The 103331-nt window shown below is 40.8% G+C and overlaps 2 protein-coding genes across 2 annotated transcripts; both read right to left on the bottom strand.

The window, feature by feature from the left end:
• Positions 1-16415: 16415 nt before the first annotated feature.
• On the bottom strand, positions 16416-48807 carry LOC111145352 (tudor domain-containing protein 1-like). The gene is made up of 24 exons (XM_022500207.1): positions 48489-48807; positions 46110-46168; positions 42348-42492; positions 40747-40852; positions 39975-40038; positions 38971-39075; positions 38561-38740; positions 37933-38076; positions 37121-37292; positions 35836-35922; positions 33831-33998; positions 33596-33703; positions 32542-32712; positions 30698-30940; positions 30245-30382; positions 27803-27913; positions 26653-26823; positions 24473-24748; positions 23620-23739; positions 22412-22528; positions 18493-18660; positions 17472-17699; positions 16590-16636; positions 16416-16508 (listed from the first exon to the last, which is right to left on the bottom strand). Exons 1-24 carry the CDS (start codon positions 48787-48789, stop codon positions 16416-16418), a joined length of 3522 nt encoding a protein of 1173 aa, XP_022355915.1. The 5' UTR covers positions 48790-48807.
• An 18888-nt stretch (positions 48808-67695) lies between these two features.
• On the bottom strand, positions 67696-100086 carry LOC111145353 (tudor domain containing 1). Its single transcript, XM_022500208.1, has 24 exons — positions 99768-100086; positions 97389-97447; positions 93627-93771; positions 92026-92131; positions 91254-91317; positions 90250-90354; positions 89840-90019; positions 89212-89355; positions 88400-88571; positions 87115-87201; positions 85111-85278; positions 84876-84983; positions 83822-83992; positions 81978-82220; positions 81525-81662; positions 79083-79193; positions 77933-78103; positions 75753-76028; positions 74900-75019; positions 73692-73808; positions 69773-69940; positions 68752-68979; positions 67870-67916; positions 67696-67788 (listed from the first exon to the last, which is right to left on the bottom strand). The coding sequence occupies exons 1-24, from the start codon at positions 100066-100068 to the stop codon at positions 67696-67698; spliced, it is 3522 nt and encodes a 1173-aa protein (XP_022355916.1). The 5' UTR covers positions 100069-100086.
• Positions 100087-103331: the final 3245 nt, after the last annotated feature.

The raw sequence follows: 103331 nt of genomic DNA, 5'->3' as shown, positions 1-103331 counted from the left end.
CCCCCCCCCCCCCCCGCCACCCCCGCCAGGTTCCAGAGAAGAGAGCAGAGGACAAGGTGGTCAGTCACCGCGTGGGGTACCCAACGGGGCAGCCCAGGACAGCGAACCTCCCTTCTGCCTGAGGCACCCATATCAGAAAGTCCCTGTAACGTCTTTTTTTTTTTTTTTTTAAAGATTTTATTTATTTATTTGTCAGAGAGAGAGAGGGAGAGAGAGCGGGCACAGGCAGACAGAATGGCAGGCAGAGGCAGAGGGAGAAGCAGGCTCCCTGACGAGCAAGGAGCCCGATGTGGGACTCGATCCCAGGACGCTGGGATCATGACCTGAGCCGAAGGCAGCTGCCTAACCAACTGAGCCACCCAGGCGTCCCAAGAAAGTCCCTGTAACGTCTTAAGTCAACAGCGCTCTCCAGCAGCTGAGAACGGGGAGGAGGAGGCAGGAGGGCCAAGTCCTCGTTTATGTATCTTGGGTCTTTGGACCCCCATGTCTCCACTGGCGGATGCCATTTCTCCACAACGCGGGGTGGGCGTTTTCTGCTCATCCTCAGCAGCTCACGGAAGGGCCTTTATCATAACTGGCACTGTCTGGCACAAGTTCTGTCGTCAGACACCCTCCGCCTTCTCGCCGGGAGGCGGGGACGCACGTGTCCCCGCTGCCGCAACGAAACAGAACAGGACTCCTCATTCAGAGGGTTCTGAATAGGCTGCAAGCAAGGGCCCCGGAAATCCAGAGTTTCCCCAAGAAATACAGATGCTTGGGGCGCCTGGGTGGCTCAGTGGGTTGGGCTGCTGCCTTCGGCTCGGGTCATGATCCCAGGGTCCTGGGATCGAGCCCCGCATCGGGCTCTCTGCTCAGCGGCGAGCCTGCTTCCTCCTCTCTCTCTGCCTGCCTCTCTGCCTACTTGTGATCTCTCTGTCAGGTAAATAAATAAAATCTTTAAAAAAAAAAAAATACAGATGCTTTCGCAGGAAAGTTTAAAATGAGAGTCTCTGTGCCTCACATGACCGTGAGGCTCACATCTTCACCTAAGTGGCCAGTGGAGAATGAACATCACTCTCAGAGTGAGAAAGTCAAGAGGTTTTGCAGAAGGGAAGATGGACAGAGAGGACACAGCCTGGCGGGGCCGACACGGCTCCTGTTAGTTTCCAGCCCAGCACTTGCCAGCAAGACAGATCTTCCTTTCCCCCGAAGGCACCTTTTCTTTCCTCTTGGTCCGTACGACAGATGAAGGACGGGTTCCCACCTGCTCCCGGGAGCCAGGCAGGGGCAAGGCATGGGGACAAGGGGCAGTTCAATGCTGTCTACTCCTTAATTAGGGTCTCGATGATTTTCTGGGGTCATAGCGTCTGACCCTGGGCACATGCAGGACTTGACTCTGAGGCTTCTTGATTTTTTTTTTTTTTTTTTTTTAAATAAAAGCAGGATTCTAGCAGCCTCCCCAGGCTGCCATGAGGACACAGTGGAAGGAAGTACAGCAGGTTCCTGCTGCCTAGTAAGGCACTCAGGACACAGGGGGTCCCCTCCCTCTGCTATGAGACAAACGAAAGCAACTTCGCCTCGCTCTCTTATGTGCCTCTGCATGCCCAGGTGAATGTCTTCCAGAGTTTTCTAAGTTTCTGCTCATTAAAACAAAATTTATGTTGGCAATCTGCAAATCCTTGCAAGAAGTCGACCACCTCCTGCTAAGTGTGTAGACCAGCTGGTGCTGGCTCTGGGACCTCAGCAGCCCTTCCCTCCCCCATGCCCAGAGTGTGGCCTGTCTCGTCACACAGCCCCTGCCAGAACCGTGTGCTGATGGGTTTATCTCGCCCGCCCCGTGGCAAAAGGCTCAGGGATGGAGTCTTGGTCCCTGCTGGAGCCCCAGCAGCCCGCACGGGTCTGGCACACAGGGGGCGAGATGTGAGCTTCCTGGTTACACTGACCACCATCACGCCGACTTCCAGACGAGTCCCTGTGCTCACTACACTCCCCGCATTCTCTTTCATGCCGAGAGAAAGGAAATGAATGTTACTTCGGTGCTGCTGAAGTAGTAACTGCACTCGCTACTGTCTGTCCCACCCGTTATCTCAAACTTTCAGTCTCCCCCCAACCCCCACACCAAAACCTGCTTGTGGTACTAATTCCACATTCTACATACAACCCTGCATCTAAAAACTTTTTTAAAAAGGGATGAACTGCATAGTAAAAATCCAACAGCTACCACCATCTAGTGAGCGGTAAATACACCATGTGCCTGGTACTGGGGTCCTCACTGTGCCTTCCCCCTCTTGATCCTCGCAGCCAGCCGGCGACTATGTTTTCCCCATTTTACAGATGAGAAAACGGAGGCACGGGAAAGTTGTTTTGCCGCAGGTGACACAGCTAATCAGCGGATCGGACTCCGTCTAGCCTCCCAGTGATCTCTTCCACCCATCCCCTTCCTGATCCTGGAAGATGAAGGTAAAGGAACAGAAGAAGCATAATTAAAAATCTGCCACCTGAATCCACCCTTCGGCAGTTTTCCACAAGCTAATACCTGCCAGCAACTCCCACACTCAGCACATAACGTGAGATTTCCAGAACTCCCCGCATTCTTGAGCAAAGTAGTCAGGAGTGGTCTGCATCCCCAGGCAGAAACGGATCCTTCCATCTCCGGTAAGCCTCGTCAAGCCTTTTCCATTGCAAACGCCTCACTCGTCATCTGTTCCTTTCTGTTCCACTACCCATGCGAAGCCCACACGATCCCAGGCTCCTGGGGCGCTCCCACAGGGACTCAGCTGCTTTTCACCACCCCCTCCATCTTCCGGTGCCACACAGCACCTGCAGCACCGGGAAGCTGGCCACAGGGCTCCACAAAACACTGGGATGACACGGACCCTGACACAGGAAGAAGCGGAGGCCAAAACAAGGCTACTTTTTTTTTTTTTTTTTAAAGATTTTATTTATTTATTTGACAGACAGAGATCACAAGTAGGCAGAGAGGCAGGCAGAGAGAGAGGAGGAAGCAGGCTCCCTGCTGAGCAGAGAGCCCGATGCGGGGCTCGATCCCAGGACCCTGGGATCATGACCTGAGCCCAAGGCAGAGGCTGTAACCCACTGAGCCACCCAGGCGCCCCACAAGGCTACTTTTTGAAAACAAGGGGCCGGACTGGCAAGAGCTGGAGGCAGTTTTGCAGGACAATGCCTGCCTTCTCCTCCATGATTGGAAATAAGTTTGAAATGAAAAAGGAAACCCCTTCTACCTCCTTACAAAATGCAATGCCAACCCTAAATATTAATTAGATTAGCCCTCGGCAGCCTCCTCTCAAACAGCGGGATGGAAATCGGAGCCCTTTACAAGAACAGGCAACACCTGAACAGGAAGACTTTAAAATCGGAGGTAAAAGCCTGGAGCCAGGAAGCCCTTGGTGTCTTTCACTGTAACAGTCACCTTCCTTGGCCTTTTGGCAAAACACTTGGTTTAGGCCCAGGGAAGTGGACCACATGTTTCTACCTTGATAGAGCAGGGAAAGTGTTTTAAAAGCTGCCCAGGGAAGGTCATGCTCCCTCCAAAAGAACCACAGATTGTTAGAACCCAACAGTCTGAGAAGCAGAAGTCAGCACCAAGGGAGGACCAATGTGCTGTACGGATTCCCCGGTCAGACGGGCATGAAACTCAGGGCTTCCCACTCCTGCCACACCTGCTAAAAGACGTTCTTAGCCAAGAGAGATTTTGATGTTTGTTCTGACGATATTTGAAAATCCCTTATTTAAATTGTATAGAATGCAAGTTCTTCGGACTCTGGGACACAGAAATATAAGAGAATCCACACAGGACCAGAAGTCCAGAGACAGAATTCTGGACTAGTTCTGCTTCTGACCACCCAGGTGACTCTGCAAACAACAGCTCCCCCTGTCTCAGGGTCATTCATCTAGCACCTGGGGTGAATCTGTTTCACAAACTCAGGAACTCAGGCAGTACCATAGGGATCCAGTGAAATAGTATGTGAACATCCCCCCTAATGGTCACTTTCTAAACATACAATGTTAAAGAATTATTACTTTTTTTAAAAGATTTTATTTATTTATTTGACAGACAGAGATCGCAAGTAGGCAGAGAGGCAGGCAGAGAGAGAAGGGGAAGCAGGCTCTCTGCTGAGCAGAGAGCCCGACACAGGGCTTGGTCCCAGGACCCTGAGACCATGACCTGAGCCGAAAGCAGAGGCTTTAACCCACTGAGCCACCCAGGTGCCCCAAGAATTATTACATTTAATAAGTTAATTTCATTTAACACCCACAGAGCAGACACGATCGTTTCTACTTTTCTACATGACAAAAATGGTCTCGTAGAAGTTGGGACCCAAGGCCAAAGAGCAATTGCACCTTGTGAAGCCCACAAATGAGCCTCTCAGTAAATCCCTTCTCTTCAGTCTTTCAATCTCCTTCCCTCAAAAATGAGGGTGACATCACTCATCCTATTTACCTGAAAAGGGGTCACATGAGACCACAATACAAAAGTGCCCCGAGTGAGGGCAAAGTTTCCTACATGGAGAGCAGAGAAATCCCAGTGAAGAGAAGGGACTCAGGATTAGGGAAGGAAAGGAGGGATCCGGGACAGTAACCACACTGAGGGCAGGCCAGCTGGTAATTCTGTGGATGGGAAAGGAGGCCTGGAGCTGTTTACAAGATGAACAGTAAACAAAAGAAAGGGACTTCAAGTGCATTCAGCTGTCCCAGGGAGCAGGTCTGATGTAGAAGCTAGGGTAGGACAGACACCCCCCTCCTTGTGCAGCATCCCCAAGAGACCTCCACTAGCCTTGGGGATGATGGGAGGGATTTATTTGCAAAAAAAGAAAAAGAAAAAAAAGAAAATTCTTGTGGGATAAAATTAAAAGTTGATAGAAAATTTAAAAATGTTGTTACACTCCTGATGGAAACTTTTTTAAAACGGATCTGTGACATGCAGAAGTACAAAAGTTTGAGGACCACTGCTCTAAAACCCCTCACAATGTTGCTGAAACTTCCAATGATATAATTACATGAAATTTCATCTATTCAACAAAAACTAGCAAGCATCTGCTCTGTGCCCAGCACCCTGCCAGGTATTGGGAATACAATAAAATACTCTGTAAGACACACATAAGACGGGAGCATCAGTAACAAAATGCTCTTGTAATTTCACCCATTTATCCCTAATGTCATCACTTGCCAATTAATGACTGTGCCATTTATCCAGCTCATTAAAAACCCAGGAATCTGTGTTCCTAGGGGCTCTCTCATTCACTCTTGGGGCATTCTTTTGCCCTCTCTAGGTCTGTTTCCTCACCTGTAAAAACATGGGCATCTATGATTCATTTCAGAGACCAGAGCCTGTTGGGGGGAAGGAAATAGGGAAAGGCCCTTCTGGGCTGGAGAGCCACAGATTCCACCTGGGCAGGAAGGTGCCACCTCCCTTCTTTCCTGCCTGGATGCCCACCATGTTTTTAAATCAATGCCACCCGGCAAGTTTCAAAGGTGCAATTCTGATAGCCTTCCATTTACGGTCCCAGGTGGTGACCAAGTGTGCAGCCCCCAGAAGGAGAAATGCAGGAAGCAGGTGGGGTGGGGGATTCCAGTATGTAAAATCAACACAAATCCCCCTAGACTTCCCATTGCCCAGGGGCAAATCTGTGGGCAACCGGCCCTTCTAGGGTTCTACTGGCAGAGGCTTCGTTGGGGACACTTCACTGCTGAGAAAATTGCACAGAGTCACCTTAACACCAGCATATGCCCTGAAAAAGGCCGCGGGCGGGGGTTGGGGGGAAGCTTAGGCATGTCCCCTTCCGAAGTCTCCAGGTTGAGACTGCGACCGTGCCAAGGAGGTCGGCTTTAAAACGTGGTTCCCTCCTCCACCCACAGCGGCCGAGCCCTGTTCCCTTACCTCTGCTCCGCGCCCCTCGGTTCTGCGACCCCGTGCCGCGGACCCAAGGGAGAGCCCGGTCTTGGGCCCGCCGCACGCCCGGTCCCAAGACCCGGGGCCGGCTCTGCCGGGGCGGTTGGCGGGAGCCGGGAGGCGGCGTACGCCAGGTGCGCTCTTCCCCGGGACGCCGGCTTCCCTCCCGGAGCAGCGCGCGGGCCTCGCGGCCGAGCTCAGGTGCGGCGCAAACAAAGCCGAACAAAGCCCGCAACGCCGCCCGGCCGCCGCGTCCACGCGGGGCAGCACCGGGTCAGCGCTGCTGGGAGGGACGGCTGGGAGCCGAGCATCCCCACCTCGAAAGCGCGAGCAGGTAACCGGCGCCCCTTCCGAGGCCGCCGGCGGGGACCGGGGCGCGCGGGCTCCGAGCTCGGACTCACCGGGACGAGCGCGGCGGGGAGCGCGTGGCCGGACGCGGGCGCCGAGGCCGCTGTGCTGGCCCTCGGGCTCGGCTCGGGCCAGGGGGCGCTGCAGGCCCGCAGGAGGGGCGCCCGGGGTGGGAGCCACGTGGGACACCTGTAGCTTCACTAAAGGGAGGCGGCGAGCGCGGCGCGGGCCGTGGGAGGTGCATCAGGCGCTTCTGGGACCTGTGCCCGCACCCCTTCTCGCGTTTTTTAGACACCGCGTTGGCCTGGGAGGCAAATAAAAGTACTTAGTTCTGCGCGGGTCTCCGGGTCTCCCAGCGGTGGAGCGGGGAGCACTGTGTCACCCGCTGTCGACTCCGCAGGATTTATGGCTCAGACCCATGCGAAAATGTTGACTTTGGCACCAATTTTATTTGTCATGGCAATGGCCGTTTACCTGCCTGTGCTATTGCAGGTGGGAGGTAATACGCACGCCTCTCTGGCCAGCGTCCTCGGTTAAGCCTAGCAGGTGCTGGATTTTTAAAAATCAGACGCCAGCAAACAAAAGGGTACAATGCTTATAAACAGTAAGTGTTAAATAAGTGTTGGCTATTCCTACATCATCTGTAGTTTTTTTTTTTTTTTTTTTTCCTAAGATCCGGTTTATTTATTTGACAGAGAGAGATCACAAGCAGGCAGAGGCAGGCAGAGAGAGAGGGAAGCAGGCTCCCTGCGGAGCAGAGAGCCCTGTGTGGGGCTGGATGTGTGGGTCTCGATCCCAGGACTCTGGGATCATGACCCGAGCTGAAGGCAGAGGCTTTAACCCACTGAGCCCCCCAGGCGCCCCATCATCCGTAGTTTTCATACTTCATCAGTAAAGGGTGCTCATTGCAAAAAAAGAAAATGCCAGTAAGGAACTTGCAGAACCACACCTATTCCACCACCCAGAGATAATCACTGCTATCATCATGGTGAATGCTCTTCCAGTAAGTTTACATAAAAGTTTACATTTTCAGTTCAGTCCATACATACTGTAACATAACCAGCTTTTCTCTTCTTGAACATCTAATGCTTTTAGCCACTACTTAACTTTCTAGTGTATTTAACCTCTTGTTGGAACATTAACTTTTAATCATGCAATTAGATATTTCTGCTTTTGTCTAATTACTTACTTGGACTAAACGGCAAAAAAAAGTAAATTCCTGGACTATAGGATACATGCAATTTAAGGCTTTTTTTTTTAAATTTATTTGACAGATCACAAGTAGGCAGAGAGGCAGGCAGAGAGAGAGACAGGAGGAGGAGGCAGGCTCCCTGCTGAGCAGAGAGCCCGATGGGGGACTCGATCCCAGGACCCTGAGATCATGACCTGAGCCAAAGGCAGAGACTTTAACCACTGAGCCACCCAGGCGCCCCAATTTAAGGCTTTTAATGTGTATTGTCAAACTGCCCTCCAGGAAGAGCAACCTGTTTCCTCTTTTCCATACCTCTTCCCCCATTATTCTTAAAAATGTCAGTTCTGAGGACTAACTTTTTTATTCTTCCCCCCTCCCCTTTTTTTGGTTAGGATTTTATTTGACAGAGAGACAGTGAGAGAGGTAACACGAGCAGGGGGAGTGGGAGAGGGAGAAGCAGGCCTCCGGCTGAGCAGGGAGCTCCACCTCCACACAAGGCTTGATTCTAGGACTGTGGGATATGACCTGAGCCCAAGGCAGACACCCAACGACTGAGCCACTCAGGTGCCCCGTTTTTCCTTTTTAAAAAAATTCTAGGCACCTGGGTAACTCAGTCAGTTAAGGCGCTGCCTTTGGCTCAGGTCATGATCCCAGGGTCCTTCTCAGAAGGGATCCTGCTTCTCCCTCTCCAACTGCTCTCACTCTCAAAACCTCTGAAATAAATTCTAAAAACATTTCACTTTTTCTGATTCTGAGTTGGTTTCCAAGATTCCTAATATTAAGTTTCCAGTGAAAGCGACCTGTGGTAAGTAAATGTTGCAAGCTTCAAAGAAGTGGGGGAGAAGAGGGACGCGTGGGTGGCTCAGTTGGTTAAGCCGCTGCCTTCGGCTCAGGTCATGATCCCAGGGTCCTTGGATGGAGCCCCACATCGGGCTCCTTGCTCAGTGGGGAGTCTGCTTCTCTTTCTGCCTCTGCCTGCCGCTCTGCCTGCTTGTGCTCTCTCGGACAAATAAAATCTTTAAAAAAAAAAAAAAAGTGGGGGAGAAGAGACTCATTTTTCACCTAATTTCTTACAGTAACACTTACTGAGCACCCTACTGTAAAAACATAGCGCATTAGCAATGCAGGAGCACCTGTGCTAGGGAATTTAGCAGCAGGTTTAAATACTTGGCCGAATGGGGGGAGGGGTTCCTCTCTCTATCGGAGTGCGCATGGTCTCAAATGTAATGCAAGCCAAAAATCTCATTTTAAATGTTCCAGAAGCCACATGGTCTCAAATGTAATGCAAGCCAAAAATCTCATTTTAAATGTTCCAGAAGCCACATTTAAGAAGTGGAAAGAACAGGGGCACCTGGGTGGCTCAGTGGGTTAAGCCTCTGCCTTCAGCTCAGGTCATGATCTCAGCGTCCTGGAATCGAGCCCTACATCGGGATCTCTGTTAAGCAGGGAGCCTGCTTCCCCCTCTCTCTCTGCCTACTTGTGATCACTCTCTCTCTCTGTCAAATAAATAAATAAAACCTTTAAAAAAAAAAAAAAAGAAGTGGAAAGAACAAGGGTGCCTGGGTGGCTCAGTGGGCTAAGGCCTCTGCCTTTGGCTCGGGTTGTGATTCCAGGGTCCTGGGACCAAGCCCCTTGTCGGGCTCTCTGCTTAGTGGGGAGCCGGCTTCCCCCACTCTCTCTCTGCCTCCCTCTCTGCCTGCTTGTGATTGCGTGCTCTCTGTCAAATAAATAAATAAAATCTTTGAAAAAAAAAAAGTGGAACGAACAGGTAAACTTAATATCCCAGCAGATCTTGTGTAATATCTTGTGTAACCAGTGTAAAAGATATTTTATACAAAGTCTTCAGAATCCTGTGTTTTACATGTTTAGCACATCTCAGTTTGGAGTAGCCACATTTTAAATGTCCAATAGCCACATGTGGTGAGTGGCCTGTGTCACTCCAGACGTTTTGAGAAGGGCAGAACAAGTCCTGTCAAAAGTGGAAATTTCTCAGCGGACAGCCCTCTCCCCGACCTGTTGTGATTGTTTGCTAAGCTAATATTTACCAGCAAACCTTTACCTAACCAGGTTTACCTTAGACGTCTAAGTCAGATTTCAATTCTGGATGTTCCTGTCAGTTTGATGGCTGTAACTGGAGGGGGCGTTTCACATTTTCATTCCATGGTTAAGAAGTAAAGGACGAAAACTCTAAGTACTGGTGGAGATACCGGTTGCTTCAAACTCCTTCACATCAAAGTATAGTTTGCCCTAGATGCCTATCAGATCTAGCAGAAGTGCGTGCAGGGAAGAGGGAAAGGCAGGTGGCCCAGGCTATGGAGAGTGGAAGGGGCGGAGGTTTTTTACACAAAGAGTAGCAGGGCAGCTACTTTCTGTCACCCACAGCAAACCCTCCTTTGTGAAGATTTGTGGACATTTAAAAAATAAAGGCATTATGAAGGACCATCATCCCAAAGAGTCTGTGAGCTCCTTGCTTTCAAACACTTGACCTTCTTCATCTTTGTAGCCTCAGTGCTTGCTAGCTCTATGCACAAAGGCCCTTTCTCTGCACGAGCTGCACTATACAGCGTGTCTCCGGGAACACACAAGGCATGAAGACTAGGAGTTTCGTGCAGAGATTAACTGGGGACATCAGCACTCAGCCATACATGGCGGGTGACACCCAGTGTTGTGGAATGACCACCTCTTTGGAAGTGAGGGAATCTGGGGTTCCTGATCCAGCTCTGCTACCTACTGGCTTTGTGATGCTTAATGTTTGCCTGGTTTTCTGGCCTACAGAATTAAAGGTTCATGAGTGCAATGGTTCCCAAACCTATGGAAGCCCCAAATTCTTTGCACCTAGCCCCCCAAATGAGAAAGCAAGGCAGAACATGCATGAAAAAACCCCAATGGAGAATAGGTTATCGAGCTGCAAAAGGGGACTTCCCAGAACCCTCTCAAGAAATCAAAGAACAGTGGGTATTTAAATAGCCAAGAAACCATCTGAGAGGAAAAGGGCCTGATTCTCAAGTGCTCCATAAGGGGTACATTAAGCCATAGCAAGAACCATGGAGGCAAGGCAGTTAGAGAACAAAGTTGTGCAGGGGGACACGAAGAATGGAAATGCTGCATCTCAAAACCAAAGACTGTTAGTTTTGGGGTAGGCACCAACTGCTCTAAAGGTTAAAGCAAACAACCCAACTCCTTTAGACATGGGGATGAATCATCCACAAGGTTATTGGAATTGCTTTTGGGAAATGTGATGCTTTCTGGCTGAATCAAGGAAATATGGGATGTCACCAAAGGCAAGGGCTTGGGTAACAACCTTCAGTCATTTGAACAGCCAAAACTGTAAGCACTCTCCTCCTTCAAACTGCCCATACTTCCGAATTTTGTACCTTCAGTTTTCACACCTGGATGACTGCCTTACTGTGTTGGTTGAATCTCGGCATACCCTTGGGGGCAGGAGGGCTTCTGACTTATAAGTCTCAGTCTGCCTCACTTCCTGGAAGGCTTATCACTACAAGGTCTTACAAGTGGCATCACCTCAGCGTCTCAAGGTACAAAGGAAAGTGCAGGAAAGTGGCTGAGGCTGGGCAGCTCAAATCTTCAACGAAACCAATTTCAGGTTCTCCGAAAGCTACAGCTGAGGTTTGAGAGGCTTCCTAGGGAAGATGGACAGCAGTGCCTAAACGGGAACTTGAACAGCATTCAGGGCAGCAGAAAACCCATCAGCAGATCCTTGGGTGAGCCTCTGCTGCTCCCGCCCTGCAGAGACATGCGGTCGTCTTACTCTAACCAAGCCTCGCTTTCATTCTGGTAAAATCACCCTAGGACTCTTAACTGCATGTGTGGAACTGCAGGCTGTCCTCCAATTCCTTTCACCTGGAAAAACAAAGCAAAAGCCATCCTTGAGCATCCTGACCAGCTACGGAACCACGTGCTCTGGTGAGCAGCCTCCGGGCTACTCTCCGCCTGCCCCACAGGGGATCCGTTTGCCCAGTCCTGGCAGGAGCTGTGTCAGTGATGAGCCCACCAGTTACACTAATGGTTTCCTGCTCTGGGCTGCCAGCCGCCCAGTAGCAAGCCTCATGACCACTGAATTCCTCTCCTGGAATCGATTTAGGGCCCTGCAGAAAAGGATCCTTGCCTCCTGGTTTTCTGAAGCGCTTACTGTACAGCAGGAGAGCTCAAGTTCAGCATATTTATGACGCTCACTCACAGTTCTGTGACTTTCACATTTCTAGCTGCCCCAGGCAGAAGACTCCCAACTAAGAGAAAAGGCATATTGAATATACCTCCACACACGCCTTTATCACAATATTTACATGGCGTCTGCCAAGGGATAGTTTGGTTATACAGCTTCAGCAATATTGTTCTTATCTGACTGAACTACATATATCGAGGGAAACTGAACACCAACACCAGCAGGTGTGACAGATCGTTCATGACCCTAATGAACACAGCACACCTACCTCGATCCCAGGCAAGTAGAGAGAGGTCAATAAATACTTGAATGTTAATTAATGCTAATTAAAGTAGGTCCAGTAGAGGATTATATAAAACTAATTCAGATCTCTACTTGTGAAACTAGTGCTACAAATAGCATTTGTCTCTTCTGGGGGACAAGACAAAGAGCTGAACCACCAAATCATATTGAATCCATTTAATTAAACTTCTTGTATTCAGATTTCCAGGAGCATATAAAACCTTGGAATCTGAGAAACTGGGACTTAGATTTTTTTTTTTAAGATGTTCTTTGACTTGCTTCTCTAATATTCCACAACAAAAAGGCCAATTTTGTGATTCCATAGTTTTCACCTACATTTTCATGATGGCTGGAATTAAAATGAGAATGTACAAATTAAGCATCCACTGCTCCCCGTATGTACAGGTAAGAAAAGGAAGTTATCAAAACAATGGCCATGAGAACACAAGGCTGAAGAAGTGAAAGGATTTTGAGCAAAACAGAGTACATGATCATTGAATAAAAGCTCATCAATATTTGAACAACTTTTTACATGAGGAAAAATTCCATATAAGCTGGCTGACATGTTACCAGTAAAAGCAAAAAAGAAAAAAAAAAGTATTTTCTTTTTCGAGTTTGTGACATCTTAGGTTTATCAGAGTCTGATACTTAAATCATGGAAAAATTCCCAAACAGAAATTTACAGGTTAGCAGGAAAGTCAGCTGGTCCATGATTCTGCACGTGAGTTTAGTGGAAACTAAGGTTACTTTATGTGTTTCAAGAAAATTACAAACTCTAGGGATGCCTAGGTGGCTCAGTCAGTTAAGTGTCTGCCTTCGGCTCTGGTCATGATCCCAGGGTCCTGGGATCGAGCCCCACATCGGGCTCCCTGCTCAGCAGAGAGCCTGCTTCTCCCTCTCCCTGCTGCTCTGCCTACTTCTGCTTGCTATCTCTCTGGCAAATAAATAAAATCTAAAAAATAAAAAAAGAAAATTACATACTCTAACTTCATTGTTAGCTGTATTTGTATTTCAGGAAATGCAGATTCTACCTACAATAACAAGTCTAAGTGGCTACAGATTTGGAAGTGTATGGATGGCAGGAGCAGAAAAGATAAAGTTCCTTCCCCCTTGGAGTGGCTGAGAGCCCACAGACAGACCCCGTGCCCAAAGGCCAAAGGAAAAAAGATCCGAGTCAGGATGGAGAGAAGGAAGTTGATGAGCTCAGAGTGGACAGGAAAAGAAGAACCAGGACTGAAGGAACAACAAGCCAAAGAGCATTTATTAAGTGAAAGAGGCAGACAAGGACAGCGAGAGGGCACATTTTATTATGAAGCTTTTCAAACAGAAAAATTCAAAAAAATAAAACATCAACTAGATTTATCTGCTAGTAACATGGAGCCATATTTTCTTCAGTACCTTTAAGTCCTAAAAATTTTTATATACAGTAGAAAGCCCCCATGTATCCCTTCCCAATGTCCCCCATGAATGTGGTATGAAACTTTCATGCAAGACTTATTTATTTGGGAGGAAGAACTCAGAGGGAAAAATCAAACCGCCCAACCTAATAGAAGAGTGGCTAGCAAACAAGAGTGGCGGCTCGGGAGACAACGCTGCCAATCAAAGCCTCAAGAGGCCATGCTGGAAGGCCGGCCTTCGAGGTCTCCTTTCTCCTAAGTGACCATCTCGGAGAGAAACTGCTTCTGAAAGAGAAGAATCAACCCCCCATTATGCCTTATTTACAAACTCTGTCGCTATAGTTTTTTTTTTTTAAAGATTTTATTTATTTATTTGACAGAGATATCACAAGTAGGCAGAGAGGCAGGCAGAGAGAGAGAGGGAAGCAGGCTCCCTGCTGAGCAGGGAGCCCGATTCGGGGCTTGATCCCAGGACCCCAGGATCATGACCTGAGCCGAAGGCAGAGGCTTTAACCCACTGAGCCACCCAGACGCCCCTAGTTCTTACTTTCTATCTTAAGTGCAAGCAAACCCAACAGTCACTTTGAACTGAAAGTAACACATTCACGTAATTCACCCCCCCAAGAGCTACGCATGCAAGTTAGCTACAACCATTTGTACTCCCCTCGCCAAATGTGAAACACAGCCGCACTCTCCTTCAGATGGAAAACGTTCTATTAACGTGTGTGCTGAAGTACTTGTTTATCATGTCTGAGCCCCAGGTAACAGCTTTCTGTTGTCATCACCATACCACTCCTAGTGGGGCCATTTTACGGTTATTAACAGATTCGAACACTTACATTTGAAATGTATTTTCTCTGTATCCAGGAAGAACAATTTAAGAGGGTACATATTCAACTACACTTTCACCAAAATGAAGCAGATATGCTTAAACAAGCATGTATGTAATTTTTTCTAATATAATCCCTTGGGGTTCCATGCCTTCCAGAACTGATCTAAGGACACTGTAGCAAAGAGAGCAGCGTGGGGTCTAAGACCTGGTTCCCTGTGTTGGGGGGGCAGGGGAAGAGAGAGAGAGAGAGAGAGAGATCTGGTGCAGCCATGCAACCTCTCAGAGTCTCCGCCTCATCTATAAAATGGGGTCTGGGGGCGCCTGGGTGGCTCAGTGGGTTAAAGCCTCTGCCTTCGACTGGGATCTTGATCCCGGGGTCCTGGGATCGAGCCCCACATCGGGCTCTCTGCTCAGCGGGGAGCCTGCTTCTCCCTCTCTCTCTGCCTGCCTCTCTGCCTACATGTGATCTCTGTCAAATAAATGAATAAAATCTTAAAAAAAAATAAATAAAATGGGGTCTGCTTTCTTCTCAGGGGTATTGTAATGATCGAATATGTGACTAGATGTTCAAATGCTTTTAAAATAATATATAGGGTGTTTTGCTGTATTTAAATGTGGATAAAATATGTATTCCCACAGGAAAGGAAATGCTAGTTCAACTACTATGCTTTAAATCAAGTGGTTTTTTTTTTTTTTAAAGCAAGCTCTTCAACCTATGTGGAAACAAAAGAAAATCCAGCTTTCATCTTGTGAGAGCACTTTCAAAACCCTTATGAAAAAGACACAAATAAAAATTATGATGATTTGGCACTAGAACTAAATTCCAGAAGTTCATGTCATTGCATGTCCCTTAATCTATGAAGTTATTATTAAGATTTTACCTTTTAAATTTTTAACTTTATGATTTTAAACTCAAGCACACAAGACAGCAGTCAGTATTGAAACTGAATGCGTCAACAAGGACTAAAGGTTGTAACTAACAATGTAAGTCATCCCTTATTAGAAATAACACAAAACTTGCAAAGAAAACCCATCAGGAGGCTCAGAACTGTTGCTCCAGTGTTAGGGACCCTCCGAACTCAGCTGTACTTTCTTAGAAACAACAATACGCTTGTGCCTGACGGCGTGGAGAAGACGGACACTGCAAGCACCTGCTTGCTAGCTCCCGTGCCCGCCAACAGAGGGCGGTACCGTCCAGAGCGGTAAGTGGGCTCTGCAAGTGGGCTCACAGGCAGGGCTTCATTCAGCCAAGAGTGCACAGAGGAACTAAATCAAAAGACCCCCTGCTTTTGGCTGGAATTATATCAATTAGACAAAGCAGGAAGGACAATTTCTTTTCAATCAAATTCTAATTGGCTACTGACCACGAAGTACTTTCTGAGCTCTATCTTGGAACAAAGCATCCCAGACAGTAAAACAGCGGGACAACTGTTGTTTACAACTCAAGAGTGATGGTCTGTAAGCACTAGAATCACCACGGCCAAAGCAGAGGAGGTTTCGTTTGGAAATGAAATACACTATCAGTGCAGCCCATTTTCCATTCTTGGCCCCTTAGTGCTCTTCACCAAAAGTGCTAAACAGGGGCACCTGGATTAAGTGCCCGACTCTTGGTTTTGGCTCAAGTCATGATCTCAGGGTTTAAGATCAAGCCCTGTGTTGGGCTCTGCACTCAGTGGGGAGTTTTCTTGAGATTCTCTCCCTCTCCCTCTGATCCTCCCTATTCCACTTCTGTGTGCTCTCTCTCTCCAATAAATAAATCTGCCCCAAATCTTTGGGCACCTAGGTGGCTCAAGGGGGTAAGCCTCTGCCTTCTGCTCAGGTCATGATCCTGGGCTCCTGGGATCGAGCCCTGCATCAGGCTCTCTGCTCAGCAGGGAGACTGCTTCCCCCTCTCTCTGCCTGCCTCTCTGTATTCTTGTGATCTCTGTCTGTCAGATAAATAAATAAAATCTTTAAAAAAAAAATTTCACATGCAGACACAAAGAATTTGAGGCAAAACTTTATCTCACAACAATTTTTACAAGTCCCTCCATGTTATCAATAACATGACCGCTCAGGACCAAACAACAGTAAGGTGAGTCGTTGCACCCTGAACACCCCAGACTCGGTCCCATTAGCAGAGCCAAAGTAAGATGATTGAATTAAACCCAGCAAGACAGCAAAAACATTACAACTAGACCTCAGATCACCAGATCACAAAATAAAGAACACATCATCAGTTCTACCCCAACATGCCTAGAGATGTTCTGGTGATGGTTACAGAAGCGGTGAAAACATCAAGTTTAACTTACTTAACTTTTTAACAATTTTTTCATTTCAATAAATTTATTTTGATTGGTTGGATTGTTTAAGAGGAAGAGAAGAATCTGTTCATGTTTTTCAACCTACGGGTGAAGAAAAAATAGCATTATTTCATTTCTAAAAATGTAAGGAGTACAATTTCACTTCAAGGAAATTCTACCCACTTGTTTCTGTAACTCTGTGCAACAGCAATTCATCCTGCAGGTCTTTTCTAGAAGCAAATACAAAAAGCCATTAGAGAATATACACCATAAGTAACAAACAGAGGAATCTGACTATACACAGCTCTGCCTCTGAGGTGTGGGTTCTAACTATGAAAGACTTGATCGATTACCTTCTCATTTGGGTTTTAGTATTTCCTACTACTGCACCCTGAGTTTTACCAAATTAATGCCCCCATCTCCAAGATTTTAGGACTTTTGCCTATCAAAAATGGGGTTATCTCTTCGGCCAACCGAGGGCCTGCCAAATAATCATCTTATGAGATATCTGTAAGATCCAATCTCAAAAACACAAACTCTTCACTTTGCTCAGGATTGAAAGTAAGTTGGAAGTAATTTTGAGTACTAGCCATTTCTAAAGCTCTCAGTATCAATGCTATCACTAATGTGATCAGAAATGCTGGGACGCCTGTGTGGCTCAGCTGCTTAAGCGGCTGCCTTCGGCTCAGGTCATGATCCCAGCGTCCTGGGATCGAGTCCCACATCGGGCTCCTTGCTCGGAGGGGAGCCTGCTTCTCCCTCTGCCTCTGCCTGCCACTCTTTCTGCCTGTGCTCATTCTCTCTGACAAATAAATAAATAAAATCTTAAAAAAAAAAAAAATGCTGCTGAGGCTAAGCTAAGGAAAATCTGGCCTGAGAGGCCTGCTTCTATCCAGTGGGTCCCCTGAGGTGGCAATGTGAGTCGCACCTTGCCGCTGGATTTGCAAAGGGGGAGAACAAAGGGAACATGACCACAGAGAGTAAGGAAAAGCCAGGTCACCTACATTGATTACATCTGTTCTTAATTACACTTACGTCTGTCATTAATTAAACTTGAAAAAATACCTGTACTTAAAGCACTTTGCTTTTTAGATGTGATGTTTTTAGCCAGACCATAGGTCACCAGCTTTTCAGCTATATTGATAGTTCCATTTTCAGAACATTTCTCAACCAACACTGTATGGACATTCTTGATAACTCCTTTTACAGAAAGCATCACGCTCTGATTCAACATGAAATTTTTTAGTAGTTCTACGATTAATTGAGAGCAGCTTCCATTCAATTCCATTAGTCCTGGGAAAACAACTGAATATTAATCTTCGAGTCCCTTAAAACAAGATAAATATTCACATATATCGTCTAAAGACAATAAACGAAAGTCTTACTTTCTTTGGCTGGGCTTAGGTATGCTCTGATGTACTACTGTTGTTGCATTTAAAAAAATCACTCAACAGATACTCCCTGACCCCTATTATGTGTCAAACACTAATCTAGGTCGAGAGGGCGTAAACAGACAATGGCCAGCTGCCATGGACATGTGTCCATTATAACAGGAGAAGCAAACAATAAAATGTTTCAACTCTCTCCCCGAGTCAAAACCAAAGCAGACTATGAGGCACTGAGTAAGCGCTCATCTGCTGGGACCACTAGGTAATGAAATCACAAGTAAGGGTGAAAAGCTACTTTAGCATTTTATTCAAACACCAGCTGAAGAACTGAACTTGTGAAGATACAGTACACAGTAAAGAAGTCCCAAATGGTGTCATCTCAAGCCTCTCAAGAAAGCGCCGTGACAGAATGGAGGGGCCTTTAGGGAAGGGTCAGACAGCCCAGGTCCCCCAGCCCTGGCCACTTCAGCGGTGCAACCTGTGGCCAAACCTAATCTCCAAACAACAATGGGCTGACAATGTAATTTTTTGAGAATGAAATAAAGGATGAAACATAGGTTTTTTTTTTTTCCCTAAACTCTGTTTGATATTTAGAAATCTAGGCAGTTACTGAAATGCCCATTTGATTCAGACATAGGGCTATAAAACAGGAGAAAAAAAATCACACAGCTATCCCAATTGCAAAGTGACTTGACTACCTTCAAGCGAACATTTAATAATTTGGAAAGGAAGCTCCAGGTGGCTGGTGGAAATTGGCTGCACTCTGGAAAGAGGCAGAATTTCAGTGTTCCCATAGTCTGCATAGAGTACTTTCACATCAGCATCTGATGTCCCCAGAACAATGGCACGGTACCAGAAGTCGTCACCTGAAAATATAACGCAACCTCACGTGAGAAGTTACATGCAATGACTCCCTCCCTCCCTTCAAGACAGTTATTCACAGTTACATTTACATTAGTGAGAAATTCATGCCAACACTTCTGGTTAGAGTCCAGATAAAGCCAAAGTATCACCTCCACTCCTTCCAGATCCTACTAAAAAGACAATTATGTGAATAAAAAGAAAAAGGCACAGAACCACAAGGAGAGAGGACGAGAGAGAAAAAAAGATGATATTGGAAGCTGGAAAGCAGATGGTAGGAATGGAAATGGTTTAGCAGAGCTCAACCAAAGCTGGCTACGGGGAAGCAAAGCAGCATCTTTCTTTGCATCTTAAATCCCCAAGCCCCAATAATCAACGCATTCCAAAGTAGTAGTAAGAATAGAGCTGAAATGAGGACTGGGTAAAGAAAACACACTTATTTCCCAAGAAAACTGAATAAACTTTAGTTTACAAACAAATTTACACATAATACTTATTTCTAAAGTTGCTGAAGAAGATGGTCAGTTTTATGGTCATGTGTTTTAATATAAAAGCTAAGAATGCCATCCCCATTTCAAGGCATCTGCTCCTACTCAAGGGCAGAAGACTGGAGGTTTCTTCTCCAGAGAGGATGAACCAGACAGACGACTGGACTCAGGAATATGACGCAGCGCAAAGGAAGCTGACCAAGAACACTGTCGGACCAGCTGTGCACACAGCAGCAGATAACCATTCCAAGGCAAATGCACTTCAAGATAGCAACAGCTGGAGTCCCCAGGGTAATAGCAGGGCCCAGCAGTGAAGGCCACCTACACAAGTTCTGCCCACAAAGCAGCTTCCAATCAATGCCTAAGTGCCCAGTCCTAAGTGAACAGTGAAGGATCACCAGACATTTTTTTTAAAAGATTTTATTTATTTGACAGACAAAGATCACAAGTAGGCAGAGAGGCAGGCAGAGAGAGAGAGACGGAAGCAGACTCCCCACTGAGCAGTGAGCCCGACGCAGGGCTTGATCCCAGGACCCCAGGATCATGACCTGAGCCAAAGGCAGAGGCTTTAACCCACTGAGCCACCCAGGCGCCCCGAATCACCAGACATTTGAAGAAAGCTTCCAGCAGAGAAGACTAAACCGAACAGGAACTCAGAGAAACAGGGAGAAGACAGGACAGTTAGAAGAAGGATATTAGCATTCCCAGACAAACTGCCTTCCATCCTTGAAATGAGAGCAAGTCAGTATCAAAGACACACACACTTGAAAAGACAAACAGAAAAGCTATTAAAACCAGAAATGGTATCAGAAATGAAACAATATACTGGAAAATAAAACTGAGGAAATCTCCTGAAAAAAGAAGTAAAAAAGGTAAAAGAGAAAAGAGGAAACTTAGCAGAAGAGTTTCAAGTTCAATATTAGATTATTTGGAGTTCCTGGGGGACCTGGGTAGCTCACTCAGTTAAGGGTCTGACTCCTGATTTTTTCTTTTTTTAAGATTTTATTTATCTATTTGACAGAGAGGGAGAGATCACACGTAGGCAGAGAGGCAGGCAGAGAGAGAGGGGGAAGCAGGCTCCCTGCTGAGCGGAGAGCCTGATGTGGGGCTCGATCCCAGGACCCTGAGATCATGACCTGAGCCACCCAGGCGCCCCCTGACTCTTGATTTTTAACTCAGGTCATAATTTCAGTGTCTTGAGATCGAGCCCCACGTGGGACTCTATGCTCAGTGGGGAACTGGCACGAGATTCTCTCTTCTCCCTCTCCCCCCTCTAAAATAAATAAATCTTTACAAAAAATATTTGGAGTTTCTAACAGAGCAGAAAATGAAAGATGGGAATAAAAAACATTCAGAAAACTTTCTCAAAACTGAATCTCATCAATTCCTAAAGGGCCCACCCATTAAAAGTGTCCAACACAATGGTAAAAACTAAAACCAAGTCACAGCATGGATTTCAAAACATGGAATGAAGAGATTCCTAAAAGTTCCAGAGAGGAGAAAAAATACAAAGTGTGGAGGATCTAAATGACCTCTCTTTTGACCCGCAACATCAACAGCTTTTAAAAAACAATAAAAGCGGGGCGCCCCGATGGCTCAGTTGGTGAGGCTTGAGACTCTCAATGTCTCGGCTGTGACTTCGAACCCCGTGCTGGAGGTAGAGAGTACTTAATAAAAAAATTGTTTTAAAAGCAAAATTTTAAGGGAAAGATGATTTCCAGTTTAGTATTCTGTATCTAGGCAAGGAATTAATTAACTATTAAGACAGAATAAAGACTTTTTCAAACATGGGAGAACATGGGAAAATAACAGAAGATTTATCTGAAACATACCTTTTCTTAGCTTCTGGAGGATGGGATATACCCAATTATTAGAACAAATCCAAAGTAAGTATTGCAGAAAACAAGGTGAGATGAGGAAGGAAGAAACTGTGAAAACATAGTGGGATGGGAGAGAAAACTGTGAAACACGAGGGAGTGGTGTTGGAACAACCCCAGCAAGATGATGAAGGAAAACTTCCAGGGCGATGGCTCACATCTGGGGACAAGCAGTCTGGCTAGCAGGTCAGAAGGCAGCAAGCGCTGGCAATGTAACAAAAGCTGATAAAGTACATGAGGTTTCACTGGGAGAATCTGCACCAATGCAGAGAACTGAAAGTATACAGGACACTAATAACGACAACAAAAAAGGCAAAAGAGATATGTCACCGTGTATCTCCTATGTCGTAGTGGACCACAGGACTAGGCTGTGAATAGTGTTTATGCAATTCCAACAGAGTAACAGAGAATACTTATCTAACCAAAAGCTGTGACATATTTCTATCAGGAAGAAAGGGAGGGAAAGTATAGATCCCATTATCATACAAAAGAAAAACAGGGGCGCCTGGGTGGCTCAGTGGGTTAAAGCCTCTGCCTTCAGCTCAGGTCATGGTCTCAGGGTCCTGGCATTGGGCCCCACATGGGGCTCTCTGCTCAGGGGGGAGCCTGCTTCCTCTTCTCTCTCTGCCTGCCTCTCTGCCTACTTGTGATCTCTCGCTGTCAAAATAAATAAATAAAATAAAAGAAAAAGAAAAACAAAACTAAACAGAATATATTTAACTGCAAATCTAAATTTAAATTATTTTAAATGAACTGTATGTGGGTAATAGTCCAAAAGCATTTTAAATATGTTGGTGGCAAGATGAAGATGAAATTGGCCCACTCACAAACTTTTGGCACATAACGGACATCTCTTTAAGATGCCCACAGAGCAGTATGTTTCCAGAACTTACAATTTATATCCTTTGACTCAGGAATTCCCTAAATTTCTGCCCAAGAATATTCACTCCAACTGTTGTTATTACTAAAATAAATTTGTTAACATGAATTATTAAACAACAGGACAATGGTTAAGTGTATCTGATTCAACAAGTCTGACTAATTAAGGCATTTATTCCTTTTTGAGTACATTAATAAAGTTCTAAAATTATCTGCAACTCCTCCATATATAAATATGTTAAGGGCCACCATATTCAGTAGAGTTATCTAGAGCTGATTACGTCAAAGTTCTAACAGATTTGTAGATATCTCCCTATACCCTTACCTAAATATAATCTATGGTTACAAAACAGAAAAGCTGGAGGACCCCAATATGAAGAGTTAAACCTACAAACTTGCTTTTAATTTCATAAGCAAAATTAAATGTGCACCTTATATAACAAAATACACAAGATTTCAAGTAAAAGAGAACAAACATTTCCTGTTTAATGTTTTATCTAAAAGAAGCTTACTTGTGTATTTGGCACAGCACGCATCTCCGATTTTGGGTCTGTAAGACACTTGGCTTTTCTGAGTATTGCAATATTCTAACAATTCAGCTGTCAATATACACAATCTTTCCTGATCTTCTGAAACATAAAAAAGCAATCTTTTGTGAAGAAATTTTCAATGCTACTGTTCAGACAGTATACAAAAACAGTGTCAAATTGAATCACTGAAAAAAAACCATTTACATTTATGTTTTAAGAACACATAAAACCACGAGTGGTTACTCTGTACATAAGAGATCTAATACTCAGAGAAGGAAGCTTCTGGAAAGCTATATTCTAGATCAGGGTGGTTATACTAGTGTGCTCACACTACAGAACCTTGTTAAATCATACTTTCACAGTTTTTTGGCATACTTTTCAGGAAGCGTGTTACAGTTAATAAGAAAAAGTACTTCCAGTTCATCAGGATTCATTAACCCGAAGTCCCTGCTTTCCACTACACAGACTGAAGATGACGGTTTATAATATTAGAGATGTAAGAGCAATTGTTGGTATCACCATAATTTGTGGTTTGACAACCTGAAACAAAGGTTCACTTTCGTAGCCTTCACGTACCTGCCGTTGTTCTGAATAGCTATCACCCAGCTTGCCCTAACTCTCCCTGACACTACAAGGATAAACTCAAACATGTTCAAGAGATTTCTTAATTATAAACTTCCATGAAGTAAGGAAACATTTATATGCTACTTTTCTTCAGGATTAGGTCCAGTATAAAACATTTCTCTAAGTTCCTAAGCCATAGTAACAGTGATTATAGACTGACTTATAAAGCACTCTCAATATTAACAGGTTTTCTCAAAAAGTTGTAGACAGTTAGCTTTGTAAGTGCAATTCAATATACATAGTACCTATTTTTTTGTGATAGTATCTATTTTTAAACAACAAAGTATACAGCAATTAAGGAAACTACTTTCTTATAAAAAGCTGTAGATTAGACTGCATCCGGAAGGTGTTAAATGCAGGGTGTTTCCCTTCACATTTATTTTACATTTATTTGTATAACTAAATACCCCTGAAGTGTTATGATGGCCAATTCTTCCTTAAAACATTGAATAAAACAAAAATCACCAGCCTCCCCTTCTCTCCCACTTCTAAGGAGTTCAGAGAAGAGCTTTCATTACACAGTTAAAAAGATGAGCATAAATAGGTCTCAAATTTTGGTTTCTTACCTGGCATCTCATTTGGTAGAGCATAGAACAAGTGTGGGCTTATGATTTCCAATATGGTTGCTTGTACAGTTTTATTAACTGGCAATTCTATTGTCCTCCACTGCTCAGGGAAAGAAATGGCTGAAATCATACAAAACAGATCTTGTATAAAACAGATCAAAGTTGTTATTCTCTCTCAGTTTTATCTTTATTCAATTTATTCATCAACTGAATCAACATTCACAAATCCCTAAAATGAAAATCTGTATTTTCACAAAACAATCTATTCAGTTTGAGGGACTCTGTGTTACAAAGGAGTCCAATCTAGAATGAGAATCTTTGACCTGCTGCACTCCTGTATTATTTCTGTAATATATTTCCATTTCCATAGTATAGTTAATGTAAATCTTATAACTGGTTCACACTGTAGAGAATATATAACTGTACGATGCAAAACTACCTGATAAATAACTACGATAAAAATGAGTAGTTTTTAATAAAACCATGTTTCAATAAATACTATTTTTTTAAAAGATTTATTTATAAGAGAGAGAGTGTTTGCATGAGCAGTGGGGGTAGAAGACGAGATGGAGACAGAGAATCAGAAGCAGACTCCACACCGAGCTGGGAGCCCGAAGCAGGATTCAATCTCACCACCCTGAGGTCTCTCACCACCTGAGGTGAAACCAAGAGTCAGGACGCTCAACTGATTGCTCCCTCGAGGCATCCCAATAAATACTAATTTTAGTAACTTGTTACCTATTTCCACAAAGTATGTATTCCTACAGAAAAACTGCTAGAAAAATTTTCATAGCCTATAAAAGCAAAGGATAACATAAATTTAAATAACAAATCAATGGTTTAAGCACATTACCTTGAAGCTCCAGGATATCAACTTGAAGATCACATTTACTAATGGCTCTATTATTTGTCAAGTCTCTGAGTGGCGAACTAGTTTTTAAAACCAGATGTTCATCAATCAAAACATCACTAATTATTCTGGGATATGATGTGGAGAGATCAGTGAGCTCGATTCCCACTCCCTGTCCGTTGATTTCAACCACTCGGGCTTGGAGTTTTATCCCTGCAACGCACGTCTGAAATCTGGCTATGGCTTCTTCAGTCCAGTGCTTGTTTCTAGGCTGTATATCTGGCAAATAAGAAGAGCATTAAAAAGAATTCTGTGCCCAAGCTTCATTTTTTGCTTCAATAGTGTCCGGGACTGGTCCTTGTCAAGTGTTGCATTTGGGTCAGCGATTTTGAGTACCGTTTTTCAATGCTGAATTACATTTCTACATCTTCCATGCAGGATTACAGATAACATACCACTAGGGTTTTAGGAGGCTCAGAAATTTTCCTTATTTTTCCCACTAATATATCTTTACCAGGCATTTTTCCAGTAGGCAAAAATAGGATTAGAAGCCACCATTTTGTACTGTTATGTATATGATGATGAGTTACTAATTATGCTGGCAGAAGAGCTCAACCATACACCTTCACTTCTGTGGACAGTTTTCTAATGCTTATTTCAAAATGTTATTTTGAACAGCTCACCAAGAATTATTTTTTGGATAATTTTGGCTTATACCCTTATTTTTAGAACAGTAATCCTCAAACTTGAGTGTGCATCTGAATTACCTAGAGGGCTAATTAAAACAGATTTCAGGGCCACATGCTAGAATTTCCAATTTAGCAGATCTTCGTTAGGGACTGAGAATCTGCAGTTTAAAGAAGTTCTCAAGTTGATGCTGCTTGTCTGGTGGCCACATACTTTTTTTTTAAAGATTTTATTCATTTATTTGACACAGAGAGAGAGAGAGCCCACAAGCAGGGGGAGTGGCAGGCAGAGGGAAAGGGAGAAGCGGGCTCCTTGCAAAGCAGGGGGAGTCCAACATGGCCTCCATCTCAGAACTCTGGGATCTTGACCCAAGCCTAAGGCCATTACCTAACTGACTGAGCCACCCAGGCACCCTGGGCTTCACATTTTAAGAAGCATGGACATAAAGCATGATAATCAAAAAATAAACTGAAACATGTTTAGTGTAGTAAGCAGAAAGAAAACATGCCAAAGGAAAAATAAAGAGCATCTACACTGCCAGACATGAGCACTATTAACATTTTGATATCCAACCTTCCATAATTTTCATGTGCATATGGAAAGACCCACATGCACTTATGTACTCATTTCTTTTATAAAGAAACCTTTGCAATAGTAATAGCTCTTATGGATATAATGCCAGGTAGTGTTAAGTGCTTTATATTTTTCATCTCTTTTATTCTTAATGACTCTTCGAGGAAGATACTATTATTTTCCAGATGAGTAAATAGAAGCACTGAGAGTCTGAATCATTTGCCTAAGATTCTCACAGTAGATGGCAGAGTTGGTTCCAGAGTCTGTCCTTGTAATCACAATGCCATCCTGAATCTCCTTTATAACTTGCATGCTTTATGTACCTCGTTAACCATTCTTCATATTAATAGCTCATGGTTAACATCACTTTAATGACTGTGTGGTAAAGGGAAACACTTAAACCGAACTTTGCACGTCAGAAAAATTCTAAGTGTACATTTAATCCTCATAACAACGAACCGAAATAGGTACTATTACTGTCAATTGTACAAACCGTCATTTAACCAATCCTCTGTAACTGGCTAGTTAGCTGGTTTTGCTATTACTAACAGCAGCATAATGAATTTCCTTGTAGACAAACTGTGAAATTCCAAGATCATTTCTTTGCAATAAATTATTACAGGTGAAAATGCTGAGACAAAAAGGCAGAAATATTTGAAGCTCTTAAGAAATCCTGCAAAATGCCTTCAACAGAACACATTAGTTTTCGCTCCCATCTCAGGCACAGAAAAGCAGCTGCTTCCTTACTTTAACATCAACACTGAATATTTCAGCCAGGATCTTCAAAAATACATTTCTAAATTGTATAATATGAAGCAAGACCTTCTAATTCACACATTAAAATTATAGGTGTTGGTATTTTAAAGTATGTATATCGTAAGTATTAGAAGACAGTTGAGAAAGTTTCTTATTCTGCACCATACCTACTAACCAGCACCGTATCCCTTGAAATGGAAGTTTTAAAAATTTGGATGGGATCATTCGGAGTTCATCTGCAGTAACTTCTTCCATGTTCCCATAATCCACAAAATGGACTTTAATGTTTCCATCCAGTAAGATTTCCTTGACTAAGGCACGATACCAGTTACCATCACCTATATTTAACACAAAGTTTGAACATGGAGCATTATTTCCCTTCTATTAACATTTGAAACTTTCATCTTCAAAAAACAAATCCTTTGTCTAAAGTAACTAAATAAATTTGCTCTCTTAATCCCCAGAATTCTCAAAATCCACTTTTTGGAATACATCCAAAATGTTTATAGCACCACACTTAAACATCGGATGTAAATTAAAGATTTCATTCATCACCTATCCAATAAACAGAATGTGAAAGTGAAGAGAAGACTTCATAACTTCTCTTCACTTTCACATTCTGTTTATTGGAACGTATCTGTCAATCTGGAAAGATTACAATACTCTCATAACTAAGGACAAATTGTTTTACTTGTTATTAGTAAAGTAATGTAAAAAGCAAATAGAAAAACTCATGCAATGAAATTAAGGTGTTTCACAAAATATACTTTCAAACTAAACATGCACAGGGTGACCAGAAGAAACAATTAACCTTCAGTGAACAGGTTTCCCAATACCTAATTTACTTTAATATCAGAAATTCTGGAATGAAAAGCATTTAGCAAAGTTTAACAAAGTTGAGGTAAGAAAGTTTCATTTGGATTTTCCTTGCTACAAAGAGAAGACAAAACATGAGATTTTAAGCATTCATTTAGTCTTGATTTTGAGAAATATTTGCTTAAACATCAGGAAGAAAATACACATTAAAAATAAGGGCTGAATGGGGGCGCCTGGGTGGCTCGGTCGTTAAGCCGCTGCCTTCTGCTCAGGTCATGATCCCAGCGTCCTAGGATCGAGCCCCGCATCAGGCTCCCTGCTCAGAGCTGGGGTGGGGGGAGCCTGCTTCTCCCTCTGCCCACTCCCCCTATTTGGATTCCCTCTCTCACTGTCTCTCTGTCAAATAAAGAAATAAAATCTTAAAAAAAAAAAATAAGGGCTGAATGTCAAGAAGCAAAAGTCTCTATCAATGAAGTGAAGATTCTATCAACTGCAACTTACCTGCAAAAAAAGCACAACACGGTTGCCCTACTTCTGCCTTAAAGTCACTGGGCACCTTCTGCTGGCAATATTCTGCTAATGACTTGTTCAAATCATTGAGTTTCTTTAAAGCTGAAAACACAATACATATACAGCACTCAATATTCAGAAAGCATGCAGAATACAGCTTTTCCTCTAAAGTTGGGAAATGTTTTGATCATAAAATCTCAGGTACAGGGGTGCCTGGGTGGCTCAGTGGGTTAAGCCTCTGCCTTTGGCTCAGGTCATGATCTCAGGGTCCTGGGATCGAGCCCCACATCAGGCTCTCTGCTCAGCGGGAAGCCTGCTTCCCCCTCTCTCCCTGCCTGCCTCTCTGCCTACTTGTGATCTCTGTCAAATAAATAAATATAATCTTAAAAAAAAAATCTCAGGTACATTCCCAAGCAACTGTTAAGTGCACATCAGATGCTTTTCTCTTTTCCTTACTAAAAAGTTAATTGGGAAAATAAGTCGTGATTAGTGAAGACTCGCGGTAACCCCCTACTATGGCACTGTTATCAGCATCCCAGAGCACGAGCTTTGTGAGTACAAGCCTGTACAGAAAGTGACATACAAGCTGTCCTAAAGGAGGGCACAGAAGTGCTGAGAAGATGCAGAGACGTCTGCTAAGGAAACAGAGAGGTGAGCTGTGTGTGCTCCTTAAGCTTTTAGAGAGAAAGAGGACAGACAAGGAAAGGGTGACTACAGAAGGAAGAAAGGGCTCTGAGGCAAAGTACAGAATTAAGCCTGCAAAACTTATTTGGCAGGAGCAGTATGGAAAACCAGGGAAGGTAAACCACTGAAGGACACACCAGCCATGTGCTGGGCAAGATACAAACCATGGATGGCTTTAAAATGCTGAGGGGCACCTAGGTGGCTCAGTGAAGCGTCCAACTCTTGATTTCGGCTCAGGTCATGATCTCAGAGTCCTGAAATGGAGCCCCAAATCTGGCTCCCCGCTCAGCAGGGAGGCTGCTTCTCTCCCTCTCCCTCCCCACCCTCCTTCCTCTGCAAACCCTCCCCCACCAGCTCTCTTTCTCAAAATAAATAAATAGATCTTTAAGGAAAAAAAGAAGAAGAAGAAAAGACTATGTGAACTTATCAGTCCAAGACCTAGTGGAAAATAGAAGCTGCAAAAATCATTTAAAGTATTTTACCATTTATGCCTACACAAACAGGGATATATCCACACAAGCTTATGCACAGAAAAGAACCTTATTATTATTTACTTATTCTGAAAGATTTAGAAAATTGAGAGAGGGACTGGGAAACTTACTTCCCACTATACATTCTTTTAAACTTTTATTTTGTACCATGTGCTTGTATAATCACCTATAAAAATAAAAACTGACTTTAAAAATTTTTAATTTTATGCTATATGAAATAGTGGTCCATCTACCAGATGATTCTGGAAGGAGGGATGACAATTCTCACAAACTGGGAGCCAGACAGGGACTCAGGTACCTAGTTCAATGTCCTCATTTGACAGAGAAGCAAGCCAAGATTTTAGAAATGTTAAAATTAAGGATGCTCTCAATGATAGCTCAAATGAAAAAGAAGGAAAATACAAGTGTGAGGATGTGGAGCGACTAAAACTCAAACTGACAGCTGTCATAATCACTTTGGAAACTTTGTAGCATTCATTGATCAAAGCTGAAAATATAAATACCCTTAGGATATAGTCAGCAATTTCCTTCCTGGTATACATTCAAAAGCAGCACACATCCGTGTGCACCAAATCTGTATGGAAATGTTCACGCCAATACCATTCTATAGCTCAGAACTAAAAACAACCTACATGTTCAGCCCTATAAAGAAAGAGATCTGGAGTGTCATTCACACAGTGGACCACAAGCTACTGCTACATGTAAAAACGAAGAACTGATCTCACAAACAACGTGAAAAAAAATGGCAAGTGTACGAGTGTACATATTGTATGATTACATTTCATAAAATAAAGTTCAAAACCAGGAAAACTACGCTATTGGAAGGCAGGACAGTATTTACTTTTTAAGAGAGAAGGGGTAGTAATCAAAGGAGACATGGAGGAAACTTCTGGATGACTGGTAATGCTTCATTATCTTGACCTAGATGTCACTCAGTGTTTTGACTTTGTGATGACGTGTCAATGCTGCAATATTTGTGCACTTACATATATGCATGTCATGCTTTAATAAAATCTACCATTTAATTTTCAAAAATAAATTTAGAAAATTTATTGGTTTAAATAGATTTTTAAAAACAGAAACAGTGGCTTAAAATGGAATAAAAAACAATTAAATTTAATTAAATCTTTCTTATTAGTAGAAATACTGCCTTGGCCCTTCTTGGAAAGACAGTACTTCTATTATTGAGTGAACTCCTCTTCAGTTATTACCACACCAATGTATCTGTAAGGGAAATAGATGAGAAGAGTCCACTTACCATCCTCTTGAAGCACATGGCAGTAAAATTCTCCAGGACTGTACATCATACAGACCACAACATCTACTGTTTGGTCAACAGCCATTTCAACCCATGTCCACTCCAATGAATTTAGTTTTGCTTCTATACCCAAGGCAACTGCGAAAAAAAAAAAAATTAACTTTTTCAAAACAAATGGTCAAAGTGTGGATGGGAGGTACGGCTGGTGAGGGATCTATTTTGAGGAAGTGAATTTCCAGGGACTTTTAGTGACATCTGCCAGTGACCCCCAGGTTTTGTTTCTTTTTTTTTTTTTCAGTTTTCCTACACACTCATACTGTATCTAAATGAATGCTTGATTTGAAAAGAAAGAAGACACTCAACATCATTCTTTTTGAAAGCATGGGAACCCCCCCCCCTCCACAAGCCATCGGGATTCCAGCATGGACATGATTGAGCAGACATCTTACTCACCGCTGGCTTCCTTCGCGACACTGGGTTTCTCCGCCAGCACCCCCGCCTCCCGGACGGCAAAGCCGGCGTCCCTGAGCGCCTGCGCAATGCTGACGTGAGGCGTCACGGATTCGTCCACGAGCTCCACCAGGGAGCTGTTCTCCAGCTTGTCGGCCACTTTCACCGTGATCATTTTGTTCTGCACAATCTTCTTCATCAAAGAAATAGCTTCTGGAGTCCAAATTCCTAATGATGGCTTTACTCCTATCAAAAAATGTTTAAAAGAATATTAAAATACTTCTTATAACAAGCATTTATAAAGTTTAGCTTTTAATTTCCTCAAAGTTAAATTTAAGGAACGTGACAAACACGAGAGCCAAAACGTCCCGCCTGAGCAGAAGGATTTTCTAATATTAAAACAAAGGCAAAATTATAAAGAAAAAAAAAAGCCTATAGAAAACTGCTCTACCTCTATGTAAACAAACCATAATTCCATTGATATGAAATGTCCAGAAAAGCATATCTCGAAGACAGATTAGTGATTCCAGGGGAGCTGGGATTAACCACTGACACGCACAAGAAACCTCATCAGGGTGCTGTCTATATAACTCAGTAAATTACTAAAAATCACGAAATTGTATACCTAAGACTGAGAATTTAGTGGTATGTAAATTATATCTCAACAAGTTAAGAAAGCCATAAACAAAAGTATCCAACAATCCAGGAAGAAATACTGCTCCCTTACAATGACATAAAAAAACCACCAGCAGTACTTAAACTGCAAAGGCACTTGCAAATCAACAACCCAATGTTATGCCTAGCCTTCTCATAAGAGCAAGTAATGTATGGGAAAAAAAGTTCAGCCTCATGGTAATAAAGTAATTAAAATTACTTAAATTTACTTAAAATTTACTTAAAATTACTTAAAATTAAAATGATTTAGTTTTAACTTATCAAAACTGGCCAACATGAAATAATAGAGAGGTATCTCTATTTGGTGCACCGTGTGAAGGAATGGGCTCCCCTGCTGTCTTTCCGGTAGGTGTGTAAACTAGTTCTATCCTTTCTGGGGAGCAATCATAACATATACCACAAACAGGAAAAGAAACATGCCCACAGACACCTCCATTTCACCTGAGGAATTCTGTAGTACAGCTATATCTCACAGCCTATCATCCTCAGGAAATGATCATGGATAGGTTGCGAAATACAGTTAGAAGAACACTGCTATGGGGTACCTGGGTGGCTCAGTGGGATAAGTGTCTGCCTTTGGTTCAGGTCCTGGGATAGGCCTCACATTGGGCTCCCTGATCAATGGGCAGTCTGCTTCTTCCTCTGCCCACCCCCACTCATGCTCTGTAATAAAAATCTTAAAAAAAAAAAAAAAAGAACTCTTCTACTAGCAAAAACTTGGAAATAATCCTTCTGATAATCAGATACTAGTTCAATTATGGGATATCTGAATGAAGGTAATAGAGGCCACTTTATTAACATGGAAAGAAGCCCCGACTCCCGGTGGGATGGATTTTATATAAGCATATGTTCGAACATACTGTTTTTACAAATGGGTTTTGCTCTACTTTGTGTAATGAATCAGCTTCTATGTTATTTATCAGTAATGCAGACTACAAATAGCAAAAAAAGAATACTCAATTTCTTAACCACAGGCACATTAAATTAAATTTTATTTTATTAGAGATAGCAAAATAGTCCTGTGTATTTGAAATGTTCTATTGAGGACTATTTTTGCACTAAGAGAAGTTATATCTAAACACATTCTTTTATCTTCTGGATAGTTTAAGTTCTAATGCTCTTAGTTTAGATTTTAGTACTTTAAGAATATGAGGACCTCAAAAATGTCCTACCTGCTAGCACACATTTTATAGCCTGCATCGGCAATTCCAGCAACTTCGGAGTTATGGGACAGAGTCTCGTCAAACTAAGGATTTCAAAGTTTCCGTAATCTACATATCCAACCAGTACAGACTGTTCAGAAGCATAAGCTAAAATGGAGGCACGGTACCACTGATCATCCTCTGAAAGAAGGAGAGACTCCGTCTCAAATGATTTTCTCGTACAGATATAAACAAAAACCTTCCCTCCCAAATTTAGAGATGGTCATTCATAGGTTTTACTTTAATAGAGTATCAGGCTTTATTGAACAATGTATGCCTAGTCAACATGACAACCTCTGTTTCTCAGAAGCCCTCAATTCCTAAAAACTCCCTTTTATGCATACCTTACTAGACTGCTCATGTCCTGGGAGGTCATGGCTTACAACATGCTTTGTCTCCCTCATAGACAGTTAACACATTAGGACCGAGAACGTGTCTGGGTCTTGGGAATGAATCCACAATGATGCCTTGATCAGTACAGGGACAATTTGCTAAGCATCAAGAAGGGCTAATTTTAGAATACTGGCAGTAGGAGTCAACCAGACTCTACCGACCAAGCAATCCATTTCCTGGAGGCCCACTTGCATCTTACCCTTCTGTGAGGCAACTGGACTTGCTTCCCTTCAGCAGGATAGAACGGAAGCCAGTTATCACAGCTGTGCTGTGATGGCTCCGTGCTTCCAGGCCCTCCCGCTCTTCCCAAGAAAACTGGTGAAGACATGATCCTGGAAGATTCCATGTTCACATCCTGATGTAAACAAAATTACCTGCACCGTTCCCCAAAACTAAAGGGCTGTTAAAATAATAGGAATTTCCTTTGCCAACTCCCCCAGCACTCACAGGCCTTCTTCCCTTGCACACTTGGGTTCAGTTTAACTGTGCATAGTTAAAGGACTGGTGCACTCTAATACTCAAACTTCAAATGCAGCCATCCAGTGCAGACCGAAGATTGTTTCATTTATTTTTACTTGATTATAAGTAAAAAAAAAAAAAAAAAAAAAATTCATTAAGACTCTTCCCTCACCTGAGAATTGGGCACAACAGATATCACCAATGGTTGGATAAAAATCTGAGCGTGGAGACACTTGACCACAGTATTCGCTAAGGGATGCCTGAAGTTCAGCGAGCTTATCTGTCGATATAGATCACATCTTAAACACAGTAAATACAAATCTACGCATTATCTTCTTTTTCACATGTTGAGTCTCTTGAAGTACAAAGATTATACAACCAGCACAAATCAAAGAAAATTTACTTACGTCCGCTTTGCAGCTGTTGACAAAAGAAGTCTTCTGGAGTCTGAATGTGGGCAACCACACCACAAAACTTATCGCCTACATTCAAAGTTAACACTTTGGGGATTAGATCACTTCTATCCACAACAACTCTGTTTTCAGCTATCATTTTTCCAACATCTTCAAGATCATCTTAACAAAAAAAAAAAAAAAAAAAAAAGAAAGAAAGAAAAACCAAGGCATCTGGTTATCATTCAGCTGATTTTTGTAGCATTTCAAACCCAGTCACGCTTCTTCAACACCTCTAGGCCTTAACACACGCTATTCTTCCTCCCAGAACACACTCCCAATCTCCCAGCAACGCGGTTATTTCTTGCTCAGTGTGGTGTCAGTGTAACCTTGAAAAGACTTCCCCCTAACCCAGGTTAGGTGCTCCCACTGCACTCTCCATGCACTCGCTCTTATGCCGTTTTATCATCTCTTCTCTACATGTCCGTCCTGACCACAGAATACCCTCCACTAAGGCACCTCCATAGTCCCTCAGTGAAGCAAATACTGCCCAGGAGATTTCTGTTCCTTCTACAAGACAGCTCTGCAAGCCTTGCTTTTACTACCGATGACTTCCTTCTAGAAGCATTCACCCTTCTGTTGCTCTGGCAACTTTTGTCCCCACTCTCTACCCACCTCCCCCATTATGACTTCTCACTTGATGCTATAGGCCCTAGGTTTATCCCCCACCCCTTTCTTTTCCCTGATCCCACACTCTCCCTAACATACCACCAGCATTTATGGTTTCAACCATGACTACTACTAGACCAGTAAGTGTTCGGTTTTCTCCTCTAGATGGCAAAGAATTACTACAAACTTTCCAGCAGAGCTGTCATACTAAGATTTGTGTTCTGGGGATATCATGTACAGTATTATAAAGAATTCAGACAGCAGAGGGGCGCCTGGGTGGCTCAATGGGTTAAGCCTCTGCCTTCAGCTCATGTCATGATCTCAGGGTCCTGGGATCGAACCCCGCATCAGGCTCTCTGCTTAGCAGGGAGCCTGCTTCCCCTCCCTCTCTGCCTGCTTCTCTTCCTACTGTCATCTCTCTCTGTGTCAAATAAATAAAACAAAAAATCTTAAAAAAAAATTCAGACAGCAGAAATGGTAAAGTCAGAGAAGGTTGTTGCAATTATCCACAACTGGTAAGGATTCCTGAACTAGAAAAATAATAAGGAAAAAAAGGATTTTAAAAAAGAAAAAAAATCATATACAAAGGATATTCAGGAAGAAGAACCAATAAAGACCTGGCAACCAATGAGACAAGGCAAAGGACAGGAGGTAAGGATAAGGTAGACTTAAAAATGTGTCAACCTGGTTTATATGAAGGGATACATCTAATCACAGAACCATTAACCTGGCCATCACCTCTGGATGAATGAGCAAGAAACGATGAGGTATGTCTGCATCCAAAGTAATTGGTAAAGGAACAAAGTAAGGAGGAAAACAGGGCAATAAGTACCACATATAACTAGGAAATGAGAAAATGATGGTAGCAAAACGTCTTAGTTCTTGTTTAGTATAACTCTTGTTATACTAAACGGAAAAGCCACACACATAATTAAACGAGAAGTAAAAAAAAATTTATGAAGAAACACCATCTTACCAGAACAGAATTACCCCTATTTGTTATTGTTGGAACACCTAAGTAAGGAGGGAAAATTAAACTAAGGAAATGTTAGCTAAAAACCCTTCAACTCAAACTGTCATGATATTTAGTACTTCGGAGATTTCTGATAATCATCATGTCAAGGATTAATATGGAAGACAGATATGGAAGGAAAACAGGCAGGGAAGACTAAGATTAGACATAATGTACTACTAAATGAAAAAGTTATCTTTCTTACATAAAGTTCAAATGGTTATTTCCATTAAATCTGTCAGTGTGACAGCTCTGCCCTTTTTTTTTTTTGTTTAGGAGAGAAGATATTCTTTAGTACCTGGAGTCACTGTACTATTCTATACGAATCTGTATACTCACTTGCTTCTGCACTTTGCTTCTTAGAATTTTGTCCTTTGGGTTTCAAGCCATATCCCATTTCTATGAGCACATCATCTAAGAGTTTTCCTAAAAATGGTTAAGAAAATACATCCCTATTGAGATATTATACCAAGAGGAAAAGCATAAACATGAAACAAATGAATCACAATCATGTGACCTAGAGATCATATCTATTAATACACTCGCCTATTATGTTACCAGTTCAGTTTCTGTGTGCAAAATACTGTTAACTAATGCTCAGCCTTAAAAATTGAGGCAAAATTCCCATTGTCATGTGGCAGAAAATTTTATAAAAATATTTCACCTCAAAATTCTGGATAACATGAAAGATTTAGTTGCTACCTCACTGGCAGGCTTAGTATGGACACCATTTATAAGAAAAAAAGAAGTTTAGTGTTCAACTAAGACTACTTTTTCTCAAAGTATGGCTGAAACAAGGGGTAGCCAGCATGTCATAAACTTCAAGTTCCTTGAAATACCACCTGAGGGATTTTGGAGGGGAGAGGGTGGGGGGTGTGAACCCGGTGGTGGGTATTGCGGAGGGCACGTATTGCATGGAGCTCTGGGTGTGGTGCATAAACAATGATTTTGGAACACTGAAAAAAAATTAAATAAAAAAAAAAAGAAATACCATCCAGAAGACTGAGTCAAAATACGAAACAATACACAGCAAAGAAAATACTTAATTTCACTAAAGATTTAAATGAACTTTCTACCATGTCATCAACCAACAGCATGTCTCCTAAAGTAAAAGAATGATACCTTGGAAAGTGAGACATAATTATAAGCACACGGTCAGAAGTCACTTTTTGAACACACAGAAGGGATTCCAAGGGGTTTCCATCTCCACACTTAAATACTAGGCACTTACACTCTCATTACTAAACAAACACACTTCTGTGAAGATTCTTCAAGGAAAAAGCACTCGTGGTGAAAGTATGGACCAATTCATAAGGAAACTCTTGAATTTTTCTCCATAAGTGAGTAGAAATCAGGAATGGTGATCGTAACGGCCGTATCAAAAGGCTAACACAGTCATCCCCACACTAAGTCAGCATCTATCCTTTGAAGACCCCCAGCTCCACCACCGATGCCGATGCCGGGTCTCTGACTGACTGCCACCGGCAAGAGCAAGGTCACACCCTGAAGGACTTGCGAGAAGCTTACTTGGCCTCATTTCATGTTTCTATTTCTTCTCTGCATAACAGCTGAAGACTAAACACCATGTTAATTGCTGCATCTACAGAACAGAGTTAGATCTTACCTGAGCTGGGCAGCCTCACATCCACAGCAAAGGTAACCACTTCTTCTTTGGAGATGTCAACAATCTTTACAGAGCAGTACTGCTCCATTAACAGTGACTTAATCGTTTTGACACATTCACTGCTCCAGTTCCCCTCTGCTGGGATAACACTGGCCACAAAGCACTTTATGGCCTGAAAGATTTTACATGAGTTACTAAAAAATTAGTATTTGAAAATGATTTTTTCTAATTAATAACATGAAGATTTTTTAAAGGTAATACATTTATCACTGAAAATTTATCAAAAATCTTCCAAGAATAAACAATTTTATGTTTTTGTAAGTAGTTACATATGTAATTATGTATTTTTTTACATATGTATATTATGTATGTAATTACGTAATTTTGTATGTAATTTTTGTATGTAATTTGTCTCTTGTGCTACTCTATCCATGTGCTTTTCCTTTTGGGACCTGAAGCTTGAGAAATTCATGAAAGGATAACTAATTATCCCTCAAATACATATAAATTCAGGTTGCTTCCAGACAATGTAATAAACATAGAAATGATTGTTTTAAAAGAACAGATGGATAAGATGTCCCTAAAAAATGCTAAGTTTCTCATGTAAGGAAGTATTACCTAAGGCTTCTTAAATGGATCCAAGAAAGCCAATGACATTTATCTACATTTAGTAAAAAATGAAAAATATACCAATAGGTACTTTTTTATAATAACCATCACAGAACAGAGCAAGCAAATATTGTGCCCATTAAAATATTAAAGACAGCTCTTTGGGGGCACTATTAGGAATTTAGAAAGTAAAAAAGACTCACACATGGAGGAAATAAGTCAATGTTTCTATTTAGTTGGTGAATTCTGTTTATTGGAATTATTTCTTCATTTCCATAATCAATATATAAGACGTGTGCCTTCTTCTGCAGCATATCAACATCTTGTATCATTACTCTGTTCCAGGTCTGAAAGTGAAATATAATGGTACTCTGCTTCAAAACAGTATTTCAGGCTTCAAAACTCTCAGCCCATCTATAGAACAGCCAAAGGAGAAACTACAGCTCTGTTCTGAGGGACTCATTTAACAGGTTAATCTAACAATCTGGCTAAGAAATCCCTGAATTTGTCTTCTTAGGAGACTAATGTACACACAACCACTTCCAGGTTACTCTAGCCCAGGAGACACAATGACACACTAATGCCTCAGTACAGAAGTGCACAGGCTGCAGGGCTGGCTGTCCGTGTGCACTTGGCAGAGGAGGCTCCTATCAACAGAGCTGGAGGGCTCACCCAACAAATCCATAATACCAAATGAGGAAGAGAGACAGGAATGTGACCACAGACTCTGGTTAAGCCAGCAAATGCATTATTAAAAGCTCCAGTGTCCAGCTTATATGACAAAAGTAAATTAAAACATCATATTAAATAATTCACTTCATCAGCAGTTACCTGATCAACAGTGTACTTGGCAACACAAACTTCCCCCTTAACAGGAATGTAATCCTCCTCAGTTGTATGTGCATAGGTTTCCTTTAGACTCGCAGAGAGCTGGTTCATGTATTCTAATACTTCTGAAGAATATAACTGCACATAAAAGTCACTTGGGTGTTTGAATTCAGTAACTGTACCCTTTCAAAAGACAGAAAAGGTGCAATAATTCACTGAGAACACAAGCACATGGGAATTTCTAAAAGCTTTCTAACGAGATTTTTAAAAGGGTATTTTAAGACAGTTTTCGCAATCAGTTTCATCAGTTACATTTTGTAGCTCACTTAGAAGCTCAAACTAAAAACAGGAAACAAGGAATAAAAATCTATAGTTCTTTGGATCTCTGTCTATAGAAATTAAATAACAAATACCTTTATTTCCATGGTTTTCCTGAGTTGTAGACTTCTCAAATCAGAAAACATTATTTTATCAGCACCAATGGCTATTTCTTTAGTAACTCCAAGAGGATAGTCACCCTGGGTTTTAAAAAAACAAAACACATGAGTGAGTTACTTATACAAGCACATGTTTCAGCAATACTGTGGCCACCATTTGCTGGAATTGAGGCCAAAATAGTCCCTGAGGCTTGAATAACAGAGAGATATAGTGTGTACCTCCAAGAGCCAATAAAACCCACTGTCCCTAGGCAGTTTACACAGCAGTGGGATCACTGAAGTATCAGGCCATAATGGTGATGATAATGTTGAGTTTATAAAATAAAAAGGGGGGGGGGTTAGTGTTTTAAGTTTGTACTTGTTAACATTTTATAAGTATGAATATTTGAGGAAGTCAGATTTTTTTTTTAAGTAGAAGCTAGGACCAGCTAGAGAAGCCTAAAAATTATAGATGAGCTGAGCACTACTGATATTTTTCAGGTTATGAATGACTTAGCCCACAGTTACCTACATGGAAGAGAGGACTTACAGAAAAAAAATGCCCCTTTGATACGAGGGCAGGACACAAAGCCAGAGAATGTGTGCATGCAGGGACTAGAGAGAGGGGCTGTCTCTCAGAAATCCAAACAATTTTACACTGAGACACAGGCATCACAAGTCCTTCTGGGCAGAGTGCTGGGCACACATAATGCTCAAAAATCCCCAACAGTCACCCAATCGATCATTAAGGTGTACAGGTTACTCCACAGGAAACAATGGTTTTAATAAACACTGATGCAGAGGCGCCTGGCTGACTCAGTCAGACGGGCCTGCAACTCCATCTGGGATCTGGAGAGTTCGAGCCCCATGATGGGTGTGGAGATCACTTGGATAAACACCGGTGAAATGCAGAAGTGGTAAGTATTTTATTTAGCTTAAGTCCTCTTAATTCAAAAGGAAATCATTCAAAATTTACTCTAAAGATAAAAAGTACATCGTACCTCATTTTTCACTTCCATGTTCTTTGTTTCAAAAGGTGACTTACTATCTTCATGTTTGTGGAAACTGAAATAAAGCAGCTGATTAGAATACTTAGAGTACAGAGCCAATCAAGAGTAGGGGCCACAGTGATGTTAAATTCTCAATCATCAAAATCCAGAAGGAGAAAAACAGCTTCCTTCAGAGAGTATCACAGTAGTAACAAAGCAAAATAGTCCAGGGCTGGCTATGAAACGGTCTACCCTGTGTGCGAGCTCGCCTCTTCCAAAGCCGCTTGATTAAAGGGACCTCTGCAGCCACAATCTCCAAGCCCCAGCTTTCTTATCTACAAGATGTAATCCCTACATAACCTCAATAGTTTTGAGGACCGAATGAAGTTATAGATGTGAAACTGCTTTGTAAACTGGTAAATGCCATGCCACTAAGATTTTCGTATTTTAAAGTCGCAATTCATGAGACACTGTGAGAGTTCTACCTTATCATAATTCAGGAAAGAACACGTGTTTGAAAGGAATTCTAAAGGTCTACTTATTACAAACACTAAAAACTTAAAGTTCTGACTCTGAATATGTACTAATAGAATCATATTCATGGAAACTCAGTCCTGAATTTGTAAGCTCTTCATTTCAAATTTGCATCCTTTATGTTACACCTCAGTAAATAAAAGTAACAACTTCTGCATAGTTATGGCCTGCTAACCTCATTTGATTCTTATACTATCAAAAATAAAGCCCATTTAAGTATTCCCTAATGAATAAAAGAAATCATGCTTACTTTTGTTGAACAGGCTTGCACACGATGCTGTGTGCGGACCAGTCCCTTCTCTGGCACGCTATGGAGCAGTAGTAGGTCTGCTTGCACTGTGAGCACCTCAGCGATCCTACAGAACACAGCCCGTAACATCACCAGTGTTTTATTCCAAGTATTTGTTGCTGAGAGCAAGACATTTTCAAAGACCAGACATATCAATCACCATTCTATGAATCACATCAGGAAGATTACTTGAAGAGGATTATGATGTTTTTTGATTAGGCGTTAAGATTAAATTTTTAAAGCTCTCTCAGATTGCAAATAGGAACGCAAAGATGAAAATGAAAGGTGGGACAGCCTGAAAACATAACTGACTTTCCTAAAGTAGAGCCCAGAACACATTATAAAAGGCACAATCAAAGGAAACAGAGAGTGTGTGGTAGTGAAAACAAACTCGTGCAAGCCAACTCTGACATGGCTTATTACCTCGCGCTGTTAAAAAAAATACAAGACAAAAAAACCAATGAAGAGAATCACATCCAGAAAAACCCAGAAGTTTTTTAAATAAAGTACTAAAAAACCCTATGAATATACAGGCAGAAAAAAAAAAAACCCACATAAAGAAACAACAACAACAAAAAAACCAGACTGGCCTCAAATGGTTCTACTCAAAAGAAAAAAAAAAAAAAAAAGCTAAATATCCAAGTAGCCAGTAAGCATGTGAAATACTGCTCAAGATCACTCACGGGTCATGAGGGAAATAAAAGTTAAAAGCACACTGCGATACCAGTATACACCCACGAGGAGAGGGCTAAAGTTGAAAAGACCAGCAGCACCGAATGACAGAGATGTGGAGCACATGGAACTCTCTATCACTGGGAAGGCAGAACAGGATAACTACTCAGGAAAATGGCTTGGCTGTTTCCTCGAAACTTAAATATATACCTACCCTTTGACTCAGCAATTATACTCCTAGGTATGTACCCAAGAGAAATGGAAACATATATCCACATAAGGACTTGTGCAAAAACGCGGAGAGAGCTCTATTCATAATAACCAGAAGCTAAACACAAGCAAAACTGTTCAACAAAAAACCCAGATACACTGTGATAGAATCATATAAATACTACTTGGCAACAAAAAATAGTGTACATAGACCATATTAATACTCAAAATATTATTCTAAATGAAAAAAAAGCTTCACACAAAAGAATCAAGATTCCATTTTTATGAAGTTCTAAAACTGGCAAAATTAATTTACAGTTCAATTAAAAAAACCACTGTGGTTGCCTCTCGTGGCCATAGAGATTGGAAGGGGCTAGAAGGGAACTTTCTAAGAAGATAGAAATATTCTGTCTTGAGAAGCATGTGAGTTTGTGCATGCCAATGCACGTAAATTTTATCGTAAACAAAACTATGGGAAATAATAACCGGGGAAGGAAGGAGCAAGAGTGGAAAGGTATGGATGAACAACTGTAGGACGCTGGTGGCTGCTGAAGCAGAGATGGGTATAGAGCAGGTACAATATTCTGTTCATACTTACTATGTTTTAAACTTTCCGTAGTAAAAATATTTTTCAAATGTGTGAAAAAAATAATCCAGACATGTTAGGGAAATATGCTTACCAAACAAGCCACAGCGATGGCAAGTTGTTGACCGAAAAGAAGGTCCTAAGGAGTTGAAGAGTGCTGAATTATTTATGGACAAGGAATTCTCAACCAACTTGTGTATTTTTTTTGACTTTGCAGGAGGCACGTTATTGCTAGGCTTCTATTAAGAAAAGAGAATAGCAATATTAAAACTTGGTAGTAGTTTTTTTTTTTAAATACTGTATTAGGGATTTCCTCTTCTGGACAGGTAAAAAAGATGTACCTTTCCCTATTCCTCCTATTACATGCTACTAAAAACCCAGACTTATAAACAAACATAAGCTGACTTTGACAAGAGGGCAGCAGACAGGCTAGGAAACTTGGGGCCCAGAGAAGAACAAGACAATGCGTTCCTGAGTTTTCTTTTGGCCTCATGTATTTCAGACACAGTGCTGGAGAAGCCAGCAACCCAAAATGCCAAACAGTATAGACAATAAAAGCCCCAACAGAAAGTATCCTCTCTTGAGCTAAAGACCAAGAAGCGGGCATCCCAGCAATACAGAAAACCAGTAACTGTTCTACCCTAGACAAACACCACAGTAAAAGCTGTGGCCCTGTTCTAGAGTAGGGTGCTGGCACTTCGTCCCTGGGAGTCTCCCCGGGAACCCGGACTTTCACCCAACAGGTAAGAGTGTTCCTCCTACCCCACCCACCATTACTGGGGAGGTAGAAGAGGACTCCCAGTGGACAATCAGGACTTTTTACCACTGTTCAAAAGTAATGAGTGTCTCCCAAATCTTCCCCTCTAATTCTCCTCTCTGACCTACCTACTCTCTCCCCCTCCATCCCACTCCTATATCAGTAAAGAGGCACTCATCACTTCTGGCAAGGAGGAGGTATCACATGAGGCCTACCTGGAAGCTGGAACTCCCACCCTCACCCAAAAGCAAAGGAGAGCACCTCCTTCAGTGCCAGCTCAGGCTGACTGAAGAACCTGGACATCTACTCCCACCCAGCAGCACCCACCCTCTGATGTAGGGTCAGAGGAAGCTAGCTAAAAAGGAAGTTTAAATAAGATACAGAATTTCATTAACATAATACCCCAAATGTGCTAGTTTCAATAAAAAATCACTTGTCTTATTTAGAAAAAGGGAAATCACAACTGAATTAAAAAAAAAAATGCCAACATCAAGACAACAGAGAAGTTTATTTGACAAACATTTTAAAGGAGCCATCAATAGTTCAGTAAGCAATTAGGAGCACAATTGAAACAAATGTAAAGAGTCCCAGCAAAGAAACAGAAGATATAAAGAAGAACCAAATGGAAGTTTCACAACTGGAAAGCAAAATAACAAGGAAACACAGTGAGGGATGCCACGCCAAAATGTAGAGAACAGAGGAAAGGCTCAATAAACTTGAAGACTGAACAACAGAAATTGCCTCACCTAACAAGAGAGAAAAAACAAAGTGGAGAAAAAACTAAATTAACAGAGCCTCAGAGACCTATGGGACTATAACAAAATATTTAACATTCATGTCTTTGGAGTCCCAGGAGAGAAAAAAAGGCAGGGTGAAGAAGTTCTTTTTTTTTTTTTTTTTTTTTAAGATTTTATTTATTTATTTGACAGACAGAGATCAAAAGTAGGCAGAGAGGCAGGCAGAGAGAGAGGAAGGGAAGCAGGCTCCCTGTTGAGCAGAGAGCCCGATGTGGGGCTGGATCCCAGGACCCTGGGATCATAACCTAAGCTAAAGGCAGAGGCTTTAACCCACTGAGGCACCCAGGCACCCCCAAAGAAATTCTTAAATAAAAAAGGCCCCAGACTTACAAAATTTGGCAAAAGATATAAATCTACAAATTCATGTTGAGCAAGTCCCAGACCAAATCAAAGAACTCCACACCAAGACTCACGTAGTCAAACTTCTTCAAGCTAAAGACAAAAAAGGTTAAAAGCAGAGAGAGGAAAAGGACATCTTACTTACAGGGGAAAAAGTAATTCAGAAGAAAATAGATTTCTCAAAATATACCCTGGAGAGCAGAAGGAAGTAATACAACATTTTTCAAGTGCTGAAAGAAAAGAACCGTTAGCTGAGAAACTTCTCCATGAAAAGTATCCTGCAGGAGTAAAGAAGAAATCAAGACATTCTCAAATGAAAGAAAACTAAGAATTTGTCACCAGTAGACCTAAAGAATGGCTAAAGGACGTTCTCTAAACATAAAGGAAATAAAGGAATGCTGGAACAAAAGGAAAGGAAGAACACATTAAACAAAAATACAATAAGCACAATAGACTTAACAGAAAAAAACTGAAGCAAAATGAAACTGAAAAGAGAAAAAGACAATATATAATTGTAGAGACCTTAATATCCCTATCTCAACAATTAGTAGAACTACATTGAAAATCACCAAGAATACAAAAGAACTGGAGATCACCATCAACCAAGGGATTCTGTTAGACATTTATAGATCATTCTACCAACCACAAGATGGACATTCTTTTCAAGTGCTAAAGAACATATACTAAGTCCACACACAGGGCCATAAAGAAAAGCTCAACAAATTTAAATCACACAGAGTAGGTTTTTCAACGACAGTGGATTCAAACTAGAAATAAGTAACAAGAGTAATTAATAATCTTCAAACATTTGAAAACAATAGACTTCTAAACAATTCATGAGTCAAAGAGGAGGTCTCAAAGGAAATGAAAAAAAAAAGTTGAACTAAAAGAAAATGAAAACATAACAAATCAAAATTTGTAAGACACAGTTAAAGCATTGCCAAGAGGTAAATCCATAGCACTAAGTTCACACACTAGAAAAGAGGGAAAATTTCAAATCAATAATCTAAATTCCCATCTTAAGAATCTAAAAAAGTAAGAAAAAAAATGCCAAAAGCAAACAGAAGCAAGTAAACAAAGATAAAAGGAGAAATCAATGAAATTAAAACACAAAAACTTAGAGAAAAAAAAAAATCAATGAAACAAAGACCTGGTTCTTTGATAGGACCAAAAAAGGGGCACCTGTGTGGCTCAGGTGGTTAAGCATTGGACTTCAGATCAGGTCATGATCTCTGGGTCCTGAGATCAAGACCAGGTCAGGCTCCCTACTCAGCAGGGAGACAGCTTCTCCTTAGACCCCCTCAACCCTCTTCCCCCCACCAATGGAATAAATACGCCTAATTTTTGACAAAATTTTGACAAAATTATTGATAAATAAATAAATAAAATCTTAAAAAAAATAAAACTACTGATACAACAAACCCTAGATGAATCTCCACGGAATTACACTGAATGAATTTATCCAATCCCAAAAAGTTACATACTGTAGGATTCCATTTATATAACATCCTTGAAATGACAAAACTCTCGATGTGGATTAGATTTGTAGCCTCCATGGATTAAGGAGGTGGTAGGGGCAAGAGAGAAATGGTATGACCATAAAAAAGCATGTAAGGGAAAGATGCAAATGTTCTGTATCTTGACAGTATCACTGTCAACATCCTTATTGCCATATTATACTAAATTCTGTAGCACATCACACAGGGAGAAACTCAAAGAGCTACACAGTATCTGTATCTCTGCACGCCATTGCAGGGCTGCACTAACAGTGGCATGGCATACTGTAATTACGTCAACAGAACTGATTTTTTTTTTTTTAAGATATTAGGATAAAGAAAAGGAAGCTTCACCTTCAATAACATCTGAAAATTGAGTAATTCTTCACTAACACAATACAAAATATGTTTAGAATCTTTTACACCCAAACAAAAACACAAAATAGAAAACAAACAAAAAACCTTACACTATTTACTTCTTTGGGTGGTGAATTGTTTCCGGCATTTAAAGGGGACACTGAGTTTCCTGGAGAGAGAAAACATAAAGAGCCAAATATTACTTTATTCCTGAAAATGTAGAAAACCATAATTAGATATTCAAATAATAAAGATATACTATAATAGCCTTAAGCCTACACTACAAATAAACAACTTACTTTTCCTAATAAAAAATAAGGATTTGTTTGAACATTCAATTACTATTCTTCTTGTGAATTTTTCTCCATTCACTGAGGCAGCAATTCTCAGACTTTTTTGAACCTCAGACTCATATACACACTTAGAAATTGTGAACCTCAGAGAGATTTTGTTTATATGGCCCATGTGTCTCAATACTTACCTATATTAGAAATTAAGGGGTGCCTCACTGACTCAGTAGAGCATGTGACTCTTGATCTAAGGATCATGAATTCAAGCCCCACACTGGGCATAAAGCTTACTTAAAAAAAAAAAAAAAAGGTAAGGATACCTGGTGGCTCAGTGGTTAAGCATCCAAGTCTTGATTTTGACTTGGATCATGATCTCAGGGTCCTGAGACTGAGCCCTGTGAGGGCTCTGTGTTGGGTATGGAGCCTGTTTAAAATTCTCTCTCTCCCCCTGTCCCCCCTCCCCCTAAAAACTGTTAAAAAGAAATTAAAATTAGAAATTTCAAAGTTTTAAAAATTAAAAGTTTATTTAAAAATAAATACACTACGTTGACATGATTTTTGTACGTAAAACAACTACATTTTCAAAAGCAAAAAAAAATTGTGAGAAGAGTAGCACTGTTTTACATTTTTGTAATGTTTGGTTTAAATCATGATCGTTGGATTCACGTACCTGCTTTTGCATTCAATCCCCTGTATTGTTTTGGTTGAAGCATATGAAGAAAATCTGGCCTCGCACAGATACATGATTGCAAAAAGGAGTATTTAACTGCCTTCTCAGGTAATTATAGATGTTTTCCTTTAACATCATGCCAAAACTCAAGTGGTAGTTTGAGGGGTAGTTGCAATGAGGAATCTAAAACTTTTTCATAATGTGACATTGGAATCCACTGATTGATCCTGTACTTTTGAGTGGATTTTTACCCATGAGTGACTATGCAACATGAGGCATTGGCCATTTGGAGAAGAATGAGAAACTCTTGAGTTATACAGATCTTTCAATTGTGGACAGATTCCATTACAAAATATTTTAAAATTCATGTGTGTTATTTAGTATCAACAGGCATCTCCCCAGGAAAGTCTAAGCATTGAGAAGCTGTCATGGCAGAGTGGCAGATAATGCTTTTCCTGAAATTCTCATTTTGCTCAAAAGCTTGAATTTTATCATTAGCAACAAAATACTGTCAGGTGTTTTCCTTGAAGTAATAGGTTCACTTTATTCATTTTTGAGAAAATGAATGCCAGATATCTAAATCTGAATAACCAGAATTTTTCATTCTTTTCAAGTAAAAAATGATGTTCCAAGAAAAAAGTTTCCATATAGCCTATAACTCAGTCACATACATGCTTTTCATACTTCCTATGAAGCACAAGTTAGGGGTAATTCCCATTTTGTTACACAAAATACTAAAAATATGCGTACACAAGTGTCAAGATTTGTCAAGGACAGCCCTGAGTAAGGCATTTCTGGTTTTGTTTTAACCGCAAGTTTATAGCAATAAAAAAACCCAATTACCACTAGCCCAAGTAGGTAGGAGCTAATGAGGCATTAACGATAATGGCATTAATAGTTTACCTTTGCTTCTGCATCATTGGTGTAAAGTCAGCCCGACAAAAAAGGCAAATGATATTTTAGTATTATCGGGGAAATAGTTTTGACCTCTTGGGAAACCCCAGAGGCCCAAGGGCCACGCACCAGAACCACATCACCATAACATTAAAAGATCACATATGATAATACGTTCACCCAGTGCCCCCCCAACTTCAAAACCAGGTTTTTGGAATTAGGACTAAAGGAACAACTTTTTAAAAATCTGATGAAACAATATAATGTCTTATGTGTATCTTTGTGACAGATTGTCTATCTCAAATGCAAATTATGCAATTTACATAGTATTTTTTAAACATGGCCAATCTTTAAAAAGGCAGAGTATGTCCTTTCTATAGTCCTTGGACGGTTCTCCCATTGTGGGGGGAAGCTCCTCTGTAGACATGCTCTCCTCCCAAAATGTTTTTTGTGATGAATCTAGTCAAAGGAAGTTATTTGGCACCTGGCTTTTCCTTCTAAATCTTTAAATGCAAATACTGTAAGGTAGCTATTTAGTTGTTTTGTTAATAGCACATGGGTGTGTGATCACATACTGTGATAAGCCAAAGAAACCATCAGAACCAAGAAGTAATAAGCCTGTAGTTTTCACTTACCTGTTGACAACGTCTTCCTGTCTCCTTTGGATCCAACCACCTCTCCATTGATGCTGTTAGGGTTTGAAGATACTGAATTGTCTTCTTGACTAGCCAAATACGGTTTGGTTTGCTCACAAAGCAAAAAACTGTTTTTTTTATTTCCATTCTCCGGGCTTTTCAACCGGAAATTAGGGTGGTTAGCATGTGCTCCAGGACTTCTTAAAGAATCATGTGGCGGAATCTTGTTTTCATTTTTCTCAAAATTAAATGGCTCTGTCATCTTACAAATAGATGCCTCCAAATTATTTCTTGACATCATAGTATGTGGCAATTTAACATTCACAGAAGCCTATGGGAAGAAGTGCATTTAAAAAGCAATTTTTAATTACAAAAGTAGAAGCATCGCAGGCCCTTTTTATGTAACAAGTAAGGCTCATGAATAATTCCAAAGCAGAGGTAACCGTGATATCAGAGCCTGGCCTAAAAGCAAAAGGAACAGATTCTCTATCTCGGTAGGTACAAACTCCCAAGTTTCACACAATTCAACCACAGACAAAAGGCTAACTCAAGAGACATCAAAAGAGTCATCTCAGAGTTCGACACCATTTTTTACTTTAAAAAGCTTCTGAAACAACAGGAATAAAAAAGGACTTGCATGTTTTAAGAGAAATATTTCTAAGCCACAGATTGCAACTTAACAGTCAGATACAATGAGGGTATTGTCTTCATCGGGTCATCACCTACCTTTCTAGCCTCTCAGAATCCCTCTATCTGCTCCTACTTGAGACACTGAGATCTTGAATATGCTGAGCCCAGCTCTCAGTGCCTTTACTTTCCTCATTGGCCTGGCAAAGTCTTTCCTTCCTAGGCACCCTTCACGGTTTGCCTCAGCTGACCTCTGTTTGGTCTGTTTTTCCCCAGTCCTCTGCTTGATCATCTCCAGCTTAGCTTCCATAAACTGTAATTCATATCTACTCCTTTTAAGGACTTAACTGCATGCACTTTTCTCTGAAAATAAGGTACATTTATTGTTACAAAGTGCCTCTGAGAAACCTCTATCCAGACTTGATGCTAGCTTGTTTTTTTCCTATTACTCTTAAAGAATACTAAGTGTCCTGCCTGAGGGAAGTAATAAAAGTGGACAAACAACTTTTCTTTCTGAGGCTGTGACCTACAGCTTTGTACACAGACCTCAGTTAAAACTGCCTATTGTCCCAGAACTGTTCAGGGGGAGGAGGGGAAGCCACAGAAAGCTAAACTGGTATGAGTAGTATCTAAAGATTAACACTGTTTTAAAGGGAAAACAAAAATATAGCAGAAACATCCTCCCTCCTGGTGGCCTAAAATTTCTGTATCATTTTTTGCTTTAAATTAGGCCTAGCCTAATCTGTGACAATACAGAAAAGACAATGAAATAATAAAAAAAAATACATATGCACACTCAAAGCGTGGGGGTTGGGGGGGGGGACTCTCAGTGGGCCAGATCCTGAGAAGATCCCTAACTAAAGGCTGCAGATGGGCAGTTATGGGAGATCCTGCAGCCATCAGGGAAAGCGCACGTGTGGCAGTAAGCACATCCTCCCACGGCTCAGACTGGGTGGGAGTGAGACTGTTGGGTTCAGTAAGAGACAAATTCTGTGAAGTTACAAAGGAACATAATTTTCAGGGGAAACTGGGTTGGAATAGGAATACTGAGTAACAGACAATTTATAAGAAATATAAAGAATGCACATTAAGATACTAGGGTAACTACAAGAACAAAAACAAGGCATAATTTTTAAATTACAGAAGAAAAATCTCAGTCTAACGAAAAAAAAAAAAAAAAGAAAGATTCAAGCATGGTCAATGGAAAACACCAAATAAGATGCCAGAACCAAACCCAAGCAATCCAATTATCAATGATTTAGTCTCAATTAAGAGAAAAAAAGAGGGAGAAAAACATCCTGCTAGATATTATGCACAACAGGCACACATAAAATTTATGGCAAGTTTGGAAATAATAGAATTAAAACATGTGCTATGCAAATAAAAAAAGATGAAATATGAATACTGATAGCTGATAAAAGAGAATTCAATTGGGACAAAGATTTTTTACATGTATGAAAGAAACACCCGAGGAGAGAGCACACCCAAGAATCAGTGCATCACAATGTCCTCAGATCTATAAAACAAAAACTGATTGAGGGAGGAGAAATTCAGGCCACAATAAGTACACACCTGCCTTACACACTTGTCAACAGACAGAAAACAAGTACTATTTTATTTTTTTATTTATTTATTTTTTTTAAAGATTTTATTTATTTATTTGACAGAGAGAGATCACAAGTAGACAGAGAGGCAGGCAGAGAGAGGGAGGGAAGCAGGCTCCCTGCCGAGCAGAGAGCCTGATGCGGGACTCGATCCCAGGACCCTGAGATCATGACCTGAGCCGAAGGCAGCGGCCTAATCCACTGAGCCACCCAGGCGCCCACAAGTGCTATTTTAATACCACGATAAACTTGATCTAGTAAGGACCAATACAATCAAGAGCACTCATTTTTCCAACACTGGGCATATCTCGAACTAGAAAAGTCACCTCAACTGACTCCAGAAACACTAATGCCATGCAAAATCACGTTCACTTACCAAAGTATACAAATCTCCACCTCAAGTTTTGCTTCCCAGAGAATCAGCCTCCAACAACCACATGAGCAGGCGAAGGGTTTTGGTTTTGTTTTTTAACGTGGTAAAATATCACAAAGACAATAGCAAACATGACTATATAAAACAATTACAAAAAATAGCAAGCAGCCAGAAAATGAAGATTAATGCACAGATGGAAAACTCTCTATCAAAATTTTTAAAAAATGGGATAAACAATAAAAACATTCAGATACTATAGCGATGTGACTAACCCCAAGGCCGACTTCCACCGCTGATTTTGCTAGCTTGAGTCAGAGATAACGCTGGCCATAATCATTCTCCTGAGCAGAATTTCTCCTAGCAGAATTTCTCAGAAGCTCTGTCCTTTCCTGATGAACAGGAACAGATTTGGCTGCAGGATCTTTCATCCCTTTCTTTCTTTAATGCAATCGGGAAGCAATAAGCAAAAAGGAAAAAAAGCACACCTAAGGACGGTAGAGTGAAAAAGGCAAAGCACCTGATGTCTCTGTCCGTATCCCTGAGTCGCAGCACCAGCCCTGATGGGCCGATGCAGACTCACTGTGGCATCAAATAAACCCATGAATTCTGTTATTTGCAGCCCAACAGATACAGATACCAATAAAATGTGAGCAAAAGGCATGAACAGAATGCACAGAGAATGAAGATTAGTTGATAAACATAAGGGGGAAAACATGCAACCTCATTTGTAATTAAAAAAAATCAAATTAAATAATTATGTATTATTTTCTGCCCAGCATGGGTGTGATTAAAAAGGACACTCCCATTGGGCCCCTGGGTGGCAAAGTTGCTTAAGTGACAAACTCCTGATTTCAGCTCAGGTCATGATCCCAATGTTCTGGAATCCAGCACTGTGGGGTGGCTCCCTACTCAGCAGGGAGCCTGCATCTCTCTCTCCCTCTGCCTCTCCCCCCTGCTCATGCCCTCTCTTCCTCTCTCAAATAAATAAAACCTTTTTAAAAAGTAAAGATAAAATCTTTGAAAAATAAAACAAAATTCCTTTGCATGGAATATAAATTAGTATGTTTTTATGGGGAGACAATTTGGATATACATACATATACACACCTACATGTGTGTAGGTCTACAAATAGATATATATTCTTAAGGTATGTATGTATTCTTTTCATTTTTATTAAATATTTATTTTAGAGAGAGAGAGAGAGATGTGCATGAGCAGAAAGGGCAGAGCGAAAGAGAATCTCAAGTAGACTCCACGCTGAGCACGGAGTTTGACAAGGGGCTTGATCTCATGACCTGAGCTGCAACAAAGAGTGGGACACTTAACCGACTATGCCACCCAGGCACCCCAAGTATACATGTATTCTTAAAAATATTCTAGCCATTTACCTGGTAAATCTACATCTAGAAATCATCCCATTAAAATAACCCTAACAGGGGCACCTGGGTGGCTCAGTGGGTTAAAGCCTCTGCCTTAGGCTCAGGTCATGGTCTCAGGGTCCTGGGATCGAGCCCCGCATCGGGCTCTCTGCTCAGCAGGGAGCCTGCTTCCCCCCTCCCTCTCTCTCTGCCTGCCTCTCTGCCTACTTGTGATCTCTGTCTCTGTCAAATAAATAAATAAAATCTTAAAATAAAATAAAATAACCCTAACATTGGGGTGCCTGGGTGGCACAAGTCGGTTAAGCACCCAGCTCTTAATTTCAGCTCATGTCATGATCTCAGTGTTGTCAGATCAAGCCATGTGTCAGCTCCATGCTTGGCATGAAGTCTGCTTAAGATTCCCTCCCTGTCACTCTGTCCCTCTGCCCCTCCACCCACTCCTCCTCTCTCTTTCAAAATAAGTAAAATAATAATGATGATCCTGAACATCAAAAAATCCTATTTAAGGGGCGCCTGGGTGGCTCAGTGGGTTAAAGCCTCTGCCTTCTGCTCATGTCATGATCTCAGGGTCCTGGGATCGAGCCCCGCATCGGGCTCTCTGCTCAGCAGAGAGCCTGCTTCCCTCTCCTTCTCTCTCTCTGCCTGCCTCTCTGCCTACTTGTGATCTCTGTCAAATAAATAAATAAAATCTTTATAAAAAAAATCCTATTTAAAATAATGAAAAAAATTGAGAAAGAAGTTAACTGTGATATCTCTACTAGATAGATTAACACTACCATTTAGAATCTTAGCTTTCGGGGCACCTGGGTGGCTCAGTGGGTTAAGGCCTCTGCCTTCGGCTCGGGTCATGGTCTCAGGGTCCTGGGATCAAGCCCCGCATCAGGCTCTCTGCTCAGTGGGGAGCCGCTTCCTCCTCTCTCCCTGCCTGCCTCTCTGACTACTTGTAATCTCTATCAAATAAATAAATAAATAAAATCTTAAAAAAAAAATCTTAGCTTTCAAAAACATTGTAAAATGTCTAAGAACAGCAAATGAAAAATCAGGAACATTGTATAAGAACTGCAATAAATAACCTCTCCATATAAGCAAGGTCAATGAAATACATCAAATTTTAAATAAGTGTTATGGGGTAAGTAGATTGACAAAAGGAATCTTTTTTATAGTCTATTTCATTTCCAAATTTTGTTTTTTTTTTTCCCCCTAAAGATTTCATTTATTCAACAAATAAAGAGAGAGAGAATGCGTGCTCAAGAGTGTGCAAACATTGGGGCGCCTGGGTGGCTCAGTGGGTTAAGTCTCTGCCTTTGGCTCAGGTCATGATCTCAGGGTCCTGGGATCGAGCCCCACATCGGGCTCTCTGCTCAGTGGGGAGCCTGCTTCCCCCCTCTCTCTGCCTGCCTCTCTGCCTACTTGTGATCTCTCTGTCAAACAAATAAAATCTTAAAAAAAGAAAAGAAAAGAAAAGAGTGTGCAAGCACAAGCAGGGGGAAGGAGAGAGGGAGAAGGAGAAGCAGACTCCCTATTGAGCAGGGAACCTGATTCTGGGCTCCATCCCAGGACCCTGGGATCATGACCTATGCCGAAGTCAGATGCTTAACTGACTGAACCACCCAGTTGTCCCTCAAATTATGTTTAAAAATGAATTACTTTTATAGAAAAAAAGCATTTTAAAGATTAAAATATTAATGTTACATTTAAATTAAGACTATTTTTTCCTCAAATGTGGTTAATTCTAAACCAAGGATCAAGTAATATTTAAACCACAAAACTAGGATATAGTCATCTTCTCAAGATACCAGTGGGGCCCTCAATACACAACAGGTAACTCCTGAAATAGCCTTTTTTTTTTTTTTTAAAGATTTTATTTATTTATTTGACAGATCACAAGCAGGCAGAGAGAGAGGAAGGGAAGCAGGCTCCCTGCTGTGCAGAGAGCCTGATGCAGGGCTCGATGAGGGGCTCGATTGTGGGGCTCGATCCCAGGACCCTGGGATCATGACCTGAGCTGAATGCAGAGGCTTTAACCCACTGAGCCACCCAGGCGCCCCCTGAAATAGCCTTTCCTTTGTCCTTATTTGATAAGGCTGACAGTCAATCCATAATCAGCTCCTTTCTATCCTGTAGCACAGTTAGCTACAGACAGTTGTCTGTGTATTCTAGATTATTTTAAGTAATTTGAGTGCAGGAACCAGGTCTGTTAAAAACATTAACAAAAAAAACACCCTGATTTCTCATAGCACCTACCATGTTTTGTACAATGAGGCACTGAAGATATTTGTATGACAAAAATATTTAAAACGCACTGTTGCACTGTTTTCACGACAACCTGGAAAGCGAAGATGAGATGCACTGTTTGAAATCACATGTGGCAGTCTCAAATGGAGGATCACATCACGTTACGAGGTTTTCTGAAACTGTATAGCAAAACTTCAAGTCTTACATCCACTCTTCCAAAGTCCAAAAACTAGTAAATAAATTGGACTTCAGAAAAAAAAAAAAAAAAAGACCAACAGAAGCAGTCTTAGAAGTTTAAACAGCAAATAAAAAGAGTGTAAGCTTAGAAGGAGCTCCACCTAGAGCAGAATGTGTAGGTGAGAAAGACACCTCACTTGCCTCACCTTATTCAGGAATCTTCATTACAACGCCCACGGCAAATGGACATGTAGACCTGCTGTGTAACTAGAATCTTCTAACTTCCTTTAATTTTGGACAACCAACTGTACTGCATTCTCCTTCATAAAAGGGTTCATTTTCCAACTGACTGACTCCTGTTGCTGCCCTGTTTCCATAACCTTCCAAATGTCTGAGATGTCGACCATATCCATTTTCCTCCAGGTCCTTCACCAGCGGTTCTAACACCTTCCAGGGTCCTCACAAGTCTGGACTTTCTCTAGGGCATCAGAAACCCTCACACAGACATCCTTCTAACTGAGCACAGGACTGCAGACGGGAGCCAACAGCCAGTCAGCAGAATCATCACTGCACCCCTCACTACGAACACTAACTACTTCCAATCACGCACTAGCTTTTGGAGTACCAGCCAGGACTACTCTGAGTATGCCTAAAACTTGGGAGTTACCTACCATCTTTTGGAATTTAATTTTTTTAATATGTTTATTATCCTATAAAAATTGCCTTTTTTAATTGCCTTTTTTCTTTTGATTTATAGTCCTATGAATTCTAACACATGTATTTCAACGTTAAACGCCTAAGAAATTGCAATTATCCCTACTTGGCTTCATCCTGTGTGAAGCACTGGACATACCTGAATCTGGAGTGGGCAGACACTATTCCATAATGCTGTGCTTCCCAACCTTGGGCTACTGACTTTGGATACCAGTACAGGTGTGTTACAGACATCGCTGCAATGGTAATGATACCTCATGGGCTAATCTTACCCAGTTTTAAAACAAGCAGTTTCCCCTCTATCCAATCTATTTTTTACATGCTACTGATGATGAATAAAAATGTATTTATAGGGGCACCTGGGTGGCTCAGTGGGTTAAGCCTCTGCCTTCGGCTCAGGTCATGGTCTCAGGGTCCTGGGATTGAGCCCCGCATTGGGCTCTCTGCTCTGCGGTAAGCCTGCTTCCCTCTCTCTCTCTGTCTACCTCTCTGCCTGCTTGTGATCTTTCTGTGTCAAATAAATAAATAAAATCTTTAAAAAAATGTATTTATAATCATCCCTAAATTCACAGTAATTAGTATATATTTCCTTAACACAAGAGGTTAATTAGGAAGGTCCCCAAATTTCTTCATGTTCAAGTGATCACTGATGTAATAAAAGACCAGTGGAATGGAAGTAACTGCTACAGTTCTACTCACAAAAAGAAGTCCTTGGCTTTGTATTGTCCTTTTGTCCTGTACTTCATGATTTGACACCAATAAAACCTGAAGCTCCCTAAGGGGCAAACCCTTTCTTATACTCCCCTGGAATCCTGTTCCCACTCCTCCCTCTGGCCAAGAGCATCCACGATATACCTGCAACCAGTGACTGCAAGCCTTCTCCTTCCTTCCCAGAAGAATAGAAGCTAGAGTAAAATTAATTCTTACCACAGTGTGTTAATTCCTTTAATACCAAAAGTACCTGCAGCAGATTTGCAACTATAATTTTCTTTTTCTTCTCTTAATGTTTGCTTTTTGCTTTTGTTTTCCTGGTAACCACACACATTGAGAGAATGGTTACTCAAAGGCAACATTTAGTTTTTTGGGTTTTTTAAAAATTTTATTTTATTTAAATTAACATATAGTATATTACTAGTTTCAGAGATAGAGTTCAGTGATTCATCAGTTGCATATAACACCCAGTCTTATTATACCACGTGCCCTCCTTAATGCCCATCAACCAGTTACCCTATCCTCCTAACCCCCTCCCCTCTAGGAACCCTCCGTTTGTTTCCTATGGTTAAGTCTCTCATGGCTTGTCTCCCTCTCTGATTTGTATTTATTTTTCCCTCCCTTTCCTTATGATCCTGTTTTGTTTCTTAAATTCCACATGAGGGAAATCATATAATTGTCTTTCTCTGCTTATTTTGCTTAGCATAATACACTCTAGTTCCATCCACATCATGGGAAAATTTTTTTTGATGGCTGAGTAGTAGTCCATTGTATACATAGACACCTTCTTTATCCATTCATCTGTCGATGGGTATCTGGACTCTTTCTATAGTTTGGCTATTGTGGACATTGCTGCTACCCAAAGAGGTAAAGGCTTTGTTCTCTGAAAACTATAGAACAATCATGATAGAAACTGAGGAGGGAACAAAGAAATGGAAAAACGTTCCATGTTTATGGATCAGAAGAACAAGTTTTGCTAAATTTCTACGCTACCCAGAGCAATCTATACATTGATTCACTGCAATTCATATCAAAATACTATCATCATTTTTTAGAGCTGGAACAAATAATTCTAAAATTTGTCTGAAACCAGAAAAGACCCCGAAGAGCCAAAGGAATGTTGAAAAAGAAAACAAAGCTGAAGGCATCACAGTCTCATACTTCAAGGTCTATTACAAAGCTTGAGTCACTAAGACAGTATGGTACTGGCACAAAAACAGACATATTGATCAATGGAACCGGAAATGGACCCTCAACTATATGATCAACTAATCTTTGACAAAGCAGGAAAGAATATTCAATGGAAAAAAGTCTCTTCAACAAATGGTTTTGGGAAAATTGGACAGCCACATGCAGAATGAAACTGGACCATTTTCGTAGACCATACACAAAAATAAACTCAAAATGGATGAAAGTCCTAATGTGAGACAGGAATCCATCAAAATCCTAGGGGAGAACAGGCTGCAACCTCTTTGAATTCAGCATCAGCAACTTCTTATGTGACATGTCTCCAAAGGCAAGGGAAACAAAAGCAAAAATGAACTATTTGGACATCATCAAGATAAAAGCTTTTGCACATCAAAGCAAACAGTTGACAAAAGTAAAAGACAGCTGACACAATGGGAGAGATATTTGCAAATGCTTTATCAGCTAAAGGGCTAGGATCTAAAATCTATAAAGAACTGATCAAACACCCAAGGAAACATCCAGTTTTAAAGCTATGGAACTCAATGGTTTCAGCTGAACAGGAGTTTTAAAGTGGGTCAGACCCAAATCTGAGCAGAGTCTCATCTTCCTCATTTAGCTATGCTATCTCAAGCAAAATCACTTCATCTTTCTTGGATTCAGCTTCTGTAAAATGTGGCCAATTTTAGTAACTTCCTCAAAACTCTTACCTGCCATGATTAAATTCAAGAACGTATGTAAACTACTTAGCACAGTGACTAGTGCTTACTAGGTTCTTTGGAAGCAGCTATTATTTTAAACTTCACTTTCATACCACTAAGAATTTCTTCCATTCATGTGTAACTACTTTGCACATTGAAATAACCTGAAGATTAAAGTATTCTTATTTCTTTTATTAGTCCAGGTAAGTAAGGGAGACCGGAGCTGGTTAAGTAACTTGCAAACCCCCCCCAGGGCGAGCACCCTTACACAGCTGAGCTGAAAATCCAGGTCCGATTCCTAGACCATGCCACTTCCCATTCAATACCCTGAGGGTTCAACAAGGGAACTGGAAGCAACTTCTCATACTCCGGAGACCAAAAGGGCCAGCGTATTTATAGCAGAGACCCAAATGCCAAGAAATGCGACTGGCACACACCAGACAAGCTACAGACGCATACAAAATGAACCACTGCTGGTTTACCCGTACCTAGCCAAAGCCGTGGTGCATCTACCTTTCCTACAGAACGTTAAGACGTAGGGTAAAGGTCTATTAAGTGTCAGTGTTGCACTGCAGCTTTCAGTTAAACAAAAGCACTGACTGAATCCCCAGGCTAGATTCTTCCAGAGACAAAGCAAAGAGCTCCTCTATTGGGATGCCAGTGGACGTTCACATTTTGGAGAATCATGCCTGGAAGTACTATTTTCCAAACCTACTACAGGCACCCCCCTCTACCCAGGGGCTCAATTCTCGCTTTTCTTGCCCCTCCCCCACCACAACCTTCAACCCTAGACCTGCCTTCCCAGCCAAGGCTCCAAGGGCTCCTCCACCCTTCCATCCTCTCTGCTTCCAGGCCCCTGGTGCCCGCTCAACGCCCGAATTCAACGCCCAACCTCAACGTCCAGGGCCCAACGTCCGATCCCCAACGACTGATGCCCCGCTGCCTCACACAGTCCCTTTCGCGGCCCACCCCACCCCCACTCGCCTGGGAACCCTGACCTGGTAAGAGGCGAAAGGGCCTCTGACCCTGACCCGTCGCTGAAGGCTGGCCGTGGTGGCGTCTGCCTATGCCTGGCAGCCTCGCCTCCCAGATGCGCTCCCTGAGCTCACCTCACCTCCAATGGCCAGCCCTGCACCAGTGCTGCGCCTGCGCAGTCCGCGCCCACGTGCACCCCACGGCGCCCACGCACGCCCTCCGTGTGCGGGAGAAGCCAGGCTGTGCCCCCGGCGGGGGTGGAGGGCATAGCTGTGCCCCAGGGTTCCGTGCTCACAAACTTCCGCTTCCAAGACAATACAGCAATTCCAGCAGCTTCTAGAAATTTGGCCCTGCGAACTGAGATGGTGCATTTCGAGCACAAAGTCGCAGACCGTATCTCTGTAAGGGTCACTTGGGTCTCATTAACCACTTAAAGTCTTCCAAGGTTCTTCAAATTAATCTGCTACCATTGCCTGGAAAGTCAACACAGGTGATCACTTTTTCCCTGACCAAGCGCACCTGGTTATATGTTGGTGACACTCATAATTGTAAAACTTTCTTTGGAAGGGACTAAGGACCGTTCAAGCAAATTCAGTAGAAAAATGGTACCCGCATGTATGTATCACCTAGTTTTAACATTGTCAATTCACGCCCAGTCTTGTCTGCATTCGTGCCCCCCCACCCCCATTGTTTGGAAGCAAATTCTGATTTGTATGTTTTTTTCTTTGTAATAGATTTATTTTTATTTATTTTTTAAAGATTTTTAAAATTTATTTATTTGACAGAGATCACAAGTAGGCAGAGAGGCAGGCAGAGAGAGAGGAGGAAGCAGGCTCTCCGCTGAGCAGAGAGCCCGATGCGGGGCTTTAAGAAGTGGAAAGAACAGGGGCACCTGGGTGGCTCAGTGGGTTAAGCCTCTGCCTTCAGCTCAGGTCATGATCTCAGCGTCCTGGAATCGAGCCCTACATCGGGATCTCTGTTAAGCAGGGAGCCTGCTTCCCCCTCTCTCTCTGCCTACTTGTGATCACTCTCTCTCTCTGTCAAATAAATAAATAAAACCTTTAAAAAAAAAAAAAAAGAAGTGGAAAGAACAAGGGTGCCTGGGTGGCTCAGTGGGCTAAGGCCTCTGCCTTTGGCTCGGGTTGTGATTCCAGGGTCCTGGGACCAAGCCCCTTGTCGGGCTCTCTGCTTAGTGGGGAGCCGGCTTCCCCCACTCTCTCTCTGCCTCCCTCTCTGCCTGCTTGTGATTGCGTGCTCTCTGTCAAATAAATAAATAAAATCTTTGAAAAAAAAAAAGTGGAACGAACAGGTAAACTTAATATCCCAGCAGATCTTGTGTAATATCTTGTGTAACCAGTGTAAAAGATATTTTATACAAAGTCTTCAGAATCCTGTGTTTTACATGTTTAGCACATCTCAGTTTGGAGTAGCCACATTTTAAATGTCCAATAGCCACATGTGGTGAGTGGCCTGTGTCACTCCAGACGTTTTGAGAAGGGCAGAACAAGTCCTGTCAAAAGTGGAAATTTCTCAGCGGACAGCCCTCTCCCCGACCTGTTGTGATTGTTTGCTAAGCTAATATTTACCAGCAAACCTTTACCTAACCAGGTTTACCTTAGACGTCTAAGTCAGATTTCAATTCTGGATGTTCCTGTCAGTTTGATGGCTGTAACTGGAGGGGGCGTTTCACATTTTCATTCCATGGTTAAGAAGTAAAGGACGAAAACTCTAAGTACTGGTGGAGATACCGGTTGCTTCAAACTCCTTCACATCAAAGTATAGTTTGCCCTAGATGCCTATCAGATCTAGCAGAAGTGCGTGCAGGGAAGAGGGAAAGGCAGGTGGCCCAGGCTATGGAGAGTGGAAGGGGCGGAGGTTTTTTACACAAAGAGTAGCAGGGCAGCTACTTTCTGTCACCCACAGCAAACCCTCCTTTGTGAAGATTTGTGGACATTTAAAAAATAAAGGCATTATGAAGGACCATCATCCCAAAGAGTCTGTGAGCTCCTTGCTTTCAAACACTTGACCTTCTTCATCTTTGTAGCCTCAGTGCTTGCTAGCTCTATGCACAAAGGCCCTTTCTCTGCACGAGCTGCACTATACAGCGTGTCTCCGGGAACACACAAGGCATGAAGACTAGGAGTTTCGTGCAGAGATTAACTGGGGACATCAGCACTCAGCCATACATGGCGGGTGACACCCAGTGTTGTGGAATGACCACCTCTTTGGAAGTGAGGGAATCTGGGGTTCCTGATCCAGCTCTGCTACCTACTGGCTTTGTGATGCTTAATGTTTGCCTGGTTTTCTGGCCTACAGAATTAAAGGTTCATGAGTGCAATGGTTCCCAAACCTATGGAAGCCCCAAATTCTTTGCACCTAGCCCCCCAAATGAGAAAGCAAGGCAGAACATGCATGAAAAAACCCCAATGGAGAATAGGTTATCGAGCTGCAAAAGGGGACTTCCCAGAACCCTCTCAAGAAATCAAAGAACAGTGGGTATTTAAATAGCCAAGAAACCATCTGAGAGGAAAAGGGCCTGATTCTCAAGTGCTCCATAAGGGGTACATTAAGCCATAGCAAGAACCATGGAGGCAAGGCAGTTAGAGAACAAAGTTGTGCAGGGGGACACGAAGAATGGAAATGCTGCATCTCAAAACCAAAGACTGTTAGTTTTGGGGTAGGCACCAACTGCTCTAAAGGTTAAAGCAAACAACCCAACTCCTTTAGACATGGGGATGAATCATCCACAAGGTTATTGGAATTGCTTTTGGGAAATGTGATGCTTTCTGGCTGAATCAAGGAAATATGGGATGTCACCAAAGGCAAGGGCTTGGGTAACAACCTTCAGTCATTTGAACAGCCAAAACTGTAAGCACTCTCCTCCTTCAAACTGCCCATACTTCCGAATTTTGTACCTTCAGTTTTCACACCTGGATGACTGCCTTACTGTGTTGGTTGAATCTCGGCATACCCTTGGGGGCAGGAGGGCTTCTGACTTATAAGTCTCAGTCTGCCTCACTTCCTGGAAGGCTTATCACTACAAGGTCTTACAAGTGGCATCACCTCAGCGTCTCAAGGTACAAAGGAAAGTGCAGGAAAGTGGCTGAGGCTGGGCAGCTCAAATCTTCAACGAAACCAATTTCAGGTTCTCCGAAAGCTACAGCTGAGGTTTGAGAGGCTTCCTAGGGAAGATGGACAGCAGTGCCTAAACGGGAACTTGAACAGCATTCAGGGCAGCAGAAAACCCATCAGCAGATCCTTGGGTGAGCCTCTGCTGCTCCCGCCCTGCAGAGACATGCGGTCGTCTTACTCTAACCAAGCCTCGCTTTCATTCTGGTAAAATCACCCTAGGACTCTTAACTGCATGTGTGGAACTGCAGGCTGTCCTCCAATTCCTTTCACCTGGAAAAACAAAGCAAAAGCCATCCTTGAGCATCCTGACCAGCTACGGAACCACGTGCTCTGGTGAGCAGCCTCCGGGCTACTCTCCGCCTGCCCCACAGGGGATCCGTTTGCCCAGTCCTGGCAGGAGCTGTGTCAGTGATGAGCCCACCAGTTACACTAATGGTTTCCTGCTCTGGGCTGCCAGCCGCCCAGTAGCAAGCCTCATGACCACTGAATTCCTCTCCTGGAATCGATTTAGGGCCCTGCAGAAAAGGATCCTTGCCTCCTGGTTTTCTGAAGCGCTTACTGTACAGCAGGAGAGCTCAAGTTCAGCATATTTATGACGCTCACTCACAGTTCTGTGACTTTCACATTTCTAGCTGCCCCAGGCAGAAGACTCCCAACTAAGAGAAAAGGCATATTGAATATACCTCCACACACGCCTTTATCACAATATTTACATGGCGTCTGCCAAGGGATAGTTTGGTTATACAGCTTCAGCAATATTGTTCTTATCTGACTGAACTACATATATCGAGGGAAACTGAACACCAACACCAGCAGGTGTGACAGATCGTTCATGACCCTAATGAACACAGCACACCTACCTCGATCCCAGGCAAGTAGAGAGAGGTCAATAAATACTTGAATGTTAATTAATGCTAATTAAAGTAGGTCCAGTAGAGGATTATATAAAACTAATTCAGATCTCTACTTGTGAAACTAGTGCTACAAATAGCATTTGTCTCTTCTGGGGGACAAGACAAAGAGCTGAACCACCAAATCATATTGAATCCATTTAATTAAACTTCTTGTATTCAGATTTCCAGGAGCATATAAAACCTTGGAATCTGAGAAACTGGGACTTAGATTTTTTTTTTTAAGATGTTCTTTGACTTGCTTCTCTAATATTCCACAACAAAAAGGCCAATTTTGTGATTCCATAGTTTTCACCTACATTTTCATGATGGCTGGAATTAAAATGAGAATGTACAAATTAAGCATCCACTGCTCCCCGTATGTACAGGTAAGAAAAGGAAGTTATCAAAACAATGGCCATGAGAACACAAGGCTGAAGAAGTGAAAGGATTTTGAGCAAAACAGAGTACATGATCATTGAATAAAAGCTCATCAATATTTGAACAACTTTTTACATGAGGAAAAATTCCATATAAGCTGGCTGACATGTTACCAGTAAAAGCAAAAAAGAAAAAAAAAAGTATTTTCTTTTTCGAGTTTGTGACATCTTAGGTTTATCAGAGTCTGATACTTAAATCATGGAAAAATTCCCAAACAGAAATTTACAGGTTAGCAGGAAAGTCAGCTGGTCCATGATTCTGCACGTGAGTTTAGTGGAAACTAAGGTTACTTTATGTGTTTCAAGAAAATTACAAACTCTAGGGATGCCTAGGTGGCTCAGTCAGTTAAGTGTCTGCCTTCGGCTCTGGTCATGATCCCAGGGTCCTGGGATCGAGCCCCACATCGGGCTCCCTGCTCAGCAGAGAGCCTGCTTCTCCCTCTCCCTGCTGCTCTGCCTACTTCTGCTTGCTATCTCTCTGGCAAATAAATAAAATCTAAAAAATAAAAAAAGAAAATTACATACTCTAACTTCATTGTTAGCTGTATTTGTATTTCAGGAAATGCAGATTCTACCTACAATAACAAGTCTAAGTGGCTACAGATTTGGAAGTGTATGGATGGCAGGAGCAGAAAAGATAAAGTTCCTTCCCCCTTGGAGTGGCTGAGAGCCCACAGACAGACCCCGTGCCCAAAGGCCAAAGGAAAAAAGATCCGAGTCAGGATGGAGAGAAGGAAGTTGATGAGCTCAGAGTGGACAGGAAAAGAAGAACCAGGACTGAAGGAACAACAAGCCAAAGAGCATTTATTAAGTGAAAGAGGCAGACAAGGACAGCGAGAGGGCACATTTTATTATGAAGCTTTTCAAACAGAAAAATTCAAAAAAATAAAACATCAACTAGATTTATCTGCTAGTAACATGGAGCCATATTTTCTTCAGTACCTTTAAGTCCTAAAAATTTTTATATACAGTAGAAAGCCCCCATGTATCCCTTCCCAATGTCCCCCATGAATGTGGTATGAAACTTTCATGCAAGACTTATTTATTTGGGAGGAAGAACTCAGAGGGAAAAATCAAACCGCCCAACCTAATAGAAGAGTGGCTAGCAAACAAGAGTGGCGGCTCGGGAGACAACGCTGCCAATCAAAGCCTCAAGAGGCCATGCTGGAAGGCCGGCCTTCGAGGTCTCCTTTCTCCTAAGTGACCATCTCGGAGAGAAACTGCTTCTGAAAGAGAAGAATCAACCCCCCATTATGCCTTATTTACAAACTCTGTCGCTATAGTTTTTTTTTTTTAAAGATTTTATTTATTTATTTGACAGAGATATCACAAGTAGGCAGAGAGGCAGGCAGAGAGAGAGAGGGAAGCAGGCTCCCTGCTGAGCAGGGAGCCCGATTCGGGGCTTGATCCCAGGACCCCAGGATCATGACCTGAGCCGAAGGCAGAGGCTTTAACCCACTGAGCCACCCAGACGCCCCTAGTTCTTACTTTCTATCTTAAGTGCAAGCAAACCCAACAGTCACTTTGAACTGAAAGTAACACATTCACGTAATTCACCCCCCCAAGAGCTACGCATGCAAGTTAGCTACAACCATTTGTACTCCCCTCGCCAAATGTGAAACACAGCCGCACTCTCCTTCAGATGGAAAACGTTCTATTAACGTGTGTGCTGAAGTACTTGTTTATCATGTCTGAGCCCCAGGTAACAGCTTTCTGTTGTCATCACCATACCACTCCTAGTGGGGCCATTTTACGGTTATTAACAGATTCGAACACTTACATTTGAAATGTATTTTCTCTGTATCCAGGAAGAACAATTTAAGAGGGTACATATTCAACTACACTTTCACCAAAATGAAGCAGATATGCTTAAACAAGCATGTATGTAATTTTTTCTAATATAATCCCTTGGGGTTCCATGCCTTCCAGAACTGATCTAAGGACACTGTAGCAAAGAGAGCAGCGTGGGGTCTAAGACCTGGTTCCCTGTGTTGGGGGGGCAGGGGAAGAGAGAGAGAGAGAGAGAGAGATCTGGTGCAGCCATGCAACCTCTCAGAGTCTCCGCCTCATCTATAAAATGGGGTCTGGGGGCGCCTGGGTGGCTCAGTGGGTTAAAGCCTCTGCCTTCGACTGGGATCTTGATCCCGGGGTCCTGGGATCGAGCCCCACATCGGGCTCTCTGCTCAGCGGGGAGCCTGCTTCTCCCTCTCTCTCTGCCTGCCTCTCTGCCTACATGTGATCTCTGTCAAATAAATGAATAAAATCTTAAAAAAAAATAAATAAAATGGGGTCTGCTTTCTTCTCAGGGGTATTGTAATGATCGAATATGTGACTAGATGTTCAAATGCTTTTAAAATAATATATAGGGTGTTTTGCTGTATTTAAATGTGGATAAAATATGTATTCCCACAGGAAAGGAAATGCTAGTTCAACTACTATGCTTTAAATCAAGTGGTTTTTTTTTTTTTTAAAGCAAGCTCTTCAACCTATGTGGAAACAAAAGAAAATCCAGCTTTCATCTTGTGAGAGCACTTTCAAAACCCTTATGAAAAAGACACAAATAAAAATTATGATGATTTGGCACTAGAACTAAATTCCAGAAGTTCATGTCATTGCATGTCCCTTAATCTATGAAGTTATTATTAAGATTTTACCTTTTAAATTTTTAACTTTATGATTTTAAACTCAAGCACACAAGACAGCAGTCAGTATTGAAACTGAATGCGTCAACAAGGACTAAAGGTTGTAACTAACAATGTAAGTCATCCCTTATTAGAAATAACACAAAACTTGCAAAGAAAACCCATCAGGAGGCTCAGAACTGTTGCTCCAGTGTTAGGGACCCTCCGAACTCAGCTGTACTTTCTTAGAAACAACAATACGCTTGTGCCTGACGGCGTGGAGAAGACGGACACTGCAAGCACCTGCTTGCTAGCTCCCGTGCCCGCCAACAGAGGGCGGTACCGTCCAGAGCGGTAAGTGGGCTCTGCAAGTGGGCTCACAGGCAGGGCTTCATTCAGCCAAGAGTGCACAGAGGAACTAAATCAAAAGACCCCCTGCTTTTGGCTGGAATTATATCAATTAGACAAAGCAGGAAGGACAATTTCTTTTCAATCAAATTCTAATTGGCTACTGACCACGAAGTACTTTCTGAGCTCTATCTTGGAACAAAGCATCCCAGACAGTAAAACAGCGGGACAACTGTTGTTTACAACTCAAGAGTGATGGTCTGTAAGCACTAGAATCACCACGGCCAAAGCAGAGGAGGTTTCGTTTGGAAATGAAATACACTATCAGTGCAGCCCATTTTCCATTCTTGGCCCCTTAGTGCTCTTCACCAAAAGTGCTAAACAGGGGCACCTGGATTAAGTGCCCGACTCTTGGTTTTGGCTCAAGTCATGATCTCAGGGTTTAAGATCAAGCCCTGTGTTGGGCTCTGCACTCAGTGGGGAGTTTTCTTGAGATTCTCTCCCTCTCCCTCTGATCCTCCCTATTCCACTTCTGTGTGCTCTCTCTCTCCAATAAATAAATCTGCCCCAAATCTTTGGGCACCTAGGTGGCTCAAGGGGGTAAGCCTCTGCCTTCTGCTCAGGTCATGATCCTGGGCTCCTGGGATCGAGCCCTGCATCAGGCTCTCTGCTCAGCAGGGAGACTGCTTCCCCCTCTCTCTGCCTGCCTCTCTGTATTCTTGTGATCTCTGTCTGTCAGATAAATAAATAAAATCTTTAAAAAAAAAATTTCACATGCAGACACAAAGAATTTGAGGCAAAACTTTATCTCACAACAATTTTTACAAGTCCCTCCATGTTATCAATAACATGACCGCTCAGGACCAAACAACAGTAAGGTGAGTCGTTGCACCCTGAACACCCCAGACTCGGTCCCATTAGCAGAGCCAAAGTAAGATGATTGAATTAAACCCAGCAAGACAGCAAAAACATTACAACTAGACCTCAGATCACCAGATCACAAAATAAAGAACACATCATCAGTTCTACCCCAACATGCCTAGAGATGTTCTGGTGATGGTTACAGAAGCGGTGAAAACATCAAGTTTAACTTACTTAACTTTTTAACAATTTTTTCATTTCAATAAATTTATTTTGATTGGTTGGATTGTTTAAGAGGAAGAGAAGAATCTGTTCATGTTTTTCAACCTACGGGTGAAGAAAAAATAGCATTATTTCATTTCTAAAAATGTAAGGAGTACAATTTCACTTCAAGGAAATTCTACCCACTTGTTTCTGTAACTCTGTGCAACAGCAATTCATCCTGCAGGTCTTTTCTAGAAGCAAATACAAAAAGCCATTAGAGAATATACACCATAAGTAACAAACAGAGGAATCTGACTATACACAGCTCTGCCTCTGAGGTGTGGGTTCTAACTATGAAAGACTTGATCGATTACCTTCTCATTTGGGTTTTAGTATTTCCTACTACTGCACCCTGAGTTTTACCAAATTAATGCCCCCATCTCCAAGATTTTAGGACTTTTGCCTATCAAAAATGGGGTTATCTCTTCGGCCAACCGAGGGCCTGCCAAATAATCATCTTATGAGATATCTGTAAGATCCAATCTCAAAAACACAAACTCTTCACTTTGCTCAGGATTGAAAGTAAGTTGGAAGTAATTTTGAGTACTAGCCATTTCTAAAGCTCTCAGTATCAATGCTATCACTAATGTGATCAGAAATGCTGGGACGCCTGTGTGGCTCAGCTGCTTAAGCGGCTGCCTTCGGCTCAGGTCATGATCCCAGCGTCCTGGGATCGAGTCCCACATCGGGCTCCTTGCTCGGAGGGGAGCCTGCTTCTCCCTCTGCCTCTGCCTGCCACTCTTTCTGCCTGTGCTCATTCTCTCTGACAAATAAATAAATAAAATCTTAAAAAAAAAAAAAATGCTGCTGAGGCTAAGCTAAGGAAAATCTGGCCTGAGAGGCCTGCTTCTATCCAGTGGGTCCCCTGAGGTGGCAATGTGAGTCGCACCTTGCCGCTGGATTTGCAAAGGGGGAGAACAAAGGGAACATGACCACAGAGAGTAAGGAAAAGCCAGGTCACCTACATTGATTACATCTGTTCTTAATTACACTTACGTCTGTCATTAATTAAACTTGAAAAAATACCTGTACTTAAAGCACTTTGCTTTTTAGATGTGATGTTTTTAGCCAGACCATAGGTCACCAGCTTTTCAGCTATATTGATAGTTCCATTTTCAGAACATTTCTCAACCAACACTGTATGGACATTCTTGATAACTCCTTTTACAGAAAGCATCACGCTCTGATTCAACATGAAATTTTTTAGTAGTTCTACGATTAATTGAGAGCAGCTTCCATTCAATTCCATTAGTCCTGGGAAAACAACTGAATATTAATCTTCGAGTCCCTTAAAACAAGATAAATATTCACATATATCGTCTAAAGACAATAAACGAAAGTCTTACTTTCTTTGGCTGGGCTTAGGTATGCTCTGATGTACTACTGTTGTTGCATTTAAAAAAATCACTCAACAGATACTCCCTGACCCCTATTATGTGTCAAACACTAATCTAGGTCGAGAGGGCGTAAACAGACAATGGCCAGCTGCCATGGACATGTGTCCATTATAACAGGAGAAGCAAACAATAAAATGTTTCAACTCTCTCCCCGAGTCAAAACCAAAGCAGACTATGAGGCACTGAGTAAGCGCTCATCTGCTGGGACCACTAGGTAATGAAATCACAAGTAAGGGTGAAAAGCTACTTTAGCATTTTATTCAAACACCAGCTGAAGAACTGAACTTGTGAAGATACAGTACACAGTAAAGAAGTCCCAAATGGTGTCATCTCAAGCCTCTCAAGAAAGCGCCGTGACAGAATGGAGGGGCCTTTAGGGAAGGGTCAGACAGCCCAGGTCCCCCAGCCCTGGCCACTTCAGCGGTGCAACCTGTGGCCAAACCTAATCTCCAAACAACAATGGGCTGACAATGTAATTTTTTGAGAATGAAATAAAGGATGAAACATAGGTTTTTTTTTTTTCCCTAAACTCTGTTTGATATTTAGAAATCTAGGCAGTTACTGAAATGCCCATTTGATTCAGACATAGGGCTATAAAACAGGAGAAAAAAAATCACACAGCTATCCCAATTGCAAAGTGACTTGACTACCTTCAAGCGAACATTTAATAATTTGGAAAGGAAGCTCCAGGTGGCTGGTGGAAATTGGCTGCACTCTGGAAAGAGGCAGAATTTCAGTGTTCCCATAGTCTGCATAGAGTACTTTCACATCAGCATCTGATGTCCCCAGAACAATGGCACGGTACCAGAAGTCGTCACCTGAAAATATAACGCAACCTCACGTGAGAAGTTACATGCAATGACTCCCTCCCTCCCTTCAAGACAGTTATTCACAGTTACATTTACATTAGTGAGAAATTCATGCCAACACTTCTGGTTAGAGTCCAGATAAAGCCAAAGTATCACCTCCACTCCTTCCAGATCCTACTAAAAAGACAATTATGTGAATAAAAAGAAAAAGGCACAGAACCACAAGGAGAGAGGACGAGAGAGAAAAAAAGATGATATTGGAAGCTGGAAAGCAGATGGTAGGAATGGAAATGGTTTAGCAGAGCTCAACCAAAGCTGGCTACGGGGAAGCAAAGCAGCATCTTTCTTTGCATCTTAAATCCCCAAGCCCCAATAATCAACGCATTCCAAAGTAGTAGTAAGAATAGAGCTGAAATGAGGACTGGGTAAAGAAAACACACTTATTTCCCAAGAAAACTGAATAAACTTTAGTTTACAAACAAATTTACACATAATACTTATTTCTAAAGTTGCTGAAGAAGATGGTCAGTTTTATGGTCATGTGTTTTAATATAAAAGCTAAGAATGCCATCCCCATTTCAAGGCATCTGCTCCTACTCAAGGGCAGAAGACTGGAGGTTTCTTCTCCAGAGAGGATGAACCAGACAGACGACTGGACTCAGGAATATGACGCAGCGCAAAGGAAGCTGACCAAGAACACTGTCGGACCAGCTGTGCACACAGCAGCAGATAACCATTCCAAGGCAAATGCACTTCAAGATAGCAACAGCTGGAGTCCCCAGGGTAATAGCAGGGCCCAGCAGTGAAGGCCACCTACACAAGTTCTGCCCACAAAGCAGCTTCCAATCAATGCCTAAGTGCCCAGTCCTAAGTGAACAGTGAAGGATCACCAGACATTTTTTTTAAAAGATTTTATTTATTTGACAGACAAAGATCACAAGTAGGCAGAGAGGCAGGCAGAGAGAGAGAGACGGAAGCAGACTCCCCACTGAGCAGTGAGCCCGACGCAGGGCTTGATCCCAGGACCCCAGGATCATGACCTGAGCCAAAGGCAGAGGCTTTAACCCACTGAGCCACCCAGGCGCCCCGAATCACCAGACATTTGAAGAAAGCTTCCAGCAGAGAAGACTAAACCGAACAGGAACTCAGAGAAACAGGGAGAAGACAGGACAGTTAGAAGAAGGATATTAGCATTCCCAGACAAACTGCCTTCCATCCTTGAAATGAGAGCAAGTCAGTATCAAAGACACACACACTTGAAAAGACAAACAGAAAAGCTATTAAAACCAGAAATGGTATCAGAAATGAAACAATATACTGGAAAATAAAACTGAGGAAATCTCCTGAAAAAAGAAGTAAAAAAGGTAAAAGAGAAAAGAGGAAACTTAGCAGAAGAGTTTCAAGTTCAATATTAGATTATTTGGAGTTCCTGGGGGACCTGGGTAGCTCACTCAGTTAAGGGTCTGACTCCTGATTTTTTCTTTTTTTAAGATTTTATTTATCTATTTGACAGAGAGGGAGAGATCACACGTAGGCAGAGAGGCAGGCAGAGAGAGAGGGGGAAGCAGGCTCCCTGCTGAGCGGAGAGCCTGATGTGGGGCTCGATCCCAGGACCCTGAGATCATGACCTGAGCCACCCAGGCGCCCCCTGACTCTTGATTTTTAACTCAGGTCATAATTTCAGTGTCTTGAGATCGAGCCCCACGTGGGACTCTATGCTCAGTGGGGAACTGGCACGAGATTCTCTCTTCTCCCTCTCCCCCCTCTAAAATAAATAAATCTTTACAAAAAATATTTGGAGTTTCTAACAGAGCAGAAAATGAAAGATGGGAATAAAAAACATTCAGAAAACTTTCTCAAAACTGAATCTCATCAATTCCTAAAGGGCCCACCCATTAAAAGTGTCCAACACAATGGTAAAAACTAAAACCAAGTCACAGCATGGATTTCAAAACATGGAATGAAGAGATTCCTAAAAGTTCCAGAGAGGAGAAAAAATACAAAGTGTGGAGGATCTAAATGACCTCTCTTTTGACCCGCAACATCAACAGCTTTTAAAAAACAATAAAAGCGGGGCGCCCCGATGGCTCAGTTGGTGAGGCTTGAGACTCTCAATGTCTCGGCTGTGACTTCGAACCCCGTGCTGGAGGTAGAGAGTACTTAATAAAAAAATTGTTTTAAAAGCAAAATTTTAAGGGAAAGATGATTTCCAGTTTAGTATTCTGTATCTAGGCAAGGAATTAATTAACTATTAAGACAGAATAAAGACTTTTTCAAACATGGGAGAACATGGGAAAATAACAGAAGATTTATCTGAAACATACCTTTTCTTAGCTTCTGGAGGATGGGATATACCCAATTATTAGAACAAATCCAAAGTAAGTATTGCAGAAAACAAGGTGAGATGAGGAAGGAAGAAACTGTGAAAACATAGTGGGATGGGAGAGAAAACTGTGAAACACGAGGGAGTGGTGTTGGAACAACCCCAGCAAGATGATGAAGGAAAACTTCCAGGGCGATGGCTCACATCTGGGGACAAGCAGTCTGGCTAGCAGGTCAGAAGGCAGCAAGCGCTGGCAATGTAACAAAAGCTGATAAAGTACATGAGGTTTCACTGGGAGAATCTGCACCAATGCAGAGAACTGAAAGTATACAGGACACTAATAACGACAACAAAAAAGGCAAAAGAGATATGTCACCGTGTATCTCCTATGTCGTAGTGGACCACAGGACTAGGCTGTGAATAGTGTTTATGCAATTCCAACAGAGTAACAGAGAATACTTATCTAACCAAAAGCTGTGACATATTTCTATCAGGAAGAAAGGGAGGGAAAGTATAGATCCCATTATCATACAAAAGAAAAACAGGGGCGCCTGGGTGGCTCAGTGGGTTAAAGCCTCTGCCTTCAGCTCAGGTCATGGTCTCAGGGTCCTGGCATTGGGCCCCACATGGGGCTCTCTGCTCAGGGGGGAGCCTGCTTCCTCTTCTCTCTCTGCCTGCCTCTCTGCCTACTTGTGATCTCTCGCTGTCAAAATAAATAAATAAAATAAAAGAAAAAGAAAAACAAAACTAAACAGAATATATTTAACTGCAAATCTAAATTTAAATTATTTTAAATGAACTGTATGTGGGTAATAGTCCAAAAGCATTTTAAATATGTTGGTGGCAAGATGAAGATGAAATTGGCCCACTCACAAACTTTTGGCACATAACGGACATCTCTTTAAGATGCCCACAGAGCAGTATGTTTCCAGAACTTACAATTTATATCCTTTGACTCAGGAATTCCCTAAATTTCTGCCCAAGAATATTCACTCCAACTGTTGTTATTACTAAAATAAATTTGTTAACATGAATTATTAAACAACAGGACAATGGTTAAGTGTATCTGATTCAACAAGTCTGACTAATTAAGGCATTTATTCCTTTTTGAGTACATTAATAAAGTTCTAAAATTATCTGCAACTCCTCCATATATAAATATGTTAAGGGCCACCATATTCAGTAGAGTTATCTAGAGCTGATTACGTCAAAGTTCTAACAGATTTGTAGATATCTCCCTATACCCTTACCTAAATATAATCTATGGTTACAAAACAGAAAAGCTGGAGGACCCCAATATGAAGAGTTAAACCTACAAACTTGCTTTTAATTTCATAAGCAAAATTAAATGTGCACCTTATATAACAAAATACACAAGATTTCAAGTAAAAGAGAACAAACATTTCCTGTTTAATGTTTTATCTAAAAGAAGCTTACTTGTGTATTTGGCACAGCACGCATCTCCGATTTTGGGTCTGTAAGACACTTGGCTTTTCTGAGTATTGCAATATTCTAACAATTCAGCTGTCAATATACACAATCTTTCCTGATCTTCTGAAACATAAAAAAGCAATCTTTTGTGAAGAAATTTTCAATGCTACTGTTTAGACAGTATACAAAAACAGTGTCAAATTGAATCACTGAAAAAAAACCATTTACATTTATGTTTTAAGAACACATAAAACCACGAGTGGTTACTCTGTACATAAGAGATCTAATACTCAGAGAAGGAAGCTTCTGGAAAGCTATTTTCTAGATCAGGGTGGTTATACTAGTGTGCTCACACTACAGAACCTTGTTAAATCATACTTTCACAGTTTTTTGGCATACTTTTCAGGAAGCGTGTTACAGTTAATAAGAAAAAGTACTTCCAGTTCATCAGGATTCATTAACCCGAAGTCCCTGCTTTCCACTACACAGACTGAAGATGACGGTTTATAATATTAGAGATGTAAGAGCAATTGTTGGTATCACCATAATTTGTGGTTTGACAACCTGAAACAAAGGTTCACTTTCGTAGCCTTCACGTACCTGCCGTTGTTCTGAATAGCTATCACCCAGCTTGCCCTAACTCTCCCTGACACTACAAGGATAAACTCAAACATGTTCAAGAGATTTCTTAATTATAAACTTCCATGAAGTAAGGAAACATTTATATGCTACTTTTCTTCAGGATTAGGTCCAGTATAAAACATTTCTCTAAGTTCCTAAGCCATAGTAACAGTGATTATAGACTGACTTATAAAGCACTCTCAATATTAACAGGTTTTCTCAAAAAGTTGTAGACAGTTAGCTTTGTAAGTGCAATTCAATATACATAGTACCTATTTTTTTGTGATAGTATCTATTTTTAAACAACAAAGTATACAGCAATTAAGGAAACTACTTTCTTATAAAAAGCTGTAGATTAGACTGCATCCGGAAGGTGTTAAATGCAGGGTGTTTCCCTTCACATTTATTTTACATTTATTTGTATAACTAAATACCCCTGAAGTGTTATGATGGCCAATTCTTCCTTAAAACATTGAATAAAACAAAAATCACCAGCCTCCCCTTCTCTCCCACTTCTAAGGAGTTCAGAGAAGAGCTTTCATTACACAGTTAAAAAGATGAGCATAAATAGGTCTCAAATTTTGGTTTCTTACCTGGCATCTCATTTGGTAGAGCATAGAACAAGTGTGGGCTTATGATTTCCAATATGGTTGCTTGTACAGTTTTATTAACTGGCAATTCTATTGTCCTCCACTGCTCAGGGAAAGAAATGGCTGAAATCATACAAAACAGATCTTGTATAAAACAGATCAAAGTTGTTATTCTCTCTCAGTTTTATCTTTATTCAATTTATTCATCAACTGAATCAACATTCACAAATCCCTAAAATGAAAATCTGTATTTTCACAAAACAATCTATTCAGTTTGAGGGACTCTGTGTTACAAAGGAGTCCAATCTAGAATGAGAATCTTTGACCTGCTGCACTCCTGTATTATTTCTGTAATATATTTCCATTTCCATAGTATAGTTAATGTAAATCTTATAACTGGTTCACACTGTAGAGAATATATAACTGTACGATGCAAAACTACCTGATAAATAACTACGATAAAAATGAGTAGTTTTTAATAAAACCATGTTTCAATAAATACTATTTTTTTAAAAGATTTATTTATAAGAGAGAGAGTGTTTGCATGAGCAGTGGGGGTAGAAGACGAGATGGAGACAGAGAATCAGAAGCAGACTCCACACCGAGCTGGGAGCCCGAAGCAGGATTCAATCTCACCACCCTGAGGTCTCTCACCACCTGAGGTGAAACCAAGAGTCAGGACGCTCAACTGATTGCTCCCTCGAGGCATCCCAATAAATACTAATTTTAGTAACTTGTTACCTATTTCCACAAAGTATGTATTCCTACAGAAAAACTGCTAGAAAAATTTTCATAGCCTATAAAAGCAAAGGATAACATAAATTTAAATAACAAATCAATGGTTTAAGCACATTACCTTGAAGCTCCAGGATATCAACTTGAAGATCACATTTACTAATGGCTCTATTATTTGTCAAGTCTCTGAGTGGCGAACTAGTTTTTAAAACCAGATGTTCATCAATCAAAACATCACTAATTATTCTGGGATATGATGTGGAGAGATCAGTGAGCTCGATTCCCACTCCCTGTCCGTTGATTTCAACCACTCGGGCTTGGAGTTTTATCCCTGCAACGCACGTCTGAAATCTGGCTATGGCTTCTTCAGTCCAGTGCTTGTTTCTAGGCTGTATATCTGGCAAATAAGAAGAGCATTAAAAAGAATTCTGTGCCCAAGCTTCATTTTTTGCTTCAATAGTGTCCGGGACTGGTCCTTGTCAAGTGTTGCATTTGGGTCAGCGATTTTGAGTACCGTTTTTCAATGCTGAATTACATTTCTACATCTTCCATGCAGGATTACAGATAACATACCACTAGGGTTTTAGGAGGCTCAGAAATTTTCCTTATTTTTCCCACTAATATATCTTTACCAGGCATTTTTCCAGTAGGCAAAAATAGGATTAGAAGCCACCATTTTGTACTGTTATGTATATGATGATGAGTTACTAATTATGCTGGCAGAAGAGCTCAACCATACACCTTCACTTCTGTGGACAGTTTTCTAATGCTTATTTCAAAATGTTATTTTGAACAGCTCACCAAGAATTATTTTTTGGATAATTTTGGCTTATACCCTTATTTTTAGAACAGTAATCCTCAAACTTGAGTGTGCATCTGAATTACCTAGAGGGCTAATTAAAACAGATTTCAGGGCCACATGCTAGAATTTCCAATTTAGCAGATCTTCGTTAGGGACTGAGAATCTGCAGTTTAAAGAAGTTCTCAAGTTGATGCTGCTTGTCTGGTGGCCACATACTTTTTTTTTAAAGATTTTATTCATTTATTTGACACAGAGAGAGAGAGAGCCCACAAGCAGGGGGAGTGGCAGGCAGAGGGAAAGGGAGAAGCGGGCTCCTTGCAAAGCAGGGGGAGTCCAACATGGCCTCCATCTCAGAACTCTGGGATCTTGACCCAAGCCTAAGGCCATTACCTAACTGACTGAGCCACCCAGGCACCCTGGGCTTCACATTTTAAGAAGCATGGACATAAAGCATGATAATCAAAAAATAAACTGAAACATGTTTAGTGTAGTAAGCAGAAAGAAAACATGCCAAAGGAAAAATAAAGAGCATCTACACTGCCAGACATGAGCACTATTAACATTTTGATATCCAACCTTCCATAATTTTCATGTGCATATGGAAAGACCCACATGCACTTATGTACTCATTTCTTTTATAAAGAAACCTTTGCAATAGTAATAGCTCTTATGGATATAATGCCAGGTAGTGTTAAGTGCTTTATATTTTTCATCTCTTTTATTCTTAATGACTCTTCGAGGAAGATACTATTATTTTCCAGATGAGTAAATAGAAGCACTGAGAGTCTGAATCATTTGCCTAAGATTCTCACAGTAGATGGCAGAGTTGGTTCCAGAGTCTGTCCTTGTAATCACAATGCCATCCTGAATCTCCTTTATAACTTGCATGCTTTATGTACCTCGTTAACCATTCTTCATATTAATAGCTCATGGTTAACATCACTTTAATGACTGTGTGGTAAAGGGAAACACTTAAACCGAACTTTGCACGTCAGAAAAATTCTAAGTGTACATTTAATCCTCATAACAACGAACCGAAATAGGTACTATTACTGTCAATTGTACAAACCGTCATTTAACCAATCCTCTGTAACTGGCTAGTTAGCTGGTTTTGCTATTACTAACAGCAGCATAATGAATTTCCTTGTAGACAAACTGTGAAATTCCAAGATCATTTCTTTGCAATAAATTATTACAGGTGAAAATGCTGAGACAAAAAGGCAGAAATATTTGAAGCTCTTAAGAAATCCTGCAAAATGCCTTCAACAGAACACATTAGTTTTCGCTCCCATCTCAGGCACAGAAAAGCAGCTGCTTCCTTACTTTAACATCAACACTGAATATTTCAGCCAGGATCTTCAAAAATACATTTCTAAATTGTATAATATGAAGCAAGACCTTCTAATTCACACATTAAAATTATAGGTGTTGGTATTTTAAAGTATGTATATCGTAAGTATTAGAAGACAGTTGAGAAAGTTTCTTATTCTGCACCATACCTACTAACCAGCACCGTATCCCTTGAAATGGAAGTTTTAAAAATTTGGATGGGATCATTCGGAGTTCATCTGCAGTAACTTCTTCCATGTTCCCATAATCCACAAAATGGACTTTAATGTTTCCATCCAGTAAGATTTCCTTGACTAAGGCACGATACCAGTTACCATCACCTATATTTAACACAAAGTTTGAACATGGAGCATTATTTCCCTTCTATTAACATTTGAAACTTTCATCTTCAAAAAACAAATCCTTTGTCTAAAGTAACTAAATAAATTTGCTCTCTTAATCCCCAGAATTCTCAAAATCCACTTTTTGGAATACATCCAAAATGTTTATAGCACCACACTTAAACATCGGATGTAAATTAAAGATTTCATTCATCACCTATCCAATAAACAGAATGTGAAAGTGAAGAGAAGACTTCATAACTTCTCTTCACTTTCACATTCTGTTTATTGGAACGTATCTGTCAATCTGGAAAGATTACAATACTCTCATAACTAAGGACAAATTGTTTTACTTGTTATTAGTAAAGTAATGTAAAAAGCAAATAGAAAAACTCATGCAATGAAATTAAGGTGTTTCACAAAATATACTTTCAAACTAAACATGCACAGGGTGACCAGAAGAAACAATTAACCTTCAGTGAACAGGTTTCCCAATACCTAATTTACTTTAATATCAGAAATTCTGGAATGAAAAGCATTTAGCAAAGTTTAACAAAGTTGAGGTAAGAAAGTTTCATTTGGATTTTCCTTGCTACAAAGAGAAGACAAAACATGAGATTTTAAGCATTCATTTAGTCTTGATTTTGAGAAATATTTGCTTAAACATCAGGAAGAAAATACACATTAAAAATAAGGGCTGAATGGGGGCGCCTGGGTGGCTCGGTCGTTAAGCCGCTGCCTTCTGCTCAGGTCATGATCCCAGCGTCCTAGGATCGAGCCCCGCATCAGGCTCCCTGCTCAGAGCTGGGGTGGGGGGAGCCTGCTTCTCCCTCTGCCCACTCCCCCTATTTGGATTCCCTCTCTCACTGTCTCTCTGTCAAATAAAGAAATAAAATCTTAAAAAAAAAAAATAAGGGCTGAATGTCAAGAAGCAAAAGTCTCTATCAATGAAGTGAAGATTCTATCAACTGCAACTTACCTGCAAAAAAAGCACAACACGGTTGCCCTACTTCTGCCTTAAAGTCACTGGGCACCTTCTGCTGGCAATATTCTGCTAATGACTTGTTCAAATCATTGAGTTTCTTTAAAGCTGAAAACACAATACATATACAGCACTCAATATTCAGAAAGCATGCAGAATACAGCTTTTCCTCTAAAGTTGGGAAATGTTTTGATCATAAAATCTCAGGTACAGGGGTGCCTGGGTGGCTCAGTGGGTTAAGCCTCTGCCTTTGGCTCAGGTCATGATCTCAGGGTCCTGGGATCGAGCCCCACATCAGGCTCTCTGCTCAGCGGGAAGCCTGCTTCCCCCTCTCTCCCTGCCTGCCTCTCTGCCTACTTGTGATCTCTGTCAAATAAATAAATATAATCTTAAAAAAAAAATCTCAGGTACATTCCCAAGCAACTGTTAAGTGCACATCAGATGCTTTTCTCTTTTCCTTACTAAAAAGTTAATTGGGAAAATAAGTCGTGATTAGTGAAGACTCGCGGTAACCCCCTACTATGGCACTGTTATCAGCATCCCAGAGCACGAGCTTTGTGAGTACAAGCCTGTACAGAAAGTGACATACAAGCTGTCCTAAAGGAGGGCACAGAAGTGCTGAGAAGATGCAGAGACGTCTGCTAAGGAAACAGAGAGGTGAGCTGTGTGTGCTCCTTAAGCTTTTAGAGAGAAAGAGGACAGACAAGGAAAGGGTGACTACAGAAGGAAGAAAGGGCTCTGAGGCAAAGTACAGAATTAAGCCTGCAAAACTTATTTGGCAGGAGCAGTATGGAAAACCAGGGAAGGTAAACCACTGAAGGACACACCAGCCATGTGCTGGGCAAGATACAAACCATGGATGGCTTTAAAATGCTGAGGGGCACCTAGGTGGCTCAGTGAAGCGTCCAACTCTTGATTTCGGCTCAGGTCATGATCTCAGAGTCCTGAAATGGAGCCCCAAATCTGGCTCCCCGCTCAGCAGGGAGGCTGCTTCTCTCCCTCTCCCTCCCCACCCTCCTTCCTCTGCAAACCCTCCCCCACCAGCTCTCTTTCTCAAAATAAATAAATAGATCTTTAAGGAAAAAAAGAAGAAGAAGAAAAGACTATGTGAACTTATCAGTCCAAGACCTAGTGGAAAATAGAAGCTGCAAAAATCATTTAAAGTATTTTACCATTTATGCCTACACAAACAGGGATATATCCACACAAGCTTATGCACAGAAAAGAACCTTATTATTATTTACTTATTCTGAAAGATTTAGAAAATTGAGAGAGGGACTGGGAAACTTACTTCCCACTATACATTCTTTTAAACTTTTATTTTGTACCATGTGCTTGTATAATCACCTATAAAAATAAAAACTGACTTTAAAAATTTTTAATTTTATGCTATATGAAATAGTGGTCCATCTACCAGATGATTCTGGAAGGAGGGATGACAATTCTCACAAACTGGGAGCCAGACAGGGACTCAGGTACCTAGTTCAATGTCCTCATTTGACAGAGAAGCAAGCCAAGATTTTAGAAATGTTAAAATTAAGGATGCTCTCAATGATAGCTCAAATGAAAAAGAAGGAAAATACAAGTGTGAGGATGTGGAGCGACTAAAACTCAAACTGACAGCTGTCATAATCACTTTGGAAACTTTGTAGCATTCATTGATCAAAGCTGAAAATATAAATACCCTTAGGATATAGTCAGCAATTTCCTTCCTGGTATACATTCAAAAGCAGCACACATCCGTGTGCACCAAATCTGTATGGAAATGTTCACGCCAATACCATTCTATAGCTCAGAACTAAAAACAACCTACATGTTCAGCCCTATAAAGAAAGAGATCTGGAGTGTCATTCACACAGTGGACCACAAGCTACTGCTACATGTAAAAACGAAGAACTGATCTCACAAACAACGTGAAAAAAAATGGCAAGTGTACGAGTGTACATATTGTATGATTACATTTCATAAAATAAAGTTCAAAACCAGGAAAACTACGCTATTGGAAGGCAGGACAGTATTTACTTTTTAAGAGAGAAGGGGTAGTAATCAAAGGAGACATGGAGGAAACTTCTGGATGACTGGTAATGCTTCATTATCTTGACCTAGATGTCACTCAGTGTTTTGACTTTGTGATGACGTGTCAATGCTGCAATATTTGTGCACTTACATATATGCATGTCATGCTTTAATAAAATCTACCATTTAATTTTCAAAAATAAATTTAGAAAATTTATTGGTTTAAATAGATTTTTAAAAACAGAAACAGTGGCTTAAAATGGAATAAAAAACAATTAAATTTAATTAAATCTTTCTTATTAGTAGAAATACTGCCTTGGCCCTTCTTGGAAAGACAGTACTTCTATTATTGAGTGAACTCCTCTTCAGTTATTACCACACCAATGTATCTGTAAGGGAAATAGATGAGAAGAGTCCACTTACCATCCTCTTGAAGCACATGGCAGTAAAATTCTCCAGGACTGTACATCATACAGACCACAACATCTACTGTTTGGTCAACAGCCATTTCAACCCATGTCCACTCCAATGAATTTAGTTTTGCTTCTATACCCAAGGCAACTGCGAAAAAAAAAAAAATTAACTTTTTCAAAACAAATGGTCAAAGTGTGGATGGGAGGTACGGCTGGTGAGGGATCTATTTTGAGGAAGTGAATTTCCAGGGACTTTTAGTGACATCTGCCAGTGACCCCCAGGTTTTGTTTCTTTTTTTTTTTTTCAGTTTTCCTACACACTCATACTGTATCTAAATGAATGCTTGATTTGAAAAGAAAGAAGACACTCAACATCATTCTTTTTGAAAGCATGGGAACCCCCCCCCCTCCACAAGCCATCGGGATTCCAGCATGGACATGATTGAGCAGACATCTTACTCACCGCTGGCTTCCTTCGCGACACTGGGTTTCTCCGCCAGCACCCCCGCCTCCCGGACGGCAAAGCCGGCGTCCCTGAGCGCCTGCGCAATGCTGACGTGAGGCGTCACGGATTCGTCCACGAGCTCCACCAGGGAGCTGTTCTCCAGCTTGTCGGCCACTTTCACCGTGATCATTTTGTTCTGCACAATCTTCTTCATCAAAGAAATAGCTTCTGGAGTCCAAATTCCTAATGATGGCTTTACTCCTATCAAAAAATGTTTAAAAGAATATTAAAATACTTCTTATAACAAGCATTTATAAAGTTTAGCTTTTAATTTCCTCAAAGTTAAATTTAAGGAACGTGACAAACACGAGAGCCAAAACGTCCCGCCTGAGCAGAAGGATTTTCTAATATTAAAACAAAGGCAAAATTATAAAGAAAAAAAAAAGCCTATAGAAAACTGCTCTACCTCTATGTAAACAAACCATAATTCCATTGATATGAAATGTCCAGAAAAGCATATCTCGAAGACAGATTAGTGATTCCAGGGGAGCTGGGATTAACCACTGACACGCACAAGAAACCTCATCAGGGTGCTGTCTATATAACTCAGTAAATTACTAAAAATCACGAAATTGTATACCTAAGACTGAGAATTTAGTGGTATGTAAATTATATCTCAACAAGTTAAGAAAGCCATAAACAAAAGTATCCAACAATCCAGGAAGAAATACTGCTCCCTTACAATGACATAAAAAAACCACCAGCAGTACTTAAACTGCAAAGGCACTTGCAAATCAACAACCCAATGTTATGCCTAGCCTTCTCATAAGAGCAAGTAATGTATGGGAAAAAAAGTTCAGCCTCATGGTAATAAAGTAATTAAAATTACTTAAATTTACTTAAAATTTACTTAAAATTACTTAAAATTAAAATGATTTAGTTTTAACTTATCAAAACTGGCCAACATGAAATAATAGAGAGGTATCTCTATTTGGTGCACCGTGTGAAGGAATGGGCTCCCCTGCTGTCTTTCCGGTAGGTGTGTAAACTAGTTCTATCCTTTCTGGGGAGCAATCATAACATATACCACAAACAGGAAAAGAAACATGCCCACAGACACCTCCATTTCACCTGAGGAATTCTGTAGTACAGCTATATCTCACAGCCTATCATCCTCAGGAAATGATCATGGATAGGTTGCGAAATACAGTTAGAAGAACACTGCTATGGGGTACCTGGGTGGCTCAGTGGGATAAGTGTCTGCCTTTGGTTCAGGTCCTGGGATAGGCCTCACATTGGGCTCCCTGATCAATGGGCAGTCTGCTTCTTCCTCTGCCCACCCCCACTCATGCTCTGTAATAAAAATCTTAAAAAAAAAAAAAAAAGAACTCTTCTACTAGCAAAAACTTGGAAATAATCCTTCTGATAATCAGATACTAGTTCAATTATGGGATATCTGAATGAAGGTAATAGAGGCCACTTTATTAACATGGAAAGAAGCCCCGACTCCCGGTGGGATGGATTTTATATAAGCATATGTTCGAACATACTGTTTTTACAAATGGGTTTTGCTCTACTTTGTGTAATGAATCAGCTTCTATGTTATTTATCAGTAATGCAGACTACAAATAGCAAAAAAAGAATACTCAATTTCTTAACCACAGGCACATTAAATTAAATTTTATTTTATTAGAGATAGCAAAATAGTCCTGTGTATTTGAAATGTTCTATTGAGGACTATTTTTGCACTAAGAGAAGTTATATCTAAACACATTCTTTTATCTTCTGGATAGTTTAAGTTCTAATGCTCTTAGTTTAGATTTTAGTACTTTAAGAATATGAGGACCTCAAAAATGTCCTACCTGCTAGCACACATTTTATAGCCTGCATCGGCAATTCCAGCAACTTCGGAGTTATGGGACAGAGTCTCGTCAAACTAAGGATTTCAAAGTTTCCGTAATCTACATATCCAACCAGTACAGACTGTTCAGAAGCATAAGCTAAAATGGAGGCACGGTACCACTGATCATCCTCTGAAAGAAGGAGAGACTCCGTCTCAAATGATTTTCTCGTACAGATATAAACAAAAACCTTCCCTCCCAAATTTAGAGATGGTCATTCATAGGTTTTACTTTAATAGAGTATCAGGCTTTATTGAACAATGTATGCCTAGTCAACATGACAACCTCTGTTTCTCAGAAGCCCTCAATTCCTAAAAACTCCCTTTTATGCATACCTTACTAGACTGCTCATGTCCTGGGAGGTCATGGCTTACAACATGCTTTGTCTCCCTCATAGACAGTTAACACATTAGGACCGAGAACGTGTCTGGGTCTTGGGAATGAATCCACAATGATGCCTTGATCAGTACAGGGACAATTTGCTAAGCATCAAGAAGGGCTAATTTTAGAATACTGGCAGTAGGAGTCAACCAGACTCTACCGACCAAGCAATCCATTTCCTGGAGGCCCACTTGCATCTTACCCTTCTGTGAGGCAACTGGACTTGCTTCCCTTCAGCAGGATAGAACGGAAGCCAGTTATCACAGCTGTGCTGTGATGGCTCCGTGCTTCCAGGCCCTCCCGCTCTTCCCAAGAAAACTGGTGAAGACATGATCCTGGAAGATTCCATGTTCACATCCTGATGTAAACAAAATTACCTGCACCGTTCCCCAAAACTAAAGGGCTGTTAAAATAATAGGAATTTCCTTTGCCAACTCCCCCAGCACTCACAGGCCTTCTTCCCTTGCACACTTGGGTTCAGTTTAACTGTGCATAGTTAAAGGACTGGTGCACTCTAATACTCAAACTTCAAATGCAGCCATCCAGTGCAGACCGAAGATTGTTTCATTTATTTTTACTTGATTATAAGTAAAAAAAAAAAAAAAAAAAAAATTCATTAAGACTCTTCCCTCACCTGAGAATTGGGCACAACAGATATCACCAATGGTTGGATAAAAATCTGAGCGTGGAGACACTTGACCACAGTATTCGCTAAGGGATGCCTGAAGTTCAGCGAGCTTATCTGTCGATATAGATCACATCTTAAACACAGTAAATACAAATCTACGCATTATCTTCTTTTTCACATGTTGAGTCTCTTGAAGTACAAAGATTATACAACCAGCACAAATCAAAGAAAATTTACTTACGTCCGCTTTGCAGCTGTTGACAAAAGAAGTCTTCTGGAGTCTGAATGTGGGCAACCACACCACAAAACTTATCGCCTACATTCAAAGTTAACACTTTGGGGATTAGATCACTTCTATCCACAACAACTCTGTTTTCAGCTATCATTTTTCCAACATCTTCAAGATCATCTTAACAAAAAAAAAAAAAAAAAAAAAGAAAGAAAGAAAAACCAAGGCATCTGGTTATCATTCAGCTGATTTTTGTAGCATTTCAAACCCAGTCACGCTTCTTCAACACCTCTAGGCCTTAACACACGCTATTCTTCCTCCCAGAACACACTCCCAATCTCCCAGCAACGCGGTTATTTCTTGCTCAGTGTGGTGTCAGTGTAACCTTGAAAAGACTTCCCCCTAACCCAGGTTAGGTGCTCCCACTGCACTCTCCATGCACTCGCTCTTATGCCGTTTTATCATCTCTTCTCTACATGTCCGTCCTGACCACAGAATACCCTCCACTAAGGCACCTCCATAGTCCCTCAGTGAAGCAAATACTGCCCAGGAGATTTCTGTTCCTTCTACAAGACAGCTCTGCAAGCCTTGCTTTTACTACCGATGACTTCCTTCTAGAAGCATTCACCCTTCTGTTGCTCTGGCAACTTTTGTCCCCACTCTCTACCCACCTCCCCCATTATGACTTCTCACTTGATGCTATAGGCCCTAGGTTTATCCCCCACCCCTTTCTTTTCCCTGATCCCACACTCTCCCTAACATACCACCAGCATTTATGGTTTCAACCATGACTACTACTAGACCAGTAAGTGTTCGGTTTTCTCCTCTAGATGGCAAAGAATTACTACAAACTTTCCAGCAGAGCTGTCATACTAAGATTTGTGTTCTGGGGATATCATGTACAGTATTATAAAGAATTCAGACAGCAGAGGGGCGCCTGGGTGGCTCAATGGGTTAAGCCTCTGCCTTCAGCTCATGTCATGATCTCAGGGTCCTGGGATCGAACCCCGCATCAGGCTCTCTGCTTAGCAGGGAGCCTGCTTCCCCTCCCTCTCTGCCTGCTTCTCTTCCTACTGTCATCTCTCTCTGTGTCAAATAAATAAAACAAAAAATCTTAAAAAAAAATTCAGACAGCAGAAATGGTAAAGTCAGAGAAGGTTGTTGCAATTATCCACAACTGGTAAGGATTCCTGAACTAGAAAAATAATAAGGAAAAAAAGGATTTTAAAAAAGAAAAAAAATCATATACAAAGGATATTCAGGAAGAAGAACCAATAAAGACCTGGCAACCAATGAGACAAGGCAAAGGACAGGAGGTAAGGATAAGGTAGACTTAAAAATGTGTCAACCTGGTTTATATGAAGGGATACATCTAATCACAGAACCATTAACCTGGCCATCACCTCTGGATGAATGAGCAAGAAACGATGAGGTATGTCTGCATCCAAAGTAATTGGTAAAGGAACAAAGTAAGGAGGAAAACAGGGCAATAAGTACCACATATAACTAGGAAATGAGAAAATGATGGTAGCAAAACGTCTTAGTTCTTGTTTAGTATAACTCTTGTTATACTAAACGGAAAAGCCACACACATAATTAAACGAGAAGTAAAAAAAAATTTATGAAGAAACACCATCTTACCAGAACAGAATTACCCCTATTTGTTATTGTTGGAACACCTAAGTAAGGAGGGAAAATTAAACTAAGGAAATGTTAGCTAAAAACCCTTCAACTCAAACTGTCATGATATTTAGTACTTCGGAGATTTCTGATAATCATCATGTCAAGGATTAATATGGAAGACAGATATGGAAGGAAAACAGGCAGGGAAGACTAAGATTAGACATAATGTACTACTAAATGAAAAAGTTATCTTTCTTACATAAAGTTCAAATGGTTATTTCCATTAAATCTGTCAGTGTGACAGCTCTGCCCTTTTTTTTTTTTGTTTAGGAGAGAAGATATTCTTTAGTACCTGGAGTCACTGTACTATTCTATACGAATCTGTATACTCACTTGCTTCTGCACTTTGCTTCTTAGAATTTTGTCCTTTGGGTTTCAAGCCATATCCCATTTCTATGAGCACATCATCTAAGAGTTTTCCTAAAAATGGTTAAGAAAATACATCCCTATTGAGATATTATACCAAGAGGAAAAGCATAAACATGAAACAAATGAATCACAATCATGTGACCTAGAGATCATATCTATTAATACACTCGCCTATTATGTTACCAGTTCAGTTTCTGTGTGCAAAATACTGTTAACTAATGCTCAGCCTTAAAAATTGAGGCAAAATTCCCATTGTCATGTGGCAGAAAATTTTATAAAAATATTTCACCTCAAAATTCTGGATAACATGAAAGATTTAGTTGCTACCTCACTGGCAGGCTTAGTATGGACACCATTTATAAGAAAAAAAGAAGTTTAGTGTTCAACTAAGACTACTTTTTCTCAAAGTATGGCTGAAACAAGGGGTAGCCAGCATGTCATAAACTTCAAGTTCCTTGAAATACCACCTGAGGGATTTTGGAGGGGAGAGGGTGGGGGGTGTGAACCCGGTGGTGGGTATTGCGGAGGGCACGTATTGCATGGAGCTCTGGGTGTGGTGCATAAACAATGATTTTGGAACACTGAAAAAAAATTAAATAAAAAAAAAAAGAAATACCATCCAGAAGACTGAGTCAAAATACGAAACAATACACAGCAAAGAAAATACTTAATTTCACTAAAGATTTAAATGAACTTTCTACCATGTCATCAACCAACAGCATGTCTCCTAAAGTAAAAGAATGATACCTTGGAAAGTGAGACATAATTATAAGCACACGGTCAGAAGTCACTTTTTGAACACACAGAAGGGATTCCAAGGGGTTTCCATCTCCACACTTAAATACTAGGCACTTACACTCTCATTACTAAACAAACACACTTCTGTGAAGATTCTTCAAGGAAAAAGCACTCGTGGTGAAAGTATGGACCAATTCATAAGGAAACTCTTGAATTTTTCTCCATAAGTGAGTAGAAATCAGGAATGGTGATCGTAACGGCCGTATCAAAAGGCTAACACAGTCATCCCCACACTAAGTCAGCATCTATCCTTTGAAGACCCCCAGCTCCACCACCGATGCCGATGCCGGGTCTCTGACTGACTGCCACCGGCAAGAGCAAGGTCACACCCTGAAGGACTTGCGAGAAGCTTACTTGGCCTCATTTCATGTTTCTATTTCTTCTCTGCATAACAGCTGAAGACTAAACACCATGTTAATTGCTGCATCTACAGAACAGAGTTAGATCTTACCTGAGCTGGGCAGCCTCACATCCACAGCAAAGGTAACCACTTCTTCTTTGGAGATGTCAACAATCTTTACAGAGCAGTACTGCTCCATTAACAGTGACTTAATCGTTTTGACACATTCACTGCTCCAGTTCCCCTCTGCTGGGATAACACTGGCCACAAAGCACTTTATGGCCTGAAAGATTTTACATGAGTTACTAAAAAATTAGTATTTGAAAATGATTTTTTCTAATTAATAACATGAAGATTTTTTAAAGGTAATACATTTATCACTGAAAATTTATCAAAAATCTTCCAAGAATAAACAATTTTATGTTTTTGTAAGTAGTTACATATGTAATTATGTATTTTTTTACATATGTATATTATGTATGTAATTACGTAATTTTGTATGTAATTTTTGTATGTAATTTGTCTCTTGTGCTACTCTATCCATGTGCTTTTCCTTTTGGGACCTGAAGCTTGAGAAATTCATGAAAGGATAACTAATTATCCCTCAAATACATATAAATTCAGGTTGCTTCCAGACAATGTAATAAACATAGAAATGATTGTTTTAAAAGAACAGATGGATAAGATGTCCCTAAAAAATGCTAAGTTTCTCATGTAAGGAAGTATTACCTAAGGCTTCTTAAATGGATCCAAGAAAGCCAATGACATTTATCTACATTTAGTAAAAAATGAAAAATATACCAATAGGTACTTTTTTATAATAACCATCACAGAACAGAGCAAGCAAATATTGTGCCCATTAAAATATTAAAGACAGCTCTTTGGGGGCACTATTAGGAATTTAGAAAGTAAAAAAGACTCACACATGGAGGAAATAAGTCAATGTTTCTATTTAGTTGGTGAATTCTGTTTATTGGAATTATTTCTTCATTTCCATAATCAATATATAAGACGTGTGCCTTCTTCTGCAGCATATCAACATCTTGTATCATTACTCTGTTCCAGGTCTGAAAGTGAAATATAATGGTACTCTGCTTCAAAACAGTATTTCAGGCTTCAAAACTCTCAGCCCATCTATAGAACAGCCAAAGGAGAAACTACAGCTCTGTTCTGAGGGACTCATTTAACAGGTTAATCTAACAATCTGGCTAAGAAATCCCTGAATTTGTCTTCTTAGGAGACTAATGTACACACAACCACTTCCAGGTTACTCTAGCCCAGGAGACACAATGACACACTAATGCCTCAGTACAGAAGTGCACAGGCTGCAGGGCTGGCTGTCCGTGTGCACTTGGCAGAGGAGGCTCCTATCAACAGAGCTGGAGGGCTCACCCAACAAATCCATAATACCAAATGAGGAAGAGAGACAGGAATGTGACCACAGACTCTGGTTAAGCCAGCAAATGCATTATTAAAAGCTCCAGTGTCCAGCTTATATGACAAAAGTAAATTAAAACATCATATTAAATAATTCACTTCATCAGCAGTTACCTGATCAACAGTGTACTTGGCAACACAAACTTCCCCCTTAACAGGAATGTAATCCTCCTCAGTTGTATGTGCATAGGTTTCCTTTAGACTCGCAGAGAGCTGGTTCATGTATTCTAATACTTCTGAAGAATATAACTGCACATAAAAGTCACTTGGGTGTTTGAATTCAGTAACTGTACCCTTTCAAAAGACAGAAAAGGTGCAATAATTCACTGAGAACACAAGCACATGGGAATTTCTAAAAGCTTTCTAACGAGATTTTTAAAAGGGTATTTTAAGACAGTTTTCGCAATCAGTTTCATCAGTTACATTTTGTAGCTCACTTAGAAGCTCAAACTAAAAACAGGAAACAAGGAATAAAAATCTATAGTTCTTTGGATCTCTGTCTATAGAAATTAAATAACAAATACCTTTATTTCCATGGTTTTCCTGAGTTGTAGACTTCTCAAATCAGAAAACATTATTTTATCAGCACCAATGGCTATTTCTTTAGTAACTCCAAGAGGATAGTCACCCTGGGTTTTAAAAAAACAAAACACATGAGTGAGTTACTTATACAAGCACATGTTTCAGCAATACTGTGGCCACCATTTGCTGGAATTGAGGCCAAAATAGTCCCTGAGGCTTGAATAACAGAGAGATATAGTGTGTACCTCCAAGAGCCAATAAAACCCACTGTCCCTAGGCAGTTTACACAGCAGTGGGATCACTGAAGTATCAGGCCATAATGGTGATGATAATGTTGAGTTTATAAAATAAAAAGGGGGGGGGGTTAGTGTTTTAAGTTTGTACTTGTTAACATTTTATAAGTATGAATATTTGAGGAAGTCAGATTTTTTTTTTAAGTAGAAGCTAGGACCAGCTAGAGAAGCCTAAAAATTATAGATGAGCTGAGCACTACTGATATTTTTCAGGTTATGAATGACTTAGCCCACAGTTACCTACATGGAAGAGAGGACTTACAGAAAAAAAATGCCCCTTTGATACGAGGGCAGGACACAAAGCCAGAGAATGTGTGCATGCAGGGACTAGAGAGAGGGGCTGTCTCTCAGAAATCCAAACAATTTTACACTGAGACACAGGCATCACAAGTCCTTCTGGGCAGAGTGCTGGGCACACATAATGCTCAAAAATCCCCAACAGTCACCCAATCGATCATTAAGGTGTACAGGTTACTCCACAGGAAACAATGGTTTTAATAAACACTGATGCAGAGGCGCCTGGCTGACTCAGTCAGACGGGCCTGCAACTCCATCTGGGATCTGGAGAGTTCGAGCCCCATGATGGGTGTGGAGATCACTTGGATAAACACCGGTGAAATGCAGAAGTGGTAAGTATTTTATTTAGCTTAAGTCCTCTTAATTCAAAAGGAAATCATTCAAAATTTACTCTAAAGATAAAAAGTACATCGTACCTCATTTTTCACTTCCATGTTCTTTGTTTCAAAAGGTGACTTACTATCTTCATGTTTGTGGAAACTGAAATAAAGCAGCTGATTAGAATACTTAGAGTACAGAGCCAATCAAGAGTAGGGGCCACAGTGATGTTAAATTCTCAATCATCAAAATCCAGAAGGAGAAAAACAGCTTCCTTCAGAGAGTATCACAGTAGTAACAAAGCAAAATAGTCCAGGGCTGGCTATGAAACGGTCTACCCTGTGTGCGAGCTCGCCTCTTCCAAAGCCGCTTGATTAAAGGGACCTCTGCAGCCACAATCTCCAAGCCCCAGCTTTCTTATCTACAAGATGTAATCCCTACATAACCTCAATAGTTTTGAGGACCGAATGAAGTTATAGATGTGAAACTGCTTTGTAAACTGGTAAATGCCATGCCACTAAGATTTTCGTATTTTAAAGTCGCAATTCATGAGACACTGTGAGAGTTCTACCTTATCATAATTCAGGAAAGAACACGTGTTTGAAAGGAATTCTAAAGGTCTACTTATTACAAACACTAAAAACTTAAAGTTCTGACTCTGAATATGTACTAATAGAATCATATTCATGGAAACTCAGTCCTGAATTTGTAAGCTCTTCATTTCAAATTTGCATCCTTTATGTTACACCTCAGTAAATAAAAGTAACAACTTCTGCATAGTTATGGCCTGCTAACCTCATTTGATTCTTATACTATCAAAAATAAAGCCCATTTAAGTATTCCCTAATGAATAAAAGAAATCATGCTTACTTTTGTTGAACAGGCTTGCACACGATGCTGTGTGCGGACCAGTCCCTTCTCTGGCACGCTATGGAGCAGTAGTAGGTCTGCTTGCACTGTGAGCACCTCAGCGATCCTACAGAACACAGCCCGTAACATCACCAGTGTTTTATTCCAAGTATTTGTTGCTGAGAGCAAGACATTTTCAAAGACCAGACATATCAATCACCATTCTATGAATCACATCAGGAAGATTACTTGAAGAGGATTATGATGTTTTTTGATTAGGCGTTAAGATTAAATTTTTAAAGCTCTCTCAGATTGCAAATAGGAACGCAAAGATGAAAATGAAAGGTGGGACAGCCTGAAAACATAACTGACTTTCCTAAAGTAGAGCCCAGAACACATTATAAAAGGCACAATCAAAGGAAACAGAGAGTGTGTGGTAGTGAAAACAAACTCGTGCAAGCCAACTCTGACATGGCTTATTACCTCGCGCTGTTAAAAAAAATACAAGACAAAAAAACCAATGAAGAGAATCACATCCAGAAAAACCCAGAAGTTTTTTAAATAAAGTACTAAAAAACCCTATGAATATACAGGCAGAAAAAAAAAAAACCCACATAAAGAAACAACAACAACAAAAAAACCAGACTGGCCTCAAATGGTTCTACTCAAAAGAAAAAAAAAAAAAAAAAGCTAAATATCCAAGTAGCCAGTAAGCATGTGAAATACTGCTCAAGATCACTCACGGGTCATGAGGGAAATAAAAGTTAAAAGCACACTGCGATACCAGTATACACCCACGAGGAGAGGGCTAAAGTTGAAAAGACCAGCAGCACCGAATGACAGAGATGTGGAGCACATGGAACTCTCTATCACTGGGAAGGCAGAACAGGATAACTACTCAGGAAAATGGCTTGGCTGTTTCCTCGAAACTTAAATATATACCTACCCTTTGACTCAGCAATTATACTCCTAGGTATGTACCCAAGAGAAATGGAAACATATATCCACATAAGGACTTGTGCAAAAACGCGGAGAGAGCTCTATTCATAATAACCAGAAGCTAAACACAAGCAAAACTGTTCAACAAAAAACCCAGATACACTGTGATAGAATCATATAAATACTACTTGGCAACAAAAAATAGTGTACATAGACCATATTAATACTCAAAATATTATTCTAAATGAAAAAAAAGCTTCACACAAAAGAATCAAGATTCCATTTTTATGAAGTTCTAAAACTGGCAAAATTAATTTACAGTTCAATTAAAAAAACCACTGTGGTTGCCTCTCGTGGCCATAGAGATTGGAAGGGGCTAGAAGGGAACTTTCTAAGAAGATAGAAATATTCTGTCTTGAGAAGCATGTGAGTTTGTGCATGCCAATGCACGTAAATTTTATCGTAAACAAAACTATGGGAAATAATAACCGGGGAAGGAAGGAGCAAGAGTGGAAAGGTATGGATGAACAACTGTAGGACGCTGGTGGCTGCTGAAGCAGAGATGGGTATAGAGCAGGTACAATATTCTGTTCATACTTACTATGTTTTAAACTTTCCGTAGTAAAAATATTTTTCAAATGTGTGAAAAAAATAATCCAGACATGTTAGGGAAATATGCTTACCAAACAAGCCACAGCGATGGCAAGTTGTTGACCGAAAAGAAGGTCCTAAGGAGTTGAAGAGTGCTGAATTATTTATGGACAAGGAATTCTCAACCAACTTGTGTATTTTTTTTGACTTTGCAGGAGGCACGTTATTGCTAGGCTTCTATTAAGAAAAGAGAATAGCAATATTAAAACTTGGTAGTAGTTTTTTTTTTTAAATACTGTATTAGGGATTTCCTCTTCTGGACAGGTAAAAAAGATGTACCTTTCCCTATTCCTCCTATTACATGCTACTAAAAACCCAGACTTATAAACAAACATAAGCTGACTTTGACAAGAGGGCAGCAGACAGGCTAGGAAACTTGGGGCCCAGAGAAGAACAAGACAATGCGTTCCTGAGTTTTCTTTTGGCCTCATGTATTTCAGACACAGTGCTGGAGAAGCCAGCAACCCAAAATGCCAAACAGTATAGACAATAAAAGCCCCAACAGAAAGTATCCTCTCTTGAGCTAAAGACCAAGAAGCGGGCATCCCAGCAATACAGAAAACCAGTAACTGTTCTACCCTAGACAAACACCACAGTAAAAGCTGTGGCCCTGTTCTAGAGTAGGGTGCTGGCACTTCGTCCCTGGGAGTCTCCCCGGGAACCCGGACTTTCACCCAACAGGTAAGAGTGTTCCTCCTACCCCACCCACCATTACTGGGGAGGTAGAAGAGGACTCCCAGTGGACAATCAGGACTTTTTACCACTGTTCAAAAGTAATGAGTGTCTCCCAAATCTTCCCCTCTAATTCTCCTCTCTGACCTACCTACTCTCTCCCCCTCCATCCCACTCCTATATCAGTAAAGAGGCACTCATCACTTCTGGCAAGGAGGAGGTATCACATGAGGCCTACCTGGAAGCTGGAACTCCCACCCTCACCCAAAAGCAAAGGAGAGCACCTCCTTCAGTGCCAGCTCAGGCTGACTGAAGAACCTGGACATCTACTCCCACCCAGCAGCACCCACCCTCTGATGTAGGGTCAGAGGAAGCTAGCTAAAAAGGAAGTTTAAATAAGATACAGAATTTCATTAACATAATACCCCAAATGTGCTAGTTTCAATAAAAAATCACTTGTCTTATTTAGAAAAAGGGAAATCACAACTGAATTAAAAAAAAAAATGCCAACATCAAGACAACAGAGAAGTTTATTTGACAAACATTTTAAAGGAGCCATCAATAGTTCAGTAAGCAATTAGGAGCACAATTGAAACAAATGTAAAGAGTCCCAGCAAAGAAACAGAAGATATAAAGAAGAACCAAATGGAAGTTTCACAACTGGAAAGCAAAATAACAAGGAAACACAGTGAGGGATGCCACGCCAAAATGTAGAGAACAGAGGAAAGGCTCAATAAACTTGAAGACTGAACAACAGAAATTGCCTCACCTAACAAGAGAGAAAAAACAAAGTGGAGAAAAAACTAAATTAACAGAGCCTCAGAGACCTATGGGACTATAACAAAATATTTAACATTCATGTCTTTGGAGTCCCAGGAGAGAAAAAAAGGCAGGGTGAAGAAGTTCTTTTTTTTTTTTTTTTTTTTTAAGATTTTATTTATTTATTTGACAGACAGAGATCAAAAGTAGGCAGAGAGGCAGGCAGAGAGAGAGGAAGGGAAGCAGGCTCCCTGTTGAGCAGAGAGCCCGATGTGGGGCTGGATCCCAGGACCCTGGGATCATAACCTAAGCTAAAGGCAGAGGCTTTAACCCACTGAGGCACCCAGGCACCCCCAAAGAAATTCTTAAATAAAAAAGGCCCCAGACTTACAAAATTTGGCAAAAGATATAAATCTACAAATTCATGTTGAGCAAGTCCCAGACCAAATCAAAGAACTCCACACCAAGACTCACGTAGTCAAACTTCTTCAAGCTAAAGACAAAAAAGGTTAAAAGCAGAGAGAGGAAAAGGACATCTTACTTACAGGGGAAAAAGTAATTCAGAAGAAAATAGATTTCTCAAAATATACCCTGGAGAGCAGAAGGAAGTAATACAACATTTTTCAAGTGCTGAAAGAAAAGAACCGTTAGCTGAGAAACTTCTCCATGAAAAGTATCCTGCAGGAGTAAAGAAGAAATCAAGACATTCTCAAATGAAAGAAAACTAAGAATTTGTCACCAGTAGACCTAAAGAATGGCTAAAGGACGTTCTCTAAACATAAAGGAAATAAAGGAATGCTGGAACAAAAGGAAAGGAAGAACACATTAAACAAAAATACAATAAGCACAATAGACTTAACAGAAAAAAACTGAAGCAAAATGAAACTGAAAAGAGAAAAAGACAATATATAATTGTAGAGACCTTAATATCCCTATCTCAACAATTAGTAGAACTACATTGAAAATCACCAAGAATACAAAAGAACTGGAGATCACCATCAACCAAGGGATTCTGTTAGACATTTATAGATCATTCTACCAACCACAAGATGGACATTCTTTTCAAGTGCTAAAGAACATATACTAAGTCCACACACAGGGCCATAAAGAAAAGCTCAACAAATTTAAATCACACAGAGTAGGTTTTTCAACGACAGTGGATTCAAACTAGAAATAAGTAACAAGAGTAATTAATAATCTTCAAACATTTGAAAACAATAGACTTCTAAACAATTCATGAGTCAAAGAGGAGGTCTCAAAGGAAATGAAAAAAAAAAGTTGAACTAAAAGAAAATGAAAACATAACAAATCAAAATTTGTAAGACACAGTTAAAGCATTGCCAAGAGGTAAATCCATAGCACTAAGTTCACACACTAGAAAAGAGGGAAAATTTCAAATCAATAATCTAAATTCCCATCTTAAGAATCTAAAAAAGTAAGAAAAAAAATGCCAAAAGCAAACAGAAGCAAGTAAACAAAGATAAAAGGAGAAATCAATGAAATTAAAACACAAAAACTTAGAGAAAAAAAAAAATCAATGAAACAAAGACCTGGTTCTTTGATAGGACCAAAAAAGGGGCACCTGTGTGGCTCAGGTGGTTAAGCATTGGACTTCAGATCAGGTCATGATCTCTGGGTCCTGAGATCAAGACCAGGTCAGGCTCCCTACTCAGCAGGGAGACAGCTTCTCCTTAGACCCCCTCAACCCTCTTCCCCCCACCAATGGAATAAATACGCCTAATTTTTGACAAAATTTTGACAAAATTATTGATAAATAAATAAATAAAATCTTAAAAAAAATAAAACTACTGATACAACAAACCCTAGATGAATCTCCACGGAATTACACTGAATGAATTTATCCAATCCCAAAAAGTTACATACTGTAGGATTCCATTTATATAACATCCTTGAAATGACAAAACTCTCGATGTGGATTAGATTTGTAGCCTCCATGGATTAAGGAGGTGGTAGGGGCAAGAGAGAAATGGTATGACCATAAAAAAGCATGTAAGGGAAAGATGCAAATGTTCTGTATCTTGACAGTATCACTGTCAACATCCTTATTGCCATATTATACTAAATTCTGTAGCACATCACACAGGGAGAAACTCAAAGAGCTACACAGTATCTGTATCTCTGCACGCCATTGCAGGGCTGCACTAACAGTGGCATGGCATACTGTAATTACGTCAACAGAACTGATTTTTTTTTTTTTAAGATATTAGGATAAAGAAAAGGAAGCTTCACCTTCAATAACATCTGAAAATTGAGTAATTCTTCACTAACACAATACAAAATATGTTTAGAATCTTTTACACCCAAACAAAAACACAAAATAGAAAACAAACAAAAAACCTTACACTATTTACTTCTTTGGGTGGTGAATTGTTTCCGGCATTTAAAGGGGACACTGAGTTTCCTGGAGAGAGAAAACATAAAGAGCCAAATATTACTTTATTCCTGAAAATGTAGAAAACCATAATTAGATATTCAAATAATAAAGATATACTATAATAGCCTTAAGCCTACACTACAAATAAACAACTTACTTTTCCTAATAAAAAATAAGGATTTGTTTGAACATTCAATTACTATTCTTCTTGTGAATTTTTCTCCATTCACTGAGGCAGCAATTCTCAGACTTTTTTGAACCTCAGACTCATATACACACTTAGAAATTGTGAACCTCAGAGAGATTTTGTTTATATGGCCCATGTGTCTCAATACTTACCTATATTAGAAATTAAGGGGTGCCTCACTGACTCAGTAGAGCATGTGACTCTTGATCTAAGGATCATGAATTCAAGCCCCACACTGGGCATAAAGCTTACTTAAAAAAAAAAAAAAAAGGTAAGGATACCTGGTGGCTCAGTGGTTAAGCATCCAAGTCTTGATTTTGACTTGGATCATGATCTCAGGGTCCTGAGACTGAGCCCTGTGAGGGCTCTGTGTTGGGTATGGAGCCTGTTTAAAATTCTCTCTCTCCCCCTGTCCCCCCTCCCCCTAAAAACTGTTAAAAAGAAATTAAAATTAGAAATTTCAAAGTTTTAAAAATTAAAAGTTTATTTAAAAATAAATACACTACGTTGACATGATTTTTGTACGTAAAACAACTACATTTTCAAAAGCAAAAAAAAATTGTGAGAAGAGTAGCACTGTTTTACATTTTTGTAATGTTTGGTTTAAATCATGATCGTTGGATTCACGTACCTGCTTTTGCATTCAATCCCCTGTATTGTTTTGGTTGAAGCATATGAAGAAAATCTGGCCTCGCACAGATACATGATTGCAAAAAGGAGTATTTAACTGCCTTCTCAGGTAATTATAGATGTTTTCCTTTAACATCATGCCAAAACTCAAGTGGTAGTTTGAGGGGTAGTTGCAATGAGGAATCTAAAACTTTTTCATAATGTGACATTGGAATCCACTGATTGATCCTGTACTTTTGAGTGGATTTTTACCCATGAGTGACTATGCAACATGAGGCATTGGCCATTTGGAGAAGAATGAGAAACTCTTGAGTTATACAGATCTTTCAATTGTGGACAGATTCCATTACAAAATATTTTAAAATTCATGTGTGTTATTTAGTATCAACAGGCATCTCCCCAGGAAAGTCTAAGCATTGAGAAGCTGTCATGGCAGAGTGGCAGATAATGCTTTTCCTGAAATTCTCATTTTGCTCAAAAGCTTGAATTTTATCATTAGCAACAAAATACTGTCAGGTGTTTTCCTTGAAGTAATAGGTTCACTTTATTCATTTTTGAGAAAATGAATGCCAGATATCTAAATCTGAATAACCAGAATTTTTCATTCTTTTCAAGTAAAAAATGATGTTCCAAGAAAAAAGTTTCCATATAGCCTATAACTCAGTCACATACATGCTTTTCATACTTCCTATGAAGCACAAGTTAGGGGTAATTCCCATTTTGTTACACAAAATACTAAAAATATGCGTACACAAGTGTCAAGATTTGTCAAGGACAGCCCTGAGTAAGGCATTTCTGGTTTTGTTTTAACCGCAAGTTTATAGCAATAAAAAAACCCAATTACCACTAGCCCAAGTAGGTAGGAGCTAATGAGGCATTAACGATAATGGCATTAATAGTTTACCTTTGCTTCTGCATCATTGGTGTAAAGTCAGCCCGACAAAAAAGGCAAATGATATTTTAGTATTATCGGGGAAATAGTTTTGACCTCTTGGGAAACCCCAGAGGCCCAAGGGCCACGCACCAGAACCACATCACCATAACATTAAAAGATCACATATGATAATACGTTCACCCAGTGCCCCCCCAACTTCAAAACCAGGTTTTTGGAATTAGGACTAAAGGAACAACTTTTTAAAAATCTGATGAAACAATATAATGTCTTATGTGTATCTTTGTGACAGATTGTCTATCTCAAATGCAAATTATGCAATTTACATAGTATTTTTTAAACATGGCCAATCTTTAAAAAGGCAGAGTATGTCCTTTCTATAGTCCTTGGACGGTTCTCCCATTGTGGGGGGAAGCTCCTCTGTAGACATGCTCTCCTCCCAAAATGTTTTTTGTGATGAATCTAGTCAAAGGAAGTTATTTGGCACCTGGCTTTTCCTTCTAAATCTTTAAATGCAAATACTGTAAGGTAGCTATTTAGTTGTTTTGTTAATAGCACATGGGTGTGTGATCACATACTGTGATAAGCCAAAGAAACCATCAGAACCAAGAAGTAATAAGCCTGTAGTTTTCACTTACCTGTTGACAACGTCTTCCTGTCTCCTTTGGATCCAACCACCTCTCCATTGATGCTGTTAGGGTTTGAAGATACTGAATTGTCTTCTTGACTAGCCAAATACGGTTTGGTTTGCTCACAAAGCAAAAAACTGTTTTTTTTATTTCCATTCTCCGGGCTTTTCAACCGGAAATTAGGGTGGTTAGCATGTGCTCCAGGACTTCTTAAAGAATCATGTGGCGGAATCTTGTTTTCATTTTTCTCAAAATTAAATGGCTCTGTCATCTTACAAATAGATGCCTCCAAATTATTTCTTGACATCATAGTATGTGGCAATTTAACATTCACAGAAGCCTATGGGAAGAAGTGCATTTAAAAAGCAATTTTTAATTACAAAAGTAGAAGCATCGCAGGCCCTTTTTATGTAACAAGTAAGGCTCATGAATAATTCCAAAGCAGAGGTAACCGTGATATCAGAGCCTGGCCTAAAAGCAAAAGGAACAGATTCTCTATCTCGGTAGGTACAAACTCCCAAGTTTCACACAATTCAACCACAGACAAAAGGCTAACTCAAGAGACATCAAAAGAGTCATCTCAGAGTTCGACACCATTTTTTACTTTAAAAAGCTTCTGAAACAACAGGAATAAAAAAGGACTTGCATGTTTTAAGAGAAATATTTCTAAGCCACAGATTGCAACTTAACAGTCAGATACAATGAGGGTATTGTCTTCATCGGGTCATCACCTACCTTTCTAGCCTCTCAGAATCCCTCTATCTGCTCCTACTTGAGACACTGAGATCTTGAATATGCTGAGCCCAGCTCTCAGTGCCTTTACTTTCCTCATTGGCCTGGCAAAGTCTTTCCTTCCTAGGCACCCTTCACGGTTTGCCTCAGCTGACCTCTGTTTGGTCTGTTTTTCCCCAGTCCTCTGCTTGATCATCTCCAGCTTAGCTTCCATAAACTGTAATTCATATCTACTCCTTTTAAGGACTTAACTGCATGCACTTTTCTCTGAAAATAAGGTACATTTATTGTTACAAAGTGCCTCTGAGAAACCTCTATCCAGACTTGATGCTAGCTTGTTTTTTTCCTATTACTCTTAAAGAATACTAAGTGTCCTGCCTGAGGGAAGTAATAAAAGTGGACAAACAACTTTTCTTTCTGAGGCTGTGACCTACAGCTTTGTACACAGACCTCAGTTAAAACTGCCTATTGTCCCAGAACTGTTCAGGGGGAGGAGGGGAAGCCACAGAAAGCTAAACTGGTATGAGTAGTATCTAAAGATTAACACTGTTTTAAAGGGAAAACAAAAATATAGCAGAAACATCCTCCCTCCTGGTGGCCTAAAATTTCTGTATCATTTTTTGCTTTAAATTAGGCCTAGCCTAATCTGTGACAATACAGAAAAGACAATGAAATAATAAAAAAAAATACATATGCACACTCAAAGCGTGGGGGTTGGGGGGGGGGACTCTCAGTGGGCCAGATCCTGAGAAGATCCCTAACTAAAGGCTGCAGATGGGCAGTTATGGGAGATCCTGCAGCCATCAGGGAAAGCGCACGTGTGGCAGTAAGCACATCCTCCCACGGCTCAGACTGGGTGGGAGTGAGACTGTTGGGTTCAGTAAGAGACAAATTCTGTGAAGTTACAAAGGAACATAATTTTCAGGGGAAACTGGGTTGGAATAGGAATACTGAGTAACAGACAATTTATAAGAAATATAAAGAATGCACATTAAGATACTAGGGTAACTACAAGAACAAAAACAAGGCATAATTTTTAAATTACAGAAGAAAAATCTCAGTCTAACGAAAAAAAAAAAAAAAAGAAAGATTCAAGCATGGTCAATGGAAAACACCAAATAAGATGCCAGAACCAAACCCAAGCAATCCAATTATCAATGATTTAGTCTCAATTAAGAGAAAAAAAGAGGGAGAAAAACATCCTGCTAGATATTATGCACAACAGGCACACATAAAATTTATGGCAAGTTTGGAAATAATAGAATTAAAACATGTGCTATGCAAATAAAAAAAGATGAAATATGAATACTGATAGCTGATAAAAGAGAATTCAATTGGGACAAAGATTTTTTACATGTATGAAAGAAACACCCGAGGAGAGAGCACACCCAAGAATCAGTGCATCACAATGTCCTCAGATCTATAAAACAAAAACTGATTGAGGGAGGAGAAATTCAGGCCACAATAAGTACACACCTGCCTTACACACTTGTCAACAGACAGAAAACAAGTACTATTTTATTTTTTTATTTATTTTTTTTTTTTAAAGATTTTATTTATTTATTTGACAGAGAGAGATCACAAGTAGACAGAGAGGCAGGCAGAGAGAGGGAGGGAAGCAGGCTCCCTGCCGAGCAGAGAGCCTGATGCGGGACTCGATCCCAGGACCCTGAGATCATGACCTGAGCCGAAGGCAGCGGCCTAATCCACTGAGCCACCCAGGCGCCCACAAGTGCTATTTTAATACCACGATAAACTTGATCTAGTAAGGACCAATACAATCAAGAGCACTCATTTTTCCAACACTGGGCATATCTCGAACTAGAAAAGTCACCTCAACTGACTCCAGAAACACTAATGCCATGCAAAATCACGTTCACTTACCAAAGTATACAAATCTCCACCTCAAGTTTTGCTTCCCAGAGAATCAGCCTCCAACAACCACATGAGCAGGCGAAGGGTTTTGGTTTTGTTTTTTAACGTGGTAAAATATCACAAAGACAATAGCAAACATGACTATATAAAACAATTACAAAAAATAGCAAGCAGCCAGAAAATGAAGATTAATGCACAGATGGAAAACTCTCTATCAAAATTTTTAAAAAATGGGATAAACAATAAAAACATTCAGATACTATAGCGATGTGACTAACCCCAAGGCCGACTTCCACCGCTGATTTTGCTAGCTTGAGTCAGAGATAACGCTGGCCATAATCATTCTCCTGAGCAGAATTTCTCCTAGCAGAATTTCTCAGAAGCTCTGTCCTTTCCTGATGAACAGGAACAGATTTGGCTGCAGGATCTTTCATCCCTTTCTTTCTTTAATGCAATCGGGAAGCAATAAGCAAAAAGGAAAAAAAGCACACCTAAGGACGGTAGAGTGAAAAAGGCAAAGCACCTGATGTCTCTGTCCGTATCCCTGAGTCGCAGCACCAGCCCTGATGGGCCGATGCAGACTCACTGTGGCATCAAATAAACCCATGAATTCTGTTATTTGCAGCCCAACAGATACAGATACCAATAAAATGTGAGCAAAAGGCATGAACAGAATGCACAGAGAATGAAGATTAGTTGATAAACATAAGGGGGAAAACATGCAACCTCATTTGTAATTAAAAAAAATCAAATTAAATAATTATGTATTATTTTCTGCCCAGCATGGGTGTGATTAAAAAGGACACTCCCATTGGGCCCCTGGGTGGCAAAGTTGCTTAAGTGACAAACTCCTGATTTCAGCTCAGGTCATGATCCCAATGTTCTGGAATCCAGCACTGTGGGGTGGCTCCCTACTCAGCAGGGAGCCTGCATCTCTCTCTCCCTCTGCCTCTCCCCCCTGCTCAT

The sequence above is a fragment of the Enhydra lutris genome, unplaced genomic scaffold (genome assembly GCF_002288905.1).
Source record: "Enhydra lutris kenyoni isolate GAN:26980312 unplaced genomic scaffold, ASM228890v2 scaffoldscaffold12, whole genome shotgun sequence".
NCBI lineage: Eukaryota > Metazoa > Chordata > Mammalia > Carnivora > Mustelidae > Enhydra > Enhydra lutris.
The sequence above is the reverse complement of the archived record's forward strand: the minus strand, read 5'-3'. Positions and strand labels throughout refer to the sequence as shown.

Coding starts and splice junctions, on each gene's coding strand:
- LOC111145352 (XM_022500207.1), bottom strand. CDS start 48,789: ATGATGTCAAGAAATAATTTGGAGGCATCTATTTGTAAGATGACAGAG. Junction 46,169..48,488: donor CAGGAAGACGTTGTCAACAG/GTAAGTGAAAAC, acceptor TTCTCTCTCCAG/GAAACTCAGTGTCCCCTTTA. Junction 40,039..40,746: donor TGCAAGCCTGTTCAACAAAA/GTAAGCATGATT, acceptor GCTTTATTTCAG/TTTCCACAAACATGAAGATA.
- LOC111145353 (XM_022500208.1), bottom strand. CDS start 100,068: ATGATGTCAAGAAATAATTTGGAGGCATCTATTTGTAAGATGACAGAG. Junction 91,318..92,025: donor TGCAAGCCTGTTCAACAAAA/GTAAGCATGATT, acceptor GCTTTATTTCAG/TTTCCACAAACATGAAGATA. Junction 68,980..69,772: donor TATTAAATGTTCGCTTGAAG/GTAGTCAAGTCA, acceptor TTGTTTTCCCAG/GACTAATGGAATTGAATGGA.